Raw genomic sequence first — 120,165 nt, forward strand, 5'->3', positions numbered from 1 at the left:
AAACTTCTGGAATGCTATACGGCGCGCGTGGACATGTTTCCTTTCGTATTGCGCCAGCGAATAAAGTGGAGAGGGGAGCAATGCACATTGTTAGGCGCCCTCCGGAGTTCTTTTCTCCAATAGTACAGAACTCTCCACTGCGGGCGCTGGCGAAATTGCTTTCGCACCGCCCCGGGTTTCCGAATGGGCGGCGAGTTTTGTGACAACACGGAATAACTAGCGGCCTGAAGTTGTGTCCATCACCGACGGAGAATGTTCAAGAAGTTGTTCGGAAACATTTCGTAGTGATATTTTTTCCTTTGTTCGCCATGAAATGCTACCCTCGTGTAATGCTTTGATTGGGGCATTTCAGAATAGCTATCAATAAACAAAATGCTGCAGCATTGCCCTCTCTCACTGCTAGTGTGAAGCGGTGCGTAATCTGCTGAGACGATGTAATCTTTCGTTAGGATTTTAGATCTATGGAAATATTGTAGTTGGTTAAATGAAAGTCAGCATCGAATAGCATATAACAATATTTGGCGCCGCTAACGCATACATAGTGCATAAGAAGTAAAAAACACAACAGATTGGCACTTGCGTAATTTAATGTACATGTGACGATATTTACATGCAACCCATTCAGAAAAATCTGAGTTATGATCTAACATTTGTATCCACTATGTTTCACAATTTTTTTTATATGGAAGCACTCTATGAATATAAAAAGGGACCATAAAAATTGGAAGCGTCTCATCTACGTCGCACCAAAGTGCAAGAGGAAACTGTAAATATCCAAACACCTTCGAGGTAAATATTGTTCTAGCACGTCTTAGTACACGTCGCATTTCAGTTCAGGATTCATTGGAGAGCCCAGGGGACAGTCGAAGGCAACCGAAAATCGGTCGAAGTTCATGAGGGCCAGGTTTGTCCTAAAAAAAAGAAAAAGGCAAAAATTAGGCACCACAAAGCATGTGTGTTAATACAGTTTGTGTTAACAACTCCGCCGCGCTTTAACCGCTCCTTGTTATTCTCAACATCAACTTCAGGAAAGCAAGAACTAGCCATTTTTATAGGCTCAAACCGCGCATCTAAACCGTCGCTAAAATATTCTTGAACTTAAAGGGGTCGTGAAATGTTTTCCAAAAATTCCCTTCATTTTCCCTTCATTCTATACTATACCTTGGTTCGGTTCATCGTCTGGGTTGATTGAATAGCAAAAAAAACTAAATTTCGGTTCCCAGCGCGCGTCCCCCTCAACTCACAGCAAACGTCATTTTAAGAAGCCAATCAGAGGCTTCTGTCGTCAACACAACATGGCGGCTTAGCGAGGCCTGTTTAGCCATGGTTGACCAAGGTTACAGCACGCATATTGAGTCGAATGTGGCATCACCTTCTGCTCAGAACAGAGTCTGCTAGCTGTCAAGCTGACACATGTGCGAAAACTTGGCCGGCGCGCCGCACCAGTCGCCGCTTGCGAACTGCCGCCTACTGCAAGCAGGGACACGGAGCGGCAAGCACCTTTGCGCCGCTAGACTCATGCCCGGCCCACATCCGGTGTAACACTTTGCCACCGCACACCAGCGCCTGCGCGCTGCTTGGCTACTGAAGAATCGCACCAGAAGAGACAAAATAGCGATGTTATCAGAAAGACTGCCGGCTGTACTCAGGCGGCGACAAAGCATGCCTGCCCACGTAGCGCGCTTTCGGCAACGGCGCTGGACGCGGGCGCGCCGGGCGACGAACTGCACTGCCCTCTGGCTGCCCTGGTCGTCGCTAGGCCTGTTTCGCATCGAAGCCTCGGTGGACAGCGCTTCGGAAGTAGTATGGGTTATAATAAAATGCCTGCTTTTGGCATCGCTTTACTGTCAACAGCATCGTCTCACAACAAAAAATATGGTCATTGTAGCGGTGCGCTCGGCAGCGGAGCTATAGACAGCGGACGCCAGGCGCGCAAGCTGGACCGCAACGGCCGGGCAGCGGCAGCTGAGCGGCGGTTGTGGCAAGAAATTTACTCGTATTACAGTTGCTGCTTCTACCAGCAACTCGGCATTGTTCAACAATCCTCAAAAATAATCTATTTTCCACACTTCTTGCTCCCACAGTTTTTTATTTACGTGAAGAAAAATCTTTAGTTCATTTTTATGACGCCAGCAGACGGGATCCAGGTTTGCCGGCCAGCCTGCAGACTCGCTGTATTTCACATTCGCACCAGAAAAGACAAAACAGCCATGCTATCAGAAAGGCTGCCTGTTATATTCGAGCAGTGGCAACATGCCGAGCTTTCGGCAACGACGCCGCCTGCGGACGCGCCGGGCGATGAACTGCGAGGCTTGCCGGCGGCCCTGGTCGTCGCTAAGCCTACCTGGTTTTGCGTCGATACTATCGATACCGCAGCTGAGGGAGCTTCGGAACTGGTCAGCGCTGTAAAAGGTACTACTCTCGTCACCCCTTTAACTGTGAACCTGTCCCGTAATAAAATAAAGATATGCTCGATTTCCGCGACGCCAGCTATACGAGCGGCGACCAGGCAGTAAATAAAGCGGTCATGGGATGAAATTTGCATGTATCGCCGAATTAAATACTGCCAGCAACTCGGCATCAGCCAACGATCCTCAAAAATGATTCATTTTTGGCATTCATCTATTCCAGTGCTTGTTATGCGCGTGAACAAATAATACTAGCGTGTTTTTGTGACGCCGGCGGCCGGCATCCAGGCTGACAGGCAGGCCCCGAGAAACGCGCCCCACGTCATTATGACGCTGGCGCTCTGCGCGCTCGCATTGTGCCCCTTGTCAGTGCGACGCGCCGCGTGCGGCCTGTCATTGACATCGGTTGGGCGCAGGCGGCGAGCTGCTGTCAGTCGTTGTTACGCCGCTCGCAACGGCACGTAGCGCGCCCGGCAAGTAGCAGTCATGCCGAGAGCCCGCGACACCTCCGCCTGCGGGAGCCCCGACCGTGAACCTCCGAACCCGGTTGTGGACTCGAGTCTTCATCTCTATCGCAAGGGTGGTGGTGGTGGTGAAAAACTTTTATTCAAAGAGAGCTTGAGGGCTAAAAAACCCTGCTGCATGGTCGGTATCCTTAGTCCGGGACACCACACGACGAGGCCCCGTCTCGCGCTCGCTTGACCAGAGCCCTTTGGGACTCCAGCGTGGAGCAGTTGAGGAGGACAGTCTCCCATGCCTCTCGGGTGGGGGTGGGGGAAGGGGGAAGGTGAGGATTCTGAGTACATGCCCACACCATGTGAAAGATATCGCAGATCTCTCCACAGTGTGGGCAGCGCCCATCTGTGTTCGGATCGAAGTGTTTTGCTATGGCAGGACAGAGAAGGGTTCCTGTCTGCAGGCGCCGCAGAGTTCGCTCCTCCGCCTTACTCAGCCCCTTGGCAGGTGCCGGGTAGAGACGGTGGCTGTCGCAATAATGATTTAGGATTCCGCGGAACCGCAGAAGCGGTTTATGAGCTTCTGAGCCAGGAGAGCTAGGATGAGGAGCCCGGTGTGTGAGCGCTCGGGCGGCCGCATCAGCGGCCTCATTGCCTCGTAGACCCTGGTGGCCAGGAGCCCAGATCACTTTTGTGTGAGTTGGATCGGCGAGAGCGCGTCTTAAAATTTGCGAGGCAAGAGGTGAGATTTCGCCTACAAGATAATGTTCACAGGCCCGGCGAGAGTCTGTGATAACCGTTTTCGATTTTGGATCGGCGGCAGCGAGAGCTATTGCGACTTCCTCCGCTCGTGTTGAATATCGCAAGGGGTGGGTTGACTCGCAGCCCCATCTGCAAATTAGGCCTAACCCTCTCCACGCTTCTGGAATATATTTTTCTGCAGCAAAGAACAGAAGCGCGGAGCCGATGCGCGCCGCGTATCGAGTCGCGTATCGTATCGAGTTCATGTAAACAGAGAGTCGTCGAGATGGGCTGACCTTGCTCAGCTCGATTCTCTGACTCAAACCACCGCTGTCAAGGAACACCACCTAGATAGGTTCACGTAAGCAAGGCTATGTCGAGCCGCTGATACTGAAGCCAAGGAGGATGGAGAAGCAGAACCGAAAGCGAAACTGCTCCCAGCTCAGTGATTGATGTATGGCCACGCGCTGCATTTTAACAGAGTGCAATTACGCGTGCAAATAATTGGAAAACCTTGTTTCACTTTCTGAATTTCTCATAAAGCTATTATTTTAGGGCAAACGAAAGTTGAAGATATCTGTACGTTTCTGAAGATCTTAAAATGACGTAGTCGAGTAGTGCATGTGCCAGCCGACGGCGGCGCATGGTCGTTTCATGAGCACAAAAAGGCAGCGATTTCGAATGGGCTTTATTCAGCATGTCTAATGTTTATGGAAGCAGTAAAAATTAAAACCGGGCAGCTTCATTTTCTTTTCACAACCCCTTTAAGTAAGCGAGATAGAAGCAGCCAATATGCATATTTTTGATGCAAAAATTCGGAGGACACTAAAGTATGCATAAGTGGCGGAATGCGAAAGCATGTGTTTTTGAGAAAGGAAAGGACGCAATATACAGGTCTCGACAACTCGGTGGACAATTTCACCACTCCTTAAAGCATTCATTTGAAGGTGCATATGTCATTTGTCTGAACCCCTGTCGCAAGCTAGCCTCCAACATGACTAAAACTTGCAAGCTATACGCGTACAGAAATGCTGACACCAACCACAATGCTGTAGACGAACGGTTTCTGAAAATTTTAGTGAATCTATTCGGGAATACTGTTCCACATTGAGATTAACCAGTGATGACGTCACTTTGATTTCGTCTGCACGTGTTATATCTATTGCTTAAGCAAGCGTCGTCGCTTCAGCGGACGCGGTTTTGAGCAGCGCGTCTTTTTCCATCATTCTTCGTCTCTACTGTCCGCTCGTGGCAGCGATTTTGACTCAGCTCGGGTGTGGTGCAGCGCGCGTCTCCCCGTGGCGCCATCTAGTGGCAGGTGATTGTCATGGAGACGGAGATATACCCAGACTTGTCGTGTTCTGCTCTGGTCACTTGATCTTGGCGTGATGTCAGTGTCATCATCACATGATGGGACCAGGACCAATTAGGGACTTATTAGTAATGCTTAATTCATGTATCATTATTGATGGTTAATTAGTAATCGTTAATTAATGATAGTTAAGTAGGATGCTTAATGATGTGGACACTTTTCATGCAATGTGCGGACATACTCTGCGGACGCCACGCATGAGCCAAGAAATGCTTTCGCATTGATAATATAAAACCGGTACATGGTAAATTTTACGATATCTTACAAAAAGTGAACTTCATCTTCTAGAGTTCACACAAGAAAGCTCCATGCAGTTCTCACTTGTGCTATGCCATCCGCATTGCAGTTTGTTTTATTTTTTGTCTACAGCCGAATTCTTGGGGAAGAGACGAAGCAATTTTTAATTGGTTTTATTATTACATAACTTTATCTTTAATGATTTCCGAATTTGTGTACTACAGCTGAGATTTATTCCTGGTCTTCGTTTTTAGAACATAATTTTTGAAAGCCACGACAAAAACTGCCCAAAGCGTAGTGCTGCAATGCTTTTGCGCCCGCACGTTTCAAAATACGTTGGATAAAAATCATGATATCCAACGATTTCATCGCTCTCATAATTTCAATGCCCTCCGATGCGGTAGTATGAATAGAACGAGGAAATTTATTGATAAAAAAAGATTGCTACAGCACCATGCAATTTAACAAATTTTTATGGCCTGTGAATGTCTAAGATTAATGAAACTGTTCAATACAAATTAATGAAATCAATACAAAAAAGAAAAATTCCTTCATCAACTGCCGACGCACAAAAAACCAACACAAGAAGCTCCTTCTGTTTTGTCATTATGAGTAGCTTTTGCGCGAATTCATCCTTCAGCAGGACTGCAAGATTTGTGGTAGCTTTGATCTTGCCTTCATATTTTTGTTGCAAAGTCCTTTCCTATAACTACGTCAACAGTTCATGTATTTCTGGGCGAAATTTAAAATGAGGTATTCTGACACTTTGTATCACAAGTGAAGGCGTGGAATTGTGTTTTTGCGATTGTTGGTGGCGAAAGCTTACAAGAGCAATCGATATATATATATATATATATATATATATATGTATATATATATATATATATATATCAAAAATTATTTCTTTGCAGCTGATTGATTAATATAAGGCTGGTCCTCCAGCCCAAACGTCGTGAATTATATCTTATGCTTTTTTTTCAATTTCTGGTGACTATATATATATATATATATATATATTAGCGCCTTTCCGGTGGATAGTTAACGCCCAAGAAGAAACAGCAAGAGTTCCAGCCACAAAAAACTAGATAAATGATAACTGGAATGAGGATTCTGGTCCTTTCAAGAACTGCTGGTGAGAGGATATGAGAAGAGTAAGGGGACCGGTACCTGTGATGATTCGGCACACCCGTGGTAGGGTGGAGATCATAGTAGAATGCCCTGCGGCGTACCTTCTCGCACATGGTCTGGAAAGATTCAAAAATGGCGCATTGGTGATTGAGACTGAATAGGCACGTCGGTCATATAGCGAGAGGCATTTCTAAGCAACAAAGCGTCAGTCGTGATCAAAAGTTGGGAGCAATAAGAAAAGGAAATAACTGTAATAAAGTTTACTAAAAGGGTGACATAACAGAGGTGTTAGAAAAATGAAGCAAATAAAATATTTCGCCGGGGCTGTATTTCTCTTTAGCGCATCCAACTTCTTCACCACAATCCTGGCCCGCACCAAAGAAATCTTTTGTATCAACAACTGCGCGTTCTGGTAAAGAACACCTCTAGTCGTTGGACAGTACGCGTCTGAATTCAGTGAACGTTAATGGTGGCAGTGCTTTAGTATCGAGTCCGAGTGATTTGGCCTACAATACGGTTAAGACAAACGATATTTTTTAAACTGCTGCTTATTTCGTTTGTAAGACTTTCTTTCTCTACCGTACTATGAAAAAAAGGTTTCATTGCAACTACTTCTTTTTTCGTTTGCTAATGCATCCCAAGTTCCTCCATGGCATGCATTTTTCGTCTTCAATGTGTTCAGCAAAATTTCTTTAATCCAAGAGATTTTAAAAATGTCTACAATTTCCACCGTTCTGTGCTGAGGTGGAGCTTCAAGTTCAATTTGAAGTGTGTCACTTAATAAGAACAAAGACATTAATCCAGTTATCTGTCTCCAAGTTGCTTATTCTTCTGAGAGCTTCTAAGCACTTTCTTAAGAATACTGGTGTCGCAAATCGTCTTTGTTACAGACTACTTACGCATGCCTTTTTTACCCCAAAAGCTTTGTAATGCCTTTGAAGCGCGTTTCCAAATTAGGCGCTTTATAAACAATCTGGAGTTTCTGCTTAAGTGTCTACTCGGCGTAGAAAGGCTGCACGTTTGGCAGTGATGCAGAGGATCTCGCAGGGCAGATACGAGGGAAGGCCATATCCTACCTACAATTTTGTTTCTTTAAGCCTAATATGAGCGAATCGCACCAGTTTATTTTTGTGTTAAAAGCGCAGATGTCAAACACGGTAAGAGATTCAGCTCGCAATTGGCATCGTTCATTCAGAGGCAACAAGCCATGTTTTAAAGCTAAATTTTCTCCATTATAATCTGAAACTTTCCGAAGGAGGCTTACCATAGCGTATGCGATGAAAAATATCTGATCTTGGTTGTACATTTCCATTCCAGGAACAACAACCATCTTGTAGTATTCCTCGTACTTCGTCATATATACACGGTAAGCCTGAAACATAAATATTCCTCTATTACAACTTATTTAAAAAAAATTTAAAACCGCTGTCGTGGCATAAAAAAATTCAGGGGAGGGGGGCACTTTGTTGCCCTAAAGTGCGGTGAAGCGAAAGCCTTTAGCGCCGTGTTGCTGTTTGTGTCACTGATGTGTGGTTAAGATGTTAATTAAGTACACAATTGTTTGTTAATCTTAAATGCTTGAAGCACTGGAGGGCGTTTGGGAGGCATTCGTTTGATTTGACGCCTTCCTGCAAACACTCTCCAGCGTCCTAGACAAGGAGACCTAAGTATGCGTTGGCAGGAAGTAGCGTGGCCATTAGCACGCTCAGCTGCGGAACAGAAGGATGGTGTTCGAATCCTATCGTGCACAAAGATTTCTTTTCTGGTCTAACTAGAAAAAACGTGACACCTCTGCTGGCAACCTTCTGTCGACAATGATGAGGCATTAAAGGCTTTCGCCTTAAAATCCAAGAAAGTGCTCATCGCTACCATCAAGCCGATAACTGGCCTGGCGATAACTAGGCCTTTTTATGCACTCAATGAAAAACTTGCGAGGCAAAAATTTCGCGCTTACGAACGGCGGCAAACGAAGCCTGAAGTATATTCGCACTAAAACGCGCGCAACCAATGTAAACCGACTCAGTTTTACGTAATTTTCGTAAGCTTAAATGCTACCCAGTTTCCAAATTTTCTGGTTCAGCAGCAGTATTATATATACGGAGCCACCCAAGAGCGATATAGTACATATAGCACATAAGAAGGCTGCTGGCCTTGGCGTTTTTTAAAGAAAACTGAAGCTTCATAACTTGCTTGACCGAAATGCAGAGAGTGCAGCAGGAGGAAAACATTTTTGATAGATGCGGGGGGATGACTGTTCGAGAAAATAAAACTGCAGCTCAAAAGACACAACGGACGTTTGCGGGGATTTCAAGGCTAGGATTAGCGTTCAGCCTAGTGTTTGGGCTAAGGTGACATCAGCAGTGCGAAAACTCGCGCACAGTACTAAAGGACTCACAATCAAAGCACTGTGTACGGTCAGAATTAAAATGTGGCGGTTACTTCAAGGAAAACCTACTACGACAAAGCGCTGTACGTTGTTTATATTTGTGTCGAAAGCCCCCAAAGTACATGAGAATATCTGGCTCTCTTACTCCTGTAGGATTCACACAAAAAGGAGGTTTATTAAGCGCTTACAATTCTTTTTTGGCTACGTGTAAAAAACGAAATGAAGATATTAGTTGACCTTCCCCTATTTGACATGCCCGAAACACCTGACCACAAACCTGTACGAGAATTAACAAGGAAGAGGGCTGCGGTAGAAAAGACGGGCTACGTCACAAGCGGTCCTCGTATTTGTGTTGGATTCGCTTGCAAATTACAGTGTTTTCACCTTTCAATCTGTGCCTACGAAGTACGACGTCAGCCAATAGCGTTCTAGTGCGCCTTGCCCACTTGCAGTGCGTGTCGCGAATGAACAGACGCAAGCAATGCCAGTGATCATGAAAGGCACCGAAAGTTCTAGAATAGCAGTACTGGTTTACCGGCCTGCAGCTCAAAATATGCCGACCGCATTGTGACATTGGGGGACGTTGTGAAAAAACCGTGGACGCAGCATATCGGTCAAAAGGCACGATGGTTTACATAGAAAGCTCTGTAGAAATTTCACCACCTAAAATCATTCCGGGCCCTACATTAGATAGCTGGAGCTGCGATTTCTCTACCATATTTTTCTAGAATTATGGCTTAAACAGGTAGAATCACAAACTATATTTCACTAATTGAACGGCAGGACTCCTACGTAACTTGATTTTCGAATAGAACAAAAAAAATATACTACATTTCCGTCAGATGCAGCAACTAGTATTACTAAATCGGCCCGCAGTTGCACGAAGAACAGCGCAGGCAATGCAGTATGGTGAAAATGGAATAGAGTTGATGTTGAAATCAAGAAAAAGAACAGCACTAACTGAAAATCAAGTACCAATTAATGAAATCCTAGCTAGACTCAGGTGTGTTGTGGCCAGACATCTGATGGGGAGGACGAATATTTGGTGGTCTTGTAGGATTGCAGAGGGCACACCCGGGGAGGGGGACACAGCCGTTGCCAGCATATAACCGAGGGAAACGCAATTAGTGAATTCATTCCAGTCGGGATGGATGCAGCAGGCCACAGCTTAACTCTAACTGGCAAAGAATAGCGGAGGCCTTTCGATCCACCGAACATTACTACACATTACCGTAGCGATGACCAACAAAATGACCAAAAGTTCTGATTTCGCAGATTGCGATGGCTTTGAGATGTCTTGGAGGCTAGTCGCTAACCTACTGCCGCTCGTGAAATGCAGAACAGCCGTGGTCAATTGGGCTGGGAGATGGATAACCCTAACCTTTTGTAGATACACATCAACTGACTAACAATAACTTCTGGTGGTTTATATTGCGCTATCATTTTGAACCACAAATAGTTCGAAATAACTATGAAATTCAGACAGTTGGGTTCTCCCAAGTCATTATAAAATTACTGTAAAACACGAAAAAGATGTCATATGTGTCCTTAACCTACACTAATTCATGTTTTATTCTTGATTTATCCTTTTTTTCAGCGTGAAAGTATTTTGCCGTCTATTTTTATTTTGCGCCTTTTAAGTTTTAGGGGCGTTGAGAAAACTACCGATACTTTGTGCTTCAGTAAAACCCATTGCGGGACAAGTTGGTGCATGGTTTGTAGAAAGAATGAAGCGCCAGACAGGCCAGCACAGAGGAGAAGACGATGAGACAGGCGCTACTTTGTGCTTGTTCGCCCCTCTTTTCAGGTTATGGGAAAGTCGATGAACATATGGAACCTCTGTCGGTGTCACTTCATTCTCCTTTTCTGGTATTTTCATCCACTCTTTCACTTTCTGCAGCAATGTCTCAGTGGTCGACACAGTAACATGCTGAGGATACCCTGCTTTTATTAGCTTGTTAATCTGCCCAAAGAAATTCTGTCAAACCATGAATGCAGAATGCCTTTAGTCCGCAGTCAAGCGATGTGTTTGTTATTGCTCTCTTTGCTGTTTTCGACTAAGCAGAATCGTAACGAAGTAGTTCCTTTTTTCAACGTGGGTTATACATCCAGCAGGCATGTTTCGTTTCAATTGTCAGGATAAAATTTAAAAACCGCAGACTTGTGGACAGGCAGCTCATGGGTGAAAACTTGGCTTTTTCAATGCGGTCTAAAGATGTTTAAAACAAGTTCCGCCTTGTCCAGGTAAGTAAAAGCTGGTTTATCTTTTGGGAGCACCTGGCAGTCGTCGACATATCTAACAATTCTAAGAAAACGTTCATCGTTACAGGTATCATTCATGCCATGATCCATGGAAGCGAGCAAGATGTTAGATAGAACAGATGCCACAAATGAACCTATGCCGATGCCTTGTCGCATGGTTCGTCGCTTAGGTCTAAATATGTTTTTAACATCTTTATACAGCATGGGAAAAGCCTAGTTTTCGCCCATCAGCTTCCTGTCGACAACAGTCAACGGCTTTTTGACGTTAACCTGACAGTTGAAGCGAAACATGCCTGCCGGATGTATAACCCACGGTCCAAAAAGGAACTATTACAGTGCGATTCTGATCACTCAGAAACAGCAAGGAAAGGAATAGCAAAGCTACCCCTTGATTCGGCACTAATGAAGTCCTGCATTGATATGATTGAACATAGTTTAAGTTCAATCATATGAATAACAACTAGGAGTAGCAGCATATGTTCATCGCATGTGCGATAATCTTAAAAAAAAGTGGCAAACAACCACAAAGCACCGGTTGCTTTTTCAGGCCTTTTAAATCTAGCAAAATTATGCCCCCCCCCCCCCCAATAGACGAAAATGAGAAAAGTGTTGAATCCGGGAAGCGCCATGCCAATCCGTATGGGATGTGTACTGGTGGAGCTGTGCATGAAATGTCTTTTATGCGGCAAGGTATACGTTGGAGAAACAAGCAAATGTGTTTATGATAGGGCACGGCAGCACAAATTGTCGCTACTAGACGATGCCAATGTACACAAATTGTCACTACTGGACGATGCCAATCTACGTCGGTGAAAACACTGGAACAATTGTAAATGTAAACAACATTGATATCTGCTGTCTTGCCCCCTTTATGTGTTGTGCCAAAATAATTCAGCCTTGCAAACATGCACCAACTCCGCGGGCCCGCTTGCGGTTACTGCGTCAGGGCTATTTGTTCTACTGAGATATGGGGATTAGTGCAGTGTCCTGTAATGCAGCTTACTGTGTAATAAATCCATGTAGTCTGAAATAATTGCGCCTTCCTTCCTTCGGAGGGAGAGCGCAGGCGCTCGGCGAACTCTGGCCGCGCCCTAAACTTGTTTTGGCACGAACCCGCGTTATGTGCGTGAAGAGCCACCTAATTCACACCGTCAGTGGTGGCAACACTAGAAACTTAATGCATATATTGTTTAATTAACTACGAAACTGTGGGACAGCTGATCTTTACGGCGAAGCAGCAAACGCTCGCATTGGCCGTCGCTCACAAACGGCACTTAAATTTTGTCAAGGTCTACGAAATCTGGATCGGCATTTCCCAAGACGTTGCTGCATTAGCTGCCCGTCTAGTTGTGTCAAGTTTAATTAATCACTTCAATAATATCACGAAGCAATCATATTCAATTATTATTTCTTCTCGTACCCCTTATGTAATACTCCCAATGTGGGGTCCTTAAAGTAGTGAAGTGTGTAGAACGAAGTCCCAGTGGCCCGGCTGAGTGCCATTTACCATCACCATACATTATGGCGATGGTGAATTCTATGCAATGGATAGCAGATCGCGCGATGCGACTGTGGTGCAGTTACCGCAACATAAGTGCAAGGAGCTAAGGTGACGATTTTATTATAACTGCCGCGGTGTTAGGTGCCTACTTTTCGGTTCAGGCGTTGCACTCGAAGGCTCCCTGCTCTGTGTTACTTGGCCGCTATGCTTTTCGATAGGTTCTTATCTTCCTGCTGAGATCCTCCAAAAAAGAGCAAAACACTGAGGCAGCATATGAGTATCGAGCGTTAGTAATATCGAAAGAACATCGCGTCATCAGCCATCTTGACTATATCCGGTGCAAATTTTTTGTTATATCCGGATATCTAATTTTTTTTCATGCCAACTTATACAGCGCAAGAAGACAAATCGTTTTACCGCACTTCGGAAGTCCTATGTCAATTAGTTTGGACGTAATAGACGGTTGAAGGTTTAACAACTCACGGCTTGTGGAATCAAAGGCCATCGATGCGAATACGCCTGATAAAATAGCGCATTGATTCGACTAGTAATCTTATGCTCCGTAACTCGCTGAATCGTTTGATACCACTCCGAACATTCTAGGCCAGTTAGGTGGTCAACAATCTGTGTACCAATGATACCACCCAGTGGTCCCACTTGAATGGCCTTGTGTTTCATACTAACGCGACCTTGAGTAATGCTGGTATCGCTGGTCAATGCTGGTAATGCTAATAATAATAGTAATATGCAATTTCGCTTTTCTTTGTTTATCCATTCGCTTGTTCTGAGTTCACATTATGGTTTTCGCGAACATCCAGAAATAGCAACAACCGCTGAATGATATGGAGAGAACAAGCATTTATGAGGTCCTTTGCTGGCGGAAGAAAATACGATGCCAGCCAAATCTTCGTATCATGTGTGGTCTCAGAAAAATGGTCTATTTTCTTCTTTCTCGCGAAAAAGAGTTCTTAGCGCTAAATTTTTGGAGCTCCTTGCCGAATAAAACCATGCATGTATTCACGCGTACCATTTTTTGTTTCGTATTTACACATCGCGCTCCATCAAGTTTTAGGACGAACCACTCAGCTCGTAAAGTACAATCCAAGTTAAGAACCCTAGCGGCTTATTACAGTCTCGTATTAAAGTGCATGGTACGTAGCTACTAAGCAGGAAAGGTTGATTTAAGCAGAGTTGACAACGCCAAGTCATAGAGGTAAACAAAGATAAAAAAATTTCGTTTATATGGTTTGGTGAGGAAAGAAGTCCATGGTTTATAAAATAGAAAACGCTGTAACGTTAAACAGGAACTAGCTTGTTTCGTGCATAAGATACCTCTTTCTTCTAGCAGTTTCAACGTTGGTCGGACTTGCCGCTGCTTGTGGGCCTGTTTAAACTAGCATAAGGATTCTTTATCTTCAGAAGCGTGTTAGCTTTTAACTAAATACTGCGAAAAACTCTATCAGCCGCTGTTCCACGAAAGCACTGTACTCGGCGAGTTACACGATCAGCGCGCGCGGGATGTTTTAAAAGGTTTTTTTCAAAGCAAGCGGTGGTATATGTTTCGTTATCAATCCCTCTTTCTCAAGTTGTATATCATGCATTCGTGTCAATAAACCATTACATTGAAGTGAGCGCTTGTGTTGTCTGCGTCTTTTTTGTCCTTGCTCGTGCGCGCTCGTAAGTGGTCTGCAATGAAACACAAACTCGCCCATCAGTCAGTACTGTTGAGCTTGTATTGCTTTGAATGAAAAAGGTCTTGCGCTGTTTTTGAGAGCGGGAAAGCAGTATACCTAGTCCCGATGAATATGTGGTTTTTCTTGCCAGTTTTTTTGTTAGTGAATTGGGGGAGACAGCTGTTTTGTACCCAGCTTTATTGCGCTCTCTGATGCTGTGTATTTGGTACCTTCGCGAACAAAAAAAGCAAAAAAGCACTGCTTGCGAGAGAAGAGCTCGTGTTTTCTACACTTTTCTTCCAGCCGTTCCCGCCTGCTTGAGCTTTCGTGTAATAATTATTGAGAAAAATGAAGTGAATACTATAAAACAAAACTCACCTTGAAAGATTCTTTTATCGCTGCGTTGTCAGCGACAAGTAAGTCTTGGTTAATGGAGCCGTTGATCTGCAAGTGTCAAGTGATAGCGTTTAAGTGGCATGTGTTTACGAAAACAGATGGATATGGGTTCTAATGTGGAGTCCGCTTTTCGGTACTGCACATTACTAAACAAGAAAAAAATAACCACAGGACGCACTACGTGATTATCTTTCGTTCTTCAAAGATAAGAAGGATGATCCCGCTCTCTCATAGTCGCTCTAATGAAATGCTCTTTGCAGAGGCTGCCATCACCAAGACGAGCTGGAAAGCATACATATTTCGCCTAAAAATCGGCTGCCACGCAAACTGTATCCTGGTTAGTGAAACGAACATTACGACTGTTTAAGAAATATATTACTCCACCCCCTCTCTTATGCCTCGACAGCTGCAACGGAAGAACTTGGCTTCTTTAATTCATCAAAATGATTATTGGTTATTTTTAAAATTAGAACAGGATACGTGCACGCTTTTGCCCTCTTGAGTGCCAGCAAGCCGCTGAAGCTATTATGACGTACGCCTTGTATTTAAGAGAACGTGTTGCTCGGCTAGTTGGTTTTGGTCCATTATGAATTATTTAGGTCGCAAAGACGAGACGAAGGTGGAAAAATACAAGACCAGGCACCAATTCCAACTCATTTATTACATCTAGGAAACGTACAACGCCAAAACGCTTATCTAGAACACGTTCTGGGCGTGTTTCGGGCTGAACCTGGGATATCTAGCGATAGCATTTGATTAGAAAATGCCTGGACGTAAGCATGCGCAGTTAAATTGATAGAATTTCATCGTCATTTTTTTGCCTCTATGACCGCAGCGGCTTTGGGAGCTGCGGAACACAAAGTTCGGTTTTTATAGACATGCGTTTTGCCTTCTGTACAAATATAGGTTTTTGTCGCTCATGCGCCGACTAGGCACGAAATATCAAGATGGGTATGATAAAGCGCGCTCCAAGAACTTCTTTTCAGTGGTATACAGCACGACCGAAGTCTCGCTTATGGACAGGTTGCCCTAAATAATTCAGAATGAGCCTTGTATTTACCTAAGAAGTTGACCAAATGCAACTTACAACCTATATATGTGCCATGTGCGCCGCCAGTGACGCTCTATTTGAGCATTTTCAATGGACGGTTGAATAGCAAGTGGAGATGGTGTCAGAGCACGCACCTCTTCGCCCGTGAAAGGGTTGGTGAACCATTCCACCTGCTTCTTGAAGCAGACCGATTCGGCGCCGTACTGGCGACGAGTCATGCCGCTCCACCAGTCGTCCAGGATTCCTTTGTGATTGTACATGGAGCCTGAGATTAAGGAAACAGGTTAACTGCCGCTGAGATATGCATGCCGACTTGGGTACCTAAAAGTATCCGTGGGCGGTGTTAAAGATACGAAAAAGAAATGCTTTACACAGCATGAATACACGTAGAGACCCTCTAAGCCATTGAGAGCTTCTTTCCTAATGACGGTGAACACAGAAAACTGCAGCTTTTGGAAGTTAGTCGCATCTGTACCTTGCTCATGGGCTATTGGCAATGCAATGATGCCAGAAAGAAAACGGGGAAGAGGCAAACTACTATAGCTGCGCGTCGATTATTTGCATATGGCCTTACAACATGTTGCGTGTGTTTAAAATCGCTAGTAAGCGAGTGGAAGTATAATGATGCACTTGCAAAGCCTGCAATCAACGTAAAGCGCTTGGGAACCAGTAAAGTTCCAGAAAGGTCCACTTAAAGTTGGTTTTAGGAAAGACATTTGAAAGCAGTGAGGCGAGACACGTTGAGTTAGTGTATCAAGCTGGCAGTTTAAGCCATCAAACGAAACCATCTGACAGCTAGAGGTCAACGGTAAGCGTGATTGACACAACATGGGGCAGGGGCATGTGAACTCCACAGGTTTTGGAAGCCTGTTAAGTGAGTCGGTGGACATTTGCTAAATTTTTTTGTGCGGCGCAATAGTTACGTTTCCGGTAGGAAATTAAGAGATCGCTTTTTTATTGATACTTTATTGCTTTTCAGGATAGGAAAATGACTGGGCTGAAGAACCTACCGTAAGCGCTAAAGCCTAGAGTGAGGTAGTAGGCTATCACAGTCCCAAGGGCGCCAAAATTGATGGATCTTGAGAGAAAACGAGAAGTTGAAATTTGCGATTAGTTCGGTTATAGTATCTCACGCAGCTACAACAAGAAATTCATGCCAAAGCGGACATATCACACTTCTGCATGGACATAAACTAGGTAGGCGCTTTCAACAATGCCGCCAGCTCATCCTTGAATAAACTGTAAACTTCGATCCAACAGCACAAAAACCGACGATTCAATAAAGTCAATTTCCTGTTTTAACGAATAGCTGCCGGCGTGTATGCTTATTACATCGAAGTAATGAAGTTGACTTTGATCTTTTAGAAATTGCAGTGTTCACACACAATGGTTGGTAAGCTTGGATGCGGAGCTCTGTGTTTGATAAACAAGGTCATTGGCCCTTCAGTACTTGATGTCCTCTGAAAGGTTACGCCAAACGTTAAAGCTGGGGGAAGCCTCCTACCTATAATTGTGCATAAGTGATGGCCCAAGAGTCCCAGCGAAAAAAATATCCAGACGAACTGCGAAAAGTTTCATCTGTTGAATTTGGTAAAGGGAACTCACGGGCTAGCCTCAAGCCAGAAGAAAGGCGGATGCACGACACCCAGGGGTAGAACTGCAATAAAAAAAATATTATGTACGTATAAATTCTTTTATTTTTCTTCAAATTTCATGCACGAAGATTCCACGTGATCCTTTGCGGTTTTGTTTCGTATTGTGCCATTTTTAATTGCTAGCATTGCGCGCTGTGTACTGCAAGAATGCTGTTTATACCGTTGTTTCCCAGCCTGGTGACCCGGTTCCGTGCCGCGGAATTCAAAAGGCGGTTTGATCAGGCTGCTAGTTTTGGTTTTATGGTAAGTGATCAGCATGTTAGTGAGGTGGATTACCAAGAGCAGCGACATCATCAGGAAACTTCAGCACTTCGACTTGCCAGCCATCAAAACTCCCGCCCGTGCTACTGAGTTCCAGTGCTACCTCTGTGACCACCTAAACCGCAACCTCATGCGCATGTCCCCGTGAGAGGCCAGCTGGTCTACACATATGTCGCACTTGTGGTTAGCTGCAAGGTGCTAACCCTTTAAGTGGACTTTTCGTTTTCGTGTTTGAAAGTGACGAGAAATGACGCTCCCCTTTTTGCAACTTTAATACCTTAGATTTAATTAAACTGCATGCGAATGTCACAAGTAATCGTTCTGGTGTCAGTGCTGCTAAATTGAACTTTACGTGTGGTTTGGTTTGTTTTTTGGTGGTCCTTTTTCTATCCAGGAGCCCTTGCAATGTACTGTCGCGGCGAAAGGGGCAACGGGGGCTGCGCTAACTTATGAATTCGCGCGACAAAAAAAAAATTCCCTTCATGCCTGCGAGGGACACAAACATGCGGCAGGTGCATATATTTGCCTACAAGCTTTATTTTAAAGGCAATTCCTGGAGTCACAAAAGAAGGCTGTAGGCGTGTGGTGACTGTTGAAGAATATTAGGGAGAGAGGAACTACAACTGCCTTAGGTTAAACAGCCCCCTGCCCGAGCATCACAAAACAAGTGCTGCATTAGTAGTGTGACATTACTCGCTGCAGTGTTTCCGAAGTATATGGAGAAACTGCTGCACTAACATACACCAGACAAAGTCAGTGCTGCTTTACCTGAGCAGACAATGATGAGATGACAACAATTTTTTAGGCTAGTGCTACGAATAGTGGTCATTTTCTTTTCAAGGGAGTGCGTAAAATTGGTTTTTCTTACCCATATATAATGGCTATTGCACCGTCGTGAATTAAACGAAAATAAATTCTTAGTGCGTGTATATATCCTTGCATGCAGTAGGTACGTATTCTCATTTCATGGAACATCAAAATCCATCCCTTTCGCCTAGCACGGTGTCTCAGTCTCATTTTGTGTTTTCTTCCTTTCCACAAAAGCCCCGGACAGTAGTTAACAGTTAAACACATTTATTACCTCTCCCAATCCGTTTTAGGTAGCTCCTTTGTCTCAAGGTACAAGTTTAAGTGCCAATTGAGAGTGATGTGCGCCTTCTCATGCAACACAACTTCTTCGCTTACGACCTTCCATTGCTTACAACAGTTTTCCTAGATCTAAACGTTTGTTCGATATACTGGTGTGTTTCGGCAGAGAAGAGGAGACTTATGACTAAAGTCTTACGCATGTAGTTTCCGAGGTACTGATATATGGGGTCCGCTTGTGGTTGTGCCTCGATCCACCTGCATATGGAAAAAATTTATGAAACCAAGCACTAAGAGTGCAATAACGGCGTCCGCTCTTCTAATGTGAAGAGGGCGCTACTGAGGCGCAAAGCTATTGCTTCACTGTTTACAGCAGTGCTAGAGCAGCAGGCGTATTTGTGACACTACCAGTGACGATCGAAACACCGTTGTTCATGCCAGGGCTTACGTGAAAGTGTGAACGTAACGTGACAACCAATGCTATGCAATAAGGAGATGGAATAAAAAGCACTTTATTAAAGAATCACGTATTATACGATCAAAATATCCGCGACATGGAGAAGTAGAGCACGCTGGTCATCCAGTTCGTCCAACCTTAGATACGCTGCTTCATGGACAAGTGCCGGTACTGATGTGCATGTAAGGAAATGTGTAGCGTTGGTGTTGAGGAAAAAGGAGTGGCCTCAGAAAGGGATCGGTGGATGCCCGCGGCGTTGTTAGGACCATCGCTCTATTTGTTGCTGTCCCTGCGCCCCGATGTGGCGATCGCCTTGTTAACCCCCGTCAGGTGTATCTGCAAGAAGAGCACAAGGCGAGGCTGGCGGACGCTACGCGCGGAGACGCGAGTAGGGTCGCACGGTTTGCTAGTTGCCCTCCACGGAGCTGCTTCGTGCCAAAGGCGCCGAGTGGTGGGAGCCGTCGCCCTGTAGAAGCTGCCATAGGCCAACCGCCCCTCATCCTGATATAGGAGAGATCGTCTAGGTTGGAAGGTTGGCAGAGCCTTTTAAGGGCGAACACCGCCGGACGAGACGGGTCCAGACGCTCTCTCTTGACTGGGAGCAATTAAGCGTTACGTACGGTCAGCAAGGACGCTGCTAGCGGGCTCGGCGACGGCTCCGATGCCCGAGGACATTGTATGTCAACAGCTGTCGGGAAACGGGCTGGCGTAACGAAAGCGCAGCCGGACAAAAGGGATGCCGCCGGACAGAAATAGCAGGGTTGGTGCCACATCCCGGATTTCGGCGGGCGGCTGTGAACAGTCATCGTGAAGACCAGTAGCGCAGGAACGCAGTCAGCCATTCCGTGCGGTGGCGGCTCGTTTCAGGCCGATAATGCCCTAATGGTGGGAGCCGCCACGGTCACGAGTCTTCAGGAAGCTGGCGACAAGTGGGAGCGTTTTTGATGTCTTTTCATGTGTTTTTCTTTTTATTTTGTAGCAGAAAGATTTTGTATAATACTGTGGGAGTATTGAACATGGCACGTAACCTATAGTGGGCATATCATTTTTAGGTCCATTCCTGGAATGCCAATTTTATCAAAGCAATTTTGATGTTCTTTTCGCACTGCGTATTTCAGGGAGAGGGCTTTGAATATTGAAAAAATTGGAAGGTGTGCCATGTAGTTTGTAAACCAGTCACGTGTTTAGGTTGTTGCGATTGGGTGAGGCTAATTGTGGACCAGGTCCTAGGTCTTTAAAACCAAGTTGAGGAGCCTGAAAAATCGTTCTGACCTAGATTCACGTCCCTTGCGTCCTCGGCGATGCCAAGGAAGGAAGACTTTTCCTTAGCCAGATCCATGTTCTTGTGCTCGCTGCTTAATCTGCTGTAAATATGTAAATTTCTGTATAAAGCATCACTTTACCTTCCCTCAAGTCAAGTGTTGCCTGATGTCGTCTGTTGAACCGCCATGGACGGTGGGGTACGTTTGGTGGAACCCGAAGAACGAACCTCGATTCTTAATTGCGTCCTTGATAGGCTGCACTAGAACCTAACGCTACAATGCGGATCTGCAAAAATTGTTCTGTTCGATTTACTCCGAACTAAGACGGTTATGCATAATTACAAGACAAAGACAACTGTACAGAGCTTATAGAACATGAAAAACCAACTCGTTCAGTAGTTCACGGTTCAGCAGTTCACTTGGGCATCCAGCAAATTACTAGCGACCACATAGCAATAATTATGGGAAAACCAAGTGTTCAGTAAAGCAGAAGTATATCTCATAATATTGGTTCACAAGTAGTGTTTTTGCGCTGAACAAACCTAATATTTAGTCACTACGAACAATGCCGACAGATTTGCCCTACTAATTCTGAAGCGAAAACTTTGAGGAACAACTGATTGTGTACCGTTGAAACCGTTTATCTTCAGTTAATGCAACGTTGTTTCGCAAGCACGGAGACGCACTTATGACGTTTTCAGGAACAAAGAAACCTAGGTTGAATGGATTTGGTCTCTGAAAACATGTGTTGCGCTAACCGTTGGCGATGTGTGCATATTAGGAGAAATGGACTTCAGCATGTTCATAAGCCCACTCCAGTAGGCCACATTCAATTCAATTCAATTCAATGTTTATTTTCCAACTCTAGGTTGGGGGGCACCTCAGCGAAAAAGCAGTTTCTCACTGCTTGAGAGTGCCGAGGGCCCTCGCATACATCAGCAGGCGACAGTTTTAGCAGGAAGCTGCTTTACATGGAACATATTACAGGCATAAACACAAGCATAAACACAGGTGTAAACACAGGTGTAAACACAGGTATAAACACAGGTATAAACACAGGTATAAACACAGGTATAAACACAGTTATAAACACAGTTATAAACGCAGTTATAAACGCAGTTATAAACGCAGTTATAAACGCAGGTATAAACGCAGGTATAAACGCAGGTATAGACGCAGGTATAGACGCAGGTATAGACGCAGGTATAGACGCAGGTATAAACGCAGGTATAAACGCAGGTATAAAGAATAGATATGTGGTTACCAAAATAACAGTGCAACATGATGGTATTACCAGAGGGATACAATCAAAGCATCAAAAGGATTGTTTCAACGTTTCATGAAATATTCGCGAACTTGTCTCCGAGTAAAAGTAGTGAAATCAGCACGCAGTTTTTCATGTTTATTCAGCACAAAGGGAACCTGGTATGTAAGTGATTGAAGTAAGTATCCCGTGCGACGATGTGGTAGAAACCACATATCTGAAGCACGGGTTCGGGGATCACTTCTTTGACTAGTTAAGCAAGAAGAAGCGGTTAAAAATGCTTTAAAATCTTCACTTGAAAAGAACAACGAGTAGACTAAGCGGAATTCAAAGACAGTCATCACATTGATAATGCCAAAATCTGCAAATAACTGGCCGGTTGCATGTAGTCGTGGGAGATTGCCAATGTAGCGCAAAACTTTCTTTTGCAAACGATGAAGAATGCACAGATTCTTAAGGCTCGTTGTAGCCCACACAAGTGTACAGTAATTAATTCTAGAAGCAAAAAGAGCGTGGTAAACTTGGAGTCTGGCTTTCACTGGTAAGAGATGCCGGCATCGTGATACTGCACCTGCTGCTGCTGATAGGTGTTTTGATAATGATTCGATATGACTAGTCCATGTCATATCAGCGGAGAAGGTTACACCCAATATTTAAGTTTATCAACTAATGTTATCACTTCAGGACCAAGTACAAGAGGGTGGTTTATATCCACATGTTTGTTTCTGGCTTTGAACAGTACACCTTTAGTTTTAGTTGTATTAATTTTTAGTCCATTAAGATTTGACCAATCCCAAATTTTCAGCAATTCAGATTGAGCTTCCGCTAGAACTGCACTAATATGTTTGCCAGAAACAAACATGCTCATATCATCAGCATAAAGCACAAATGATGCAGTATTTCTATTTTCAACAGCGTCATTAATATATACATTGAACAAAAACGGCCCCAGAACACTACCTTGAGGTACGCCGGAGGTAACTGTTTGAAAAGACGAGCAGATATTGTCAATAGAAACACACTGTTGCCGGTCACATAAGTAAGATTCAAGCAACGAATGACATACACCACGTAAGCCATATGCAAACAGTTTGTGTAATAATATTTGATGATTTAGACGGTCAAAAGCTTTGCTATAGTCAATAAATATGCCGAGTGTAAGGTAGTTGTTGTCAATGTTGTTAATTATAAGTTCTTTCATTGTAAGTAAAGCCGTTTCAGTACACCTGCCTTTCCGGAAACCGTGCTGGCAGTCGGTTAGTAAGCTATGCTTCAAGAAAAAGATGTTAATACGTGCAAATATTAGTTTTTCTAGTCCTTTTGAAAATACAGGAAGTATAGATATCGGTCGATAGTTATTAATATCATTCTTTTCGCCCCCCTTATGTATAACGGATACTCTTGCTTTCTTCATAGCGATTGGAAAACAGCCTGATTCAAGCACTAAGTTAAATATATACGATAAATAGGGTGCGATGATATCAATAACGTATTTAACCGGCTTTATTTGCAAGTCGTCAGCATCTTTGGCATTACTGTTATGTAAGTTCAGAAATGTGGAACAAATTTCTGCCTCATCGGTTGGCTGAAGAAAAAGAGTGTCACTGCAGCGAGATGGAAAGGTGAAATCTGCTTTCAGGCTATCTTGTGTATTTGTCAAGTTGACAAAATGAGTATTAAAGTGTTCCGCTAAGTCAACACCGGAGAGGTTTGTATTGCTTAGAAATTCTGCCGCTGAAAACCTTGGATTTCGGCGCTTCAACACCATGTTTATAACATTCCATGCCTTATGAGGACGACTCTTTAACGTATTTGTAAAAAGGTTATTATAATACAATTTCTTCGCTTTCCTTAGCTCCGCATTTAACTTATTTCTGCATTTCTTGAATTTTAAGAAAGCAGATGGCTCTCTGGTGTCCAGGAATTTTTTGAAAAGTTTGTTTTTCTTCTTTATCATTTTCAGATGGTCGGGCCCAACCCAAGGCTTTCTTATACTTCCATTCGATTTCACTCGTCTATATGGAAAGCAGGTGTCATAGTAACGGCGAAAAATAGAGAGGAATGCATTGTAGGCATCGTTCGCATTTGTTTTCTCATATACAAGAGACCAGTCACCGTCTGAAACACACGCGCGAAAAGAATCCATGTTTGCTGTCGATAGGCACCGAGAGATTATTGGAGGCTTAAGCATTTTTTTCTTGGAGAGATTGCTTGAATATGATATAAAGATGGGACTATGATCACTTATGTCATAGCTTATAGTGCCCGCAGTTTCAACTGCTGTGTCTGCGTTTACAATGAACTGATCAAGCAATGATTGTCCAGTAAGCGAAACGCGAGTTGGTGTCGAAATCACATTTTTGAAGCCGCACGAAGTCACTATATTATTCAGCTGTAAAGAATGAACGTTATCACTGCCCATGTTTACATTGAAGTCACCACCTAGTAGCAAGCGATAATTTTTATCTGCAACATAGTCTAATACTTCTTCAACGAACTCGAAGAAAATGCTATGGCGGCCAGTTGGCGGCCGATATACCACAGTAAACAATTGTTCTTCGGCTTGTACGCACAACGATTCATAATCCCTAGTGATCCGCGTAAATGGTTTAAAAATGTCGGAGGATATGTTTTGCTTGACATGCATCGCAACGCCCCCACCACGAGTTTCACTTCTGTTTAAAAAATAATGACTGTACCCGTCTATAGATAGCATGTCACTGTCTAGACGATACCACGTTTCTGTGAACATTATCACATCGAACTGGATGCGGCACTCATCAAGAAAGTTTGAAACATGTTCCTGTTTAGATATAAGAGATCGCGAATTTATATGGACTGCAAAAACTGTGTTCTGTGTACAACACTTTAAAGGAATGTTGCAAGGCAAACTGTTTTCCAGGTATAGCATAGTGTTCTGAGGACGGCAGTATTGGTCTGCGTGACCAGCACCAGCGGCTTAGACAATCTTGTCCAAGTCGCCCATGCAGGTGATGCGCACAGTTGTGGAAGTCTCATTTTGCCTGGCGAAAATTTTCCCATTCTTTGTCCAGGCAAACTTCCATTTTTTATCCTTTTTCCTCGCCACAGTCAGGCTCATTAGCTTTTTCAGAGTGGGGCACAAGTGTTCGTTAATATACACGGCAGAACCTTCAGTCTGACCAAGATCAGTGTAACCAAGATCAGCAGTTGTGGCTTTGGCTTCTTTTGCTTTACTCAGGAAAGCATCACGCTTCGATCGGTTGCGAAACTGCACTATCACATTTGGGCATGTCAACTTCTTAGCCGGAACCCGGTGGCAGGCTTCAATATCTTGAGCTGTTATGGGCACTTCGATTACTTCTCCAATCTTTTGGAGGATGTCGGGGAGGTTTTCGTTGTCAGCTTCGGGAAGCCCTTTAATTTCCAGGTTTCTGTTTCGAGAGTATTGCTCCAAATCGGTCAGCCGAAGCTCAAAAGCAAGGAGCATGTTCCGTAAGCTGTCGCGATCAGCAGATAGCGCAGCGTTTTCTTCTTTTAACGTTTTGTTTTCCTCCTTTAGTGCTGAGAGTTCGGCAGACATGTCATCATAATTCTTGCTGCAGAAATCTACGCTCTGCGACAGCTCACGGGTTTCTTTACGTAAATCCCTTTCTATTGCACTGCGCATTGCTGCAATTTCGGCGCGAAATTCTTTCCGCAGCTGATCACGCAATTTTTCTATCTCACTCGGCATGCTCAAAACACTCAAAACACAGTTGGCAGCGACAGCGGAAAAAGGTCACTTGTAGTAGAGAGGGTAAGTTACAGAATGCACTCATACCTGTAATGCAGTTGCAGAAAATTTAGCCGAAAGAGCTCCTGCTGCCGCTGTCTCTGCCAACTGAAAGGGCTGCTCTCCAGTGTCGGCTCTTTTATCCCTGATGTCCCCTGGTGGCCATGTTGCTTCCTGGCACGCTGGGGCGTGGCAGCCTTGTCAGTCCGTCGATGTCAGTCCGTCACAGTTGTCGATGATAACAGTGACACGATGATGGTGTTGCACCGGTAGATCAGGAATTGATACCTGTAATGCAGTTGCAGAAAATTTAGCCGAAAGAGCTCCTGCTGCCGCTGTCTCTGCCAACTGAAAGGGCTGCTCTCCAGTGTCGGCTCTTTTATCCCTGATGTCCCCTGGTGGCCGTGTTGCTTCCTGGCACGCTGGGGCGTGGCAGCCTTGTCAGTCCGTCGATGTCAGTCCGTCACAGTTGTCGATGATAACAGTGACACGATGATGGTGTTGCACCGGTAGATCAGGAATTGATACCTGTAATGCAGTTGCAGAAAATTTAGCCGAAAGAGCTCCTGCTGCCGCTGTCTCTGCCAACTGAAAGGGCTGCTCTCCAGTGTCGGCTCTTTTATCCCTGATGTCCCCTGGTGGCCGTGTTGCTTCCTGGCACGCTGGGGCGTGGCAGCCTTGTCAGTCCGTCGATGTCAGTCCGTCACAGTTGTCGATGATAACAGTGACACGATGATGGTGTTGCACCGGTAGATCAGGAATTGATACCTGTAATGCAGTTGCAGAAAATTTAGCCGAAAGAGCTCCTGCTGCCGCTGTCTCTGCCAACTGAAATCACTGAAATCACATCACTAGCCACTCTGCAGTAGACTACCCACCCACATCCACCATAAAAAAGTCATTGCAGCCACGCAACTAAAAAGAGGCATCGCAGTGAAATTCAGACACGCAGTGGGAAGCCGATCAATATAAAAACGAATATCAGCAACACTTAACAGAGATTCGTTGCGTCACATCCTGTGGTCGCGTATGCTTCGTTTTCAGGCGTCAGCCGTTCTACGCAGGCCACCCTGAGCCATCGTGCAACTGAGGCCAGTAGAATTTTGTAGGTGACCGAAGGTGCACCACCAGGAGGGTGCTACGGAGAAGAAGCCTTCAGGAAAGGGAGGGTGCCCGGAAGTGTCGCCGACCCGCTCCGATCTCTACAACCCCCCCCCCCCCCTCACTCACGCATGCACACGAACAGACAATGGTTTCTTTGCGCAACAAGTACTATACTGTCACAGCTGAAATAAAAAATTGAAGCTGCGGATAAAGGTGCAAACAACAAAGAGCCAGGAACAAGAGAGGTTCGCGGAAAGGGCCGACAACGCCGATGTGGCGTTGGCGCTAATGTAGCGCTGGCAACTATTCTTCCTAAGCAAGGGGGGAGGAAGCGTCAGCGCTACGCATCCGCCGCCTCCGCCTCACATTTATGACCAATAACAGCTCTCAGCGAATTTATACACAAAGCAGCAGGTTGGTAAAGCCTATAACTTACTTGGCATTTTCTATCCCACTTCTTTCAGTTAATTTATAATCTAACCCAGTTGCTGTCTCACTTAAAGTGGGGCTATGACAATACCACTTTCCTATAAATAGGAAACGCTCCGGTATTGCGCTTACTACCCTGACCGTGTGAACTACCCTCTCTTTCTTCAACGTCTGTTCATGTAGCTGTGTGTGATGCCGCCACCCTCCAAAGACTTGCATCCACTGCCCGGACATCTTTTTCCTCCACCCAATCTCACCCTTCAGACTCCTCCAGCAACCACCAACCTACACACTCCTACCATACCGAGCTCATCACCCCCCCCCCCCCCCCCTCCCCAGCCACTCACTTCTGCCATCCAGTTGCTTCGAACTCCAGAATACGTTGCAAACACAGTGCCATAGTACACAAGAAGGTCGCCGTGATTTCTAAGACCGCCGCAACGCCACCCAGTCGATGCAGTGAGCATTGGCGCGGGAATCTTCGCGCGAGGAAATGAAAAGGCATGGACTCACCCGAAGTCTGACTTGTAGCCATACCGTCGGAGCCGTAAGAAGTCGTTAAGAACGTACTCCTTCATGACGATCAAGGATGCTTCGAAAAATTCTTCTCTTTTGAGGTCAGGTATCTGAATAAAAGATTCGCACTTTCATTAAAGCAGGACTTCAAATATCAACGCACACGAAACACTCATCATGGGTTCGGGCCAGTCAGGAAATTTCGGGACACCACAGTCTGTAGTAATTCGCGTTGTTGAATAAAACAGGTCACGATTTGTGTTTTAAGGAATTACCTAATGAAAGGTTTATCAGATCGTATCAGACCAGCTTAACCTCGATCAAAGCTTAACCTGAGTCTAATACCATTGCAAGACGTGCCGACGAACGAGCCAAGCAAGCTAAACACATGCTATCGCATGTCTACTCAGTATAACTGCGTTAAAACCCTACCCCTATTCTCTTTGTTGTAGACGTCACTATCTTGCGGTTTAATTATGACGTCATGCGAGACGATGGTGACGTCACTCGGGCTTCTCGGATCACTAGTGCTGGGCAGGAAACCCCACATTTACCAGCGGCGGATGCTTACCCTGGCGTAGTACTCGTCAACTTCAACCTCGGACATCACCCAAAGTGGAGCTCCCGGATTCACCTTCACGTCTCTCAGCTGAAAGTGAGTAATTGGTATTCTAGAAGTGTGTGATGAGAGGCTAGTTGGTAAGACATACTGAAGACACAAAACTACGCAGGAAACAGGACACAGAAAAGAAGCAGACAGGACGAGCGTAGACTAACAACTGATTTATTGGTCGAAAACAACCTTCCTTCAAAAGCAACGCATGCGCAACCAAACTTAACGCCCAAAGCAAAAGTACACAATCTTATCAACCTAAAAAGTCAAGTTCCTTCTTATACAAGTGAATTGATGCCTCGCTAACACATTTTTCCGCACCGTATCTAGCAATTTGCCAGGCTTCAAAGATCTCGCGTGCCTTCTTGTCCTTCGCGCAGCCTATAATCTTTGTTTGCTTGAAAAGCGGCGTACAAAATACTTGTTTATTCTTGTCATTGATCTTACAAGACTGGCAGTGCCTTGCTAAATGCTGCCCACCGTGCTGGCTCAAAGAGTTATTATGCTCCTGAAGGCGTTTATTAATGCAGCGCCCCGTCTGCCCTACATATACGGAACCACAGCTGAATGGGATCTCGTAGATAACTCCCATCTTACAGGCTACAAACTTAGGTCTGTGGTTGACTCCGCACCCTACTTTCTTTTGCAGGTTATTGTTAGTTAAGCGGCATAAACGAGACAGTTTACATGGGGCGGAAAAGAACACGTTAACACCAAATTTCCCTCCCACCTTCTTCAAACCGTGCGAAGTCTTGTGCACATAAGGAAGGACTTCAAACTTCTTCCTCTCGCTTTCATTGAGTTCTTGTTGGTTTTGCTTCAACCGTAGGGTTTTCAGCAAAGATTCTGCAACAGCTTTCAGAAGAGGAGGAGGAAAACCCGCAGAGTAAAGCCGGTCTACTTGACTGGAAAAACTACATTTCACCATGTGTGGACATGACTTGACAAGCGAAGATCTTAAACATGAGGTTGCGATTCCCCTTTTTACGAGCTTTGAGTGGCAGGAATCATAAGGTAGAAGAGCCTTCTTAGATCTTGGTAAATAGGCCCAGTGCTGGGCCTATTTACCAAGATCTAAGAAGGCTCTTCTACCTTATGATTCCTGCCACTCAAAGCTCGTAAAAAGGGGAATCGCAACCTCATGTTTAAGATCTTCGCTTGTCAAGTCATGTCCACACATGGTGAAATGTAGTTTTTCCAGTCAAGTAGACCGGCTTTACTCTGCGGGTTTTCCTCCTCCTCTTCTGAAAGCTGTTGCAGAATCTTTGCTGAAAACCCTACGGTTGAAGCAAAACCAACAAGAACTCAATGAAAGCGAGAGGAAGAAGTTTGAAGTCCTTCCTTATGTGCACAAGACTTCGCACGGTTTGAAGAAGGTGGGAGGGAAATTTGGTGTTAACGTGTTCTTTTCCGCCCCATGTAAACTGTCTCGTTTATGCCGCTTAACTAACAATAACCTGCAAAAGAAAGTAGGGTGCGGAGTCAACCACAGACCTAAGTTTGTAGCCTGTAAGATGGGAGTTATCTACGAGATCCCATTCAGCTGTGGTTCCGTATATGTAGGGCAGACGGGGCGCTGCATTAATAAACGCCTTCAGGAGCATAATAACTCTTTGAGCCAGCACGGTGGGCAGCATTTAGCAAGGCACTGCCAGTCTTGTAAGATCAATGACAAGAATAAACAAGTATTTTGTACGCCGCTTTTCAAGCAAACAAAGATTATAGGCTGCGCGAAGGACAAGAAGGCACGCGAGATCTTTGAAGCCTGGCAAATTGCTAGATACGGTGCGGAAAAATGTGTTAGCGAGGCATCAATTCACTTGTATAAGAAGGAACTTGACTTTTTAGGTTGATAAGATTGTGTACTTTTGCTTTGGGCGTTAAGTTTGGTTGCGCATGCGTTGCTTTTGAAGGAAGGTTGTTTTCGACCAATAAATCAGTTGTTAGTCTACGCTCGTCCTGTCTGCTTCTTTTCTGTGTCCTGTTTCCTGCGTAGTTTTGTGTCTTCAGTGAGTAATTGGTACACATGAATGTAAGTAAAAAAATGACAATTTGAAGCGCAAAACTAGGCATTAAAGCTGCCTCTATAATCAAACACATGTTTGAACACACCTCCTCATCTCTTCTACATGTCCTCCCTAGTGATATCATTTTTTTTCTTCACAACACTTCATGTTGGTTTGCTAAGGTATCACTTCCAATGTTCGGGGAGGCTTTGTGACTTCTGCAATGTGCCCAGGAAAAAGTTTCCGCTGTTTTTATAGCCCGCTATCCTGGAGCCCTAAGTGCTGCGATCAGGAACGGCTACATGGGTTTGAGGGTTAGAGACGGCAGTGACAACAATACGCGAAGATGTCACGAGGGACAGTCAACGAATGTCTTGGCTCCCCAAGCCACCTCCATGTTGATCGCCTAATATTATGCTGGTAATAAAGCGGTTTCCTCTTTCTGGCTTTAAAAAGTCTTTAGAGCCATTAGACAGTGCTTTCGGGGCATGGGGTGCAAATAGAGAAAGATACTTTTAAATTGAACTCATTGCGGCCCTGTCTGCGCGGCGCAGCACCGGTCCCACGTTTTCTCCCTGCGATTTCAATGGCGCGCCCAACGGAGGTCCTGTTTTTAAAAGAATCAGAACTTCTAGAAAACGGCACGCCCCAGCCGGAGTGCGTGCGGGGCGGCTGCAGGCTTTTTCGAAAAAGTTCATCTTTTTGCGCAACGCTCTTGTTTAAAAAAAAATAGTGTGGAGATTCTGACATAAGCCTAACTGTGCATTGGAATGCAATAGGTGTATTTATTGTTTATATGTACAATACAGCAGGCCGTAAAAATCCAGAGCAGGAGTGGGATAGCATACAAGAGACTATCATTACACAATGATAAAAAATTACAAAACGAGCAAAAAATGAAAACAAGTTGCGACAAATGAGAGACAGAGGTTGTGAGTCAAAAGTTGTTCATTCGCAGAAAGAACATTTTAGAATGAAAACACATGAGGGGGGGGATTGTTTCATTTGGCGATGATTACAAGAAAGAAATAATGAAGTTGTTTGGGCGGGCGAATAATGAAGACACTTTATGAAGATGGTAATGCCCCGTGGCTCTAAACAACGAAGGCTGTAAGTGCGTTGAAGGTTTAATGCGGATCTGGAAAGGGAAAGTTTATTAGGGAACAATGCGATCGCGCTGGGACCAAGGGGCGTGCCTCGAATTTCTTTTAATAATAGTTTTCTTCTTCTTTTTCTCTCCCGGACTTTACTTGACTTCACGTTATTATCATTTATTAAGACGGGGAATCATGTCGATTGTAGGATTGCATTTGAACGAACTAGTGATTGTCGTATATGTATATGCTTGTGCCCAGGAACGCCACCTCACCCTTCTTAATACTCCTGGCTCTCCTACTCGAGCGGGCACTGCCTCACCACGCCCTACGACACCCGACCTCACTTTCTCTCGGGGTTCACTTTCCTTTCACTGGCAGGTGACAGCCGAAACTCTTCTAAGTGACCACTTTCTCATCCATATCACCACCTCTCTCTCCCACATCCCTCGCTGTCATCCGATTATTCACACTGACTGGCATGCTTTTCGCACTAATCTCACCTCCGACTCCTTTCAATCCTACGACGACTGGACGTCGCGCATCTCTGCAGCGCTCACGTCCAGTAGCCGTCGCGTTCGCTCTCGTTACCCAATCCAAGACCCAGATCCTCCCGTTCTCCGTTTATGGCGTCGCCGTAAACGTCTTCAACGCTCCTTTCGCTCCCAACCACACAATGCCCAACTTTCCTCCCGGATCACTGCTTTGCGGGCCGAGATCGTCGCCCACTGCGCCTCCCTCGAGCACTCTCGTTGGAGTGCTCTTTGTGATGACCTTGATTCTGCATTGCACTCGCGATCCACATGGTCTCTCTTTAAATACCTCCTTGGCACTAAGCCTGCCCTTGCTCCCACTCTAGCTAAAGCCCTCACTCAGGGGACTCCCTCCGAAGTTTTTGATCAACTCGCCTCTCTCTACCTCCCGCCCCCTCTGGCACCCTCCTACCCGGTGTACTCGGGTGGACCTAACCCCGATCTGGACCAATGCTTCAATCTCCGGGAGCTCGAATCTGCTCTGACTGCTAATTCTAAACGCTCGGCTCCCGGCGAGGATGCCATTACATACACCACACTTCGGAACCTTCCTGACAGCGCCAAAGAATTCCTCCTTCAAACCTACAATGACGCCTGGGAGAGCGGCTGCTTGCCGAGCTCCTGGACATCCTCCCTTATTTCTATGATTCCAAAACCGGGCAAACCTCCCTCTCTCTCTAACCTCCGCCCAATCTCCCTGACGTCGTGCGTTGGTAAGATCCTTGAGCGAATGGCTCTGACTCGCCTCTCTGATTTTCTTGAGGCACGGGAGTTCTTCCCCCATTCTCTCATTGGCTTCCGACGCCGCGTCTGTGCACAGGACATGTTTCTGATTCTCCAGCAAACGTTCCTGTCCCCTACACCTACTCAAATTTACGCACTTGTGACCGTCGATGTTCGCAAGGCCTTTGACGGTGTTTGCCACGATCACATCCTTTCTCAACTCGCCTCTTTGGATTGTGGCTCCCGCATGTACTCCTATATCCGCTCATTCGTCTCTAAACGTGTGGCTCGCTTTCGAGTAGATACCCACTTGTCTAACCCCCACCACCTCCCCCGTGGCACTCCTCAAGGTGCTGTTCTCTCTCCTACCCTTTTCAATCTCGGTATGGCCCCTCTCGCCTCCCAGCTAGCTGAAATTCCCGACCTGCATCATATATTTTACGCCGATGACATCACTCTCTGGTGTTCATCTGGCTCTCCCGGTCACGTAGAGGACACCCTGCAACGTGGCCTAGATCTCATCGACTCTTTTCTCACCACCGCTGGCCTCTCTCCTGCTCCTGAGAAATCCAAACTTCTCCTTCTCAACCATTCCTCCTACCAGCACTCACACAACCACTTCGTCTCTCTCCACCTTTCTGGCTCTCCCATTCCTGTCGTCACACAGTGCAAAGTTCTTGGCTTCCCTTTGCGTGCGGCTAAGAATGTGCAATCCCTTCACCGCGCTGTCACCACCTGTCACTCTGTAACTCACCTCCCGCGGCGCGTGGTCACTAGACGCTCAGGTCTCCACGAGGCTCACGCGTGCCGAGTTGCCCACGCGCTGGCCCTCAACAAGGTCTTGTACTTTGCACCCTACGCTTCCTTCACTCAGACTCAACTTAACGCTCTCGAGACTGCCCTTGTGGGCCTCTACAAGGCAGCTCTCAACCTCCCTATCACTACCTCTACCACTAAGCTCTTTGCCACAGGCCTCTTCCATCCTCTTCGTTCTCTTCTCAGTCTCCATCGTGACTCGCAGTTTGCCCGGCTTTCCCTTACCCGTCAGGGTCAGTGGTTATAGACTCAAGCGGGTATCTCGCCCATTCCAATCTCCCCGTTTACCTCTCCTATTCCCACCCCCGCCCCCAATCTTCGTATCCTTCCCCTCCCGACAAACATGTCCCCCGTCCTGCACACCGGACGTCGTCATGCGGCCGCACAGCACCATTCCCCTCTCTTTGATACCCAGGGTGTAGCTTACACGGATGCCTCCTTCGTGGCTCCTCGAGGTTCCTGCGGCTACGCCCTGTACCATCCACACCTCCCTGCTCCTGAAACCCACACCAGCGGGCCGTATCTACACCCTCCAGACGCATTGTCCCTTGAGGTCCTCGCCATTGCGCATGCCCTCCAGTCATTTTCCCTCCTTCCCTCTCTCCAAGAGTACACAGTCTATTCGGACTCACAAGCCGCTATACACCACATACAGAAACGCACCCTGACCCCTTCTCTCCAACAGGAGGTCGAACGAGCGGTCTCCGCACTGCAGCCTTCCATCGTTTTCCTCCGCTGGGTCCCTGGGAATTCAGGGATCGACGGCAATGAGCTGGCCATCAGCTCGCCCGTGACACACTTTTCCGGGCACCGTTGATCCCCTGGCCCAAGCCCTCGGGGGACGGTGGGAGACTCACCCTTCGCCGCACCATAAAAGAGGTCTACCTTGAGCTCCGCCTCGACAAACGCCTTTAGCCTCCCCCTCATCCATCACTCACGGTGCCGGAGTCTCGCCTTCTTCGGCACATTGAGACGAATGCAGTTATCACCCCGTCCCGCCTCTTCCTCTATCGCTATCGATCGGACCCTTCCTGTCCCAACTGCCCCTGTATCTATGCGGACCTGGCCCATTGCCTCTTCTATTGCCCGGCTGCTCAGCAGTCGGGTTCCTTCCCCCCACCTTCTCTATCCATCACCACCTGGCTCGACTGGCTTGGCGCTGAAGGGGAAGAAGAACAGCGGCTTCTGGTCGCCCAGGCGGTCGAAATGCTCGGCCTGTAAATTATGGTCGATTAAAAGTCTTTACTACTACTACTATGCTTGTTGATCTGTCCAAAACGTCCATTGATGGTGCCGGTTTGCGCTCGTAAAGCGCATGACACGGATTGTGAGCACTGGGGGTTTTATTGGACTTTTGATTTGCGTTCCTCAGATGAGCTAGGCAATCTCCTGCTTTTACTACCGAAGGCAACTGCGGGCGATCATGCGTGTCTGCATGGCCGCAGTTTCGCGCCGCGCAGAAGGAAGACTGACGCTTCACACCACGCTCTCGTGCAAGTGCCTTTCATTTTGTGTTCTTCCCCGGCCATATTCTAGTTTCTGATTTCACGTGAAGCCTGCCATCTGCCGTTGTGCTTTGCTCGTTTAGGCCCTTGATCGTGCTCTGCAATTCCTCTCTTCTGTTACTTACAAGAGCAATGTCAACAGGAAGTAACGAGATTCCTAAAGGTGCCAGGCAGGGGTACACGATATCTCCGCTAATAACCATCCTGCGCTTAGGAGAGGTATTCAGACAACTGGATTCTTATGAGTTGGAGATAACAGGTAATGATGGAAATGAACGGTATTCAAAACATTTTTTCCGATCTGGGAGTATGAGCACACCTCTACTCAGGTACCATGTAATTGAATTATCGTTTGTCGCCTTTTGTTCACGCTTGCTATGAGTGATTAAAATCATCAAAATTTGCCGCCAAGGACACCAAGTTTGCTACTGCATAAGGAGGAGGGAAGAATATCCAGATAAGATCTAATGAGAGCAGAAATGTCTTCCTGCGGTGGTATTAGAGGTAACACTCTAAAGCAAAAGACCATGTGCGAACTTCACACAGCCGCTACGAATAACGCAATAAAGAAAACAAACGAAACGCTAAAGTAACCTATTTGATTTTGGCAAGCAAGCTATTAGTATTTGTCGGAATTGAAATGGACCGAGTTCAATGAGAGTGAAGTAGCGAATTCTTCTTTTCCATGCCATGAACAGTTTCTTGAGATCATTTGAATATACATGCAGTCACTTAAATCACATGAACTTGAAGAGGCGATTAGATGGTCACAGATACTAAGGAATGATTTAACGCACTTACCGTTTAAGGCTCTTCGTACACAATTGGGTAAATATTTTATTCGCAGCTTTTTCGGACAGTGAATTCCACCTAGCAGTGACTTCTTTGTTTCATGAAAATTTAGCATCACTCATGTCGCAAATAGCGCGGTTTTCTATGCCATTTTCTATGCCATATACCAAACGCAGAAAATAGTATTTTACAGAACACTGAACTCGGCGGCACGTCGGCCGGCCTTTTATGAGAATGAGTGAGTGAAAAACTTTATTAAGCTATAGATTTGCTTTTCTTCTGCGGTTTGCAGATGGCTTCGTCCATCTACGTGTACTAAAGTCGGTTGCTCTTAGTTCAGGGCTCCGCTGGAAGCTGCTGCCAGTTGTGCTCGCCGAATCAGACCTTCTTGGTCGACTCGGCGATCGCTGGAGAGCACTCCCTCCCATTGCTCCGCACTCAGGTTTGTTATAACGGGTGCCACGCTTATCCTCTGGCATGCCGACGTTATGTGGTACAGCGTGGGTGGTTCTTGGCACCAAGGGCATTTGTAAGTGTATTGTGTGGGATACATTTTTCTGAGTACGTGTAGGTTCGGGTACGAGCCCGTTTGTAGCTGCCTCCACACGACAGTCCTCTCTGCTAAGGGAGTTGTGTGGTGGTGGATACCGCTTTCTGCAGTCATTGTAATAGTTTAGTATCGCCGAATTATCTTACGGTACAGGTTCGTTCCCCTCGAGGTCGCCTACTTTGGATGCTCGGTAATAAGTGTACCCTCGAGCTATCCTGTCCGCCTCTTGGTTCTCTGTTACTCCCGCGTGTCCCGGCGTCCATACTATCGTACTCCTGATTGGTTCTTCGTTTGGTTTTCGTTGTGTTATGTGGCCCCCAGAGCGGAGTATGCGGAGCGCTCTGCGCCCTATTCTGCCGCGTAGGTAGTTGCGGCATGCTGTTTGTGAGTCTATAAGGATTGTCAGAGACCGTTTAGATCGAAAGCCCTCCGCTGCCGCTAGAGCGAAAGCCGCTTCCTCAGCCTCGACTATCGTACAGTCTTGTGGTGATGCGCTGGTGATCTCGCGTAGGGTTGAGTCAATCACCGTTGTTACCGCGTTGCTGTTGTGCTGCCCCGCGGCTCTGGTGTATGTGGCTGCATCCACGTGTACCGTCGTTTCTTGGAGTGCTGTATTTTGTAGGTATTCAGCCCTTGCCTATCTTCATGCTTTGTGTAGGTTGGGATCCATGTTGCTGGGTATGGGCGTTACTTTAAGTGTGTTGCGATATTCATCCGGGATTGTTTCTGTCCTCTGTGTCTCTTGAATTTGATCGGCGCGGCCCAGTTTCTTTAGGAGCTCCCTGCCAGGTGCGGTCTGCTGTAGTCTGCGCAGGTGGGAGACTAGTTGTGCCTCTCTCAGTTCATCGAAAGTGTTGTGTAGTCCTAGGGCTAGGAGCTTCTCGGTTGAAGTGCTGTGAGGAAGATGGAGTGCGGTTTTGTAGGCTTTACGTAGGATCACGTCCGCCTGTTGTACCTCACTCTTGATGGGATTGTAGTAGGGGAGGCTGTATGTCACTCCGTTGACTACCACGCTTCTAACCAGCTTGAGTGTGTCCTCCTCTCGCATGCCATAACGTTTGTGTGAGATGCGCGTGATCATGCGGGCCACTTGTAGAGTGGATGCTTGGAGTAGGGCGAGGGTGTGGGTGCAGCGTTGGTTTGACTGTATCCACATACCCAAGATTCTGATGAGTGTTTTTTGTCGTATCGTCTTCCCCTCGAGGTAGACTTAACTTTAAGTCGTCGCTAGTAGGGACTGTGCGATTTTGTTTTTCTCTCCAAACTCTTAGGAGCTCGGATTTCTCGGTGGAGCATGCTGGCCCTCTTGCTCTGACGTAGTTCTCTACGCAGGTGGCTGCCTTTTGTAACTTCTCTTCCTTCTCTCCGAGCGAGCCTGTGTTGACCCAGAAGGTGATGTATCGACGGCATACATGGCATGGTGTATGCCGTCGATTGCTTTTAACAGTAGAAATTCACGTATTTCAATGTTAGTATCTACTACTGCTCTGACACTTTCTACGGAAGTTTAGCCATACCTGTGAAACTGTAACGACCGGTACTTTGAGCTGGAAAACTAAAAAAGGTGGCTTTCTTAATGCCTGAACATACTATTTAGGCGAAAAAACATTTTGATTTTCATAGAAAAATAAAATGACGCTGCAGAGAGTTAAAGCTGCAAGTGCTGCTACAGTAGTTGAAGTAGTCGTTAATAACGGCTTCTATTTGCCCACCAAGAGCGCCTTATGCGGAATTAAAATGCTTAAGCCTATTCTAGTTTTCGAGTGACGAAAGTGTGGCAGGTTACATTGAGGATGGAAGTATATGCGAAATTATATGCAAATGAAACACGTTGAAGGGCTAGCTGTTGCATTGTTGCTGGAAGAGTAATTGAGCACTTATTTAAGACGAGCACACAGACATACATGAAAGGATGGGCGCTGACTCTAAGTTTATTCATACACACACCACTACAGTTATTTATAAAGAAGGCAGTGAGCGCGTGCGTACTTATCACCATAAAAAAGCGCATCGTCGATTATGGAGAATACATATGATTTTATCGCCTATTCTTTAATATTATTATTTCACTTGTTCGCAAGGAAACAGAAGTGGTGGTGACGACAATAACGCCTTTCTCCGTGATAAACAATGAGAAGTGAGCCACGACTTGAGGAAATCAAAATTCTAAGTAAAAGCAAAAAAGTGCATTAAGATTATTAACGAATAGGGTTTGGTTTGGTTTATGGGGTTTTAACGTCCCAAAGCGACTAAGGCTATGAGAGACGCCGTAGTGGAGGGCTCCGGAAATTTCGACCACCTGGGGTTCTTTAACGAATAGGTGATAAAACGCTGCCTAATGCGCGTTCGTTCATTGCCTTCCCTCCAAATAATTGTACGAGTGTGTGTTCCAATAAACTTATTTGGCGTCAGCGCCCGTCCTGTCAAATCTGTCTGTGTGCTCGTCTGAAATATGTCGAGCTCAAATACTCATCTAGAAAGAGTATACAAATGAACCTGAGGGATTTCGCAGCGTCAGCAGGATGTTTCGCGTTTTACCTTGGCAAACTTAGAGCTCTTCGACAAACTCTTATAGGAAAACACAATGCATCTAAACGTGTCTGGGGCTTAAAATGTGACCAAAATGAGAAAATGACAAATAACAAAGAAAGCAAACTTGAAGAAAATTCATTTTCACACTTGCCTTGAACACGGCGAGCTTCTTGTTGCTCTCGGTCATCCAACTGGTGAGATCGAGCCAGACGGCAAAGGCGTCCTTCACTTCGTCAGCTATGTGTTGAGCCTGCAGTGGAGGATGTGGGTGCAAAAGACAAATTATCAAAGGAAAATAATAAAGGAAGGTGTCTTTCCGTTAATGATTCATGAAAATGTTGTTGGCTGCGTAGGTAGTCAACGTTATAATCGGAAACTGCCGAAGAAATTCGCACCTTCGATGCTTTTTCGCTTAAGCAAGCATTTAGCGAAGAGCCGAATAGAAGACGTTCTCTAGCTGATCGCTCTGCCATGCGCAAGGCATTTACTGAAGGGCTCTGAAGTGAAGGGCTCTGGGAATTTCGACCACGTGAAGTACTTCAACATGCACTGACACCGCACAGTACATGGGCATCTAGCATTTCGCTACCATCAAAATGCGACCGCCGCAGCCGGGATTGAGCCCTCGTCTTAATCCGAAGAGTGGGAAAAAGCATTAAAGCGGATCCGAAGGGTGGGAAACGGCTTCAGTGCTGTTTCCTTTTTCGTTATAAAAATCATTTTAACAAGCTAGAACCAACTAAGGCCAACCGCTACCATTTCTAGAATATGAGCCAACGGCAGGTAAACTATTCGCTGTTTTCTACCTCTCCCACACATGCCTGCATATTGCATACAAAAATTTTGAAAATTGCAGCCTCTTCATTTGAATTTGATATGTGAGCCGAACGCAAGCTGCGCACACGGATTTTGACCGCATAAGCTGGTTCTACAATAAGTAAATGAATAGCCTACAAAATGAGAATCACAAATTGTTTACTAAACAGAGCCTCTAGTGAGTGGAGACCCTGAATAGGACACTCTCTAATGAGTGGAGACCCTGAATAGGACACTAAGGCTTGCTTCATACAATTTTTGTCCGAGGTTAATTTCATCGTTCCGGCCTTTGTGTCTATATTGATGTTTTTGTCGGCAGAAAACCACCCATACTTGAATTTTAATATAATACTACTTTTCTTGCCCCTCGATTCAAACTATTCAGGTCAAGAACCACGAAGACTACGTGATGACAATAAATAATTGACAGCATAGCGTAGCCGCAGTTTTCATCACAAAAGTACCCGCACCAGCGCTGCCTATATTTAATCAATGGTGTTCTAAAAATAGCCTAAAACGGCTTCCGTTTCAATTAAAGCAGCTATTTTGCCGTTATGAAGCGACAATCTGCCGGTACGAATAAACTTTAATTTTTCCACCGCGTCTGTTTTCGAGAAGAACGCCTGTAAAGATGGCCACTGCAACTGCGCTCTATAACACGGCAAACAGTTTGATCTGCAGTAGCGACCGAATCATATGAAATGTATGAATCTGCCATTTCAGAAGAGCAGTTTTCTATTGCTGAAAAGCTTCGACACAATTGTTCGTTCTCGCTCGTTAGAGAAACTCATGGTGGTCCTCACACCAGCCGCATGTTTCTTTATATTTCTTGTTTAGATATTCATGCAGAAACGCACGCCGAAGTAATATTAGCTTTAAAAGGACAAAGGCATTACTGCAAAATGTCACACGACAAAAAAAAAATACTACAACACAGTTTAGTTGTGAAGACTGCCAAATTTCCGACCTCTGCTTACGTAAATACCCCGCGACACTACCCGGGACGGGTAGAAATGGCCGATTTCCAACTTCCCAAAGCGGTCCGCAAATTTCGACTACCTGGGGTTTTTTAACGTAAAACCTGTAAGCTAGTTAGGAATCACAAAGGAAAACAACCGTGCGAAGGGGCCAACAAGTTTAAAATCTCGAACTCCAGGTCTGGAAAACGCAATCAAAATTGTTTTTGAAGGAGGTCCGCTAAGTTGCCTCCTGAAACATGCAGCGCATGCTTGTAGTTTGTTTGCCATTTCGTTAAGAGCCTTTAGAGTAAATGAAAGCTGTTCATCTCGTGAAGCGCACCATGTGGCCCAGTGGTTATGGTGCTCGGTTGCGGACCCGAAAGCCGCGGATTCAATCTCGGTGGCGGCGGTCGCATTTCGATGGAGGCGAGATTCGATGGAGGCGAGTGTACTGTGCGAAGTCAGTGCACCCAAAGTAAAAATTTATGGTTGACAAGGACTTACTATTGGTTAATATTTTAGTTCTTATTCATCTCGCGGGGCAGCGAATTCCTGAGATCGCGCACGAGATTGCCAGGGTTGCTAGCTCTGCGCCCTCATTCTTTGTCGGCTCATTATGTTAGATGTCGCTCCGCTGCTGTTGCTCATTTACGTTTACGTGATGCATATCTGTTTAAGAAATAGCTGTTCGTAAACCTATGCATCTCTACAACGTTACGCAAAGAAGGAGCAAGTTTTAAGAGGCTGTTGTATAAAGAACGGTCAGTTTCAAGCGTGGTTTTCCGCTCTCGTGCGTATGTTAGTACAATGCTCGGCCAATATTTTTCGAGCAACATGAACTGACAGAGAAAGGTTATTTAGCGTTGAAAACCCGTCGCGCGTTCCTCGACACTACGTTTCGCGCCCATCCGACCTTCAAGAAACCTTATAAAATACGAAATTTCTGAACATTACAGAGTAGGAAGGGGCACAACAGCCCTTTTAGACCATGGACGACTGAATAAAGACGAACACACACGCTGTGCACTACCAACTGAAAATAGTTTTATTTACGTGGGCAGTAATTATCGACGCGGACCAACAAAAAGATCAAAGACACCATGGATTTTTAGAAGCAAACAGCAAATGTCGGACACACAGTATCAGAGGCAAAGAAACTAGTAGTTAAGATAGAACAGTTACTTATTCGAGAACGCGATCGAAGGTGTGCTATCACATGTCTCTTCCCATCTGTGGATGACGAAAGCTTCTTAGATTTCCCCGGCTGTTCGATGCCTCCTTAAGCTGTGCGTCAGATGAGGCTTTGTCCCGCAGTGTCCACTTACTTGCGTTGTGTTGGAAGATCGCTTCCTGTGTCAAACCCATTTGCTTTTGTCTCCCTATGGCGATGCGGCGTCTTTGTACTCGCAATAGAAACGGTTTTCAATTGGAAGTAGTCAGGCGTGTCTTTGTCTTTCATCAGTGGCCCGTGTTCTCAAAGAGCTGCCCTGCCTCTTCCTAATGAACCGACTAGCTGAAATTACCACTCTTAGCCAAGTAAGCTGCCGACAGAAATCGGTGCTATTGCAGAATGCAATCCATGCAAAGCCAGCACCCATTTAAAACACATTGGTTGTGAATTGAAGGCTGTGGGAGTATTCTTCGAACTTTCGCACAGATGACTACCCCTTGACCATACCATCTACAGCAACGACTCCGCGCGGATTCCCCACGCGCCTAAACGTTGCAGCGCATAGAAAACCTCCGCGTACCTTGTCGTGTCGCTCTACGGGCTTCTCCTCCAGCTCGTCGTACAGCAGCTTCGCTGTTGCGAAGCGCATGTAGCGCGCCGTATGCTCGTAGCACTCGCGGGACAATTCCGGCATATCGAACATCGAGTAGCGGTAGCGGTCGAATCGGAACCGGCACCGGCGCAGCCGCTCGACCGTCAGCGGACCCATTAGCTCCACGACACGCCATGCCAGGTAATTGGCCACCACGTTGCTGCAACAAATCGTAGGTCAGCAGGGATGATCCATTGATTGCAGTCCTGTTTCTTCGAAAAAGACGGACAAACTAAGTCACCTTTAGATCGCATACTAGACGCCGCGTTACCAGCCGATCCGCTAGGAAAGAGCCCGGGGCAACTCCTATCATCACAAGGTTTTACCGGCTCAGTGCACTTTGTACGCAACACTCGCCAGAAAACAATGGCTCGTATAGCATAATACATTCGTATTTTCTCTGTAAAGCAAAGACAGCGCCTTTGCACATGTAGATATCAGACAGGCAGTGCAGTCAACTGAATTTCCGAAATTGTCATGTCATTTTCTGTCTTTGCGTTTATTCCACCCCCGTTCGCTGCACAATTTTGTTTTCACAGCGGTGCAGCCCCACAGATTGCGCTTAACCAGTGCCACCCAGTGCAAAACGAAGAAAGTTTATGACAAAAGAATAAGGATACAATTTGAAGCACTGTTGCCAATCGGTTTTGTGCCACAGTGGGTTAGGGCTACGTTTTTGACCGAGTTAGTCACCAGTGCAATATACTCCCCTCGTCAACAATTATTTCAATTTTTATTTTTTACTAAGACTAGAAGACATTCATTCGAAATGCGCGGCGCCATCTCTAGGCGGTTGTAGAGATAAGATCGTCACGTTGGTTGGGTCGAGAAAACGAAACCACTCCGAGGTGGCTAACGACGGCTGTGCTTCGTGTCTAAGGCGAACTTCAGATGCACAATAGGGCTATGCACTCGCCAAGGATACTGCGATGTCTGCAGCAAGAAAGTAGGTTTGGAGCTTCTCATTTATTATGTTTTTTTTTTTTTACTTTGTGCAAACGTTGCAGTAACACTAGATGCATTGCAAGGTATATGTACGCTCGGCGACCTGTTCGCAGCTTTCCTCTTCTGCACTGATTTTTCCAAAAGCTATAACGGAAAACTGCGATCAAATTAAGATACCAACCAGGCTTTTTGTTGCCTGGAATCAAAAATGAGGAGCCAACTTCGTGCATTTATCAAGTTATGGTATGCATATTTGGCCAAACGTAAATATATCGACACACATGTGAACTACGAAATGTAGCGGGGAAATTATTTGATCTGGGAGGCGACAGTGTTGCTTAAGTATGTAGTGCGGTTCAGCTAAAAATCTCGATCGCCCGAGCCATGGAGTGCCACAGTGTGCTGAAACAACTACTCACTGGTTATTGCTTAGTTCTTTGCGTGCACAGTTGCCTTTCGATTCTTAAATTGTTTATAAAAGCACTAGAGAATACAATTTGACAACACAGTTGTCGCAAGGTGATGCGCACTGTCTCCTGCTCTTGTGCGATCGCGCCTGCGTAGTGTGCTGTACGACAGTGTGCTGAAAATGCTTGAAGCCGTCAGACTATTACAGTGGTGGCAAGTAGAACAGGCTGCCTCCTGACCAAGCTCTTCTCTCTCTGTGAAGTTCTCGGAGCTAGCAAAATAACTCTTTCCTAAACGCAAATATTTAAACCTTTGCAGTGATGATGCAAAATTTTCTATTATGAATGATCCTAGCTGCTTCTTGGAATGTAGCGCCATTTAGTAGGTTGCAAAAGAAATATACTGAAGTTAGGCGATCAGTTTTTTCGTCAGCCGCATGAGGTAACATCTTGAAACTTCGCACAAATCGCGCCAACACGGAACTTGTCCAAGGATGGCACCAAAGGGGGCGTCCACTTCTCGCAGTGGCCCTGTAGTTTCGTGCCAAGGAAGCAGAACAAGTCATGCTGCAAGCTTTTATTCCATTAGAAAACTTCAGGCTGTTTCGATAAATATTAGAGCTAACCAATACATACGCTTCCTTCAGGTTCTGAATTCAAGAGAACATTCGACGAATCTCTGCTCAAGGTAAGACTGCAGAACGACAAGTTTCCAATTCTTCTTGGAACGAGGCCATGGGAACTGGGATTTACATGGCATATCGGTATTTTAAGACAGATTTCTCTTCGTGTGGGCAAACAAAATACCCCCCAGCCGTATACTATTCATGCTGCTTTAGTGCTCAAATAATATCGCTTGAAACTGTTCGCCCTTTCTTCCATGAGAATGCAGCGAAGAGGAAGAATAAGTAATTAATCGAAGGTGACTGAATTAAATCAAAGTTGGAATTCTGTCAATTTTTTAAACTAATTGTTTGGCTATCTTTTTTTTTCATGTCCAGAGCAGAACGCTTCTAACCTTTGCGCCCTTCAGCCTCTGTACTAGTGTTCCGCATTGTGCTCGCTTTTTCAGACATGATTTAACAAACTGCAGTTAAAATAATAGCTAGGGAGTGGTAGAAATTAAGGTGCGTGGATGTGATTAAGAAATTTTCGGGGATAGGGCAGTGGCAGCTGCCACAACAATGGGTTAATTGGAGAGATACAAGAGAGCTCTCTGTGCAGCAGTGGGCTCAGTCAGGTTGATAATGATGGTAATGATGGTGAAATTTAAACCTCATGGCTCATCACAGTTGCGAACAAGTTCAGCATCTTATCCTGAACCCGGAGAGGAAGCCATGTTTAAGACAAGTTTTCGGACATCAGTTAAGGAGGGATCAAAGCGCGAAGGTATGAACCATTTTTTATGTGCCACGGGAGTGCACGAAAACGCACGAAAAGCGTGGTTCTGCTGATACCAGAAAATCTAAATACAAGGCCGTCTAAGGCACCTTTTACTTGAGGAATTCCTGCTGACCGTTATCGCGCTGAGAAAAGCGCGTGTTATTGACTGATAGCAGGTATTTGGGACAGCTGCAAGCTAGCGCTGCGAAGCCTCGCTGTCTGCGCAGCTACCGAGGTCGGTTTTGCACGCTAGTGAGTGCATCATTGGAATAGGTCTTTAGCGCAGAAGAAAGCACGGGAAGGAATAAAGTTGGTAGGACAGAGTGCTCTCTCCTGTCAACTTCGTTCCTTTCTGTGCTGCCTTGCTGAGATTAAAACCAGTACCAGTTATGCAGTTTCAACGGAAGGCGCCAAGGTTTTTTGTGCGACTTATCATAAAGATAACTGACTTGATTTTAACCACCAACCACCGAATTGAGTGTCTGTGTAAGCTCACACGCATTACCGATGTGGGGGGCGTCTGGATGCCCGCTTAGCGTTTATTCCAAAAGCACTCAAAGTTCAAACAATGGGTGGCATTGGAAAGAACAAAATCTTACAACCCTTTCGTATGCCAAAACCACAATGTGTCAATAATATACTGCGGCATTCAATTTTTTTTTTCCAGCGGTTTCAAATAGAAATAGTCCGTGCGTGTAGCCACAAAAAGAGAAATCGTCCAAAACCCACATTTTCAAAACACTGTTACTACATCGCACGCTGCAGGCTTGTAAGCTAATACGAGGTCTGTTAGAAAAGTATCCGACTTTATTTTTTTTTACGAACACCATATCGATTTGAAACATGCACGCTTGCACCAGCCTACCTTGAACCTTCGTGCACATGCAAAAATTTTTTTTCTTGCCTGCCGATAGCGTCAGTCACAGGCACGCAGCGTTTGAGTGAGGCAGTGCGCAGTGCTCTCGTCGGTTTTTTATTGCAAGGAAAATGGCGGAGCGACAGGAGCAGCGCTACTGCATCAAATTTTGCCAGAAACTAGGCGACAGCGAAGTGGAAACCATTCGGAATATTCAGACGGCTTTCGGCGACGATGCTATGAGCAGCACAGAGATTAAGCAGTGGTACAATTGGTTTAAAGACGGCAGCACATGGGTGCAGAGAGAGCCACGCTCGGGTCGGCCATCAACATGCCGAAATGACCAGGTCATTGCCGAAGTGAACGCTGTGGTGACGCGGGACCATCGTGTGACTATCCGAAAAATTGTGGAAGAGGTGGACATCACCAATTTTTCTGCACATTCCATTATCCCCAAAAATTTGGCCATGGAGAAAGATGAGGCGACATTCGCGCTGAAGCTGCTCACGGTGGAGAAAAAGCAGCTTCGTGTTGAAGTCTCACAGGATATGCTGGATTCCACAAACAGTGACCCCGACTTCATCAACACCATAATCGCTGGTGACGAGTCTTGGGTGTACAGGTACGACCCAGAAACCAAATCCCAGTCGTCACAATGGCAGCATTCCACGTCACCAAGACCAAAGAAGGCCCGCCAAGTGCGCAGCAATGTCAGAGTGATGCTGACTGCTTTCTTTGACTCCCTCTGTGTGGCACACCACGCGTACGCCCCCCACAAAGTAAACATTAACCAAAAGAATACTACAGGGATGTCCTCCGTCGCCTGCGTGGTGCTGTGCGGCGCAAGAGGCCGAAGTTGAGGTCAACAGGAAATTGGCACATCCATCATGACAATGCTCCTGCACATTCCTCGCACTAAATTCACACTTTTTTCGCGGAAAACCAGACTACTGTAGTTCAACAGACTCCGTACTCTCCTGATATGGCCTCCTGGGACTTCTGGCTGTTTCCCAAAATCAAGAGGTCATTGAAAGGAGCGCGATTTCAGACAAGAGAGGACATTATGGCCGCAACGACAGCTGAGCTAAACTCCATTCCGAAAGGGGCCTTTTCGGAATACTTCCAACAATGGCAGTACCACTGGGAGAAGTATGTGGAGTCCCAAGGAGACTACTTTGAAGGTGATTAGGTTTCGAACGCTCCAGTTATGCCAGTTTTTTTTCTTCAGCAAAAGGTCGGATACTTTTCTAACAGACCTCGTACTTCCACCGGCGCGCATTCCTCGCTCCGTAGCCAAGTGTTACTGTACTACATTTCACACACGAACAGGGTCTCGGTTCCAACCTCGGCTACCGATCTGTTACTTTTTTTTTCGAAAAGAATGAAGTCGGAACTTCATTGTCAGCCATGACATGTTGGCAGATGCAGTCAACTAGACCGTTGTGCCGAATCCGCGGTAACGCAAAGCGCTCAGTGAAATCGCTTTCGCATCTGTGATCGTCCATCGAGATCATCCGGTTAGATGGTACGGGCTTACGTCTTCGCCGTGGCAAGCACGCCGCCCAGGCGTAGCAGGTAGTGCCTGTTCGACAGGATGATGCGGTCGTACTTGTCCAGGCTCACTTGGGCGTCACGCAGAACCAAGTTTAGGAAGGAGGTCCACTTCATCTGAGGCACGCAGAGAATGGAAAATATGTCCAAAAATGGTCTCAGTTTCGCAGCAAGTTGAAGCGAGATGCACTAAAGCAGCATTTGTGTGAGGGACACTTCGCGAGTCAAACGCTGCCGCCGACGTCATCGTGTAGTGTCTCTGCAAACACCTGTGTTCACTCTCTGGTTAACTATATTAGTGGGAAAGCGTTATACGGCTCATTGGCAACAAAACCTGGCGGCATTAATTAGCAGCAGTGGAACGAACACTGCAGAATGATGTCACCATCGCCTCGCATGGCGTCAGCCGTAGGCCATAAGATAGGTACGTTTACAGCGAAGGAAAGCAGAAGTCCTTCCGAACGTGTGGGGAATTGAACCAACCAACATGAGACCACGAGGCGAGCAGGCAACCCTAAAGCCACATGACCGCGTTTCTTCTTTGCGAATAATGCAGAACCTAGCGTACGCTTTTCATCACGATTGCAATTGCTAATGGGTAGCTGTGTCATTAAAGAGTACGGAATATTTAATGAACCTCGCAACGGAGCCCACGACGAGACAGTGCATTCACATTCAAAGCACCTAAATAGTCTTAAGCGACCTCCGTAACTTCATTTCATGCAGGGTATATCCCGGCGACAGTCGGGGAGTGGGGATATGGTAAAGCTGTCAATGAAACTTCTTCATCATACTGAAGAAGGGGTAGTGTAGCGGTTCACTGGAGTTATTTAGCGATTATCTGAAAGCTTATAAAGGCAATCAAGCGGGCTTGTTCACTGCGACACGATGGCAGTCGTCCTGCAACTGGTGTCATCCACGGAGACTAGAGACCTATGCAGCATTGTACATGTTGTCGAATTTAAGCCGCGATAAATTTCGACCTACATATTGAGGCCAGTCCCAGAAATGGAGCAGTTTTACTGATGAGATGTGTGGTTACTGCTTTACAGTTTTGATTTTGTTATCAACAGGAACTATATAGTGTGGACGCATCCACTAGCTTTTTAAAGGTGACATGTGTGACCGATTTCTTTTGAACATAACTTATATTTGCAAAGCATTATCTGTTGCTCGAGGCGAGCGGTTTTTGAGCTTTGATTCATAGAGATTCATGGAGGCAGATGCCTTCATGTCAAAAAGATCGAACTATACTTTCGCCCAAGAATAATACAAGCCGTTCAGTTTAGGAAATTACCTTGTTTTGATGAAGAATAGTTTGTACAATAATTTCTGCGGCCGTCCTTTTAGTTTTGCTTTGGAAACGAAAGATTGACTTTGAGATCATGCCTTTTCAAAGTTACCTGCTGCGAAGACAGAACTTAAGTGTTAGGGCATGTACCCTTTAAAAGCAAACGCCTACAAACAAACACAAGAATTCGGTATACAAGACTCATGTATTGCCATGCAACAAAGTTGCCAGCATTTTCATCTGCCAGGGCGCGTGACTGCGTTATGAGAAATACACATATGAAGTCCATTGTCCCTTTCGTCATTCACTCTCCTATGAATTGTGGATGGAGTTTTCTAATTTTAATTTGTACCTGCGTTGAATCAGTTGACACAATTGATAACAAAGCCGACTTTTCTCGCCGATCAGTGGTTCGTTGTATATGACCGGCATGTAGCAAAAAATAGTGTTCCCGTGTTGTCCTCCACTTTACTATCCGGGTATACTACCCGAGGTGTCCGATCAAACCTGCATGCTTCAACATCTAAACGCGAAACCTTCATGCACATCTTCCAGCTTCAGAGATCCGTGGTAGGCTATTTCGACACCGGGCTTCTACTTGTGAGTCTGGTCGGTTGCGGTGGTGCCTGTATTTTAGGTCTTGCTCTTTACTACCTTTCAAAGCTTCGTTTTCAGTAGGTGTGGTATTTTTGTGGTTAGAATCTGGTATTCTATCGATGCAAGCCAACTCCAATTTATCGTCAGTGTCCCGTTGAATTAGCGGCCTAAACATAGTAAATGTGAATACTGTGATTTGACGAGTCATGTTCTGTTCAATGTGTATTATCTTTCCCTTTCATTTTGGAGCAGAGTTGTTCGTATTGTTTTTATTTTATTCATTTCTATTCGTATTTAAATTTTTATTTTTACTTTTTTATTTTAACTGTTTTTTTACCTTGCCCTCTGTAACTAAGCCACCTGCAGTGACGTCCAATGGGATCTGTAAGTATTCTAAGAAACATGTGTAGATGAGGGAAGCAATTGTTTTACAAAATTGTTTTAGCGGAGGGAGCACAAGTGGCCAGATACAGACATATTTTAACCAGTGAACAGACAGGATCACCAGGAAAAGGTGCACACGGGAAAGCGCTGCACTTACAACTGCTCTTAGTCAAGTGGTGTCCCACGTACTCCTTCTGGTGAGCCTGTCTGTTCGCTGGTTCCAAGCGTTCGAGACACTCCAAATGACCCGCATGGTCACCTTGTTAATGGATCAATACCTTCATGGATAAGGTGCAAAACGGCCGGGCTCCCGGACGTGTAAATTTTAAAAGCAATTCCAGACGCGATATGTTTCCGACATACTCCACAAGTGCCCTAAAAGTACACAAAATAATAAAAGAAAAATTCAAGCTGTAATCTGTTTGCAACAAGGGAATATGAACCTATAACAAACACATTGAATTGCATAGGACACAGGCATAACGGAATCGGATGCCTATAAAAACAGCACTCGCACTGCCCTCGTATAGTAGTTGAAGGCTGAGGAGGAGAGCATCGAACTGGCGCTTTTATTATTTCTGTCGTTCTCGCACATTCGTATCGGTACGTCCCAACCTCCTTTGTGAAAATCAACAATATTCTTTTTTGTGTAATAAGGGAGTAATTACTCATTGACATCAACCCAAGCGCAGCCATACGACTACAAAGGAAAGATACAGCTTTCTCAGAAACTTCGCAGTTAAAGAAAAATTCGTCCTGGCCCGGGGTTCGAACCCGTGACCACCGCTTCACCGGAGCAGTCGCTGTACTAACTGAGCTAACTTGGACGGCAAGCTTATGATAGGGCGAGAGCGAATTAATCAATAACTCGAAGTGGGAACAGTGTTGATCAAATGTTTTAGGGGAATCCCCCAAGGTGATTTGTGATTTGAACATGGATTTACTTCGGAATGTAGGGGCCTGTTTAAGGTGGTTGCAATGTGGTGACAAAAAATCGACTAGGATACTTGTTTTCTGTGACCCTTAAGATATGTAATGGCAGAAAATATCTGTTATATTTGGCAGAAATATAATCACGCGCAGCTTTGACCATGTTAGTATTGGAAGAAAATACTTGGAAATAATTGACTGCGGTCCTCACATTTGGCACCGTTGATTCCAGAGACTCCATAGAGATGAGGTGAAAGGACTTTTTCGGATCAGGGAGGTCCGTGGGCTCTTCGGATATCTAAAAAAAAATAAATTAACGCATTATTATTCCCTTTATAGGCAAAAAGGTGCAGAAAATTTCCCTTATGAGGCAATTTACCGAGGCTAGGATTAAAATTTGGCTGCCCATTTATACAAGTGAAACAGCAGGGATCACTAGAGGTTGGAAGTAAGATATCATGACCGATGAATAGTTCAGAAAACAACGCATGCTATTATCGAAGTGACTATTTATATACCTACAAACTGCTGACTGTGACTTTCAACGGAATGATGCCTTCAAAGGGTGTACGTTGGTTTCGTTGATGATGAGAAGTCCACCGCTTGAGGTATCTCGTATACTATGCGAAAATAAAGGGTCATCATTTTACTTATTTTAACGCATGTTTCCCGTTACAATGGATACAGTGACAGTGATGTTTATTCGTGAATTGTCCCTTGTTTGGAAACTGCGCAAAAGTATTAAGCATATAATTACTCATCCAGGGAATGTTTCGCATTTTTCCTCTCTAATAGTGAAACTTTGTACCGAAATCCCTGGACATGAGCGCGAGTCAAAACTTGCCAGGTACGTGCTGACTCTCATGCGCGACTGCTCGCAGGGAGTGCAGCGCCGTAAGGTTGTACTGCGACATAGAAGCCCTGCGTCTGTACTCTCACTGCTGTCGTCAGCAGTGTGTGCTCTTCAGTCATCAGTGACTGCTAAATGCTGCAGCGCGTTGCCTGCTGCCGCGGTCGTGACCAGTTGCGCAACAGCGCGAAATTTTATGCGAAGCATATTAACGCAGGTTTCGGGCCTTCGCGCGACGCCCGGCGGTGGCCACCATTGACCTTCAAGTGACCTTCAAGTAGGTCACGTGACATGACGTCACGTGATGACGTCACACCGGCTGCAGATGGAGCCTCATATCGCGCCGTCCATGGAGGAAGGAAAGAACTAAGGAGAGGCCCTGACGTCACATTTTGTGAAGCCGCCCCGCAACCGGAAGTTGGCTTGGCTCTCCTCACTATCTGCTTTCTCCACCGAGCTACGGGGCGGGGATCGCGCGCGGCTCGCAAGCGCTTCGTAAAAGGAAGGTATAAAAAAAACCGCGCCGCTCGCCGCTACACTCCTACACCTCCCTCCCCGTAAACACGCACTTAGACACAGACCAGCGCACAGGTGCGGTGAACCTTTTCCGACCCCAGGCGAAGAAAGACGACATTGCGCGCCGCTTATAGCTCAGCTCACCATCCTCCTCGGGCTACCGTACACCCGCCATGTGGCCTTCGAAACGCAGCTCAGCATCGCCGAGAGCGGCTTCATGTTTCTCTGCTGTTTGGTGAGGTGCGAAAGTTCGCTGATCAAAACAATCAACGCTTCTTCGCGTGTCGAAGCGCTGTTCCGGAGTGCCACCTTTTCGCGAGATTCATTTCAATGCATCGATCGCTCCGCGTAACGACACCAAGTTTGACGAACAAAATATCAAATTAGCGGTTATTTGCTGCATTAAAAAGCAACCTTAGATGCGTGCGTAACGTCACGACGCCAGGCATGTAGACTTTAAAACGCAAGGCCGAACACACCGTGCCGAAAGCCCGTCCACCGCCACCGAGAAACACTCGGGCCCCTAGCAACAACGACGTTAACGACGCCGTACGCCGTTGCTAGTGGCCCGAGTTTTCTTAGCAACAACGACAACGTTGCTAGTGGCCCGACCTTTTAAGCCTAAATTTTGACGTCACTTCCGCCACATTCTCGCCAATGCATTGGGAATACGAAGGGCTTCTCCTTAGTTTTCCTTCCTCCATGGCGCTGTCGGACGTCGCCCGACGGAGGCCTCCACGCTTCGGTTCGCGCCGTCGCGCGCGACGCGGCGGCGGCGCCATCATCGCTGCATCACGTGATATGTGACGTCACGCCAGAGGTGAGGCGGCGCGCGCCCGCCGTCGCGTCAGTCTCTGTGCCCGCAACCGCGCCAGCGTCTTTGCGCCGGGCGTGTATGCGGTCAAGATGCCTCCAAACGCTAAGGACATGCTTCGCATCCACTGGGCTTAACCTTGATAAGCCTCCTTTTATTTTTTATTTAGAGCAGGTGAGCGTCTCGCACATCATTTATGCCGAGAATTTCGATAAAGGTTTGGTTCATTGGGGTTTAACGTCCCATAGCGACTCAGGCTATGAGGGACGCCGTAGTGAAGGGCTCCGGAATAATGTCGACCACCTGGGGTTCTTTAACGTTCGCTCACATCGCACAGTACACAGGCCTCTAGAATTTCGCCTCCAACAAAATTCGGCCGCCGCGGCCGGGATGGAACCCGTGTCTTTCACATCAGCAGTCGAGCGCGCAACCCACCCCGGCGGTCGATAAAGCAGCGAATCAATTTTTCAGTGTCTAAAAATCGTTACCCTTTCGAATGTTCCGTAAAGGTACTTACTTTATAATCAAAAGAGTACACAAGGAAAAGGAAAAGAGGAGCTCGGTATGACAGGCATGACGCAAGCCCACAGTCACCAAAACGAAATTGCATTGGGGATGTTTTTTGCTTTTTATTTGTGGTGTTCATCAATAAGAGACGAATATGGCAAATATTTTTAAAGGTTTACTAGCAATCACTTATCTTTGAAAAACAATTACCATATTAACATCCTATTGATGAACACCACAAATTAATAACAAATAAAAACCGCCTATATTCCTTGGTTTCGGTGGCTGTTGGCTGCAGTCGTGCATTTCTAAGCAATATTATTTTTAAAGTTTACATTGTTATGTGCTCCAGAAGACCAAACATTTCAAAGATAATAAGGCTTTTGCATTCATTATCTGAAGAACCCAGAATACAATGACATTGTTTTTGTTCACTGACCTGCCCTGCTCAGTTGCAGGGGTGGCGGGGCTTGTCAAGCGGTCGTAATGACTGCTTTTTCTTGCCGCACTCAGTTTTTGCGAAGAAAATTGGAATAAACTGAGCTGATACTAATATACACGCAGTGAAAGCAGCATACAACTTGTCGTTAATTTTAGTTTCTTCATTTTGAGCCTAACGAAGTGAAAAAAAAAAATCCATAAAAGTGGTTTTGACTGCAAACTCCGGCTCCCCTATTTTAGTCAAGGAGTGTTTGCAATAAAGCAAGCTGCTTATTTGTGATATCTAGGTAACCAGCTAAACTAAAAAGTGCGACGAATTAATCGCTAAGCCCAAGGGAAAATATGAACTTATACATTGGGATAAAACAAGCAAATCCAGGGAAACATGATTTGATGGGAATATCTTATCATGCCATATGTTTATTATCGGCTATATTTCGGCTCATGACTAGTGAGTATTTAGATAAGCGCGTAATATTCATACAGTTACGATGGCTATATTTGAATGCAACTATATGAATAAGCAACAACTTCTGTTTCAATCTTCGACAACGGTCTCCACACTCCTAGATTGATTTTCACCTAAGTTGAACTACCGAGTATACCTGCTACCCTCGGCGACATACCGCTGCAAGCTTTCCTTCGAAGTTGACGATTTCGTTGACCACGTTCTCTGCTGCGGCGACCGAGGATCCGAGTATCTGCGCCGAGCGGAAGATGAAGAGCTTGTAGCGATGCCGTATCCTGAAGTAGGGTGATCCGAACGGAGAACGAAGCACCTCCCTTTCAACGCCGAACTCGGGCTGGCCCAACTGCAAGTTTAAAGTAGTGGCTTATGGCGATGTTTGGAGACAATGGCTCAGTAAACAAATGTTTCCAGTAATGGCATGAACAGCCGTAACGTCGAGAGGAATGCGCTCTTAGCAAAAACTTTGTTGCAGGTGACATCAATAGGACCTCCAAACCACATTAGGTGAACAGCGGCCTTATAGAAGGAAGAGAAAAAAAATATGAGGACACCTAAGCTGCGGCTTTGCTACTTTCTTAAGCAGTAGGCATTTGAACTTGAACTTTATTTCTCGTCATCGCGGGTGGAGACTGGGAATAAAGGTACCAAGTACCTGAAGAAAGGTCCCAGCCCCCTACAGTTAAGTTTCGACAACAGTGATATCAGAAGAAAATACATATAAATGGCAAAAGTACAGAATTTGCGTAAGTACACACATATTACACTTGTATAAAATACACATTACACAGCCACAATGCTCACATAGCTCAACTGGACTCTACGTATTCATTTTGTGAATGGATATACGTACATACAAACAACAACATCGGCTCGTAGCGGTAAGCGTTTTTTTTTAAGTACCCAATGAAGCGGTAAAATCTAACAGTTCATCAACCTTGTTCAATATTTGAGTTGACTTATATAAGAATGTCGGCTTTCCATAATTTGTTCTTTTTTTCGGTATGTGTCTGATGTTTCGCCGTAGTAAGTGCCGAGATGTATCTGGATTTCTAATTACACACAAGGATCAGCCTACGTCACTACACATACTAGGCACCATGCTACCCAGCAAGATACCCAACGTCTAAGTTTAGCCAAGCCGAACGAACATGCCTCCATGGCGCAAGACGCACGTGTCTGACTCGCATCCATAGGGTTATGGGTCGATTTCTAAGTAATGACGCCAATTTTGTTTCAGCGTAATTAACTTACTTTACATAGTAACATATCACAATCACATTTTAGTCGCGCTACGAGCTCATACTGAGACATCTCGACCCTCTCGATCAATCGGGGCTTTATCGATACGTCACAGGCAAACACTGCGATTGTTTCCAAACTGAACGGGAGTTTGACGCTGCCGCTTAAAATAACTCCCAACTCCTGGTACAGGGAACGGCGAGGAAAAGCTAACAATGTAAATTCATATATTAAAAGTTTGATTCCATACACCCCAAAGGCTGGTCTTGGGCGCTAAAATTGTAAGGTAAAATGGTGCTTCCCAGAGGAATTCGCAGAAGAAACATCCCGTGGAATTGCTTTTTGCGCAAGAATAGCGGAAAGCAAGGCCGCCTTCTAGCCAACAAGATCTGCATCACAGAGACGTCACCATTGAACACAACCATTCCCAACTGCAACAAGCAAAAAAAAATTACGCACAAATTTATGCCTCTTGTCCTTAAACATGAAATGCCTTTACCAGATGTTCTCACCAATGCTATTAGAACATTATCACAACATCTTGGTGCAGTGTACCACAAAACTGATTCTGTATAAGGAGTGAATTTCGTTCGCAATAATTTTTGTATACCAAGAAAAGAAATGATCTTAGCTGGATAGGACGCCACAGCTCAGCACCTTTAGACTCGTGCTTGCATGGCGCCTTAGAGGACAAATCTGGTGGTTTGTTCAACATTTTAAGGTATTCATCGCGTCACATTCTTTGGAGCCCCGTGTCTCAGACCTAACAACCAATATTTAAAAATATCAAATACGACTATCTCAAAACAGCTAAACAACTCAACAGAAACTCGGTTCGTGGCCAGAGAGGTTACTCTGTTTCACGCAGCGATTCCATCACGTACAAAACATGAAAAAGATTAGTACGCGCGTTGAATGGCTGAAATAGAGACTGAAGATGACGGCTAAGTACGTAAATGCGTAATATGAGCAAATAGAAGCCTTGTAATTTGTTCACGCGGGAACCAGGTAATAATGCACAAAGAAGAAGAAAAGACTGGCCAAAAAATACACTTCGCCAGAACTGCCAGATTACCAAGTTCTTATGATAATGACGCCACTTTCACTGAAACCAGGCCTGTCATTAACTTTGTGTTTGTGTGTGTGGGGGGGGGGATATTCTCACTTGCAATCCGGCTTTGTCGCGACGGTTTTTCTTTTTTACGCATCGGGTTTCAGGCTAAGCTTGACGTCATGGGCTCTTATCCGTAGGGGCGAGAAGTTAAAAATCTAATTTTCTGAGGAATGAACGGCTGTGTTCTGCTGCCGGGCAAGCCCAAGTATAAGCGCAAAAAAGCGATAAAAGCAGTTTTACCTGAACAAAAACTCGATAAATTTGCCCACCGTACCCTTTTAAGGCAAAGGACCCGTGTCGATTTCGTCGTACTCACGTAGACGATGTGCCTTCGCGTGTCGTGGTGGTCGGGACCGACGCGCACCGATACAATGGCGCTGAGTCCGAGATCGCGGATCATGTCGGCCAGCGTGTTCATCACATTCATCTTGAAGTCCTGGTCCCCGATGGGCCACTGCGGAATGCCGTACTTATCCAGCAGGTTCTCCAGTGGTTTCGTGCCCTTGGTGTGTCGCATCCCTGCAGGGTTTAAATAGGGTGTTTCTTCCGATAAGGAAGGCCCCAATGGTAGGAAGGCGGGTGTGAAGTGGGGAGGGTGTTAGGATGGGGAGGGCGAATCTTGTCCAGGCACGATGGCTGCTAAAGTTGATCGTGAAAAGAAAACGGCCACCTCAGCAGAAACGAATCCGGGGGTGTGGAGTTGGGAGGGATAGCGAGCTTTGGCTTAAAAGCCTGTGTGTCTAGATACGACAGGTGGCTTCGTTCACCCTCGCCATCCTATCTCCTTTCCTAGTTCACACCCTCCTCCTCGCACTGAAGAGCCTATTTAAACCACGCCAATGATGAAGGCTTTGCCTAGAAGAAGACAAGGACTCTTGACGAAACGCTGGCAAGCACCCTCTCTTGTTCACTTTGTGATTATCAACAATATCAAGTGTGAAACTGTGGAGTTTTGGCGGAGAGTATGGGAAGAAGCGAGGAAGTGGAGAGGTGGGCACACTAGAGAAAATCTGCGCATGGACTACGAAGAGAAAAATTTGGCCACCGGGGCTCATAGCTTGATGTGCATCTTTCTCTCCACAGACGCCCTCGCATCTAAGGAAATTTCACAGCGTGGCACGGCTGTCACTCACCCATATTGGTGCAACCTTTGTAAAGGGCAGCAGCTTTCTGGATGGCATGCTGACTGGAATAGGAGACGATAGTCTTGTTCAGCCCATCTGAAAGAAATGTTGAAGCATCCGGGGCAGCATTACAGGTAATCTCGCATCTATCTGTCTTAAAGAAATGGCAACATTCCTGGCACAAAATAAAAAAACATTCTTCGGTGCTGATTTGTGCCCATCGTAATATAGTAATGCCTTTGTAGAAGGCATTTAATCTTCCATCAGTAGAGGGGGCATGATATCGGATTACCCATTAAAGTAAAAAAATAACCACACAAGCGCTAGCATGATTTTGTTATTTTTCGTGCCAATCACTGGGAGCACTTTCCAAAAATGCGTCGCAAAAAATTAATAAAAATTTCTTCTCAGTGCACGGAGGATAGCATATAGATTTTGACGCCATGATCGCTATCTGCTTCGTGGATATTATACACAAGACTGGTCTAGAGATTCCTTTTTTCCTTATTCATCGACAGCCTCCACTCAGTTTCGCGCGTTTTGACTAAAACCTGTTGACAGCTACAGGCCGCGGTTGCGCACTTCTACAGTCGTTGCTAAAGTCAAAGTACCAGTGAGCATGTTATGCCTAAGAGCACTGGCTGGACAGACTTCCACTGAAAGCCTGTTCGCGTTAATGCATAATCCATTCGTAAAATTAAGAAGGCAACTAATGAATAACATGCAGCTACCAGTCACGACATTCTAAATAACGAAATTAGAGGTCAGGTACGTTTAGAGATTTTCGCAAGGTTTAAAAAACGTATAAAGGTAAAGCGAACACCTGGGCTAGTTGGCGCCTATTCACTATATGCAATGGTAATCATGTCCATGGGAAAGGATAGAACAAAGCAAACATCACTACACAGTGCGACATATTTCTGAAAATAGACGGCTGGGGCAATTGGTAGGAACCAGAGCAGCCTTCCCCAGTAGATGTTCAGAGAGTTTGACGAGTGCCTGGTCGGTTGGACTAGCATTCCACTGTTTAAAGTGGGCGGAAGCGCTAGATTTATTGCGACTTGTAAGCAGAGGAGTTTTTATTTTGAAGTCCACATTGCAAAGACTAAGTCAGAACCAGCACCGAATGCCAGCTTGAGTTTTCGTCAAGTTAATATACGATATCGTCATGCTTCTGCTCCTCTGAATGCATTTAAATGCCGCTTCCAGAAGTTTCCATTCGCCACATTATGAGCCTGAATTGTGCGCATAAAACCTTTCCACCACACGAAGCCTCAGATTGACGCGACATACACCTAGGGAGCAGCCCTGATATACCTGCACGAGCTACACAATCCGCTGATAGCAACAGGCTGAATGATCGAATTAGTGAAACACGTAAAATAAGTGCAATAATTTCCCTAGTGTGAACTGCCATTTTAAAACCAAGAATGCGCTTAGGATTACTTCCAGATGATTTAGCAGACAAGGCAAGGGATTTGAGGTGCTTATTATGGCTACATATGAAAAAATACCAACAGACACTGAAACCAAATATTGCATAAAGCAATGTTCCTTTTTTTTTTTTTGAATTTGTCGCGCTAATGTGTGAGAATTACGTAGTGTAGTTATCTTATTGCCGAGAAATAAATGACTGGAAAGTAGTAGAAAACACAATCACTTGAGGCCAACCCATGACCTGAGAATTTCGGGTGCGATCCCAAACCTTATTTACATTTTAATGAATCTTGTGAACTATATATAGCAGTGGTGGCAAAAGCAAAATTTCACCCCTCTAACCCGTCCAGACAAAGAATCGCCCTTGACTTCATCTTCACTTATGTTTATCATCATTCGCTGGCGGCTCGCCAAGAACACTCCTCCTTTGTGCAGGAAGTAGCTGAGCCAGTTCCGCGGCATGAGTGGCATGCTTGCTTTCTCCTTCTGCTCTCTGGTTGTCTTGCTGATCCGGACCCCAGCTCAGAGGCTCTTCGCTCGGTAGTGTTCGGGCATGTCATGTCTAATGCTGTCATGCACTCTGTCACCAAATGAGCGACATTTACACACGTTGCTAGATGACGCGGGTTTACGCCAGATGCCACTGGATTTATTTATGACCAAAAACACTACACAGGAAACTATTCATACGAATGAATTAAGGATGCTTATAAGCGTTGATGGTGGACGTGTTTGGTGTCATTAATGCATTTGAGAGAACAAGCACGTGTACGTTTCTTTTATGTATGAGTATTGTTCATATGGACACTGTGTGACGACCTCATGAAAAAAAATATTTCGGTACGTGTAGTATGTTAGCTCTGTCTGGATAACATGGTAAATTGCCGATGCAGAATTGGGCCCGCTAGCGGAGGAAAGCGATAACTGATCAGAAAGGAGAGAAACCATTCTCCAGTAGCGCACGCAGTTTGGGTGAGTTGGGTGATTGGGGCGGCAGAAAATTAGGTGTGTATCGACTTCACGTCGACTGGGTTGACCGACGAGACAAGCGTCAGCGTAGTGCCACGGCACGAATCCCGCCAAGCTTTATTGCGCGCTCGCTTTTATACAGTGAAATGGGCAACGCCCCTTCGGCTTATCAAGCTTGCCGCTCGAAGCCAGGCGCGATACGATACAAGGTGGGCTGATGAGATTAAGAAGTTTTGCGGGGGTACGGTGGCCGCACTTGGCAAAAGACAGGGTTAATTGGAGACACATGGGAGAGGCGTGGGTGTAGTCAGGCTGATTAAGATGATGATGATGAATGATGTTGAAATTCCGCGCCAATCCTTAACGCATGACCGTTTGCAACAGTTTTCACGCGCGCAATCGAAGCATCGTCCCAGGAACCACCGGCGTTTCACTCACCGATTATCTTGTCTTCGACAGCCCACTGGGCCTCCAGGCGAGTGCTGGTGACGTAGCGGTAGGGAGGAACCTTGGTGGTGCGCATCCACCCTCCGCACACGTGTTCGTAGAAATCCTCGCACGGAAGCACCGACGACGTCAACGATTCCGAGGCGCGGTTTACTGCGCGGAGGGAAAAATAGCGCATGAAGAGGCACCACGTAGTGCGTCAGTGCTCGAAATAAAGTTGACATCAGTTTTCTGGCCTCCCCAATTGCCACCAAGATTACATTAGAAGTGTTCCACTCACAACAGGCATTCATTATGAAATCTCACCACCTGCACTAAATTTCCTTCCTGTTATGTTACTCCACTATTTCTGTCGCCCGCATTTACTTAACATCCTGTTAAATGTATTAAATACAAAAAAAATATTTACCTGCTTTACACAGGTATGAAACTCTCTTGATCAGATCCTACGGCCAGTGGATCTAAAGCTGCCCCAAACTGTTCATGCTACAACTCCCTTATATTCAAGTAGAATGGATATGTCGGCTAGTTGGTATACGCGCTCGTTTTGGACAGAAAACAGTCAGTAATTAGATTGCATTCAGGGACAAGGCGTCATTCGTCTGTGTTTGGTTTGTTTTTCGCGTTTTTTGGTGTCTCGGCTGTCCTGCTACCAGGCTGAGGGAGTTCTTAGCCAATGATCTCATGTGGTCTTAGGATTGTACTCTGGGCATGTGCACTGGAGCTATTGGGTGATGTGACTGTTAGTTACAGATATGTTTTTTTCTTAATAAAAAAATGTAGTTGTGAGTCAGCGCTCGTCTGTGTTTCCTGGCTCTGCCTTTCTTCCGTTCGCGCTGTTTGCTATTACTTACATTCCTCACATAATCCTGTATACGAACATCTGTGTATTACATTTATGGTTAAAATGATATTCAGTTTTTGTTTCTCGTTTTATTGAAACAATGCCTTACGTAACTTCAATTGTATTTCGAGATTTTCATTTTTTGCACGCGGTACGCTGTATCACGAAGGGACAGTGGCCTCGTCATGCTACGCAGTCTTTAGCCTCTGCGCCTGTAGTAGGAATTGTATGCCTGCTACAAAAATAAAATGCAGTTTAATTTCAGAAATAATTCGTGCACAAAAGAGTTGCTACTCTTGAATAGTCAGTCATAAACTTGAGACGTTTGGTGAAAATTACAGGATGTCCCATAAAACCTCTTAGTATCTCAGAAGTTCATTTCTTTACCATCCAACTACATTCCAATCTACATAAAGAAAACGCAAGGATAAGATACACCAAAGCATTGTCGCTGTTTAACGTACCGAAATCCGCGCAGTCCTCGGTGAAGCAAGTAGTGTTTTCAGTAAACATGAACGTTGCCGGGAAGAGACTGGGGTTCAAGCAACCTGCGGTGACGTGCACGCATTATTACGGATTGCAGGTGTGATGTGATAACACGAAAACAATAATAATAGACGTTCGCAGCAGCACAGTATTACATATGATAACGTGCCAGTCTTTATATGACAACCTGCCAAATTGAAGCGAGAAGAGGTGGAGGGTCAAGATCATTTTCAAAACAAATTTCTGCTTTGTCCCGGTGACGTCGCAAGGACCGGTAACTTGTGACCACGTCCATCTAAATATCATCTTTTAGAAGCATTAGCGCTGACTTTGTTGAGCAGATGTGGCCCGAAGTCCTTTTTTTCTTATTTTCAGCACCGCGTGCACATTAAAGGAAGAAAGAGGCTGACAGGAAAGAGCGCTGCTGTTACTTTTGCACTTGTGCCCGCAAGAAAGAAAATGGCGGAAAACCTCCTAAACTATGTGGTAGGTGGCTCGCGTCTCCAAGACGAATTCTACCGTTCCCTTGGCCACGGACCTAAGTTCGCTGTAGAACCTAGGAGGACTGCGCCATAACTGCTGACCATGGTCAGACGTGCTTACAGCCTTGCTCCACGAGATCAGCGCTATTTCCTGTCAGCCTCTTTCTTCCTTGAATGTGCTCGCGCTGCTGAAAATATTATCCAACACCAACTAGCCCGACAGCTTGTGTTATTGATGTCCTTCAGATGTTTTCAATTTCCGCGAAGAACTGACACTTTATAGTGCAGCTAGACAGACTTAACACTAGCGACAGTTTTCCTTCGCAATCTCGAGATTCAATTAGCCAAGGAGACCAACTGCAGCAATTTTTCGCCACGCTGCCATTGATCACGGTTCTGCAACCCGCTCTTGTTACACTCCGTAAGCGCAGGCTTAGGTGTTTAGGGGAGCCGCATGCATGCGCAATTACTGTTGTTGCATCCCACGTCGTCTCAATCTGTCTCCCTGCGTATCCTTTTCGTTAATTTTTGAACGGCAGTTCTGTTTTGTTAACAATACAAAACAATAAAGGACAATAATAATTTACTTTGCTTATACTTCAACGCCGTCAAACGCAGCGAGAGGAAGCGTGAAGGTTGCTTTGCTTGTATCTCTGCTCGCTTCACACTTTCCTTAAACCCTTCATGCATTGTGCAGTTTATGTGACCACCCATTGTAGCCTGCTTACTGCGCCTTTCTATATCATCTGAACTAAATACAGATCCTTCAAAGATGCGCACAGAGGGGCTTAAAGGCTTTTAGATCTTTTTAGGTCAGTTTTTTGAACGAAGGTCCAACGTGTTGGCAAAGCAGAGAAGAAACACCTAACTAGCCGCCGGTTATCACTGGTAACGTCGTCCACACACCTGTCTAGAGCGCTCGAACAGCGCACGGGCGAGTACACTAGCGTGGTCTAAAAGTGGACGTTGTCTCGAAACGAAGCCTTATGGTGCAAGATCATTCCCATGGGTCGTGTTCAACTCGTCTTGAAAAGCTATATCGGGTCCGGCCCGATACACCTAACGAAACGAAAACGAAACTCTGAAGAAAACGGTTAAGCTTACGTTAAGGAGACCGCAACGAGCTATGGAAAGAAAAATGTTAGGTGTAGCATTGAGAGATCGGAAGTGGGCGGAGCGGGTGAGGGAAGAAACACGGGTTAATGGCATCCCAGGTGGAATGAGGAGGAAGAAATGGGCTTGGCCAGGGCACGCAATTCGAAGACAAGACAACCGCTGGCCCTCAAGGGCAATGGAGTGGATTCCAAGAAAAGACGAGCGTAGCAGGGGCCGGCCAAATGTTAGGTGGGAGAATGAGATTAATAGGTTGGGGGGAATACGGATTCGGCAGGTGACAAAGAATAGGGTTAATTGTAAAGACATGGGAGAGGCATTTACCCTGCAGTGGACGTCGTGGGTGATGATGATGGCGGGCGATGATAATGATCGGGTCGAGCAGGTCGTGGAATTTTTCAGAAATACACAAGAAGCGCGTTCCAGTGCTCTAGGCAAGTGCATGGATGACTGCACGCCAACCTGCCCCCTTGTCGCTCATGCTGAGGCTTCAGAATATCGCCTTCTACTCTCAGTTCCCACCGCCCTTTCGCTTACCCTTACGATCAGAGTGCGCCGGCGCTGCGAGTGTCGGGGGTGGTGACATCATTGCTATGAGTGGACGCGCGCATAGACGTTGGGAAACGTCGCAGAAAGTTACTTCGCCGTAAAACTAAATTTTCTGAATCTAATGGCGATTTCCACTGGTGGATCTGAAGCGAGGCGCTCGAATCGCAAAAGAGTGCCCCAAACCGCTTCGGAGGGCAGCGACCGTCGTCGACCAGCGGAGCATGCAGAGCGCGCAGCGGAAGTACTGGTTCCGGAAGTTGAGGTCTGGCAATTCTGGCGCCAAAATACTCGTACGCAGACGACGAGACGGCGGCGGTGAGCAAGCGCGTCTTTCGCGATGGAACCCAGTTGCTTTGTTCATGTTACGCCTGAGGTGCACCGCATTTTGGTGAACCTCGTAGGCAAACAGGAGCACATTGTTCTCTGGGTGAGTTCATAAACGAATACATATCGCATGTCTGCAGAGTGCTTACGGTACGGAACGGTTCACGGTGCGACGGTTTGCCAACTCGCCCAGCTAGATTTTTCATTGAGTCATATGTTGTCAGCCGGCATGAAGTGTGTACCGATTGCTGTCCTCGCGCAAAGACTGCAAACAGACCCTGCATATCAGCTTATTTTTGAGGCAACGGCCGGAGCAGATGTCTTTTCTTTCTTGGCAGCATTTTCCTTCTTGGCGTGCGAAAACAATGAATCACCAAAAGTCATTCGCTATGCCGCTATGATGGAGAAGAAAGCTTTATAGCTTTCCTTTGTAGCCGTATGGCTGCGCTCGGGTGGATGCCAATAAGTAACTACTCCCTTATTACAAATCTACTCCACCTTAGAGGATTCCCCTAAACATTTGACCAACACTGTTCCCACTTCGAGTTATTGATCAATTCGCTCTCGCCCTACCATAAGCTTGCCGTCCCGGTTAGCTCAATTGGTAGAGCGACTGCTCCGGTGAAGCGGTGGTCCCGGGTTCGAACCCCGGACCAGGACGAATTTTTCTTTAACTACGAAGTTTCTGAGAAAGCTTTATAGCTTTCCTTTGTAGCCGTATGGCTGCGCTTGGGTAGATGCCAATGAGTAATTACTCCCTTATTACAGACGTGGACGACATACGCGCACCAAACGCGCGCGAAAGAAACAGCGCTCAGTGTTTCCTGCTGACATTCCTGCGCGCGCTAAAAATAACCGAAAATCACACGTTTGTTTCGGAAGTGACGACATCGCCGACTACAGGTTCCGGTGAGATCCGCCGCTGGTCGGCGGATCAACCTAGCGCTTTCCGTATTGAACGGAGTTGCTCCAAACGACCAGCGCAATTCGCGCGGTCGGTCCAGGTCGACCAGTGGAACTCGAATTCGTCGCCACGGAGCAAGAAAAGCTGCTCCAGCACGACCAGTGGAAATCGCCATAAGCGTAGATTAGAATGAAGCACTCCTTTTTATATACACTGAGTGCTTCCATAGATGTAGATACGTTCTGCCGTTCAAACCGCAACGCTTTGAACACATGATTCTTTTAAGGCGGAAGCCTTTAATGCCTCATCGTTGTAAGCAGGAGTTGTCGACAGAAATGTCACGCTTTTCAATTTGTCGAAATGGTGGTGACGTCACAGCGCGCGAATTTCAGACGGGGCCAATTGTAGTTTGGCTAGTCACCATGCAACCAATTACAGGGATCTTATAGTGATGCTCCAAGTAAGTGGGAATGAGTTGAGTTAATTGCTTAATTACCTTTCTAGCCCGCCGCGACTAATGTGCTGCCAGAGCACTGTAATGCATCGAAAAGTTATCGTTAAACATTAAACAGACTTTCAAAAAAGCATGTTTTGCACATTATGCAAGAATTCTTACAAAAATACACGGCGATAATTTCCTAACCACCGTAATTGTTACCAAGTATGCCTAATTTTGCTTTGGTTCATGGCTGCGTACTGCGGCAAGATAGTCTAAAATGCGCATAATGGGTTAAAAAAAAGCGTGTTTAGAAGTACTGCATCTACGGTTCGAGTGTGAGGCATTTCGGATGCAACGAAGACTTATTGGCTTATCGGGGTTCAACGTCCCAAAGCGACTCAGGCTATGAGGGACGCCGTAGTGAAGGGCTCTGGAAATTTCGGCCACCTGGGGTTCTTTAACGTGCACTGACATCGCAGAGCACACGGGCCTCTAGAATTTCGCCTCCATCGAAATTCGGCCGCCGCGGCCGGGATCGGACCCGCGTCTTTCGGGTCAGCAGCCGGGTGCCATGACCACTGAGCCACCGCGGCGGGGTGGATGCAAAAAAGAGGAATTCCAGATAATGGCTCACCGAAGAACTTGAAGGCACAGGCGACCATGACAGCGATGCCCGCGACCAGAACAACGAAGCAGAACACGGTGTAGACCAACAGCTGGTTTTTGAGCCCGGCCATGCGGAGAGCGGTGAGCTCCTCGGGGGTGAGCATGGGCGGAGGAGCGGCGGGACCGGGCGCGGCGAGAGCGGCGGATTCCGGCACCAGGACAGAGGTCTTCTGATTTTCCAACCTGATGAGAAACGACGTGATGCGCTAGAAATTTGAACTCAGAAAACGGGGTTCAATTTTCAACTTCCGAAGTTCAATTTTCAAACGGAGTTCATCTTCCGAGTTCAATTTTCTAGATTCCGTTATGAGGTAGTTGCTCTTTTTCTTTTCCAATTTTTGGCTGCCTGCCTGTTTCTGCGTTCCTAGATGGTTGCCTTTGCTCACCTTCTCCTTCTTGTCACCTTGCTTTCCCCTTGAAACTTCACCTTATAAAAGGTGCTTCCTGGCTTCAATAAAATTTCAGTTGTGAGTCAGCGCTTGTGTCTCGTCCTCGTTCCTTTCTTGTGGTACGCATGGTTTGGCGCTATTTTTTCCCTCTAATCCAAGTATGCACCAACTAGCCCAAAATGAGGGGTTAATTGAATGAAGGCCAAATGTTCAACACTAACGACCGATCGTCTACGATAACCATGAGTCTATATAACGACAGATCGCATTATATTTTGCGCTGCATATTTGCCATGGCATGGGCCACAATGACAAAATAGAATTGGCGTCTTAAAATACAATCTCTTCTACTGATTCTTTCAAAAAACCAAAATAATTAGGAAGGTAGGCACGGCTGGTGTTCTAGTAGTGTTTGCTGAAGTAATAGTTTCACGAGGTGTTGATAGACTATTAAAAATCTTTGTGCAGGCGCCAAAGGTTAAAACACCACATGGTAGTGACAAAGTCCACGGGCGAAAGTGACCGGATCTTATTCCTCTGGATATTAAGAATGTCGTATCTTGACAATTGGAATGTGGGAAAGTACTTCTAAACTTTCAACATTCCTCTCTTGTGCTCACAAAGAGGCACAAATGTAAGGGATACGTTTGTTGACGAAAAGTGCATTGACGATGCGAACACTGCATAGATAAAATCACCAATTTGGAATAATTGTGTGATTTCTAATGACCATAAATTTGTACTGCCAGAATCAGTACTCAAGATGACTATATACGAGGGGCTACCCAAAAGAAACCGGACTTATTTTTGTTTGAACTTATTTTTTTACATTTTAAGCACAGACCTTCAATCTCCTTCAAAGTATTCCCCACTTGCAATGATACGCTTGTCGAATCTTTCATTCCATTTTTCAAAACATTGTTTAAATTCATCTTTTGTGATACTTGACAGTGCCTCCGTCGTTTTTTTCTTCACCTCAGCAACATCAGCGAAACGCTTTCCATTCACCTATTTTTTGATTCTAGGAAACAAATAAAGTAGCACAGGGCAAGGTCGGGTGAGTGTGAGGGTTGAGGAACAGAGGTCATGCCATTTTTGGTCCAAAAATGTCGCAGAGACAGGGCTGTGTGAGCAGGGGCATTGCCATGATGGAAAAACGAGTCACCCGACCGCCACAAATCTGGCCGCTTCCACCGCACACTGTTGCCCATTCTTTTAAAAACATAAAAGTAGAAAGCCTGGCTAACTGTCTGACCCTGCGGAACAAATTCTCAATGGACGACTCCTCTCACGTCGAAAAAACAAATCAGCATTGTTTTGAGGTTTGGTTTCACCTTACGAGCTTTCTTGAGGCGAGGTGAATTTGAAGTTTTGCATTGGCATGATTGTTGATTTGATTCAGGATTCGATTCAGGAACGCTTGAGTTGTCCCCTTAGCATCGTCCTTGTACGTCTTTCTTAATATTTCAAGAGTTCTATTAAACTTTTTCCGAGCAAAAATCAGAATTTCACCAGCGCACGCTGTTCACGAAAATCAGCCATTGCAAAAACGACATTCACACAAAACAGTCGTCACTCTAAAACTCTGCCTAAACTGGACTGACCTCCTTCAACGACGGCACTCGGCTAACTGACTATGGAATGTTCGTTCTATGCGCTCCTAGTGGCAAAATGCGGTACCACAGAAGCTTTGCCGACCAGAAAATTTAGTCCGGTTTCTTTTGGATACCCCCTTTATTCAATTTCATTCAGTCACTTGACGACACAGTAGTGGCACTCTTGAGATTTTATGTTTTCCGCTAAAGGGCTCAGTTTTTTATAATGTACAATCACTTCGCCTAATCCGGATGCCTCCATTACCCCATTGTGCTCTCTAATTTACATCCTCAGCATTTCAGACATCACAAAATTCAATCTTGGCATATTTTCTTATCATTTTTTAAACAACCGTAACCTTCCGCAGTAGACACACATCCGAGAAATGCCGGACCATAACTCCACGAGATTTTCATAGTGCAATAATCTTCACTACCATTAGTTCGAACTAACTATGGGATTCAGGCGGTTGCATTCTATGTAATGAAATTATAGAATTCATTACCTGACAGTATGAAAGGGTGTCATCTCTGTCCTTACTTAAGTGAAAACTGCGCTTGTTCACTTGTGACTTGATTTATCATGATATTTTTATATCTACGTGCTCTTTGCGCCTTTCTTGCAATTTAGTATATTTATTTTTTTAGTAATTCGATTATTTTGCTCTATATATTGCTAATTATGATTACTGTAACGATGTGTAAGCAGCCTAATTTTATTGTTTTTAAGTTTTACTGTAAGAGGTCCTACTGAAGTGGTCAACTTTGGAGCCTCTCAATGCGTTCTTTTTGTACTTAAAAATATTCAGTAAATTTTTGAACAAATTCTGACTGATTGAATGCAGCTGAACTGCTGCATCTGAAACCTTAAATGCATATTTTTACCTCAGACAATATTTAAGGACGTAGCTAAGATTGTACTGCAAAATGTGCAGGTACCAGAGGATGCTGTTATGTAATAAGTGAACGCCTTCCCTAATTGGGGGTCCTCAACTGTGCTTAAGAGGGATACCACTTTCTTGTGGCCAGCTGAAATAAAAATGATGAGCAGACCGACAATTTTTTGACACGTACAGCTCAAAAGAGAACGCAGCTTTAGCGCATTACAGAGCGGAGAGCACACAAACGCCCTCCAACTCCTTTGTCATAGAGGAGTGGCCTGGTCAGTCGGCATGCTGACGAAGCGGAAGATAACAGTTCTTTAAACGGAGCTCAAGCCGGTGGACTAGAAAAAAGCTACTCTCCACTCCAGGAGATACTGCATGTCGCTGTCGCGGAGTATCCCGACCAGATATTTCTGGAATTTGTGGTAGTTGATACATTAGGCGACCCCCTCACAGCCGCCACCCCCAAAGCATGGCATGCGGAGGAAGCAGAGGAGCAAGCCACTGCCTCAGCTTTTACCTCAACCAAAGTTGAGCACCTTCTCAGAGACTCCGAAACAGCCATCGGAAATTTCTCGAAAGGCAGAATCCACTCAGCGCCCACGTCAATATTTCAAAAGCACAATACTTTAGAGCCCCGCCAGATCCAAATTATCTGGATTCCCAAGCACTCGCCCCATCCAGCGAAGGAAGCAGCCCGAAACACCGCCCTGGGACTCTTAGACCGGGCAGTGGCCTGCACGCACCTCAGATCGGCAAGGGGATCTCCTCCTAATAAATTTTTCAACAAATCTCAACAAGCAGCCTGGAGACAAGACCAAGCTACTGTCTTCCTCAATCCCTACATGAACTCTGTTATTTCAACTGAGGATTCTACCCTAAATGCACACTCTTTGACCACGAAAAACCTACCCTAGCTCATATACTAACGAATCTCCACGGAACAAACTCCCGGAGGACATGCGGCTCCCGAACACCGAACAATGGGCGGCCGCAGTTCACAGCTCCATCCCGGAGAGACAACTCCAGCTAATGAGACGGGCCACATAGGTCGCCGAGCTCCAAAGGCTTGTGATCAGCTGACGCGGTCTGACCACCTTACTATAGTTTAATCAAAAGACTGTTTGGGTCGACGAAATAAATATTAACCACCACGATGAAAAGATGGAGTGTACGGTAGTTTTAACTAAATAACCAGGTGGTGGGAAAGTTGAGCAGTCGGTTCACTGGCGCCATACTCCCACCAGTGTTCGTTGTCAACACCACTCACTGGGAGACGTCTTCTTTGGCGATCAACTCCAAAGGCTTTTCGGACTCGCCAGCACCTCCAGCTGCCTCGGACGCACTCCCTGGGAAAAGAAATCAGTGTGAGAAACTCTTATTCAGCCCAGGCAGAGACAAAAGAACGTTATATTTGATAACTGGAACTAATATTGAACTCGAGAACACCGACTCTAAAAATTAAGAATTTCTGTAATGACACCAACTAAGTAGTGGAGGCTTTTAGAAGCCCTACGAGTAAAAACCACCGAATAAGAAATAAAAAAAAATACCATGGACAACTTTTCTTTACACTAGTACAGTCCCAGACGACGAACATGTCTTGGACAGAGTACGCAGAGTGAATACAGGCACAGATGGTCGCTCAGGGTAAGAGAGTGGATTCTAAAGAAGTAGACGTACACGAGACGCGGCGAGACTAAGGCAGGCGTATCAGATTAGGAAGTTTACAAGGAACTGGGCAGCCAAAGCGAGTGTAGAACAATATTACCTGGAAGTCAGTTTCTCTAAACGTAGTTTTGCTGCTCCTGCTGCTGCTGGTAGTGATGACCTAGATTATGTCCTGAAGTTTATTCTCCACCTATGTACCACACTCGTGCTTACTTTTAGTTGGTTCAGTTAGACTAAGGAGCAGGTCCTTAAATGACTATGGACCCGAAATATTTGTTGTATGTTTTCTTCTTTCAAATGACGCAGTAGACATTGGTATGCATGCAGCATCCCGTGATATTCGCCCACGACCGCAAAATAAGTTATCATTGAATTTCTCCTCGACGCTGTTTCGGTCTCATGAGCCGAAAGATGGCTGTGACGTGTAGTTGAACTTTAGGTCATGAGAGACACACACAAAAAAAAACACAACTTAACTGCTGATACGTCGCTTGTTGTAATTCAAACTTTTGAAGCACGCTGGTTTCAGAGCCTCAGTGAGTTAAAACTACGTATCAGCGTTAACATTGCAGCATTTTCGTGCCTCATGCGACCTAAAGTTCAACAAAAAATAAAACGCAACTTAACTGCTGATACCCCGCTTGTTAATTGAAAACTTTTCAAGCAGGCTAGTAAATAAGCACCCTCAGAACACATATATAATTTTGTCTCAGTCCTGTTACAGAAATGGCAAAGAGGAGCCGCTGTAGACTTTATCAAGATGCTAAATCTGTTGATTTGGTTGAATGCTTTCTGATTGCAGTTTGAGAAGTGCTTTGACGTACCTCCAGCGCTTCCTCCAGACCCTTTGCGGCCGCCACCACTGCAACAAAAACACCGTGCCACAGAAGTGAGTGTACATAGGAAGCTCTTTCCAAGGACATGTGTGTTTGAAGAAGGAAATATTGAATATCAGCAGCCAACTTTGTTGACGTCTCGTTATTTTTCTAGCTATTGGCCTTGCGCAAGCTACAGGAACATGTTTAATTATTTATTTATTTATTTATTTATTTATTTAGAACATACTGCAGGCCTACAGTAGGCCCAAGCAGGAGGGGCGAATACATAATATATGCAAAAAAGAACAGGTTAATTAATTTAATGGCAGCAACACCGAAGTCTATGAGAAATATAACTTCAGTATCGCCGCATCGATATCACACCTAAGGCATGCGCGGTGATGATGATGCAACATTAATATGGCAACACAAGTTAGCAATAATCTGAACAGCAAACCCCTAGACATTTATGTTATTACAACTTAGTGAAAGAGAGCTTTTGATGAAAAAACAGACAGCTATTGTGCTACTAAGAGGGAGCTCGCAAACATAGCATAGGCTGATGAGCAGCCTCGCAGTGAGCGATAAAGGCCTATTTCAGGTCAGGACGTTGCCTACGCTCGTGTTGCGTATGTCATTTCGCAAGTTCAGTGTCCATAGCTTTTCCGTACAAAACGAGAGAGCGTTGCTAACATTGAAAAGCGCTTCGAAGCAGATATCCTCGCATCGAAGTGCACTCGAAGTTCCTACTGCGTTCTTTAGTGCGCTTACTGCCACAGACGGTGCGTCGAGGCCTCCCTTCGTTTCAAGACAGCTGTGTGGGCATGTTGGCTAATAATTTGTGATGAAGCGGAGCAAAAAGACGGGACAGGAGAGGAGACAGGCGCTGACTTACAACTGAGTTTATTTCGAAGAAACGCGGCTTGTTATGCCCGCTGCACAATCACATGCGTCACAGCCGTATCGCTCATGCACTCTAAAATGACAATAGAAGTTTTGCAATCATAGAGCTGAATCAACGTTTAATATGTCAATTTGCTTCTTTGTTAACTCGACGAAAGGCGTGCTGACTCAATGGTCGCGCAGCCTCAATATCAAAGCTACCTCGATGAATTCACGGGCAAACTGACCTTTGTGTTTCACAAGTACTTTGCATATGCTGAGTTCAGGCACATAGGCTTTTGAAGAGAAATCTCTGCAATGAATCCCTAAATACCTGCATGCTTGATTAAAATTCATTTTGTGTTCCAATAGTGTCTCGTTCATGCGTCTGCCAGACTGTCAGTGACTTGTGGGATAAAGAAAAGGGGTTTAGCTCAAAGAGTACTAAACCACTGTGGCTGGAGTTGTAGTCGCGTGTGCTTTCGCGTTCGATAAACTAAAATTTAGATAAGACACAGAGCGTAATGTCCCGCAAAACCACTATCTTAAAACCCTGGTAACTCCGAGAATTTTCGGCGCCTCCTAGCTCCAGTAGCCGAGAGGAAGAGATATTTGATTCAGTGCGCAGCCCGAAAAGTCTGCCCACTCCCAGCCGAGTCTGGCGCAGATGTCACAGATTGGTCAGCCCCATGCGGATGCACGTGTCTGGAGCAGGCCTAGATCGCGAGATCGCAACACTGTCTACCTCTTTTACACTTTTATCGGTCCCCTCAAAAGACTGCAGAAATATAAATGTCAAAGAGAGGGAGCCGGACCAGAAGAGATTTGCCTAGCTTAAAGCTAATTCGATAAAAAATGAAATGAACCTAGACGCTCAAAAAATCTATAGCAGAGGTCTGCAATAGTGTTGCAATACTACTATTGCTTGCGGATGTTCTCGCCTATAAAGTTATATATATGACAGCACTTGGAAACACAGTAAATGACGCACCGTCTGTTTTTGCTGCGAAGACAAGAACGAGGTAGCGAGAAGTATCCAATAAAAGGTTGACAATGCGTCCGAACAGAAGTTACATGATTCTGTAAGTTGTACCCAGCAATTACTTATCGAAGTCTGTTCGCATATCATGTAGAATGGCAGTTTGCTTTTCTACACTCAACTCAGTGAACTGGTCACCCAAGTTTGGTGCTCTCCGGCGCATCATCGGAAATTTAAGGTTCAGGCCTCTTGAGCTACCGCGTACGTAGTACGTCCGGTGCTTGTATAACAGGCTGCCCCAGTTGCTCAGGATGAGCCTAATTACGTTATCTGTTTTTGTTTTTCATAACGAAAATCAACAGTCTATGTTTTTAATGATAAAAGTCTTGTAGCAGCCGTTAGTAGTTCGTGCGTTTGAATTTCGGATCCGCCATGCTTTAAACGGAATGTAAAACAGTTTTCCGAGAATTCGAGGTTATTCAAGAATACGAATCTATGAAGCTTGTATGTAAAGCATGCGAAGTATTTTTGAGCTCGCATTTAAAATGGTGACGTGATCATCGATTAAAACCGCATTGATGTTCAGGCTTCTCCTGACTCCGTTCGAAATTGCGGGGAAACGCGTAGCGACGTCATTGTCACCGAAATTTCAAACGTCCGCTGCCTTCTCCTGCATGATGCTGTGCGTAGTGCGATGCCACCAAACTATGCTTCGTGAGCTTCACCTTCGACGGAGTTGGTTTTATTCCATGAAAGAACCGTGTCTCCGCTGGAAATGTAGCGCCATCGTACGTGACGTCATCATCGGGGCCTCTGCCCGTCCCTCGGCACCGCAGAGAAGCTTGAAAGGCGAAAACGCTTTTTTTTGGCGATTACGCCATCATTTCAAGTGCAAGTGCAGAAAGATTTCAGAGGCTTTTCCTACATGTTTCACAACTTCGTCCCTTTTAAACTCACTGAGTTATATACCGAAAAACAGAACAGAAACTTTTCTCCTTTCACAACAGATTTTAGTGTGGTATTTAGGGGCCTGACGACAGAAATCCTCACAGACATTCAGAAAAAGAACAAAAGGATCTATCCTCCTCCGGATAGATCGCTTAGCTCGGCTGAGGCCTATGACTGGAGAAAACTCCAAGCTAGAAACTTCGCATCCCCGCTCTGGAGGAGCTGGACAGGAGGTGACACGAGGGAGGATGCGCAGGTGTGCGAGTTCTGCGGGCATACCGCTACACTCGAACACATGCTATGGAGATGCCCCATTGCCCCAGGATATGGCAGAATCAATAATGCAGAGGAATGGGAGACCATACTCAGAAGTGCCGACCTTAGCATACAACGATACGCTACCCGCCTGGCAGCAGAAGCTGCGCGACTATACCGTTGCTAGTCTTCCAGCTGCGACGCTGCCCCTCCCCGGACGCCTGCGTGCGGACCCGGAGGGGCACGGGTCTTCTTCTGGCGGAAATAAAGTTTCTTCACTCACTCACTCCAGGAATTACTTAGTACTAAGCAGTCTCCTGTCCTAACGACAGAGCGAGTTCTATCGCAAAAACAGACAACTTCGAAACACTACAGAAAAAGCTGTCGTAAAGACAGGACGACAGAAATTTCTGTGGTAATTTGGGAGCGGCTCTTTCGTATTTTTTAAATGAAACCTGTCAGATGTCCTTTAAAGTTTCTCGTCTTATTCATGTAGACAAAGATTTCAAAGCTTCTGCCGCTGGTCGTAACCATGCCAAACTCCATATGTAGGGTTCTAGTCGTAACGATAGTCCCTAGGTAGAAATGGCGACTCGTTCCTCCACGCCGCCAGGCCATCATGAAACATGGCACACAATGAAAAGAGGCTGAGAGATCGATAAGGCGTGCGGTGGCGCTGACAAAGCGTGACAAAGCGTGCGGTGGCGCTGTGATCGTGAGCCGTATGGGGCAACCATGGTTTATTTAGGACTGCATACGAACAACTCTCGTACAATTGTTATTTACCGTAGCCATCAGCGTCTCACCGGAAAAAAATGCGAGCGCTCACGTAGATATGACGGACCAGAGATTTGGTGGTAAAAATTGCTTCATGAAATAAAATAAAACTACGAACGACACACCCAGAGAAAATTTCAGGATTATTAAGGCGAAAGCCTTTAATGTCTCATCGTTGTAAGCAGCAGTTGTCGACAGAAATGTCACGCTTTTCAGTTAGTCGAAACGGTCGTGACGTCACAGTGCGCCAATTTCAAACGGGGCCAATTGTACTTTGGCTAGTAACCATGCAACCAATTGAAGGGATCAAATCAAATCAAATCAAATCAAATCAAATCAAATCAAATCAAATCTTTATTTCAGCACCGCAAAAATACTGAGGGTCGTGGACAAAAAGCCTCTTTATGGGCTTGACTAGGCCCACGGCCCTTTTCTACATGGCAGCATGGCATACAGCAAGAGAAAATTGTTCTAATTGTACACAGCTCTCAGAAAAAAAGAGAAAAAAGAAAAAAAGGAAGAAAACGAACACAAATGGAAGTTCACAGAAGGTAAGCGACTTGGTACAGTTGTTAGGAATATAAATAAATATAAATACAGGCATGTATGAAACAAATCTACTATGAAGGTAGTTCTTAATAGCATAGAAATATTGCATGAAATATCAACAAGAGAATGACTGCAATAAAAACTAAACAATGACTAAAGAAATATAAAATTCGTAACAAAAAGAAAACGGAAAAAAAAAGAAACTTCTCATAGAGTGATGCTCCATAGAGTGATGCTCCAAGTAAGTGGGACTGAGCTTACTTAATTGCTTAATTACCCAATCAGCCTAAATAACCTTCTAGTCAGGCCATATAAATAAATAAAACCGAGTAGGAAATTAGTCGAGCTCGGGAATCGAACCCCGGTCTTCGGAGTGCGAGACGAGCATGCTATCCGCTCCGCCATGCCAGCTCGATGGTTTGGAATGAACAAAGCGCGTCTAGTGAATACGGTGTCTTCGCTTACTGCCATCCTCCTCCCTTCCCTTCCGGTGAGGTTTAGGTGTCCACCGAGATATGAGAGACAGATACATTTCCTTTCCTCAAAAACCAATTTACCGACGAGCGAGGCGTAGAACCGAATGGGCGATGGCGTTCTATGGACTCCCTGGTAACGTTGCAAGACGCTGTCGCGTTCCACTCTTAGACGCGAAGCTTAACATCTTCACCACACATCAGTGACCGCACTTTCGGTCAAAAAAGTGCGCCCCCCCCCCCCTGAATTATGACGGGTGTCCACCGAGATATGTGAGACAGTTACTGCTTAATTTCCTTTCCTCAAATACAATTTTCATTTTCTTCACTACGGGCCATCTTTGTCTTTCATCTTTCACTCCCACTTCCTCCCTTCCTCTACGGTGAGGTTCAGGTGTCCACCGAGATGACAGAGAATTACTACGCCATTTCGTTTCCTCAAAAAATCGTCGCGTTCAAACGGCAAGGCATCGCGCCGAACGGGTGGTGGCGTTCCGTGGACTCCCTGGCAGCGCTACAACACGCTGTCGCGTTCCACTCGTAAAGGCGAAGCTTAAGCGTCATTAATTAGAAGTTAATTAGTATCCAGGCATTAATCAGCAATTAACCATTAATTAGTGATTTATCATCACTTAATAATTAGTACTCAATTACATGTGACGCCACCAGTGCAACAGAAGCAGTCAAAGTGGTGCGGAAAACGCTTTCGCCTCTACGCACTTTAGACAGTCAAAGTGCCCCCTGAATTTTTTTATGGAGTGTTTGACAATAGAACTAATTTAAATCTGATACATTAGATAGTGGAAAACATCACAGCATTAAAACGTTTATCTGAGATGAGAGAATAGCACTCGATAACAAGAATTGGTTAAATAATATAACAACTTACGAAAAAACGAGTTTGACTGGCTGCAAAAATTTAGCCAGCTGTATTCGGCATTACAGATTCCGTGTATTCCAAGTGATATATCACCTTGTTCAAAACGAAGTTTGTTTTCGTTTCATTTAAGAGAAGCCCGGAAGATATCCGCGGAAAAGAGTCAAAGACGGGTTGGAGCTGCATGCAAGGCGCACCTGGCATCCGAAGACTGTCCGCTGTCCGTCTTCTTGTCGAGCGGTGCGGCGCGCGACAAGCGTGTGGAGCCCAGCTCGTCCGGTATGTCCAAGTCCTGGGCGTCAACTCCCTTGGAGCTGCTGGCAGCGGTCATGCGGCTCTTGTCCTGTGTTGCTGCGGTCGCCTCGGCCGCCGCGCTGGATGAGAAGGTTCCCAGACTCGCATGTTAATAAATATAATCAATAACTCACGTGAGAATTATTAATGCGAAAGCCTTTAATGGCTCATGCTCGCGGTGTCCGTACATGCTCGTGGTGTCCATCCGCGCGCTGAAATCGTGCCAACTGTGGCTTCTCCTACGCACAGCGGCGCGAACCTTCTCCGTAATTTCCTTTCCTCAAATTTATTTTCCCCATTACGGCCCCTCTTTCTGTTTCTACTTTCACTCCTAGATCCTCCCTTCCTCTACAAACGGATGACGGGTGTCCACCGAGACATGCGAGACAGTTACTGCGTAATTTTCTTTCCTCAAGTGCAATTTTCATTTTCTTCACTACGGCTCCTCTTTGTCTTTCTTCTTTATCTCCCATTGCCTCCCTTCCTGTACGGTGCGGTTCGGGTGTGCACCGCGACGGCTGCTAGGCAACGGCTCATACGGCCGCATCATCAACACAACAGCGCGATTCGGGCGTTCACTACACAGGGAGCCAGTTTGCGCACTTCCTTTCCTTAAAATGGTCGGAATGTAAAACGTCAATGCCAACGTCAATGAACACAATGAACGCCGAACAGGCAACGGCGACGGCGACGCCGCGAAACGGGCGCCAAAGAGCTGCGCTCTAAAACACTACAATAAAAAAAGCGGCCGTAGTCGCCAAACACAATAAAAACCGCACATGCGGGAAGCCCGCCACGCGCCAAGCGGTTCAGAGAAGCGGCAGTGGGTTGACCAAAGTCTTTCGCCAAGCACACTTTAGAATTTCCAAAGTATTTTCGGCAATTTTAATTTCACCGCCTGCATTCTCAGCCTGTATATAAGAGATGTTATCGTAATCGTCTCCCTATTGCTGTGGCGCACAGGAAAGCTCGAACCCGGGCTCCATTTGGTAGCGTGTTGAGTCGTCGGGCTGAGGAAATCAGAAGCTTCGGATGGTTGGGGAATACGAAAACAAGCACGTTTAATGGCAAGAAACTAAGACACTTATTTACATAAATTTACAAAAGAAGAGCAAGGAATCATAAGAGTTCATGACGTCGTGCGACTGGATGAGCCTTTTACCCAGGGCCCAGAGCCTTCATGCTCACTTTGGGTGCAGGTTAAATAGCCCAAGGCTCCACCCTTTCACCAGGCGGCAATTCATCGTGGCACAAAAGATCGGCACTACACAACACAGCCAACGAAGACGCCTGTTGTAGAGCCCACACGTGGGAACTGGCGAGGAGGAAACATAAGTCCACATCTCTGTCGCACTGCGAGGCGACCATACTGTTGGCAGTTCGCGTCCATCGAACACAGGTGTGGCATGATGACGTCGCAGCCGCAGCTGCGCTGGCTTCCTCGGATTCGTTCCGGGTTTTTTTCAGACGAGGGGAACCCTTTCTTCCCCTGTCGTCGGTTGCTTCTCGAAGGTCGTTGGCACCGAGCCGAGCGTGGGGTCATCTTGGGGGTCAAACGACCCGTCGAAATTGCCGCTTCTGTTGCCGCCACCGTGATCATCCCGGTCGATTAAATCTGCGCCTTAATATCTCTTTGGCTGGTTTACATCCCGGTCATGACACTATAAACATTTCTCTCAGCATCTTGAATCTGTTGCTGCTTTCTTTGATTCGTTTCACCCAGCCAGATTAAATGGTTTTAGAATTTTCTTGTTCAGTTCACCTTCAGTTGCACCGCGAACTTCAACCAGACAGTGAACACAAGACTGCTTTATTTCAGCCTGGACAAAGACCTGCACTTTCTTTTTTTTTTCGCTAACATTCCTATTTTTGGCCTATTTCCTCTTTAGGTAACTGCGCCCTCTTTGCTTTTCTGTGTTCTCTTGAAGCCATCCATTGTTGTTCGATGGCTTCCTTAATTTCCACATTCCACCAGGCTCGTGACTTCCTCTTTCCTCTCCAGCGGTTTACTCGTTTTACTTGTTTCGTTTTTGTACCGATGAATAGTTCTAAGTGATTATAATCTCACAATTTCAGGGATCATCGTTTCTCTATTGCTTAGTCTATGTCGGCTGCTATTAGCGCTATTTGCTGGTCGTTATTTTTCGTTCTTTTTTTTTAGCTTCTCTACAGTTATCTATTCATCAGGGCCTCCACCTGTATCTATCACTTCTCAGGCTGTACCACCGCTCTTCATCTATTTCCCTTATTGCGAGCTTTCTATAGATGCCCTGCTACATTAGGCAATAGTCATTGGTCGTCTGCCTGTTACAGAATTCCCAAGCAGTTTGCCCTCGCGTTTAGCTTCTCTAGTGACAATAACTAAGTTGTGCCAAACACAGAAGTCTAACATTAACTTCCCGTTGCAATCTGTGTAGTCATCCAGTCCTTCGATGTGGCCAGTCATGTTTACCAGCAGAATAACATCGGAACTGTCTCCAAAGTGCTGCATATCGTCATTGAGACTCTTAACTAGATCCTTGTTTTCTTGCGTACATTTGTCCCCTGTTCCTGCATAAACTACCGCTAGCCGTGTCCTTTTACTGGCAAGAGTACCAGACTACTCAAGCGTGTTCTTTGCAAGTTTATTTTTTTCGTTGTCAATTTGTGCCATGATGTACAAGCATACCTACCCCTCCTCCCTTCTTGTCCGTTGTTGTTGAGTTGCTGCCTTCCCAGACATACCATCGGTTAACAGTGGATCTTCTAGATCCCTCAGATGTGTTTCGCATAGCGCGTACGCACCTACTTATTCGTCCTTGAACTGCTGTTATATTTCTAACCATTTCACTTTCTTGATACCCCCTTGCTTGTTTTTCAAAGTGATCCTGGTGTTCAATTTCTTTCGTTTTTTTTTTTCCTGGACCTCCTAGTGGACATCTTATAGTGGTCTTCTTATAGAAACCGCATTTTCGAGCCTGTATCGCTTGAAGGTTGTTGCCTTTAAGCGCGAACCAACCCCTGCCAGTCAAATGTGTTGGAGTTCCTGCTAGTGAAGGCCTTGTTAATGTGAAATTGGGAACCCAATGAAAGTGACTGGTAAAAAAGGCAGCATAGAAAGGCGGCAACCCTTTCAGACGTTGGCTAATCATGCATGATTCGTAGTGGAAATACTGGTGCTAGTACTTTTGAGTACAGCAAGGTATGATACACAAACCGCAGGCTCAAGTGCACAGTTCGCTATAGAGTGTACGGCAAGTATTGTTTTCATATTCATGGTTTATTACAGCAACCAAACAAACACAGTCATACAGCACACCAACCAAAAATTCATGTCACAGGCAGGACAAGCAGTACCTTTTTTTAAGCTGTCTAATCATCTCAATGGTTACAGTGCTGATAGGTAAAAGCGCTGAAGTGCCACGAACGTTGCAAGATAGGAAACTGAAAAGTAAAGAAACCAATGCTACGACAGCTTCATTTGAGGCAAACAAGACATAAGTAGGCGCATCAACACATAGACCATGGCGCACACTGGGATTACGCTTCACATTTCATTTCTTCAGCTGCAAGAATATAACAGCTGTGTTTAAATCTGCAGGGGACTGTTATAGCCAGCTTTAGCATCAACAAACCTGCTCAACGCAGGAGCATGCACCATACATTGAGCCTGCGTACAACCTCCAGAGCAACTTCTAGTCGTTAACAGGATCAATTTGAAGAAATTCTAATCCAACAAAACCACACATGACTACAGATTACAGTGAACTTCACGGACATTCACATGGCAGTAAAGGATGTAATCAGTGTACTGCACACGACAACATAGCCAGATAAAGGTCCAGCGTTGTTCTGTTCTTCGTTGTGCTGCAAATGATCCTATTAAAAATTCCAAGATGCAACAAGCCTGCTTAAAGGTGTCTTGGTAGCCAGTGGTGCTCAGTGGTAGTTATGATGACAATGGTTGATTTCATTATACCTGCGAGTACGAAACTACATTGGCGAGCAGGTGGAAAAATGAACCTCAACGCCACGGAAACTAGGCTGACCCATTGCCTAGGTCTCCTTTGAGAGCCATTCGCATTATCGTTATGGAGTTTTATCTGACAATATTGCATAAGTACATAGGGGAATCTTGATCAGGTTGCAAATGGCATAATACTACCCTAAGAGAGTGACATAGTGGAATGAAGGATGAAAGATTCTAAAATGCACAGGCTGCAAAATACCCTCGAACTTCACAAAACACTGCCACTAGCTTCGCAACTGCATTGTTTTCATTTTCTCAACCTCAGTGCCTGCTTCATAGCTCTCCGTTTAGTAGTTTGACTTTGAGTTCAAGATATTTGCTGCGTGCTAGCCAGTGCTACCTCACCCTGACGAACAGGGCAAACAAATCACCAGAAACGTCATCCCCACACACAGTCAGCAATTTTTATACCTTTGCAAGAAGCAACATGCACAGATCATGCCCTATATGTTCTTTTTCACAATACTGGAGGTACATGCAACAAAAAGCTGCTCGCAAGCATTGATGCAAGCAAACAAAGGAGGGTGCAGGAACCGATAGGCTCACAAAGTATCCTTTTCGTAGAATTTTTGACATCAGTACAAGAGAACATGGCTTTGATCGCAAAGGCGGTGCTTTCGATCCTCAACTCGCACGTATGTGACCTTGTAACACACCTGTGGTCATTCATAAACTAGTAGGCAAGCCAGCCAGCAAAAGAGAGAATGTTGTTCTCTGCAATTTCAGATGGATAATCACACGGAAAAACTTCCACTGCAACTGGCAAAGATGTGGCAGCTCTACAAAGAGAAGGAGCAGATTTAATAAAACAAACTAAGAGAGTGGCAAGAAGGCTAGAAATGTCTTCAGCGCAGTTGCTGCTTTCCGACAGTTTGAAAAGGTTGCTAAATAAAAGATGCCCGAACGCTGCGTGAAACTGCCGCCAAGACGAGATGCTGTTCGATCCGGAATTTGACCTAACAATTGAAGAAGTGTTTTCAAGTGCATCCTGGTTCAGGTGTCTGGATAGGAAGTATGTCAAACCATAGCCAGAGGCCAGGTGGTTCCATAACAGAAGCACAGCCCTCAGTTTGGCAGAAGCCACGGATGCAAAGAGGCTGCTGTGCACAGCCTAGAACTTTAAGGCGCCTGCAGACAGGTACTCTACTCTGTCCTGCAATCATAAAACATTACGATCCTAACACGGAAGGGCGATGCCCACACTGTGGGGAGACCTGTGATATCTTCCTCATGGTGTGGACATGTACTCAAAATCCCCACCTCCCCCCTTCCCCTACCCCTTCCAGAGAGGCATGGGAGACTGCCCTCCTCAACTGCTCCTCGCATAAGTCCCAAAGGGCTCTGGTGAAACGGGCGAGAGACGGGGCCTCGTCATGCGGTGTCCCGGACTAGGGACGCCGACCATGCAGCGGGGCCACTCTGTGGCTCCCAAACTCTATTTCACGAAATAAAAGTTTTCACCACCACCACATAGAACTTCTACGTTTTTCAAAACTGCAATACACTCGCCCAAAAACGCTTTATGCGGAAACTTTCCCCGCTTTTGTGAAATATTTAGACTGTCAAAGAGTATCAATTCTCTCAACAATCTGGCTGTGTGGATAGCCTCTGCTGACAATTGCTGGAATGTTACAAACGTGCACACTGCAGCAGCGCATTCATTGCTGAATACCGGTGCTGCGAGTTTCAGAGAAATCTTGGAAGCAAACGTTAAATTGAAACGCCGGGCACTCAGCTGTGGGATGGACCGAATTTGCATTTCTCTATCCTTCTCATAAGCCTGTCGTATGTATGATCTCTTAATTGTGTCACTGCCTACCCTAAAGTTGTACTTGAAGAAGATATGGCGCAAGCACTTGAGCAAATGTGGTGGATCAAAAATAATGAAATGTGGTTAATCATTCACAATTAAGTACGGCTTTTCGGGGTCACAAGGTTTGAAAACAAAAACATCTTGGTTCCCCTGATCACAAACCACATCCACAGGCTGCAATCCAGCTCCAACCAAGAATTTGTGGAATTCGAAGAGAAGGTCATCCACAACAGTCGCAGGCGCCGCCTTATCCCAAAAGAAACAGCCAAGAGGCTGCTTCCACGGCGTACACATTCATTTCGCCATGAACACAAGCGCCTTGTTTGCAAAATTTGGACCTTGTACTGCAATGTACTCTTCAAGGCCTTCTATCTGTCAGACGCTGGGTTGTACAACAGCTCCTGTGAAATATGCATTTCATCAAAAATTATAATGCAAGCCCTGTCTTGTCGTGGAAAAGACGCTGCCTGTCCCTCGATCAAATCAAAAACTTCAGGATAAAATCCAACCCTGAGTGGTACGCGTGCAATCCACCGCTGCAGAGACCTAACAGATGGAACTTTTAGGAGTTTCCTGCAAAGTCTATCATTTCGGGCTGCGGAAGTGTAAACCTGGAGCAAAGGCCTTATTTTGGCTGCACAATTGACGACCAAACCTGCTGGCATTGTGCATCGTCCACTGAGCTTCATTAAAAGCAGCAACAGCTGCGGTTAAATGCTCACGCAGACTCTGTTCCAATTCAGAAGTGGTCTTCATGCGACGGCGCTGAAGCAGCCGGCCTTGCAGCCTCTTGTTTCGGATACGGAGCTGCCTGAGCTTGGCTCAAGGGGTCGCCCGTCATTGATGGGGCTGGTGAAAGATCCTGCAAGTTAAAGAATCGACGGAAGAGCAACAAGTTGCTACGTTCTGGTTTAGACATAGCTGCATGTAATCGTGCAGCACCAAGAAGTGCGCAATATTGTGAAAGTGTTGTAAAATTGCTAACCTTCATGAGAAAGAGGCGAACTGCCGAACGGATCTCATGGTGACAGATCAGCGCTCACTGACTGTGTTGTGGCCACCCCTGCTGTGCTAGGTTTCAGAGATGAAGCGGTTGCATCAGTGCTTGTTCTTGCATATGTGTGGTCAGCTGCGACCAGAGAATATAAAGAACAAAATATAGTGACAGCACAGTTCTGAACGAGAAGCCAGGAACCCAACAATACACAAATAAGAACCAAGCGCCACAGGCACAATTAACACTTACATTGAAGCGTCATCAATCCATTGCCGTTGGAACAAGCTTCGGTCAGCATAGAACCAGTAGAGCTGGCACCATCTGCATTTGCACAGCGCACAGACGAGAAATTGTAGCATATTTCTGAGCCATACCTCCTCAGTCTGTTCCAGCAGATACGAAAGAGCAGCCACCTTCTTCGAAGAGTTGCAGCGAGTGGGATGACTGACTCTGGGTATACCCCTCGGCAACATGTTCACCGGAGACTGCAACTATCATAGAAAGCAATCAAATTGGCTTTCAATTATCACCATTTTCAAAACACATGCCAGTTATGCATGCAACCCTGCCCACCTGGTTCTCCAGCACGGCGCACTGATGCCGAAGTTTCGCTCAGAGATGAACAATCCACGTCGCGGTTGCATTCGCTTGAGGTGTCTGAAATGGCAAATTTATTGCGGAGAGGAAAGAGAACTAACTCAGTACCTTTATGGTAAATAATTTGCAAAGAACTATACATTCCACTGCATGAGTTTCACATATGACATCACTCTAGAAAAAAATGCTTATATAATGAAATAAAAGTCTATTTACCGCCGTGATTCGTTAGGCAAATTATTTTGATGTCATCAGCAGCTGTGTAGCATAAGTAAGTCATCTGTAATTTTTATATGCTATGTTTTAATTTGAAGAGTGCGAAATTCACCTATCACGTAAACAACGATAGCTCCCAAATAAAGTAATGCGCACCATATTGCTTCCAGATTTATGCAGGTCCACCTACGCATTTAGTTGCAACAGGAATGATGATTCGTTAGCACTTATTGTAAAAAAGAAAAGCACATAAAAATTGACTTTCGCTAGAATGAATATTGAGGTAAAAGGCAACAACACAAATATATATTAGTGCATTTGTATAATCGTTCAGTCCATGCTTTGATGCATAATTACGAGGAACTTTAGCGGCTAAAGTGGTGAAAGGCGAAAGCCTGAGTGCTGCATTCTGTTACGCGATTGCTCAGCTCACATTATGTTGGTGCATTAATTAACTGCCAATTAATGGCGCTTTAGCTTCGCCTTTAGAAGTGGAACGCGACAGCCTATTTTAGCGCTGCCAGGCGGTCCACGGAACGCCACCACCCGCTCGACGCAATGCGTTGCCCTTTGAATGCAACGCTTTTTGAGGAAAGGTTCTACGCCTTGCTCGTCGGTAAATTGGTTTTTGAGGAAAGCAAATGTATCAGTGTCTCATATCTCGGTGGTCACCTAAACCTCCCCGTAACGGGAAGGGAGGAAGATGGGAGTGAACGAAGACGCCGTATTCACTAGACGCGCCTTAGTTCATTCCAAGCCATCGAGCTGGCATGGCGGAGTCACCGGGTGGTGGTGGTGAAAACTTTTAATTGTGAAATAGAGTTTGGGAGCCACAGAGTGGCCCCGCTACATGGTCGGCGTCCCTAGTCCGGGACACCGCATGACAATGCCCCGTCTCTCGCGCGTTTCACCAGAGCCCTTTGGGACTCAAGCGAGGAGCAGTTGAGGAGGGCAGTCTCCCATGCCTCTCTGGATGGGGTAGGGGAAGGGGGGAGGTGGGGATTTTGAGTACATGCCCACACCATGTGGAAGATATCACAGGTCTCCCCACAGTGCGGGCATCGCCCATCCGTGTCAGGATCGTAATGCTTTAAGATTGCAGGACAGAGTAGAGTACCTGTCTGCAGGCGCCTTAAAGTTCACTCCTCCGTCTTACTCAGCCCCTTTGCAGGGGCCAGGAAAAGGCGGTGGATGTCGCTATAATGCGTTATAATTTCCCGGAATCGCAGCAGCGTCTGGTTAGTCTCCGAGCCAGAAGAGCTGGGATGAGGAGGCCGGTGAGTAAGCGCTCGGGCAGCCGCGTCAGCGGTCTCATTACCTCTTAAGCCCTGGTGGCCAGGAGCCGAAATGATTCTTTTGGGTGTTGGATCAGTGGCAGTCCGTCTTAGAATACAAGCAGCTAAGGGGGAGATCTCCCCTGCCAAGTAATGATCACATGCTTTTCGGGAGTCCGTAATGATGATTCTCGAATTGGCGTGGGCGCCAGCAAGCGCTATCGCTGGACAAAATGTGTTAAAGAGGGTAAGAAGAATGTGGGTAACGCCTTCAGCAAAAACTTTCTTCTTTCAGCTGCACACAGGTACCTTACCTGTTAAAAGCTGGTTACATGAAAGAGACATATACGTCCCGTGGGGCACCCATTGCCTTCTGTGTAGGAAGGAGGAAACAATTGACGATGTTTTTGTCTACTGTAATAATGCAATCTTCTTTTGGGGCGTGTTCCAGCGAACCATAAAGAAAGATTTGCCGTTCACTCCGCACGGCATTAGGTTTCTGCCTGTCGAAGCCGATGGAGCTCCATATGACAACATTTTTCTGCTTGGCTTGCATGCAGTGTGGCGTAGTGCCATGGCATATCGCCATTGCGATCCTGGAGCCAGATCGTGTACCAATATTTTGTTGAGAGTGTCCTGAAAATTTACGATGTGTTAAAAGACCGAGGTTTTGACGAAGAAATTGTATCCCTTTTCCAGAATCTATCACAACTGAAGAAGTTGGAATGGTCGCTGGAAGCGAGGAGTGCTTTAGCCATGTAAATAGCCATGTAAATAGTCACATATGTTGTAATGCACTGTATTCCCGCGCCTTTGAAGGCAATAAAGAAAAAAAAAGGAAAAAAAAGCTGGCATGGCGGAGTGGTAGCGTGCTCGTCTCGCACTCCGGAGACCGGGGTTCGATTCCCGAGCTCGGCCAATTTCCTACTCGGTTTTATTTATTTATCTGGTCTGACTAGGAAGGTTGGTTAGGCTAATTGGTTAAGTAAGTCCAACTAACTTGGACCATCACTATACAATCATTTTATTTGGTTGCATGGTTAGTAGCCAAAGTACAATTGGCCCCGTTTGAAATTCGCGCACTGTGACGTCACGACCGTTTCGACCAATTGAAAAGCGTGACATTTTCTGTCGAAAACTTCTACTTACAACGATGAGGCATTAAAGGCTTCCGCCTATATACATGAACACACAATATCTCGAGAAGCTTTTCGTTGAGTGTAGCTTGCCCACGTCGGCATAAGATTGCATCCTGATCAAATCAAATCAAATCTTTATTTTCCTTGGAATAAGGATGGGGCAGTCGCAAAAAGCTGCTCGAAGTGGCAGCTTGAGGAGGCGACTGCCCCTACATCTGATAAAACTGAAGATGGAAAAAAACCTCTGTGCATAGAATAAAGCAAAGTTTTTAAGAACTAAAATTATTCAAACATGTAGGAAGGCTCTCTTATGCGTTTATTTTCCAGGTTTATATGGACATGGTCACCTTTGTTTTTGATCCCCTCACTTCTTTTGAGCTATCAAAGGGATGACGAGAATGTACTCCGGTCACTAGAGATCATGCGGGACCCGGTTTCACGGTGAATAGGAAAAATTCAATTCCCACTTGGTGCAAAACATGCAAAGTAGCCTGGTTTCCGTTCCTGCAGTGGCTAGCGGCATCAAACAGCCTGACCCGAAAGACTGACAGGCTCACGTTAAGGTCCTTTGGAGCCCTTTGCCGCACCAGACCACCGAATATCCTAAGTCCATTATCCTTCTTGTTTAAAGGAAATATCAGGCAACAGTGCTCACATGGTCAGTGCACTTTTTTCGCACCCGTTGCCTGCAAATTCACTTCAGCAGCCCTTGCCTACTAATCTTCTGCCGTCAGGTTACTACAAGCACGAAACTAATTGCATGCTAAGTGTGCTAGGCTGTACATTTACAAAAATTAAGGGGCTGGAGCACCCCCTTGTGTGAGCGTCTAGTTGATTCAAATAATTATAATATAGAGCTGGGTGCAGGCGAAAATTTACTGCGATTTTTAAAGCCACAATACAGATACATAATTCGTTTTGAAAAAGACGCTGGACTTTTTATGGTAACGAGAAAAAGTAAAGGTTTCATTTTTTTGACAAAAGTTAGCATTTAAACAGCGGCGTAAACCATAAAAGTTTGATAAAATATTACCTTCAGTGCCTCCTCGACTAGGCAAAGCATCGTTTCGCAGCCGTCCTGACGGCAGATACACAGACGATTCGAAGTGCCTGGAGCAAACCCTCAGGTCCCGCAGCTGCCACGGCGCCTTCTTCTCCAGGCTGACATTGCGGCAGAACTGCACCCATGTTCGACACCTGGACGTGATGCAACATGCACTTTATACACAACTCCGCCGTAAGGAATACCGCATACTCCATACTCCAATGCGTCACTATTCCTGTCACTGCCAACTTCAGTACATTATACTTTCATTATATCGGAACTATGGTAGTAAATGCTCATGCCAAGCTCTCAGCGCCCCAGATTGCGGTTACGCTCGTCCTCATGCCACGCGGCTAGCTGCTTTTCTATGCTTAAGAGTTACGAGAGTGAAGTGCGTTTAAAATTAACAAGACGGTCATGTATACGCAGGACAGCAATACCAAGGCAGGCAGTAACTCCTGTTGAGCGAATTCACTTAAAGCACCCTCAAGGCCGCGCACATACACGCGGCTGAATTTCGATACTACCAATTGCGAAGGGAACCTCAAATTGGCTTCACCGCGTTGGAAAACCCATTAATGTCATTCTCGGCGCTGTCAGGCAGCACAGTTGGTTTGAAATTGGCCTTGCGGTCAGTAGAAGGCACGTGGTTGCTCCTGAGAGCCCGGTATCAAGTTCACGCTGGTGATAATCGGCTGCATGAAACTCACTATAAATCAGACAAATGGTGGGCCTCTTTCGAACACCTTAGCACTGAAAGTGTGTGCCCTGCAGTGTAGTACATAAATATCCCGAAAACATGAAGCCATGCACGCACGAACTGGTTAAAGCTAGGAAAAAGGAGCGAACAGCCCGTCGAAAGCATGCCTATAGAGCAGACGATACTGACAAGAGCTTACCTGTGAAAATCCAGCGGGAAGCGGTGTAGCGTGACACCGATGGTACTGTCCACGCTGTCGCAATGTGCCACGGAGCATCGTTTCTTCACATGCCGCAAGCTCATCTTGAAATGAAGCGCTAAGCGCTACAAAAGAAGAGCACGAAGCATGCAAAGACGGAAACAGACTTCGCACTGGCCGCACGTCGAAGGAAACGGCAAAACCCAGAAAACTGCCACAGCGGTGCAGCGGGGTGCAAATTTTACCGAACGGTGACAGAGAAGCGACGCGCAAAGACGACGAAAACTTCGCAAAAGGGCAATCTAAGACCGGCGAACTAAATTTATACGCTTTACCAGGCACGCCATTGCAGGCAGCTGGCGATAAGAAATCGCTTCGTAAGCTCCCGTGGCCACCGTGGCCGGGTGCCAAAACGAGGCCTGCGACAGTCGCGCTGCCAATGCCCCGCACACTAATCCACAGAGGGCAGAACAAGAGTCTTGCAAGAAATTACAAATTTTGGCATGTTTTATTAAAAGGACTCATCTCTTTTATAAAACAAGGGGTTAAAATATTTGTTCTTTTTTGGTCGGTGCATAGCATTTCAATTTGTAGTTCATCTCTTTTATAAAACAAGGGGTTAAAATATTTGTTCTGTTTTGGTCGGTGCATAGCATTTCAATTTGTAGTTTTATAATTTCTTTGATGGTTTGGTTTGGTTTATTGGGGTTTAACGTCCCAAAGCGACTGAGGCTATGAGAGAGTGTTTACCCTCCGTCCAGTGGCTATGCTGTAGTCGCGCTAAGCCGCTTTTAGGACCAGCCTTTCGCCACCATTTTAAATCCGCCTTGGCCAGGCGACGTCAATCATAACTAAGTTGCTAAACAGCACAGACTATGTACTACAGTCGCTAGTAAAAAACATTAGCGAAATGACGTCATCGAAGTGGCTAAAATCGTATCCCACGGCTGGCGCTCGTCGTGATTTGCGAACACACCTGGCACTTTCGTTAACGCCGCGTTTCTAACCTCAGCGCCGAGCGTTGCTCTCTGCCGCTCGGTTGGCACGCCACTGGTGCTAATATTTTTTACGTCCGACTGTGCGCCTTGCACTAAAATGGCATACCACGCTCATAGGTATATGTTGCTAGTTTTGAGAGAAAAATTTGTACAGAGTAGATAGAAACGCAACCTACACCATGCGCACCACTTCAGTGCAACTTGATGCTCGCCAAGTTTGTCCAGCATACTTTTGAGGTGAAAAAAAAGGCGAACACAGAAGACTAGGAAGAACAAAAGCGACAAGACACAACAACGCTGCAAGCCTACGCTTAATTTGTAGTGCATCACGCGCAAGGTTTCATTGGTGACGATACAGATCCGATGTGTGTACGGCGACCCGTTAAGATGGGATGATATGTCATGTCGTATTAAGTTGCTGCCAACTACTCACGCTGTGACGGGGGGACCGGCCACTGGAGCACCTCCCTGTGGGGCTGGAGCGGGTGCACCTGCCTGCTTCTTCCCAAAGAACCGGGAGAAAAACGATTGCTTTGGCTCGGTAGCACCTGCAGCTCGGCTGAGAGAGAAGAGGTTTTCTAAGTTGAACCACAGTTCTTGCAAAGCCACTTGCACAACATTCGTGTGGTTGGCTGCTGCTTCATATCTGGCATAGTTCGGCCGCAGACGCTATGTACCATGCAAACCGACTACCGTCAAATGCCTACACTAAGCGCCCTCTGGATACGTACTGGCCACGTGCAACAACGTGTGCTTGTATCTTGCTAGATACAAGCACCTACTCTGACGCACGTAAGGGACATGTTCTGGCTGTAACCACAGTCAGCATGGCTGAACCATGGCCGACATGTTGGCTCCAAGCTTATGTATCGTGAAAGAAGTGAATTTACGCTGGAGCAAACCTCTGAAAGGACACGACCCTGAGAACGACATTTCAAACGCGTTATCAGGTTCAGAACATATAAAGCTAGGACTTGCGAGTGCAAACGAGGTCCTATCGTCAGCGCTGCAGCAAAGATTGAAGTTTTCGATGTTGGCGCAGTCAGTAGCGGCCAAAGCCTTCGGTTATCTCAAGGTGCTTGTTTTTGTTAATTTTACCATTGTTAACAGGCGTTCAGTTTAGCAGAAAAGGTTCTACTGGCTCTTTCCCGCATATACGCATGGCGTTTGAATGATTTCATTCCAATAATTAGGCTGCTAGCCGGAGTACACTTAATCAAAATGGTTTGCTTCAGAGAAACCTAAAGAGAACCCACCGGTACATATTGCAGTCTAAAACGCGTAAAAGCTCATTGAAAGGCATTCTCAATTGACAAGCACTATATTTCTTTTCTTTTTTTTTCGAAAAAAGGAATTTTATTGAGTGGAACGGAGGAGAGGTAGGCCGGTGGTACCATGGCACTGGACTGCTGTTCCCGGTTGTTGGAAATTTCGCGCTTCAATTTTTTTGGGGGAGGCGGGGATATGATTGCTTCCTGACCTGAAGAAAGTTTTCAACATTTTAAGGGATTATAAGTACAACGATGGAGAAGCGTCTTATGTTATGCAAAACTATAAGCACATAGCAACTCGGGACGAACATTACGTCCAAAGATAAAGCAATTTTACCGAGCATGGAGTGAAATTAAATTTATAAGAGATTAAGGCCAGTGTTCTTAGCACTCCCTCTGCACTTCTAAATTTACATTACTAAAATGGAAGATATTTCCGTTAAAACATCGTATATATTAATGTGCAAGCAAAAATAAATACATGAGAAATATTCTGCTCATTACTTTAAGGAGCATAACCGAGGGTTTAGTGCGCGAGAGGTAAAACGCACGCCACCAAGGCACCCTCTCTATTTCCCCTACCTATAAGAATCCAAGCTTTGAAATCATTGCGCTTTTAAATAAAAAGAGTTTTTATATCGTTTTTATTGTGCAGGGCCAAGACTCCCCGAGCGACGCAGACTTGGTGGCTGAGCAATACTGAGAGGTTTGCTTCTGCGATGGCGGTGGACGCGCGTGTGTTGTCGCACTCCACCGTAGCAAACAAGCTGGAACGCCGAGGCAGAGTGTTGTGATCGCCTGAGACGCGAAAAACTGGCGGGCCCGCCTCACTGTCATCGGCTAGAATGCACGGGATCGGGAATGTCACCATGAGTTCGCATAGGTCGATGACAGCACCATGTTCGCGATGAAAATTGAGGCCGAGGATCAGGTCCTTGGAGAACTGAGTCAACACAGCGAATCAGATAGTGAAGATGATGCCGCGAATCAGTATCCTATCAGTACAGACGCCGAGCGGCATCGCCACATGGCCGCCAGCTGTCCGTATTTGTAATCCATGCTAGTGTGTCGGGACATTTCTCAGGGGAGTAGCAAGGGCAGGACTCATAACGGACAAATCGGCACCGATATCTTTGAGGGCAGTCACATGGTGGTTGTCAGCGGCGACTGGTATTTCGACGTAAACGAACTCACTTTCTGGAACATGCATTGTGGAAGGAGTTCGTCTTGAAGGTCGCGGTGTTCGTCACAATGGCGCGTCGACCAACGGCTTCCCTGGGCATCGGAAGGTGGTCGGAGCATGGGGTGGATGGTCGGGATGAAGAGTGAAGTCGGCGAGCGGAGGATGCTCAAAATGCGGCGCGACAGCGGCCCTGCCCCCAGAGGTCGCCGCCCTCAGTTTTCGCGCCGCGTACTAGAGGACTGCCGGAGGGATGACTGTCAACATAGGGAAGACAACCGACGGGGCGACGGCGATCTGGACGGTTGTTGTGATGAGGTAGCAGGAAGGGACGTTGGCTTTCAGGTGCTGGTCGATGTCGTGGGGTCGTTCGCCGTACTGTAGGAGGAGTCTTCTGTTTAAAATCCCCACAGGCCCCTCCTGTGACACGGGCAGTAGGGCAGAATATGGAAGGCTTCATCGCAGCGGAAGACCAGGGGCCGGTTGCTCGACGTGCGCCACACACTGGTTTTCCTTATGGGTGGGAATGCGTCAGGGAGTGCATGTGGGCGAAGACGGGAACCGTTCATACGGTGCGCGAGGAGCAGGGCAGTAAACAGGCGGTGGTGCTAGCGCCGACCTGCGTAGCGCATCGCTATACGTCATGACATACGGCACAGGCGGCGGATGGGGAGATTGCAGTAGCTGCACTGCTTGACGTGCCTCGTCACGAACGACATCTGAGATGGCTCCGACATCCTGGTACTGCTCGAGAAGGTGAAGCTTGTGTAGCTCGTCGCGCAGGATGCTCCTGATAAGCTCACGTAGGGCATCATTGTCTGTTCCGGAAAGCGGCATGTGGTCGTCCATTAGGGTTGTATGCGCCGGAAGGCTGTAATTCCCGCACCTCTGCTGTAGCGCGCTCCTTGCTTGTCCCTCCTCAGCAAAACGACCACATTGCTAAGAGGGTCGCGCACAGGTCCGAAGAAAAGCCGCTGTTTAACCCGCCGCATATGGCGACGCAATTCTCCACTTCAGATACGGAAGGATAGCGCGGATGAAGAACCGCGTCATGTCTTCTAGGAAAACGGCGAAGCTCTCATTTGACCGCTGTGCTCACGACTGCAGGGAAAGTTCAGCTCGCTCGTTCCATTCGTTGCTGCCGGAGAGGTCGCACGCACCGCCTGAAATCTCACCAGGTAGTGAATGTGGACTCGTTGTTTTCAAATCACATCTTGGCGGCGTCTTCGAGGGCAAAATAGCCGATCCTTAGTTTACGGTCCTCGTCCTACAGACTAAACTGAGCTCCCCAGTCGTAGCGGTCCAACCAATCCTCCACGTCGTCAAATTTATCGCCATGAAACGACGCGGGCGTACGCGGCGCACGGAGAAGCAGTGGTGGGGAACTTAGCCGTTCTGAACGACCTGGCTTGCCGCCGTGGACATCATGGTGCGGCGTGGAGTCTTGAGACGGCTGAGCTCGAGATCCAAGCATCGGAAGCGGCGGCATGCCTTGTCGACAGGTGTCGTGCCCACGTGGTGTAAGCGGGCGTCGGTGGCTTCCGAAAACTCTTCACACATCAAAGAGAAACCCCAGCGCCTCCATCAAAATGTCAACGAGAGCCGGTAGAACGTGAGAAGAAGGCAGTACCAGTACTAGCACGGCAGGCGAACGGCGCACGCAGTCAATCCCCGCTCGAGAAGAGAGGACAAAGAAGACAGGCCGGTGCCAAGAGGCCGCATGGCGACTCCATTAAAAGACCAACACTGTGGCACCTAATCCACCACCTCCACGTGCCTTTTCCATCCCTCCTAAGACACAAAATCAATGCTAGGCACGTGAAGAGGGTGCTCACGTGACCAGAGAAGAAAGCCGCGTTGGTCGTGGTGGAACTTGCTTATCACAGCTCTGCTGAGAAGCTATTGGTCAAAAAATGCTCTCCTGCCTACAACAGCTTCTGAGGCATTGAATGCGATACAGTTAGCAAGGGAAAGAAAAAAATATTCAGGCATAGTGGTTTTCTCAATAATTGTCTCTTTTTAATTTGCTCAGATATTGCTGGTGGCTATAAGGTAGTCTTCAGAGAGCAAGAAGACATGAAAGCTGTCTCACGAGAAATTAGCGTTCTGTATATGCAAACGCCCATGTTCAATAAATTTAACTTGCAAAAAAACATGTTCAGTCATTTTATATGTGGCTAGACATTGTTTCAAGTTAGCTTATAATGCACATTGAACTGTAAAAAAGAATTTTCGTATTTGAAATATTGCTTCACAGTGCGAAGCTTAAAAGGATAGCGAGAATTAAGCGAGAAATCCTGCGGCTTTTTGTGAAGGGTGAATGAAACTAACTTCTACGCATAGCACTTCCTGTTGCTAGTCCAATATGCAAGAGCAATGCAGTTACATCATACAATGGTGATATTCAGAAAGATAAGCGCACAAACAAAGTGCAAAGCGTGTATTCGCTCTTCAGTTTCACTCCCTACAGTCGTGTGCCGAAATTAATCCTGCAGCGACAAATATTTTCTCTCGTACGCGAATATGTAATTCGTGTAGCCCGAATCCTCTAAGAGAGGAGACTTACGGGGATGGTGCCTCAGGAGGAGGTGTTTTTGCTGGCGCCTCAGGTTTAGGCGAAGTCTTGCCAAAAAATGGCAGACGCAGGCCGATCTTCTGCGGGGGTGGACCGGATTCAGCCGGCTTGGGCGCTTCCTCCGCCACCGCGGCGGCCTCCTCAGCGGGCTTCTTGCGGAAAAAGCTGAACAGGGACCTCTTGGCGGGTGCCGGCGGCGGTGCCGGTGGAGCCTCCGGTGAAGCCTCGGGCATCGGAAGGTCGAGCGGAGGCACACCTTCCGTCTCGTCGACGGGGGCCACGCTGCCTTGTGCCGTGCCGGCTTAATTGCAGCAAAGCCATTGTAAGGAGAAGGTAGCAGCAGGCAAGATTTGAAGCCGCACTTTCTGTGCTCAGGACAACTCAAAACCTGTCCCGTTCCTCCCCTTCTCTAGCCTTTTAAAGCTATATGACTGCCCCAGAATGCCAGAAACAAAGCGAATCTGCATAGGATGCAAAACATACGAAGTCGGCGATGGGTATGGTGTCCTATTTAGGTAAACAGGCATGTTTCCTAGCTGTCTTGAAAGAATGTCGTACGCCAAAAAAAGGACGAAACAGGAAGGAAACCTTTTTTTTGGCGTACGACATTCTTTCAAGACGATGTACCAATTAACCCGTCAAACAAAAAGTTCTACTTCCTAGCTTTGTTCATAAGGTGAAAATATCCCCCGTTTCTAATAAAAACTGTAGTAGAAATGCGCTGAGTATAAAAAGAACAAGACGATACAAGACTGGACGAAGCGCAACTATCATCTGAATTTAAATATGCAATACAAAATGGGACATATAAAGGAAAAGGGAAACCATCAAGGCTCATGCTTAAGATCCCTATCTTGTGTAAACGCATGAGCAGTCTTCGAAGAAATTCAGTTTATAGTTGCGCTTCGTCCATCTTGTATCCTCTTGTTCTTTTTATACTCAGCGCCTTTCTACTACCGCTCTAAAAATGAAATACCAACTAGCAACACTTGTCGCATTGTTAGGTCTAATAAGAAGCCAGTAACTCATCGGCGTCGATCCAAGCGCAGCCATGTTGGCATACGGCACTGATTACAAATATATTCTATCTTGGAGGATTTGCCCTAAAAATTTGATCAACACCCCCTTTTTTTGTTCAGGTTTTTCAGCATTTTTAATAATTCTCTTTCTCGCAGTGAAACATTTCTTGGGCTTGTAATTTAAGGAAATATTGCATTTTATTTGCTTATCTTTTTTGTAATTTAGAAGCCAGAAAATACTATTTCTTTCTTGTCAGTGGTGCAGTGTGATACATCATTCAGAAGAGGAAATAAAGACTTTTAAAACCAGGTGTGAACAAAATTACTTTACAGCCAAGGAATCTCACAGCAAATGTTGCGAAGCTGATGATAGCGTTCACCAATCCAGAATAGAAAACTGTAGAGCAGAACTAAGCAGGCTTGATTCCAGGTTGGAAAGGGGATCTCACGAGATAAATTTTTTCAATGTCAGTGATACCAAATGTTGAATAAAGTAGATGCGCTACTCTAGGAGCAAGTTATTTTATGGTTGCCTAGTATAACCTCACGCAGGCATATTAAAATTGGCCGGAGTCGTTTGCTTTTTCGCGCGCTATATGAAAACGTTCAAACTTTTTCTTGTCCCGTGCACACGGAGACAGTTGCCCAGCGGGCAATCTATTCCCCGCCTAAGCAGGCCGGCTTTGATGCCAATCCTGCTCACAGCCGATGTCAAAAGGTAACCAGCAGTTGAGCAGATGTGCCCCCCAGTTTCGGGTCTTTACAGGCCTATGTGTTTTCTGTCTTACCATAACTGCACCACCTCAAGCCTCTAGCTTGCAAAAATAAGTTTGTGCAGAGGGGCTCGTCGTTCTGCAATGACCAGCCCTAATGCCAAGAACTACTCACGAACGACACGACACATCAGTAATCAATCAGGGCAACCAGTGTAAGAAAAAAAGCGTGCCTCTGAACTCTCTCTGGACTGTAAGGAGTGCGACAGATTGCTCATTATGGTTCTGGAGATTGGACTTTATTAGAGGACGGTGGTTTGCATAGTGAGGAGTCTTAGTTGGAGAGTTTATAATCTTCTCTACAGTGCATCGCCGTATAGGCAAGATTGTGCAAAATGGAAAGGTTTTACGTTGATATTCCACTTTCATTTACTATGCTGGCAAAGATGAAGACCTTCATATGTTGAGTTTTCGACCACCACTAAAAACCACAAGCGTTGCTAAAGCTTTATTTTCAGTGGTTTCCCTTTGCTATGCTAAAAGTTTTCAAAAGTGAGTGGCGACATAGTGCAGGCATCTCTCAAAATTCTTCTTAGGCTATGCGCTACTAACGACAGCTGCCATGAGGCGCCGAGACAATGGTATAGCAGTCGCTGTCTGAGAGGGTCACGAGTTTCACGCGGTTAGTTGAAAGCGTTTGCAGGTAATTTAGCAGCGGCTCCACAATTAGAGTACAATCGTTGAAACTATGCCATTAAGTCCTTGTCATCGCTCTTTATAGCTTTCGCAATAAAAACTTCTGCAGTATTCTGTAGTAGTACTTTGATTAACTCTAATTTCACTGAAATGATGTAACTAAGAAAAAAAAAACATTTTTCTCAGCGTGTCCTTGCCTACAAAAATCGCCAAGGATAATCGTCACAAAATAAACCATTGCTTGTTGCAGTTAGAACAAACTTTCGTGAAATGCACTTTGTAAAGCCTGTTCCATGTAACTTGGCAGACCGGCACTTAAAAGAAGACCTTCATGTTTCTAGAAGGAAGATTTCCCTTTGCAGTGTTGAGAAGTTAGGAAACACATTAACATTAGCGGTATGCGCCAGTGAAAATAACTTTCAGTGAAGAAATTTTCTTCACAGCATAATTACTGTTAGCATGTTTAATGGGATGCGAACAAAGTGCGCGAAGCCCTTTGTGCTCCCTTGTAAAGTGCCTAGGTTACGCGCCCGGAGACTATCCCGCAAGGGCCGCAGATATGGTGGCCTACTCGGGGAAGCCGCTTTCGTCATTAGCTGACGTGAGATGATGCAATCATCGGCGTCGTTATGCTCTGCCGTTGTCGCTCCAGGGGGACTGTGTAACGGCGTAATTAATCCTGCCATTCCAAAAACTAGGCGACTGACAATGTTTAGAGCTTGTCATATTTTAAATTTCTATTCCGGACACATCTTCGCTTATTGAATAACCTTGTATTTATCTGTACTATTAGTCAGTGTACTAGACAAAAAGCCACGTTCCCCAAGGCAGCCGATACAAGCTCTGCCTATTCCCATTTCCGACGAATTTTATATCACTTTTCTATTTATTAGCCTTTGCCTCAAAAACACAGAGGCACTGGCTGTCTTTCCACTTCAAGCAGCGTGATTCCTATTTGTAATATCTGATCATGGGTTACTAAGAGCTCATCGTAGAGTCTTTATCTCAGTGATTCTAAGCCCGCTGATTCAAGGTACGTGTGAAGAAAAGACAGGAAAATTCAGGTGGCTCTCTTAGGGTACCGAAAGGGTCCTGAAAGTTTTTTTCTTATATATATAGTATAGAACAGAAGAGGCTCTTGTTCAGCCGATTTTTTTTTTCGCTGATTGTTCACTGCCGTTTTACGAAACTGATTTACACAGCGCAACGGAACGGGGTCAGGATAGAGGAAACACAAAACACAGGACGGGCGCTGACTGCTAATTTTTTTCGTACAAAGTCTCAACCAACTAGCCCCACACCAACTAGCCCAACCAACTAGCCACCCCGGAATCCTCTTAGTTCACTGCAGGCGATGCGGCATAAATTGTACCAACAAGGAGTAAATAGGGGGGTATGGCACCGTTTACCTTTGGATCCAGAATGAGTCTTCTGGGTGCTGCCCTCCTCCTTGGCCTCCCCGGAGCCCTCGGCGTTCTCTCCACTGCCCCCAGCACCGGTCTCCTCGCCGCTGCCCTTCTCCGTCCCCTCGCCGCCCTCCTTGGAGCTGCCTTGGCCGGTTCCCTCGGCGCTCCCTTCTCCCGTGGCCTTCGCAGACTCCTCCCCGCTGGTACCCTTCTCGCTCCCTTTCTTGCTGGCTCTCGAACTGCCCTTCTTCGAACCGCTCTTGGAGGTGCCTTCTTCCCCCTCCTCCGCCCCTCCTTCTTCCTCTGGGGCCTCGGTGCCCTCCGCTTCGGTTTCTTCCTGGCCCTCACCTTTACATACGTACAGCCAAACGATTAAGCTCAGTAGAAAGACACTTGGGTAAGCTGGCATGGTTTAACTTAAGCGAAAGGCCGCGAAAGGCGCCCCGTGAAATACAGGAAGCAGCATACATCACTGCTGGTGGCGAGAACGTCTATTCTCTAAATTAATCAGCCGCGCCACTCCACAGGCACTCCCACCGTTTAAATGGCGGTGGCAATATTGAAAGTTTTCATTGAGAAGAAATTTCTTGCTTGAAAGCTAATATTTTGCATGCGTAGGCACTGCATGGCAGCGTATTTGATTAGTGCACAGTAAACCTAAGCCGCTCTATAACGGCATGGAGCAGATTTCTGTGCATCGATTTTTCAGTTTTTGAACTCAAATTCGGGTAATCAGCAAAAACCTGAGTCGAATTGTAACAAGGCAAGGTTCTTGGTTGCTTTCCTATGCAGTTGATTTCTGTTCTGGAATGGAAGTTGACATTTCTCTCCGTGGGAAAGCAGTAAAAGCGAGAAATGCCGCTGCCTGTAACAATATCAGACGTGCCATGGCGGCCGTAGCACCTATCTAGATAGCCATAAGAATCACACTCTAAAGCAAAGCTTCAGGGCACCATCACGTAAAAAAATGCACAATAAGACAGAACTCATCAGAGCAGCAAGTGAAAGTGTGTCGAAGTTAAAGCCTGAACACAAGGGGTGAACAAGTTAAGATGTTTAACAAAGTCGTCGCATAAGCGCCGAAGAGATGAATTGCAACGGAATTAATGCAGCGAATTAAAACATGCCCGTGCAAGAAACTATAACCTAATCAAAATATCGGCAGTCACCGATGAATACGTGAGGATACACGACCACCCGAAGCTAAACAGTTTATTGAACGCAATAACAGCGAAACAAAATATTTTAATTGCTGCTTTCGCACGCAGCCAAGCAAGGATACTTGAAACTTAGTCCTCAAGGCGCTATATATAGCCACAGGTAAATGGTATAAGTAGTGAGGCCTGGATGCAATGCAAAGGAAATTATTATCCTACCCGGCCGTTCCATACAATTTTTAGGGCCACTGTACGAAACGAGGAAATATTCTTACAAGTCGGAATTACACTTCGCCGCTCCTCGGGTGTCAAGACAACGCCAAATCTATCTCATTCATGAGATCATAGATCAGATGGCAGAGAGACACTTTCGGCAAGCCCCCGGATCTCACTTGCCGATTACCGTACCTCGAAACAATTCGTTAGTGCTTGTAACGCCACTAAGCTAATAACTCGTGGGTAAGCACTTAGCACGCTTTATTATGCCTGAAAGGGATGCGCAGTAAACGTTTCCACACGCTCCTCAATACGTCTTGATGGTGTGCAGAATTTCGTACCTCCAACCCTGCTTTGTGCACGAAACAATGCAAGTCAGTGCATCACAGCCTTTGCTTACAATTTATTTACTTGACATGCACCACACATCAAAGAACACGAACGCGAGGCTCATGCTCAACGCTTGTTGCAAGTGATTTTTTCAGCTGCGATGCTCGTGGCTTCAGGCAAAAGGCTCTACTCCTTAGTGTGCGACACACTTAAGGCTGAGAAGTGAAGCAGCTTCCCAAAGCGAAATTTGGGCTCAGTATTTTCCGCCGGCAGCTGGGAGCAGTAAGCGCGCGCACCGGTCTCGCCAGTTCCGTGCTTGCTGGCCTCCTTCGAAGTGCCCGCGCTGCCCGTGGCTCGCTTGCTGCCGCTGCCAGAGTGCTCCTTGGTCGAGCCCTGGTCGCCAGCATCGCCCGTCGACTCTGGCTTGGTACTGCTCTTCCCGGACCGGCTGGACGCTTTCTCGGTGGTCTCGTGGCTCTTGCTGGGGCTGCCAATCTTGGATGACCTGCGCAGCCCAACGGAGGACTAGGTGCATCGCTTTGTAATGCGTGAGCATTAGAACCCGCATTAGCGCGAAAAGTGTCCGCCGTTGGAGGCGTGAGAGGTTTGTGGGAGAAGAGGCAAAGTGGAGAGAGGGAAACCGTGAGATGGAAAGTGAAGGAGAGTGGGCGGTGGAAAGTAAAGGCAGGGATAGACGGTGAGTCGGTGGAAGGCACCGGGTGGCGAAAAAGAATCCGCGTTCGCCAACCACAGTCGACGGGTGGGGAGAATGACGAGGGGGTGTGGTGCGGCAGACCGTATTAGCTTGACTGGATCGTGGAGTTGAAAGGGGGAACGGCATGTCACACGGTGATTTATGGTCTGGACAGCGGCACCCGCCACCGTAAGTGGGCAATTTTAATGCTAAAGCATACTCTACCACACTGATTGTCTGTGATTTTTAGCTGCGGTTTAAAATGTAGTTTACGGTTCTCCATCATCGAATTAGGAAAACCGAATCACGTTGGAAAGAAACTAGGCTGAATGATGAGTTCGTTCTGATATGAGATATTTGCTGAGAATTGGCAATGACGCACTGTTCTGACGAGCAAACCTTGAGGCCACAGTGTTTCCTTACGTAGCTCTGAAGCTACGTTCTGTGCTTTGGCTCGCATAACGGACTGTTCTAAGAAATCAACGCCAGTTTCGTTGGACTTCGGATTTCGGCCTGTAAAATGAGAAGTAGACTTACTACCAATCTCGGATAGAACGAACACAATCAGCGCGGCGGTCAGTTTATTATAAGATGGCTCGACTGTATATGTTGGAATAAAGGAAGAAGCAAACTCTACTTTTCCTTGCCAGTGGTTCCTTCCTCTTCTTCGCCTTCCTCAGGACCTTCGGTATGTTGTTCAGTTGTTCCTTCTTCGGCATTTTCTTCCTCACTAGAAAGTGAAGAACACACGCGTAACGTGGGCTAGTTAAACAAGTCTGCATAAAGGCAATTGATCTATTGGTATTATTGTTTTGATGTAAAGGCGATTAATTCGAAGATTCTTGGTAGCGACAACACATACTTCTCGCCACTTTGCGATCTCTGTTCAGGCTTGGAAACGTGCACCAAAATATAGAGAAAAGAAAGATTGCATGGCCGGTACCTTTATTCTCTTAAATATATGAAGCAATGCGTGTCAACCTGATTATGATTTGTTGCATCGTATTCTCTTTCGTCCAAGGTTTCTGCACTGTTTTGCTTCTTAAGCATGATGCACCAACTTACACAAGGCGCCGCCTTAACACTGAAAATGCTTTTCGGTGTTTAGCGGCACTCACTAACCTATCTTACTAGTAATTCCTTGCTGAAACAAGACGTGAGCGCGATTATTAGTACCAGAAAAACGCTCGCATTGCCAAAACTCATCTGTTTCTAGCATTATTGTCTCCTTTAGCCGCAACTATATCACAATGCGCTCAATCAGCCCTTATTGCAAACTTATTTTCAACCATCTTTAATTTGATTAAAAGCCTCGGTGTGAGACATGCCGCACAGGTCACAAAGCAATACCATAATTAGGATTTGCGTCAAACATTTGTACCGGGTTCGTTTATTCAGCCATGCGGCGTACCAGCGGAGATTTCAAAAGCTACCGCACGTTCCCCGTGCGCGCACTCATTACCGCCATATCAAGCGCTAAGAAAGAAAAAAAATACAAACACTGTCCCAGCACTCGGCAAATCGTTATTGCAGGCCAGCTGCGCTAGTCGTTTTGACCGACTGATGAAGAAGATGTGTTATGTAATATTATGCTAACAGAACAATAAAGCGGTATCCTTTCGACATCGGCATCGGGCTTTTGCTTTCGCAGCTTTCACAGCTAGTTGGTCCTGCCAGCACTGCGTGTTTAGCGGAGTCCTGCAAGTTTCAAGGCACTGCATAAGTGTTCAGCGGCTGTATGGCTGCTGCCGCGCCATTTGGTACAGTTACCTATGACTCCTACAAAGACGTGCACAAATTTCTGAATAGGCTTCGGAGCGTTTGTCGGCGTCTTACGACCACGCGACCCACGCACTAACAACGAAGTCTGCATGTTGCGCCAAGGCGTTAGCGCAAAAAAATTTGGCTAGTTAGTGAACTGTCTGGTAATGCATTTTAGAGCATTAAGCTCTACTTCTCACGTTTCGGGTGTCAGCGTTATGGTTATAACGCAAATCGTAACACAGTGGTTTCCATGTATAATGGAGGTGGTTACACAACAGAATAAAATAATCACAGGCGGCACCTTAATGCCCGAGCACCGCAACTCGAAGATTTGGCACGCCGATCGGGTATATACATCCCTGCCTGGGAAGCGTCAAAGTCGGACCACTTAGTCCCGACATTCGAGTAAAATTTGTGATCCACCTTTTGCCTCACAATGTTCCGGATGGTGTCGTACGATTCAGAGTTTCGTGTAGCATAAAATTTACCAGTTAAGTTAGTGCCTAGATTGGGGCACAGATTTGAACTGCCAACTCGCCAGTTCATTTATTCAAATTTTACTTGAGCACCCGTTAAGAAAGCTCAGAACGCATTCATGGAGCAAACGTGCGTCCAGGCCAGACAATAAAACTGCTCGTAGAGTTTTAGCAATAATGTTTTCATGCAGTGTGATTCAAATAGGCGTTCATCACAAATATATTTAACTATTACACCAAATTATTAAGGCGGAAACTTGGGCTAGTTGGAAAGCATTTGAAATCATATTTGCTAGCGCTTAGTAAACACACGGGACAAGAACACAAATACACAGGACAGACGCTAGTCTTCAACTGCCGTTTATTCGAAAAACAATTAATATATGACATCTCAAAATAGCTGAACTCACACATGCGCAGTAGCAACGCCACGCCTCAGGAACATCATTTCTTTCTTTGACAGATTAACAGACGGGGTGCTGACGCATTTTGAACCTTCACTATCAATGCACATAGCTTCAAAAATTTCACGTTCCGCTTGGGTTTTCATTGTACCTAGAATGATTGTTTCTGGAAAGATTGGTGTGCAAGGTACAGGGTCAGGGTCGCCAGGGTACCGTTCGATGAAACAGCGTTTGCAGTGCGCAGCGAGACAAGGGATGGTGCATTTTTGAAGGCCTCGAATGCCTTATGAAGCAAAAAGGAACTCAGAAAAGTGTGAGTGAACCTGTCAGAGATGCTATTCAGTATCTGAAAACTAACAATCTGAAGCTACTAGTTGCGGATAAGGAGAGAGGATTTGTGGTCATGTCAAACAGTGTGTACAAAGACAAAGAAAAAATGGCATTAACTAAGAACTTTGTAGCCCCGAAGGTGACCAGCCAGAAAGCGAAAAAACAGGCCGTCATGTTATGTAAAGAGAGGGGACTGGATAGTTTGGGCAAAAAGATATGTGCCAGTAAGGAAACGGGACTAACCGTTTTCTTCTCCGCGAAAACACATAAAGAGGGTGTGCCACTGAGGACAATTGTAACGGAGAAAGGGTTATGGCAAGGCGTTCTTTCTAGATTCTTGCAAGAGAAATTAAGTCTCTTGAAAATTGAAGACCCGTTTCTGGTTAGTCATTCTAATGAGGTAGTGAACTATATTAAGAACCACGAAGACGCTCCGCAAGCTAATTTTTCGTTTTCAGTAGATGTAAAAGAAATTTTTTACTCTATGCCGCAGGGAGAAATCATGATTGCGTAGCGTGACTGTATTGAAACTGGAACCCCATTGTCATTTCAGTATTCTATTGGCATGTCAATTGAAAGCTTTTTAAACCTTGTTTCATTTTACCTGTCGTCGACTGTTTAAAGCATGAAGGTGCAGAATATGTAGAGAAGGATGGCATATGCATTGGGTCCTGCACCGCTCCCGTTCTTAGCTCTGTCTTTTTAGCATACATCGACCAACGCACTGTCGCGCGGATCAACACTGACAAAGTTAAACGCATTTTTAGATACGTTGACGACTACCTTGTAGTAATGAATCTAACTCAGTCTGACAAACTGGGCGATGTGGTGAAAAATGTGCTCGATGTTAATTCTTGTATCTTCCGTCTAACCTTTACAACAGAAATCCCAAACGACGATAGGCTACAGTTCCTTGATATATGCATTAGGTTTGAAAAAGCACGCGTTTGCTGTATCTATCAACAGAGAACAAAAAAAAGAAATTCTCAGTTATCAATCGGCGCACTCTAAACTTGTGAAAAGGGGTATTGCCATGAATGCCTTCCGCGCTGCTCTCCATAAGTCGTGCGAGCATTGCATCACTGAAAGCGTGACACTGCAAAAGCTTCGCATAGAGAACGCCGGGTTTCCGGATGAAGCTCTGACATCTGTTGCGGAAAAGCTCCTAAAGTGAGATCTGGGAGGCAACAAAACCGTGAAGATCCCCAACGACGCACTCAACTTGTGGCTATGCCGTATGTGCACAATATGTCGCACCGTCTAAAAAAGGTGGCGAAGAAGTGTGGCGTCGATCTTGTATTGAGTGCCCCGAGGAAACTTGTGCGCTTGTGCCCGCTCGTGAACGGCGAGGTAAGAAAGCCAGTGTGCGCTACGAACCACCAAAAGAAGTTCGTTCCATGCAAAGTCGGTGTTGTCTACAAAATCCCGCTCATTTGTGGCAAGGCGTATATTGGGCAATCAGGAAGATGCATAAATGAACGAATGAGAGAGCACCGCTTGGCAACGGAATCCATATCGGCGGGGGGGAATCTCGCTGCGCACTGCAAACGCTGTTTTATCGAATGGTACCCTGGCGACCCTGACCCTGTACCTTGCACACCAATCTTTCCAGAAACAATCATTCTAGGTACAATGAAAACCCAAGCGGAACGTGAAATTTTTGAACCTATGTGCATTGATAGTGAACGTTCAAAATGCGTCAGCATCCCGTCAGTTAATCTGTCAAAGAAAGAAATGGTATTCCTGAGGTGTGGCGTTGCTACTGCGCATGTGTGAGTTCAGCTATTTTGAGATGTCATATATTGATTGTTTTTCGAATAAACGGCAGTTGAAGACTAGCGTCTGTCCTGTGTATTTGTGTTCTTGTCCCGTGTGTTTACTAAGCGCTAGCAAATATGATATCACACCAAACAACGACGAAATACACTTTTTATAGGCCACCAACATTTCCGAGTGAGGAAACAAGGACAAAATGACACGTCTCTAGCGGAATGAACTGGCAGGTGAATAAGTTACTCCGGCGTATTTTCACTGAAACCCGTACTACGCTTAGGGCTGCATGAACTTAGAAGCGTGCAGCTGTCAACGTGTCTGTGTTTATAGCTAGCGTTGGCGAATAATTACGCATTAGGCACTTGAGAGCTGAATATGTGGAAGTGTTTTAGAGCGCTGCTTGTAGGCGCCAATTCCTGAGTTGAGCGGCGTGCCTGGGCGTCGGCCTTGGTGTAACTGAGAGAGCGAGCGCATCGAAAGATGAAATAGAGCGAACGTAGAACACAGCGCAAGATTAAAAACGGCGGCTAGCGACGGCAAAAAGAAGGAAAACACCATTCTGGAGTACGTTCGTAGGCTCGGGCTCCCGCTAGCGCCTCTAAGCTCACGGCCCTGGTCCTCTTCTCCTCGTGAGGTTGGACTCAGGTCTGTGGACGGTTCGCGCCCTTTCGAAAAGTCGGGGGAATAGAGACGCAGCTTGACGCGAGCTGCGGCGTTTGCTCCCTACCTCAGCACTCCGTCGGCTTCAAGAAATTTCATGCTTGGTTTTGACACATTTTTTTTGTTGCTCTTTGCAGAAACCCAGAGCCGCCTATTTCCGGCAATGCGTGTTTCGTATGCAATCGCCTCCGGTTAAAATACCGCCGCGGCTGCGGTCGAAAATAGCGTTACAGAGAAGCATAACCTTCGGCAATTTTTTTATCAAGGAGAAAGGGAAGTTTGGCATGTTTTAGGGCTGGCAATGATCAAACCATCAAATAAAACATCCAATCCAAGTTTCTAATATCGTCCCCGTATTAGAGAAGTATAGTTAACGAGCACCACAATCAGCCAAACATACAGGTGTCATTTCAGTGGTTTGGAAAAAAAAAGTAATGTATTGGATTTGCAGAGGCGTCCGAGAGAAAGTATGCCATCGGTAAAGTGAAAGTCACATTAAAATCACTGAATTTAAGTATAACTTACGTGGTAGCCTTCTCCTCGACCTTCTTCTTTGGCGACGATTTCTTCTTCATTTTGCTGCCTCAACCCCCGGCGCGACTGAAGCAGGTAGATCAAGGTGAAACTGAAAAATAAATTTTGTTATAGCAACATTAGCCCTTATATCGCCTTAGTTTCGGCTAACGTACTCAACTGAGTTTGCAGTTTTAAAAATGCAGGTGTGCTGTTGGGCAAGTGCGCAGTCTTAATAACGAAACAATTAGTTCAGCACTCAGGATTAGAACAATTAGTTCGGTACTCAGGATTAGTACATACCTGCAAAATGTGGGCGAAGTTTTTGTTAGTTTCTCTTCCTTAGAAGTGCAGTAAAGCATTCAGTGTCGATACCTCGTCAAACGATTATATAGCAGCTTCGCAACGCAGGACGTTAGTACGTTTGGCGGATGCATTCAGGAGCCTTATTTTCCTTTTATGTAAATATGTACACCCTAGGTTGAAAGTCACCAGCCAATATGGTTTAGTCTTGGACCATATGATGTGGCAGCCCTAAGCCTCTAAATCTCTGTAATGTAGGACACCCGCTCACGCCTCTGGATGGCTCTTGGCGTTTAGGGCTACCTTGACTGCGTGACTATGAGGTTCAAAAGCAAACTTAATTACAAGAAGACTTCTCACAACAACTGCGCACTGTTCGATGTCCCTTCCAAACGCGTGCTTACTGAAAAGGTGGAGCGCGACCCTGTTCGACGAAGACTGCCTTTTCTGTGCCATGGTATTACGCAACACGAAGAATGTCTTTCCTTACACGAGGACGCGCTCTGAAAAAAGCACAGCCTGCCGAACAATAGAAAGCTTTAAACGCAACAGCAAAGTTGCATTTTACGCATAATGTGCAGGAAATGGATCCTAAATATTTACCGTGGTACGTGGTTTCATTTGCTCTCAGACGGTTCTGAGCCCCATGCTAGAATCAGAAGATTTCCTTCCACCCTAAAATCAAACTTGCTCCTAAAAGTATAACTATGCGCTTTTCATTTCCATCATAGTCTCATGGTATTTTTCGCCTCATTTGGATCCCTGCAGGCGCATATTTCGTTTACGGGAAGAAAGTTTACGATTAGAAAATAAGTTAATACATTTCTAATATCGTCACCGTATTGAGTGGCATTTTCTCAACCAAGCACATTAGAACTCTTAGTCACCGCCGTGAAAACACCCGTTAAAAAGTCAAACTAGTTGCAGCTTTGTACCAAACCTTGGTAGTTGTCCGACAGGCAAAGAAACAGTGACCGTTTATTAATGGTAGAAACAGAGCAAGTCAAGCGGTAAATTCTGTCAAGTGGTAATGAATTACAAGATTTGGGGGAAAAAGAAAAAGAGATATGAAGTTTAGCATTGAGCTGCTTTCCCTCAGCGCGACTCTAGTAAAGCTTCACGGCTTCAGGAGGCCAAGCAATCGCAACAGCCCCTTAAGCACCGTTTCCAAGGGAAGAATAATGGCTGGCGGTTTAGCTTAGCTAAGCACGAAATTAACACAGCGTAAACCTGCCGCTGATTTTGAGAAAAGGAAATGCACACAACTGCCTCAGTTTGTAGGTGAACGCGGTCGCCTACTCACAGCGCTACTGAGGTGACTACTAAGGCAGTCAAACATGCTACTCAGAGGCTTCACACACAAAGACATACACACCCGAGTAGTGCGGATAGAAGTGCCATTTGTCAATTGGTCAATTGGTTTTTTGGACGAAAGGAAATGGCGCTGTATATGCCTCACATATTTCGGTGGACACCTGAACCACGCTGTAAGGGAAGGGAGGAAGGTTCCCGGGAGTGAAAAAAAAAAGAGAGAAAGAGGTGCCGTAGTGGAGGTCTCTGCAGTAATTTCGACCACCTGGGGATCTTTAACGTGCACTGACATCGCACAGCACACGGACACCTTTTGCGTTCCGCCTCCTTCGAAACGTGGCCGCCGCGGTCGGGTTCGAACCCGGGTACTCCGGCTCAGTATACGAGCGCCTAAACCGTTGAGGCGCCGTGGCGGGTCGGGTAGACGTGCCTTTGCACTAAAAAGCACGGCTTAAGTACAAAAATAATCATGAGGCCTCTGGATACCTTAGGCTTCTCGCAAGAGCCGTGGCATTGAGCGGAGCGCCTGGTACATTCTTAAACTCCCAACCTGACGTCTCTTTCACGCCTTCTCGAAAGTTTGTTTCTCTCAACTCAAGGTTAGGCCAGCTTGTGCAGGCGGCGAGCCTGCTGGCGGGACGACGTTAAACGACGAGTGTTTCTAGTAGCAGGAAGACCTCATCTGTTCCCGTGAATGTTCCGGATGAGATTTATGATCCCAGTTCTGCGTAACCCACTCAGAGATAAGAGGTTGCAAGACAAGATTTTTGCCGGTAGAATTTAAAGAAGAAACTAGGCAGCCCAACTTCGTGGAATTACGGTGCCGGGTAGGGCAAGATTTTCGTTCCCAGCAATAAAGGTAGGTTGACATCCTGAAGAAGAGGTTCATCGCGAGTCGTGGAGTTCGGACGGAAGTTCACACCAGCAGGACCTAGCAGAAGGTGAAGCGGAATGCGAGATACCTGAGTACCATGAGTGCGCAATCCACAAGGGGGATAGCTCAGAATCTGCCCTTCACCCTATAATGAGCAATATCTTAAAAGAAAACTGCTGCGGTTAAGTTCCGAGAGTAAATGATGGCAGACATTGTGCGCCAAATCAACAACTGGAACGCTCTTAGCCTGTCAGAGTCCACGTACACCTCTACAGACCAACACACCCATTAAGAATTGGCAGTGACGGCAGCTGATGAAACAGCAGGGTGTAGTTTTACCCCCAAAGTTGCGGAAATGGCACTTACGTTGCAGATCTCTGAGCTATCGTTGGCAATTCTAGGCGCGTGCCGCGATGGCGATTTTTGTCTTCCTTTTCCTCGGCATGCAACCAAACGCTTTTAGAGGAGAGTAAATGTTGTATTTTTACTTACCCTCTTTTTCACTTTTAAATGATGGGTTAGGCATTGTTATGCATAGATAACAGCACGATGTTCACCTATGATGGCTAAATAATTTATAATTGAAATTGTTCTTGACGACATTTCTATTTAAGTTTTGTCAGCTGATGTAAGAAAAGAAAAAGACAGCAGTATATCTGCTGATATATCGTTTGTTGTAACTACAGCACTCTGAGTAAGCTGGTTGAAACATCGTAGTGAATTAAAACTACGCATCACCTTTTACACTGCGGGCTTTTTCGTGCTTCCCATGACGTAAAGGCCAAATACACGTTATCGCCATTTTTCGGTTCGTAAAACCGAAACCAAAACTGCGTAAGAAAAAATTTAGTTCCAAATTCATTAGTATCGTAGGCGAACGCACGTGGTGGCACATGTATTTTATTGTCTAATGCATCATCTCAAAGCATTAAACACGCTACTGAAGTGCGGTGTCTATTGACTTTTAAATAAGATTCTCGTCAAATCGGGAGACACACATCCCCCATCAATTCACAAGGGGGAAATCAATAAGTTAACTCATTAAATAAACCTTACATTGCGACTTTACGGCGATAGTAATTGGTGCAACTAATAGCTAATGGAAGGTCATGCGTGTCACCCGTACTGCGAATTCCTCTCCCTTATACTATCTGCACGACACTGCAATTGAAAGCGTCAGTTCTTATAAATACCTAGGCATTCACATTACATCTAACCTAACATGGAGGCGTCATGGAGGCTTCACGTAGATCACGTAAGCAACAACGCTTACAAAACGCTAGCTTTTCTCCGAAGTACTTTTTCTCGCTGGCATATGATTTTTTTTAATCAGCGGCCGTATTCTATAAGGTGTTCATCTTCCATTGCTCATTTCGAGTCCACTTCGTCCGCTGTCATTGATCAGTCAGATATACCCGCGGCTTTAAGGCGTCTGTGGAAAGCACCCCGGTCAGTGGGTGGTTGGCGACAGCAATTGAAAAGTAATCAGCGTCTTCCACTACCGGCCTCACGACGAAAGCTTTGTCGGCTGACCCTATACCACCAGTTATATTGTTCACGCTGTTTCGTACCTTTTCCCCTTACCCCACGTGTGAACTTGACTCTCCCTGCATGTCATCTAGCACGCACTGTATAGTTCACCTCACCCCCAGTCTCTTTTTTTGTTGCTCCTCCCCTCACTGTACATACTCCATTCCACATCGAGACGATGTTTGCTTTCGCGGGGGGGAATAATGCCACGCGCCTAACGCGCCGCGGGGCCTCCGCGCTGAGTCGAAGACGACGACGAAGCGGCGGTGGGCTCTCGTGGCGCGCTGTTCTGTTCTGTGTCGTGGAAGCTGGCTCCGTAATTAAAAGAAGGCTCCCGGTCTTGGGTTCTTCCCGACGTCTACCTTCACGGCTCCTCTGGTCGTGACAATATTATCATTCCATCTCAGGAGAATTATTTCTTCCAAAGCCCTATTACATACCGTGTTTTATTCTCTCATTGACTATTCCCATAAAGTTGCCCTCCCCTTATGAAAAACTATTTCTCAAGCTCTTTTTTCCCCGTTAGAATAGAACTGTCTTCCTAATGGAATTCTATCTATTTCTGATACAGAAATTTTCTAAAAGTTTTGGCTATATCGTAGCTAACATTATATATAGGAACATTCTTTTATGTACCGGCTTTTTCAGATTGCTCGCTTAAATCTTAATTCATTCCACTGCCGTCAGAAATGCCTGTACGCCTCTGAGGGTTCAACATTATGTACAGCGCGAAAAACTAAGACAGGGGAAGAAACACGCAAACAAACAAGCGCTGACTATCAACTGAAAATTTTATTAGGAAACTCGTGGTTATAAAGGCTTCAACCTTGCACGCGCAGGCGCACAAAGCCTGAAACAACAAAACAACAAAAACAGCAGTTTTTGTTGTTTTGTTGTTTCAGGCTTTGTGCGCCTGCGCGTGCAAGGTTGAAGCCTTTATAACCACGAGTTTCCTAATAAAATTTTCAGTTGATAGTCAGCGCTTGTTTGTTTGCGTGTTTCTTCCCCTGTCTTAGTTTTTCGCGCTGTACATAATGTTGAACCTTCACCAACTCGCCCAGTTTTCTGTTCTACTTAAGTTCATCTGAGGGTACAAAAAATGAACAAACAAATAAAAAAATAGTTGCGTTCATACCGGGTGCTTCATCGCACTAGCTGCGCAGTATAGATAAATATGGCACGCCACAGGCGATGGTCATGAAATATTAATTGCACCTAAAATTTATGCACGGTCGGTACCCATATACCCGGAGTCTGTTGAATCTTGCAGATGCTCAGTACATTAACTGTAAAGTAAAATGCCACGCAGCACCACTTTGTGTGTGTTGTATGCGGACCTTATCCATGGTGAGACGCATTCCACTACACCTGGAGACCAGCTCTTGGCACGAAACAAAAACACTGCAGTCACGACAACGGCAACAAGAAATGGAAAATAAAAATATTTGCCTCGTGTCACATCATTCAGAGAAGATGTAAGCATGAAATGGATTGCTTTAAAGGCGTGGCGAGTTCCAGTGCGGCTTACAGCCGGTGTCGGGGAGTTTTTGTGACTGCTGATGGCGCCATTTTTGAACCATTCTGCTTTTCGAGCTTGCGCGAAGTCTCCTTCGCTTCTTTCAATGACCGAAGAGCGTCCGCGACCTGCAGCTTTCTTAGGCACCAAATGATCTTCACGCACTGTAGCTTCGTTAATGTAGAAACTCGCTGTCAGAACAATTTGCAGGGTCATAAAAGCCCATCGAAGCTTATGTATTTTGGTCGCGTTTAATATGGACAGCTCTGAGATTGAAACACGGACCGTCATAACCCGTTGTTTACTCTTCGGCGTCTTGAGTGATGCATACTTTGAAAAACGAAGTGCAGTTGTGCAAGTGCCTCAGAGGTGGTGTTCTCATTTATTTTACGGTTCTCGGCGGTTTTTATACGCTTTTGGAAGTTTTTGACGGCATAGGTTGTGGCGGCCAACCGTTTAAAAGAGGTCGGACTTGCGCGAGTGCCGTAGACATCGCACGTGCCCGGCGAGAAAGAGAGAGAGAGAAAACTTTTATTTAAAATGAGGAAGGTTGCTCGAGCAATTTGGGTGGCACCCCTAGTCCAAGGCGCCACTGGCTTTAGCTGACTGACGGACTTGCTGAACCAACTTAAGTTGCTGATCCAGGGTCTCGCTGGTGAGGGCCACCTCCCACTGCTCATATGTCGGGTTGGATACAGTTAAGTGTTTTGGTTTCGTTGTGCATTCCCACGATATGTGGTAGAGCGTAGGGCAAGCTCCACAACAAGGGCATGTATTCTGATATTGAGTGGGGCTAATCTTGTGTAGGATGAACAAGTTAGGGAAAGTATTGGTCTGAATTTTCTTCCAGTCTATGGCTGCGGAGGAGTCTAGTTTTATGTGAGGGGGTGGGTATTTTCTGCGCTCCAGCCGAATAAGTTCTAATCTGTCACCATAGGTGCTAGGCATGGGCGTGGAGTAGGGATGAGGATCCGCCCAGTGGGTTAAATCTCGGGCTAGATCGTTGGCTACCTCATTTCCAGCTAGTCCTTCGTGACCAGGTGTCCATGTTAGTCTCTGTGTTTGGCTGAGATTGCCAAGTAGCTGTGTTGCTCTTGAGGGAAGCCTGCCATTAAGAAAGTCTCGGCAGGCTTGTTGGGAGTCTGTTATCACGTGGGAGGACTCTCCTCTTTGGTCTTTATGTTTGATGGCGATAGCTATTGCCAGAGCCTCTGCAGAGGAGGGGTTTTCTGCATATATAGAAGCTTGGAGAGCCGGTTTTAGTTGGTGGTCAATCGCAGCGACTGAGAACTTTCCTGGCGTGGGGTAGGCCCCAATGTCTACGTAAACGGCTTTACGGTCGCTTTCTAGGTGTTTCTGAAGTGCCTTTGCTAGCGCTTGTCGTCTGCCTTGCTGATGATGCCCGGCGCCTTGTCATCGTTTCTACGCGGGTGCATATGATGGCGATTTATAGTTTCCCTTACTCAGACCGCCGATCGAGAAAACGAAAGAGGAAAGAAAACAACACGGGAAACGGTAAGTAGCAGCATGTGCACACAACACCCATGGGGAAAACGCCATCGCAGGACACAGCTGCGGGCGCCAGCGTGGAGCTCCCTCAGTAACCGAAACTGCATTTTCGATCCCACAGGCAGGCGGTTGGAGGCCGACTATTTGTCGTATACCAGATTCCCTTCACCTGTGGGAGGGTATACAAAAACTGATATGTTTGGAATATACGGTGGGCTATTTAAATTGTATTTAAACATATTTTGTATTCATGAATGCACTACAATTATGTAGGAAATACGTTCCTGAAATTTCATGCTTGGTATTCGAAATATATTCTTAAAATATGTCGAAAATACCTGACTTAAAGCATACTTCGAGCACTTTTCAAAATACGTCAAAAACATGTTTGCAGCTTTAGCATCTTGTCAGTGCATTAAAAGTGTATTTTCGGAAATATGAAATTAATTCGTTCAAAGTATACTTCAATTCCAAAAAATGGGCAGTCCTTGTAAACGTATATGTATGCAGTTTTAGCATCTTGTCAATGTATTAAAAGTGTATTTTCGGAAATATGAAATTAATTCATCCAAAGTGTACTTCAATTCTAAAAAACGGCCAGTCCTTGTAAACGTATATGTATGAAGTTTTAGCATTTTGTCAATGTATTAAAAGTGTACTTTAGTAACTATGAAATTAATTCATCCGAAGTATGCTTGAATTCTAAAAAACGGGCAGTCCTTGTGAACTTATATGTACGCAGTTTTAGCATCTTGTCAGTGTAGTAAAAGTGCACTTTCATAAATACGAAATTAATTCATACGAAGTATACTTCAATTATAACAACAAGCAGTCCTTTTAAACGTATTTTCAGCACACTTCAAGCTGCCGTTCAACAGTCGAGTGCTCGAAATCGCGTTTCGGGAAAAGGCATTTGCGTGTTGTCAACGTATTTGAAGTGCACTTCCGTAAATACGCAATTAATTCGTCAAAAAAATACTTAAATCCTAGCAAATCAACATTGCCCGCATAATTATCGACCCATCTCACGTACCAGCATTCCGTGTAAAATTGTGGGGCATGTTATTTACTCTCACCTTGCATCGTTCCTTGATTCTAATGCCTTTTTTACTGACAGTCAACATGGATTTCGGAAGTGGTTTTCTTGCGAAACACAGCTTTTAACCTTCACGCATGATCTAAACTCATTCCTCGACAGGGGTTTCGTTGTCGACTGCATATTCCTCGATTTCTCAAAGGCGTTTGACAAGGTCTCTCATCAACTGCTTTTTTTTTTAACTTAGTAAACTTAACCTCGACCCTAACGTTCTTAGGTGGCTGCATTCGTTTCTCACTAATCGTTCTCAATTTGTCACCGCTAATAATGCTTCTTCCTTCACTTCTCCAGTTGAATCTGGAGTGCCACAAGGCTCTGTTTTAGGGCCTCTGCTTTTTCTTATATATATTAATGACTTACCTGACAATCTATGTTCAACAATAAATCTTTTTGCTAATGACTGCGTCATATACCGCGAAATTAACAGTGACTCTGATATAGCTCTTCTTCAATCGGATATTGATCATGCTCTTGAATGGACTAACAAATGGAACATGGAACTAAACATAAAAAAGTGCAAGTACATGCGGGTTTGTCGTCATAACACCACATTGCCTTCATATCGTCTTAATAATTGCAGCCTTGAGTCTGTGCCTTTTTATAAATATTTAGGTGTCTTCATTTCCCATAATCTTTCTTGGAAAGTACACATAGACCATGTAAGCAATAACGTTAACCGCATGCTGGGCTACATACGCAGTAACTTTAATCTTTCTTCTAGCTCCGTAAAACTGCTTCTCTACAAGTCGTTGGTTCGTAGTAAACTAGAATATGCTGCATCTATCTGGGACCCCTATCAAGAGACACTAATATACCAACTCGAATCTATACAGAACCGTGCGGCCCGTTTCATTCTCTCGAATTATCACCGTAACTCTAGCGTCAGTGCCATGAAATCAAGCTTATCACTCCCATTACTGACGCAACGTAGAAATATATCCCGCCTTTGTCTATTCCATAAGATTTACTATGATAACCCCATCCTTAAGAGAAAATTTATAACGCCACCTTGCTACGTTTCAGCTCGAATCGATCATCGTCATAAAGTTGGTATCCTTTCATGCCAAACAAACCACTTTTACAACTCATCCATCCCCAGCACATCGGCACAATGGAATCACCTTCCCCGATCGGTCGTCGAAATAAGTGACCATTCTGTGTTTAAATCGCTTTAACTAACTTGATGGTAACATAGTACATGTAATTCTTGCGCCCTGCCATTTATTCTTTTCAGCATATGTTGTAGTTCAAACAGACCTGGTGTTTTTTTTTTTTCCTTCACAATTTCTGCTGTTTAAGGGCATGACAGAATGTGTGCACCAGTGTTTTCCTGCCATCTTCAACAACTTCCTCGTGTTTTTTTTTGTTTGCGTGGTATGCTTACTTTTATCCTTTGCTCAGAATTTCGTGTTAAATGACTGTTAATTTCTTTGATTGTATTTTCTGTAACCTACTGATTTGCGCGAGCCATATTTTTGTTCATTTTGTGTTACTTGTAACTGTTGTTCTTTTGTCATTTTGTCTATTGTACCCCACTCCCCTCTGTAATGCCCTCGGGCCCTGAGGGTACTGAAATAAATAAATAAATAAATAAATAAATTGTCAGTCCGTCTTAGCATATTTGCAGCCCACTTCGAGCGGCCTTTGAACAATCTAATGCTCGAAATCGAGTTTAGGGAAATCGTATTTTGCTGTTGGCAATGTTTTTGAAGTGTACGTTCGTAAATACGCAATTAATCCGTCCAAGTATACTTTGATTCGAACAAATGGGCAGTCCGCGTAAACATATTTGGATTACACTTCAAGCTACCGTGGAACACTCAAGAGCTCGAAATAACGTTTCAGGGAACAGTGAAAACTCTCCCTTTCCTGTCGTCCTTTGGTTGTAACACACTAATCATAGCGCGGGAACAACGCAGGACAAAGACGAGACCGGGCGAGAACGCCTGCGTTGTTACCGAGCTATGATTACTGTGTTGTAATGAATTACCAGCCTGCCCAAGCCTTTTCTGTTCTGATGTCCTTTCGTTTATGGTAACTTCTAGCAGGAAGGTAATCGCCACTTATTTACACTATGTGCGGAGAACGTGATAGCATGATACCGGCAAAGGCGCCTTGGGTATTTCCGGGCCCGAATATGCCAGCGAAAAGGACCACGACCGGCTCCCATAGACGCCCGTGTATCTGTTGGTTGACAGTTCAACTCCTGACATTTTTCTGACGCAAGTTCCCACTAGCAATTCTGTTCTAGATTGCCTTCCGATTCGAACGCGACCAGTAGGGCACTTCTCGGATAATTTTTGGGCCCACAGTCTGTGCGCGAATAAACGCCTCACCGGGCAAGATAGTGCGTCGTTCTCGGTGCATGGTATATATAAGGCAAGCCAAGTATGGCGCTTGTCGGAGCAGTTGTTGTCCTCTTCTACCATGGTTTGCTGTATAGGTATCTTTGCCGTTCCCTTGTCACGTGATCTTATAATCTCATGCACATTGTGATTGATGATAATTGCGCTTATAAAATTTGTTCTGAAGTTGAAGCATTAACCCGTATCATTCTGTGAAGTAGACCTTTTTTAAGCCAAAGTTTATATTTTTAATGCATTAAATGTATATTTTTAGTGTATTTGTAATGTAATCTAATGTATTTAATGCGTATTTTTAGTGTATTTTTAATGGAATATAAATATGCTAAGTGGGCAAAAATGTACTTTACACGTATTTTAAAGAACGTTCAATATATTATTCCTAGCATACTTAGGAAGCATTCGTATTGAAGTTTAAGGATAGGGACAAAAAATGCGAAATAAATATGAAATTAATGCAATATGTCTGAAATGCATTTTAAGCACATCCTCTTTTTCGCTAAGGTCGGTCAGACAGATGTTGGAATGATCGCTTAAAGGAACACCAGCTTTCGATAAAATCAAGAACAGGGTCGAATTTAACCCTGCACTGTGGCGCGTGTTCGTATGCTACGCGCAATGAGCCATCCCTTAGCGAAAAAGATGTGCTTAAAATGCATTTCAAACAGATTGTATCAATTTCATATTTATTTCGCATTTTTTGTCCCTATGCTTAAACTGCAATACGAATGCTTTCTAAGTATGCTACGAATAATATATTGAACGTTCTTGAAAATACGTGAAAAGTACATTTTTGCCCGCTTAGCATATTTATAATGCATTAAAAATATACTAAAAATACCCATTAAATACATTAGATTACATTAGAAATACACTAAAATATACATTTAATACAGTAAACATATATTCGCTTTGGCTTAAAAGAGATGGACTCCACAGAATGACAGGGGTCAATGCTCCAACTTCAGAACAAACTGTGCAAGCGCAATTGTCATCAATCACAATGCACATGAGATTATAAGGTCAGGTGACCGCATGGGAACGGCAAACGGGAACACAGCACACCATGGCGGAAGGGGCGCAGCAAACACCAAACGCTCCGGCAAGCTGAATACTTCGCTTGCCTTATATATACCCGCCAAGAGCGACGCACTATCTCGCCCGGTGAGGCGTTCACTTGCGCAAAGACTGTGGGCCCAAAAATTATCCGAGAAGTGCCCTACTGGTCGCGTTCGAATCGGAAAGCAATCTAGAACAGAATTGCTAGTGGGAACTTGCGTCATAAATAGGTCAGGAGTCGAAATGTCAACCAACAAATACACAGGCGTCTATGGGAGCTGGTAGGCATTGCCGGTCGTGGTCCATTTCGCTGGCATATTCGGGCCCGGAAAAACCCAAGGCGCCTTTGCCGGTATCATGCTATCACGTTCTCTGCACGTAGCGTAAATAAGTGGTGATTACCTTCCTGCTAGAAGTTACTACAAACGAAACGACTTCAGAACAGAAAAGGCTTGGGCAGGTTGGTAATTCATTGCAACACAGTAATCATAGCGCGGTAACAACGCAGGCGTTCTCGCCCGGTCTCGTCTTTGTCCTGCGTTGTTCCCGCGCTATGATTAGTGTGTTACAACCAAAGGACGACAGGAAAGGGAGAGTTTTCACGGTTCCCTGAAACGTCATTTGGAGCTCTAGATTGTTCCACGGTAGCTTGAAGTGTGATGCAAATATGTTTACGCTGACTGCCCATTTGTTCAAATAGAAGTATACTTGGACGGATTAATTGCGTATTTACGAAAGTACACTTTAAAAACACTGCCAACACCAAAATGCGATTTCCCTAAACTCGATTTCGAGCATTAGGTTGTTCAAA

At 45.7% G+C, this 120,165-nt stretch overlaps 1 protein-coding gene and 2 pseudogenes across 2 annotated transcripts; all 3 read right to left on the bottom strand.

Moving 5' to 3' along the window:
- Window positions 1-569: 569 nt before the first annotated feature.
- Window positions 570-77,690, bottom strand: LOC149325458 (neprilysin-1-like). Of its 2 annotated transcripts, XM_089562918.1 has the most exons (23): window positions 77,533-77,690; window positions 71,602-71,639; window positions 70,377-70,455; window positions 66,207-66,421; window positions 61,740-61,823; window positions 60,423-60,584; window positions 57,588-57,674; window positions 56,771-56,973; window positions 54,259-54,444; window positions 50,716-50,802; window positions 47,289-47,419; window positions 42,089-42,320; window positions 38,714-38,812; window positions 27,970-28,047; window positions 27,396-27,508; window positions 18,812-18,870; window positions 17,216-17,267; window positions 16,621-16,688; window positions 15,745-15,875; window positions 14,542-14,607; window positions 7,606-7,713; window positions 6,381-6,457; window positions 570-911 (listed from the first exon to the last, which is right to left on the bottom strand). In XM_089562918.1, the coding sequence occupies exons 1-23, from the start codon at window positions 77,664-77,666 to the stop codon at window positions 812-814; spliced, it is 2,589 nt and encodes an 862-aa protein (XP_089419044.1). In that variant the 5' UTR covers window positions 77,667-77,690; the 3' UTR covers window positions 570-811. The 2 variants fall into 2 exon arrangements, with proteins under 2 accessions (XP_089419044.1, XP_089419045.1); XM_089562919.1 differs by lacking the exons at window positions 570-911; window positions 6,381-6,457; window positions 16,621-16,688 and having other exon boundaries at window positions 7,607-7,713.
- A 4,621-nt stretch (window positions 77,691-82,311) lies between these two features.
- On the bottom strand, window positions 82,312-83,436 carry LOC149325459 (uncharacterized; annotated as a pseudogene).
- A 577-nt stretch (window positions 83,437-84,013) lies between these two features.
- On the bottom strand, window positions 84,014-89,722 carry LOC149325460 (uncharacterized; annotated as a pseudogene).
- Window positions 89,723-120,165: the final 30,443 nt, after the last annotated feature.

This window comes from Amblyomma mixtum, chromosome 10 (assembly GCF_055824585.1).
Source record: "Amblyomma mixtum isolate Tamu chromosome 10, ASM5582458v1, whole genome shotgun sequence".
Lineage (NCBI taxonomy): Eukaryota > Metazoa > Arthropoda > Arachnida > Ixodida > Ixodidae > Amblyomma > Amblyomma mixtum.

What these genes read in the sequence shown, in the direction of transcription:
- LOC149325458 (XM_089562918.1), bottom strand. Translation starts at nt 77,666, where the DNA reads ATGACCGCTGCCAGCAGCTCCAAGGGAGTTGACGCCCAGGACTTGGAC. An exon ending in CAAAGGTTGCACCAATATGG is followed by an intron (nt 56,974 to 57,587) that starts GTGAGTGACAGC and finishes TAAACCCTGCAG; the next exon opens with GGATGCGACACACCAAGGGC. An exon ending in AGAAGCTCGCCGTGTTCAAG is followed by an intron (nt 28,048 to 38,713) that starts GCAAGTGTGAAA and finishes ACTCACTTTCAG; the next exon opens with CTGAGAGACGTGAAGGTGAA.